The sequence below is a fragment of the Vanessa atalanta genome, chromosome 20 (genome assembly GCF_905147765.1).
Source record: "Vanessa atalanta chromosome 20, ilVanAtal1.2, whole genome shotgun sequence".
NCBI lineage: Eukaryota > Metazoa > Arthropoda > Insecta > Lepidoptera > Nymphalidae > Vanessa > Vanessa atalanta.
Window position 1 is genome coordinate 8,329,582 of NC_061890.1, and position 142,419 is coordinate 8,472,000.

Sequence of the window (142,419 nt, forward strand, 5' to 3'; positions counted from 1 at the left end):
TGTAAATTGTGAAAGTTTAACAAAATAAAAACAAATTGTTATCAATAAACACCAATTCTAACTGAACTAATGTATACTATTTGACATTTTAAATCACTTAAAAAAAGGTTTCATCATTTTGGCGCCAAATGTATAAAATATGATCGATTTACAGTTTAAAATTAAAACAAAACCTCTCATAGGTTTGGATATTCCTAAAGAAAATATTGAATAAACGCAAAGCTTCGTGGGCTACCACTAGTTCTTTTTTAACGAAACGGTACTGCTACCGTCTCTTAACGTATCACTTTCAACACTTTGACAAAGTTCCATTCCATTATGAATGGGCCCGAATTATATCAGACTTTCTGAGTCCCTTTTAAAAATAATGTATTTCAAAATTGACCAAGCCAGGACCAGGACTTATTGAAAGAGCTGTTAATGTTAAGTTAAATGTAATTTAAAAAATACATTGTTACGTAATTTTAGTCTCAACGAGTATTTAACTAATTGTCCTAAAATCCTCTAATTAACCTTAAATCTCAGAGACATTAAGTCTTTATTACTTAATATAAATTTTAAATCTAAGCAAGCTTCCTTTATCGATGAAGGATATTGAATAATATAAAAGTCTGTTTAAACACACTGAAAGTTTTTTTAATTTATTAAAACGAATCTAAAAAGATTTTCATTAAAAATATATATATAAATTGCAGCCTCATGGATGTGTTTAAGAAACCTTTAAAGTTGTGATTGTTAGAGATACAAATCGCTTATAGGTAAATTCCGTGTCAATAGTTAGATGGTTTACGTGCCTGAACCCTCCGACTGTTGCCGTCCGTACTCCTACCACAAGCTTTACCCCATGCTATAGGTAAATTCATCAAGGTCATTGCAATTTTTATTAATACAGAACCATTTAGTCGAAATAGAACGTTAAAATACTTAACCATTATATTGATTGTAACGAAACATTAATTCTACTACAATCGATTCTTATCATTTGATCTTTTGAAAGCATGTCAATTTATAATGACCAAATAACAAACATCAATAAGCAACGGACCATACGAGTCAAGCACTCGACGAGAACCTACATTTGTATCTATACCGACATTACAAATACGAAAGTGACTTTGTCTGTTATCCCTTCATGCTTAGACCACTGAACCGATTTAGATAAAATGTTTGAGTTTGATATGGAAAAGGTTTGAGTCCTACGAAAGGACGTAGGCTATTTTTTCAATTCATCCATGTGAGTAGATGGTTTTTGGGTCATAGATAGTTTTATAAATTAAGCGCACGTAACGCCGCAGGTTGAGCTAGTTTGTAAATAAAATTATGTAGGATGGAACAGATATCAGGTAATAGTAGTTAGTTTATCATAATTCTTTTAATTTATTATTAATATTGCATTAATAGTGATGTCCGTCCAGAGGGCACTTACTCGTCGTAACCCTAAGTAACAACGCTTGTTGTGCTCTGCATCTTCAGAGTGAATTATTTACATAAATGAACAAACATATATTTAAATGGACCACTGTTAATTCAGTTTCGTTTCGTTTGCATGAAATCCAATTATAAACGCATAAAATAAATAGTTCGTTCCTAACAGAAGTAGTAATTATATTTGTATTGTAATTTGAAGATTTCAGTCGGTATAAAGAAGAGTAAAGAATTTGAAGTGAAAGGTCACCGGCGTGGCAACGTGCTGTAAAGATGGAGGGTGAATCATGTAAAGTTCAGGGTTCGTTGGCAATCGTGTTACGCCTGTCACGAGCCCTGGGGCTTGCTCCGCTACACCTCGTGCGCGATCGTAGAGGCTACATAGCTACATTTTCCCGGCCGGCCGCCGTATACGGTTACATCCTAGCGTTCTGCACCCGTAAGTTTGTTCTGACACTTGACTAGCGTAAGATATTTTCAAGAAATAAATGTTTCTGTGATTGTACACTGACATTCCATTTATTAGACTTATTCCATTCTTGGACGCAGCTTGATGTCGATCTGATACGCCTTATATTTGTAAAACACCGAAATTAATAATTTAAATTAAATAATGAAATTATTTTTTTCCCTCATTTTAGATATTACTGAAGCAACATTTACCTACAATTATATTGTTCAGTTTTACGAGGCGTATTCGACGTTCCCTGTTGGAGGCTTTTTCAAGATGTTAACAACAATGTTTCTAACCGGAGTGGGATCTTATGGAAGCATCTACCGCATGAAAAATATAATGAAACATTCAAATTTAATCTATAAAGTATTTAATATTATAATTTTCCAAAACGACAACGATTTATACTTTTTTTTTATTATATAGCAACTGTGAAGTTATTATATTTTTTATATGTTAGAAATACCCGCAAAAGTAAAGCAGAGTCAGTTATAATAAAAAAGAGTTAATCAACATTATCTGTGTTCAAAGAAAATATAGTCTATTTCAAAATTAAAGCGAAGTTGTTTCGTAGCAAGACATGTACTCTAAGTAGGTACGCTGTGATGGGACAGCTCGATGACACTAGGTTTGCGTGTGACTGAAACAAAGCTGTACTAGGTTGAGATGCTTTTTCATTGCAAGTCGTACGGCTAAATATCTATAATCTTGATATATTTTTGTACTAATCATTGTATATTTCAGATAAATTACGATTTAAATGGCAAATCGGATATAAAACAAGACAAAAGTCTATTTCCATTAATAAATAGAGCACTTACAATTTTATTGATAGCATTCTTTGTGGCTTTAAAGTGTATCAATTTTAATAAAGCAAAATGTGAGTTCTTGTAATCGGTACTTATTCAATTTTCCGAGAGTCGTTACTCAGTATCGTACCTGCATTTAAATTAAAGTTCGTGGTTCAAATCCGGACAAGCAAAACCGAGGTTGTACTGTATTGCAATTATTGGCTTCTACCGTTGAACAGCAACAATTCATATGCTTGTGTTACGGTTAGAAGAGTGAGTAAGTGTAACTACAGGCGTAAGTACCTAGCACCATATTTGCCAAGGTCAACGACTTTGTAAGTGATCGCTGAAATATCTTACAATATCTGTACGTGGTTTTGACTATTTACCATCAGGAGGCCCATTTATAAGTCAGCCAAACCTGCTTTTAAATCATCTTGAGTTCTGGTGTACAGCTACACGCCATTGCCTCGCGATTACTGTTATTGTTGATTTTTTTGTCAGGCCTACTAAATCACGAGAGATATTTTTTTTAGTGGCAATGGAACTTTTCGATATTGTGATTTATATGGAGTATTATAAAATATATCTACTGTTTATGGAGAATGCGTTCATAAATTTTGATGTATATTACCTACTGCACACAATGAGTCTGAAGCTCAGAGAACGGGTAGACAAGACAAAATCATGTAAGTATCAATGATGATATCCTTCTCATCGATTTCGGCCAAAGCGACTATTCTATACGGGAACTTTTTTTAAATATATAACCTAGCGCCTCATTGTTATCACACCTAATGGAAAGTGCCCAAGATGGAGCGCACTTGCTTAGAAGATGGCTATTTACTCTAGACTATGTATAGTTTTGTGGTGGTGGGGAATACGGAGGTCGGGAGGGTATTCTAGACCTTAGCGGTGCGTATCAGTAACGAGGAAGCAAATGGGTGCAAAGCAAATGGGCAAATGGGCAGATCTTTTTGACAGATAACCCAATAACTCTTTACGGTCGCGAAATATAATAGAATATTAAAATAATTACTTTCTGTGTAGCTAACTAACTTAGGTACACTTCACACTGTATCGAGCTCAAGTGTCTAGTGAAATTTATATCAATTCTGGCTTCCGAGTGGTGTCAGGGCAGTAATCTTCAAATCGCTGTAAACTAAGCAGTGGTAACGAAAGTCAGACTTGCAATCACTTAACGACCGAAACGATGTAAAATTTTCATGTTATTTTTCTTATGTTATTTATTATATTTTATATATCTAGGTGTAGGCTAGAGTGTCGTACTGCTAAACTATGTACACGAACAACATGTGTGTTGTGCGTGTACTTAGTTCAGTGTACTTTGTGTGTTTTTACCAACTGTTGGCCACTATTTTTTTCCACGCATTTTTTGACAGACTATCTAGATATACCTAATCAAAGAAAAAAAAAATTACTTTAAAAATTGAATTTGATAAATAAATATTCACATCGCCATTTTGTTTTAGATACTATTTCAGGGGCAGCATGCCATTTATCATTAAAACGTTTCCGTGACCTGACGAAGGCTTATGTATCTATTTGCGACGTGGTGAAGAGACTGAACACAACACGTGGGAGCATCATGTTTATTTTATTTTCAGCGAACTCTCTGTTTTTGACGATGACTTTCTTCAATTTAATCGACTATTTATATTTGATTTGTATGTATTATAACTGAAACTAATTTTATTCCTCTTAATTATTTTTTTTATTATATGTATAACATATTAATTCATAGTTATCTCATTTCTAAAGCAGGACTGAGTTATCACACTATAATCGTATGTATTCAGGTGTCATGGTGTGTTTATCATTTGTGTATGGCTGTTTTATTTATTGAACCATGGCATCAAATAAGCGAGGAGGTAAATTGATTTTAATTTTTTTTAATTTCCAAGATTCCCGAGGGTTTCCAAGTATCGTGTAAAATGATGAGTTTTAAATTTCTTCAATGTCATGTCTTTGTTGTTTTTTTTTTGTAGCATAGTTGGTAACCACTCCCCGTACATTGCCCACAGACGTTGGTACCGTAAAAATATTAAACCTTTCCTTACATTGCCAATACGCGATCGATTTTTGGAACTTAGATATCACATCCCTTGTATCTGTATTTACTTTGGCACGCTTCGGAACACTGTTGTTTTTATTCAGATGTGTATACAGGTGTTGCTGCTTGGCGGAAGGATAAATGATGAATGGGCGGTTCGGTTTTTTAAATTGGGTTCTGGGTGGGTACCCAGAAGGTTTCTTGGTGGTAGGGCTTTGTGCATGCCCTGCACAAAGTCTGGGTAGGTACCACCCATTCATCAGATATTCTACCGCCAAACAGCAGTACTCAGTATCGTTGTGTTCCGTTTCGGTGAGTGAGCCAGTGTAACTACAGGTACAAGGGACATAACATCTTAGTTCGCAAGGTTAGTGGCGCATTGGTGATGTAAGGAATGGTTATTATTTCTTACAGCACCATTGTCTGTGGGCGGTGGTGACCACTTACTATCAGGTGACCCATTTGCTCGTCCACCTACCGATACCATAAAAAAAGGCCTTGCACAAAGCGCTACCACCAAGATGGCATATATTAACATAATTTATAATATGTAATATAATTTCAAATAAATACTTTTTTGCAGGTCAGTGAGATACGAATACTTTTGACTAAGCTGAATTTTAATGTGACGCCAGTTGGAAAGTCGATCCCTCTAGAGCTGGATTTGATGTTCAAACAACTTCTTCTCAACCAGCCAACGATGTCTCCACTGGACCTGGTCACCTTTCAGAGATCACTTCTTTCTACGGTTATTATAATTGAATACCTTGTTTATTAAAGCTTTAAAAACAGCAGCCTAATTTAATATTGTAAATGCCAAAGTAGGTTGGTTTATTTGTCTGAACCGAGTGAACCCGCTTTTAATTAAGGACTATGATTTTTTATCGTTTTCTTTTTAATGAAGTTTGTTGCAGACGATAAGTTTTATAACTACATACTTTGTTATGCTAGTACAGTATCTGCAAAATAGATGGGAACAATGATTGATATTTATTTTAAAAAAAAGCGCTAAATAAAAAACATGAAATACTGACTTGGATTTTAATTTAAATGAAAAGTCCTATCACCTGAACTGAACTATGTTAAAGAAGAGAACCTTGCGTTTGATTTGAATATTGAAACACTCACTAACCAGCTCAAAACTAGCAAGTGGCTTGAAGTACGAAATTACTGTTTGATTCTTAGATCTTTTTAATGTAAGAAATGACAGAGCAAAGTGAATCTTATTTAAGTAGCCTTTTAAAATAGTTTCGAATGCAACGCATAAGATAACATAAAATATGTTATCTGAAGCAAAGACTAACGATTCAAGAACAAGAAAGCCGGAAACTACTGTTTGTGAAACTACCCCCATCTTAAATTTTACAACATCAAGTATATTCATTAATATTGTAATAATTAAATTAAATCAAAATAACGTAAATATAACGTAATCTTATATTCAATATGAATATGACTTGTGAATATTAATACTTTATAATATTATAAGATTATAATATGCATAAATAACACTGCAAATTTAAATGTGAAAATATTTGTATTTAATCTCCCTTAAGATAATTTCAGCTGTTCGTTGACCAATGAAAATAAATTAGAATCGATTTTAAAGATAAACAAGAATATCTTTTCGTAATTCAATTTAAGATCAAACTAACTCGAATAGGCTGTTTGAATGGTTTTTAAAATCTATTTTATATCATTTAGTAGAGACTAAGGAACCCAGTAAAAGTTGTAATATTTTAATTGTATGTAAAACATATTTGCTAAAAAATATCAAATTAAAAATTCTATATTTAATAATGCTACTTATACTACTAGTATACTTGTATTATACTGACAATATGGCGCTGCAATGGGGTCGATGACGTCACTTGCCTGTATTGTAATCTGTGGTACATATAATCCAGATACACTAGGCAAACGAGGATAACAAGCAATTGACGTCATTATAAACCCAACCAAACAGGAGCGTTTTGTGTCACGTGACATACGTTTAAAGAAATGCATTTTGATTTATGGATTTTTGAATGAATTAATTATTATTTTCAACTTCCTTACTAAATAACCATTTTTAAACTCATAATATATACTGATTACAGTAATTGACACTTTATTTTTCGCATTGTCAAATATTAAGAATGCTCTTCGAAAAGTCACTTAAAAATATAATTGAACTATGGTACAAATAACATGTGGCTTGTTGCGGGATTTACTTTTGTAAATAAACAAGTAAAGAAATAATGGCCTGTATTTGAAGCGATTATAAGCAATACAACATTATTCCTTATCCAATTAAGTAGGTACCTCAATAAATCGTACATTTAATACAGATCAATATGGTCCTTGTAATTTAAATGAATATTTTCGAAGATATTGCAAATTTAAAACGCAGGGACATAGCGGTTTGTATTGTCTAACGACTGAAAAACTGTGAAAGTTATAAGACATTCTGTAGTATATTTAGTACCAGTATTACACTCGTGCGAAGCCTGTACGGGTCGCTAGTTTAAAATAAATTGGTTCTGCTATAATTTTTACATGAATAACCTTATACCTTGATAAAGGTGTTCATATTGTTTCCTACTTTAATCATTTTTAATTAGCATAAAAGTATAATAATAGTCTATAACAGAATGGGGTAAATAAAAAACGAAAAACATAATATTTTTGTTAAGCTACATTTTTATTGTCTCATGAAATAAGCGAAGACATTTATATTATAATCAGTCATACACTCTATAATACCTTTTTCTAATACACACAGTAAGTCCTTTACAAATGTCACGTCTGAAATTTTCTTAAGCTGAGAACGCATGATCTGCTCCTCGATTAAGTTTTTAAATTATTAAATTGCAATAACACAATCGCGTATGTGGTGTGTACACCGACGATAGACAGCAGTAACGACAAGTTGACGGCGAAGATGCGCCAGTGACGCCAGATTTCGAGGAATTTGATTCCGTCTAAAATTTTATTTCGCAGTGCGTCATCTGGAAATAATGTACAATTACATACAGACCTTTGTGCAAATCCCACTGTGTTGATACCACCTCCTTATGATATATTCTAAGGAACGTTCAAGGTTGGATAAAATCGTAAAGTTATAGCAAAAATTAGAAAATGGAAAATACGGCATGTTTTAAACACACTAGGTAAGCTAGGCAACACTCATATGGATTCATTGTGTAAATTCAGGATGTGTCACTAGCTCAATATAAAAGCATTGATCTTACTATTACAAACTCTGTATCGTCTGACCATGTTAGATTTAATCTTATCCGCTTCAGCGCTTCCTAATTACCCAAAAACAGCCGGAACACATGGCAGAACGATATTGAGAAATGCTTCAATAGTAAACATACCAGTGAACTGTAAAGAAAAATAACATCGTACACATATGTACGTCAATTTTAAAATAATTTGGCAAATGTTCAACTGTAAAAATTTTCATTTTCTATTAAATTGAATTATAATATGTTATATACATTAGGAGATTCCTTTATTCAAACAACTGGCTAAAACAAATAAAAAAAAAAACAAAAGCGCGCGAAACCGAATTAAACCGCCATTATTTTTTCTTTTTGGGCGCGGACAGTAAGGTCGAAATGGGCGCGGCTTGTTATTTGTTAAAAGTGTTCGTTGTGTTTTATTTGGATTCGTAAGTTAATTTGAGTAAGTAGTTTACTTCAATATGTGTGATTATGTTAAGATAAATTCGATGTTAGAACTATTGGTTTGTTAGTAAATTGTTTTAAGTAATTTCAATTCTTGTCTTCTTTTAATCTGTTTCACTTCTGTTCGCTAAATATATATTGCATTAAAACACTTAATTGTTAACTGAATTATGTTTAGCACTTACTTCAGATCTCATATTCCGACTAACAATGTCAACAGTACTAAGTAAAGCAATAAAACAAGTCGGTAAGGCCATCACCATCTAAAATAGCGTTAATAAACCATCTTTAGAAATTCAAGGTAAACATCATTTTACTAATATTTTATATTAAAAAAAAGAGCACGGACTTGGTTTAAATATTATCGTACTGTACTGTACTTCCTTCTACCCGTGCAGCCTGTGGGCTCATTATACCCAAAAATCGTACAGCGCCCTTCGGGTATAATAAAACAACGGGTTCAGGGTGCTGATAGGGCTGCTGCGATTCTGTAGTGCATCGAGAATGTTCGCGGAATTTGATTGATTCTTATGCTACGATGCATAAAATATACGCCCTAGTGCGTAAAGTCAGTGGCAACATCCTTAGTATGATCACCAGCAGAATTGACTGCTTGTATATCTATCACTATTTTGCAATCTCTAACAGCATAGATTATTAACAGTTTTTTTTCTTCTTTAGATTTGTTTTACTAACACTAGGATAAGATAATTGTTACTAACAAAATGGAAGTCTTAGTATTAGTAATAGTCTCAAATAAATGGTTTATTATTATTATTATTTATTTCAACCAGTTTTCATATATTTACCATCAACTTCGGCGCGTTGCCAATATTTTTGATACTTCGTAGTAATCTGCTATAAATTAGCAAATATTCAATTAACTTCATACTTGACAATTTGACTTGCATTTCGCTTTCAGGATTTGAAGTGTTTGCAGAGATATTCATAGCTATTCTAAGAGATTTCAAACGAACCCACAATATTTCGAACATCATCATTCTGGTCATGTGATTCAAATGTAATGACAATAACATTAACGTATTTGCTACAAGAATTATTTTTCCAAACCAGTTGAAAGTAAATGGCCATGTTAATATAAATCGATATAAATTCAATAAAAATACACCGATGAATATAAAAAAACAGAATTGCACTTTATGTTTTTCTATCTTAACGAGTCCCAAAGGATCGACCTTGTCCGATTCTTCCAAGTAATTGAAGAAATGTTCTCCGTCACTTATTAGAGACACTAGAAGCGAAAAGTTTAAATTCACTATTTTGAGAAAAATTATGATGATCGCTCCATATTGATTCGCTCCCATGAATTCATAATTACAAAAGTACATCAAAACTATTGCAAATGCTATACAGTAAATCTTAGCAATAACAGCGAATGCTAAACTGTTGTGAAGTTTTGAGTAACATCCTAGAAATAGGCGAGTCGTCATAATGAACTTTATTATATTATAATCGATCTTATTCATTTTATTACATTTCTGACCGGGCATTATGGAATTTATAATAAAAACACTCTCGTCTGAATTCGGTTCTGACACTAAAAATGTCTCGTTCAAAACATAATCATACAAGTGCTTTTATAAATATCGTTACAAACATTCATAATTCAGGCACTATTAATCAAACTCATGACAAATCAGTACTAAGAGTTAGTTTGTTAGTGAATACAATTATGTTATTGGTATTATTCTTGTCAATTGCAAGTAAATGGACTTCCAAGCACGAGTATATTGATTGACAATTCATCTAGATTATTGATTTGATATACGAAGGAAATATATTTTATGTTGTATAGTTATGGTGACTCGATGCGAGTCTGTGGAATCATTTATATGTAAATAATAGTTGTAGATCTTCCTGGTACTTATTATTAATATCACTTTTCTCTAGAATTCTTATTTGATATCCTTTACATGTAAACTCAGCTTCACTTCATACGTTGTTAGGAAAGATTTAAGTATCTTTATCTCTTATGGAAGTTGATAATCAACCAGTCTTGATTATTAAATTTTGTATATTTTTATTGCTGTTACGTATAATATTGATTTGAGCATAAACACCTTCAAAAGTTCTTTCCTTTATTCATTTAAGGAGGTACTTAAACTCATTCAAGAATTTAAAAAAAAAACCAAAAACGATCTCGTTTCTTAAATTTTCGTCTTCGTTGTCGTCTTCATATTTGAAATTTGAAAAACTATTATTTTTTTCTCGTTATATAAAGGTGAAGCGTCAAAGATATTTACTTATACATGCTATTCATTATTAAAAAACGGATTATTTAGTCACATTATTATTATTTTATTTTTTATTTAACTAATCAGCTTTTGTTTTTTTTATGATATATTTTGGTCGTCGGGTCGATGGGTCACCTAATGGTAAGCGGTCACTACTGCCCATAGTCATTGTCACTTTAAGAAATATTAAACATTTCGTACAGGCAATGTAAGGCCTGGGCACCACCAATATAGAGTTACGTCTTATACACCGGCCGCACTATATTTTCTCGGGAAAACGTCGACGAAAACCGGTACAAACTTGTGTATGAAATCGTCATTGTTACACAAAGTCTTGGACTGGGACCGGCTAAATCTAGTCCAATTCAAATTACGCATTAACCGCTTAAAAATCACAATTTGTCATATCTCCACGATTTGAGAACATTCCCATTGCCTCTACAGCTAGTATCGGAATACTTGGCGTTGATATTTCAAGCCTCGTTCAGTTCCGCGGTCAATTGGAAGGCAAAGCCAAATTGGCATCAAAACGCTTGGTGTGCTCAGCAAGGAAAGACGGTACTTCACGTCGGCCCATCGCCTAAAACTATACATGGTACAACTTCGGCCTCACATGGAGTACTGCTCTCATCTCTGGCTAACTCCCCATTACCAACTTCTTCCGTTAGACTGTATTCAATGAAGAGCGGCTCGAATTCTCGACGATCAAACCGCTCGAATTCTATCCGATCTGCTTAATCCTTTGGCTTTACGTTGGATCACATCTGCATCTTCTACCGTATTTTTCACGTGGAATCTTCCGAGGAATTATTTGGATTAATCTCGGCTGCTGAACCTTTTCACCTTTGGACATCTCGTCAAAATTCCAAGTTCTACCCTAACCACCTAGATTTCCGAAAATCCACAACAGCGCTATTTCTAAGGCATATCTGCCTCGCGCAACCAGTCTTTGGAACTAGATTTCGCTAGCGGTTTTCTCGAACCGATACTACTTGGGAACCTTAAAAAAAAAGTGCCTACACTTTTCGTAAAGGCCGGAAACCCATTTGCAAGATGTACCAGTGTGGCAGATGCCCATGGGCGGTGGTAGCTGTAATACACACACGGGTAATAAAAACAGGAAAAATCAAGAAACAGAAATAAGTGCACATTATTTTATAATGGTTACAAAACATTTTTAGTGTCTTAAATGAGACTGTATGTGATTAAGGTCATCAAAGATTTTTGTTTAAGTTTCACATATGGCTAGTTGCGTTATTGTTAAGCTGAATCGAATTTTCCCTTTGGACTCCATACTGCACAATTATAACCAAGTATGTTATCAAACCGCCAAACAACTGAAAAAAATATATAAATTTGCCATCGACAATATTTTAGGAACCATTCTCGAACATAAGTTTTTTAAAAAGAACTGCGCTGTCTTTTCTATCTTTTATCTTATTTCGCTTCGGATGTAACGATATTTAAATTAAAATTATAATATCATATTATAATTAAATTAGATACGTAAATAAAGCCTAAACGGACACAGGATTAGCAGAATTTAAACTACGAACATTTAGAATTGCTATCCGATCGTATTTCAATTTCAACGCAGTGATGAATTTCCAAATTGTTAAATTTCTAAATCGTGGTACGTGTGGTGATATGATGATGATGATGATGATGATGAATTTCCAAAAATGCTGATGCAAATTTTATTTATAAGCTCAACTTACTAACCTATTTTCACAAGTCTAGCTTGCAAACCGCAATGTTTTCCTAAGATTCTATTTAAATGGATGACTTTTTGGAATCGTATACTTTGTTTGTTGTATACTCATATTTTAGCTGTTTATAAACAGCGGGTAGAATTTTCAATATATTTTAAAATATATAATTGAAAAAAACCCGTCAAAAATAAACCACTGGTCACTAGAGAAATACGTGATGACACGATTGATGGCGTGATGTAATTTATGAATGAATTCTTTTTGTCTTTAAAATTAAAAGTACCTTCATCATAAGCGGTCTATCAATAGTGAACATGCTGAGTGGCGAGTAGCTTGCGTTGCTTAGAATCATGATTCGAGAGAACAACTCCAGCTCATGGTCCACTTCTCTATCATTTTCCTTGGAACTTCCACTGATGATTAAGTTATGGGTTCGTTGCATCTGTCAATAGTGTACCTATTATAGTAATAGTCCGTAATATCACTGCTCATCATAGGTCTTCACTCCCCTTGAGGGGAAGTAGGAATATATTATTCAGGAATATATTTCACCACACTGATATACTGTGTGTATGTGTATGTATGTTTATGACATTATGTCATCCTAGAAATGCTAATTAATTATAATATGTACTTAATAATATGTACTACTTACTTGGTGGTGGCTTCGTGCAAGCCCGTCTGGGTAGGTACCACCCACTCATCATATATTCTACCGCCAAACAGCAGTACTCAGTATTGTTGTGTTTCGGTTTGAAGGGTGAGTGAGCCAGTGTAACTACAAGCACAAGGGACGTAACATCTTAGTTCCCAAGGTTGGTGGCGCATTGGTGATGTAAGGAATGGTTAATATTTCTTACAACGCCATTGTCAATGGGCGGTGGTGACCACTTACTATCAGATGGCCCATATGCTCGTCCGCCTAACGATATCATAAAAAAAAATGTTTTTTTTCCGCAAAGCACGAGATAAAACTAGACTAGCTGAAATTGTCTAGATTAATATTTGGAATCAATTAGTAAAGATCTATCTATTAGAAATCGGTATATGTTAGACACAATACCCACGGTCTTCTTTTGAAGATATCGAATATTAAAACATACATTTACTAACCTCATAATGTGTCTGATGAAATTGTTCAATATAGTATATGATAAAAGATATACAACAGGTACACCATAAGCTTAATACAATATTAGAGTAACCCAAAAAGATTGTCTCCATAGGGTCTGTAAGAAAACGTTTGTTTTTACTTAACGTGTTTAACAGTCATTTGGTATGTTATGAGAAACACATTTAACATAAAGTCAATAAGCAGTTTTTCTTAAAGAGGCCGAAAGGAAAATGTACGATTGACAAAATGCTTTGTAGTGGAATGATAACGTAAAAAAAATAAGGAATCGGGCTTAAAATATGTACATAAAGGGCAAAACAAGTGTGTCCTAGTGAATACCATAAAATAGAAAAATAAGCTTTTTCGTGTTACTGCGTCCACGGTCATAAATGTATTTGTCTAATTTGATATTAAAAAATCTAGAATAATAAAATAGAAACTACGTGAAACTACGATTCTAGAAGCAATGTAGAAATAAAGACGATCAGTCTCGAGGGCATACTGTTTTGGATATGAGAACCATATCATTTGGAAAATAGCTAAAATACCAATAAATAAGTCTGATTGTATTGCTTACTTGAAATTAGCTTAGTAATAATTTGATAAAGTTGTATCTCTAAATGAATTGCCATGTATAGGATTGCCAGTACCATGTTAACGCCTTCAGCTCTTGTTGTCTTCGTAACTATTTCGCATATAAATACATAGGATTTTGCTAATTCTCGAATTATGTGTGGTATACTTTCTTTTCTACCTATTTTAAAAAAAAATATTAGATAATTCACGAAATATCCTACAATATAATCCAATCCAAGACCTATAACGCCGGATTTAGATTGAACGTTTTAAAACGCTGTGAAGCATTAAATTGTTATTTTACAAATCATTCCATCTCCTACAATTAATTTTAAACATTTGCTTAAAATAAGAATAACATTTGCTTAAGGATATTATTTAATGTCCTTACCAAACTTTCTTTTTGCTGCGTGATTCCTTTTATCGCCGCTGATTACGGCGTCGTCAAAAAGCAAAATATTCAAACTACCATTTATTGCGATTAGAGTAATATTCACTCGTTGCGCAAAAAAACTTATCTGCAGTTGCAGCAATATCACAATGTAAAGATTCAGCAGGAAATACAACATTTCCTTTGTCATTATTGCTAAAATACAGTTCAAATTACATTTGAGAAATTAATTAGAAAAAAAATATGGTACTAACAACAAAACAAGCAATTTTCGAATTTATAAGGAGACGAACAAGGCATGAGATGGTCTAATATATTTTTTATCTTAAATATGTTATAATGTCTGTGGTCTGGCAAATGTGTATATTTTAAGGGTAAACTGTCACTTTCCACCGGCCCTACAAGTGCGTTAGATATTGTTTTTGCAAATTGAAAAACGATTATTCGTTACGTGATTAAAAATTAGGATTTTAACTAGAAATATTTTTGATAATTCCATAAAACCTTATTACATTTTTATGTTTTACAAATTTAATGTTCTTCTTATTTTCACCCATATTTAATTACTAGATGTTTTCATTCTGTAATTGAAGTTATAATTTTTTCTTATTTTAATCGTTTATTATGGTGTCATATTGCGCTGTTTGTTTATCAGATAAAGATAACTAAACTTTATGGATCAATACCTGTGTCTAGGGTCATTTCTGATTGCGACAAATCGCTCAAGAAATGTATCAATCTTAAGAAAAGATATCCGGCGACTAAAATAAAAACTTTGTAATTCGATTCTATTAGTATTTTCTTCTCCAAAATATTTTGTAATTTTGCATCGATCTGAAAACACACACACATTACAAGATTGAAAAACCTAATTAAGTTCAAGTCGCTCAACTAAAAAATCGATTTATAATAATTAATACAGGCTAAGGTAAATGCAACCAAACGAGGCAGATGACAACCAACACGCTGCAGTTGTTCAATCCTGATCCCTTTTATGTTATATGCGTAATTTGTTTAACAAAAATGATGGTGACTTCTTATTTGGAGGTACACCATCTGAACAGCAGCTTGGTGATCCTAGAGATGATTATGATAAAAGGGCCTTGAAATAGTTCGACACTATCCTTCTTGTCATACTTGTTATTGTCATAATTGCCTGCCCTAGATTGATTAAGCAATAGTTGACGGAATGCCTCACTAAAACACTGACTACTGAGCCTCTTAGAATTGTTGTGTTCTGGTTTGAAGAGTGAGTGAGCCAGTGTAACTACAGGCACAAAGAACATAACATCTTAGCTCCCGATATTCAATAATATTGTATATATCGCCTCAAACATATTCAGCAGCTAGAAATAAAATAGAAGGATTTCAAATGTGACTATTAAAATAGATTACTAATAAGGTCATAATTATAAAGATTTATTGATTAATATCAACTTAAAATATTAAAAGATGATTTTAACAATAGCCACTTTTAACTTTATTATCAAACTAATGTCAAAAAATATTAAGAGTTGTCAAATTGGTAGTAATTATGTTATGGCCATAACATAACATCCCTCAAGACTGCCTGTGCTGATCCAGCGCGGCTATTCAGGCACTTTGAGGAACAGCGTGGATCGGAATGCAGATCGATCTGCTAATAAGTTAAGTGCGTCTTCGTTTAGTAAATATTAATTTGTTTAAATTGTAATAATCAGATAAGATATGTTATTAAAAACATTTGTTTAGATAAATAAGTAAAAAATGTATGTATAAATTAAATGGTAAATTCTGATGTTTGGTTAAAACGCTTGCCTAGTATAAAGTAATAGGAGTGATAGTGAAAGACATGACGTCAGCAATCCTGACGTCATATCCTTTAAAAACAATTTAGGAACACCGGCTTCGTCATTTATATATGTATAATCTATAAAAAGATCGATCGATCGATATGATTCCATTTTGACTAGACATCACGCAGAAATAGATAACATTTTTGACACGTCAAAATCTAAATATTCTTAATTCAAGTAGCCTCATAAAAGTACTTTTTAATCATCATGTAAGTTAAGATTATAATATCATTAAACATCTAACGTATCCATAGCAAGGCATGGCTGGCTCTGCTAGTGTTATATAAATATTACCTGATTGAGCTTTTTGAAGTAAATATCCATACTAGTCAACCTCGCCGGAGCAGTGAACACTCCTACCGTAGTCAGTACAGTGAGTACTATTACCGCACATGTTTTAATGAACCTATCTGAACGATGAGAATTAATCGTCATACAAAATTCGGCAATACACGTTAAACCTAAAAGTCCTTGAATAACAAAAAAAATACATCGTTAATAAAAGGTAATCATAAAACAAAAGGTATCCATGATTCTGCATCAATTATTATAATGAATAGAAAGTAAAATACCGTTAAAAATCATAAAAACTCTTCCAAATATTACTAAATTACGCGAGACTTGGAATTCTGGCGCATACTTGAAGGGAGCGACTCCTACCGGGCGCGAGATCCTTAGCAGCAACCCCATCGAGCCACGGTCCATTGCTAAAATACTGGACTGTTTTCACGGCGACAAACGAATGTAGTTCTCTCTTTCACAATCGTAACAGAATGAACGAGATGTACATCACTATCGACAGCAAATATCGTTAGCGTCCCAACAAAGACGTCACTCGTAGGCAAATAGAATTACTCCATACGCTCAATATTTGATCACTAATGGAAATCTCTATATATAACTAGATAATCTATATGGTCTGTCGACTGATTGTCTTGTTTTTTTTTTTATAGTTATTGATAACGCAATTATATCGTGTTATCAAACAAAATAAATGGGAAATATAAGTAAAAATATCGAAAATCATATCTCATGTACAAATCGGTAGTATCGGTTTTGTTCGCTTTGAAAGTGTCAGGAGCGACAATTTTGACTACTTTAACATAATTAAGTCACATCTTAAAATGTATCCAATATGTGTACTACTAGTTGTCGGCTGCGGCTTCGCTTGCTAGCTTTGAGCGGCTGTTTGTCAGGTATAGGATAAAAAATTTCATCGAATTCAGTACAGAAGTTTGACCGCGAAAGAGCAACAGACAGACAGATAGTTACTTACGCATTTATTATGTTAATTTTATATTTTCAAAAGCATTCATATTTTCGATATCTGATTTTAAAGTGATTACATGAAAATAATTATAGGAATCTGAACGGGGGGTATGCATTTTATACCAGTCACTTTATTTAAATAACTTTTTAATTAGAGGAATGCAACTAACTGCTTTTATAATAATAAATTTACTAAGAGTATATAAGGTAGAACTACCCATATTATTAGTAAGTGTGTTCCTAATAATAATTTCGTGCAGGGGTTCGGTAAATTCAATGGAAAATTATCCACAGTAAATTATTAATAAATGATAGACCGTATTTGTTTAGTTTTATTTATTTAACCCGAGCGAAGCCGGGTTTTCATCAGCTAGTATTATAATAGTTACATGATAGTCTATTATTTCTTTTAAGTTTATTTTCTCGTATGTTTATCGAGATGATCATTATTACATTACTCAAAAAATATTCAATGTGCCCAAGCTGGACGATCAGCCGCTCAAGAAGAAAACATACTACAAATCTGCGTTATTATTCAGTCCGATTCAATCAATTATCTGTTTTCAATTTTTAGTTGCCATTCGGTAAACAAATGACAAACTACATGCATGATAAGAAGTTTTTCAAAACGTTATATACATATTTATGTTTTCACTTGATTAAATTGCAATAACACGATGGTGTATGTGATAAAGACGCTGATGATAGACAGCGGTAACGACAAGTCGACGGTGAACATGCGCCAGACGGTGAACTTTATGGGACAAATTTCCAGGAATTTCATTGCATCCAAAATTTTCTTCCGTAATGCATCAACTGAAAAGCAAAGCATATTTGTAATATAATGTCTTAGAAAAAATTACGTTACTCCCTTTTTATTTCTACTGGAGAGAAATATTATATATTTTAAATTTGAATAAAAAACTTGGACAAATATCTTCGACCGACTTCGAAACAACGAATAGCTTCATCAGCTATGTATGAGAATAATACATAGTGCGTGTGTTGGCGCCCTTACTCGAATGTCCGCCTTCACCGAAATAAGTCAGTTGTTGCCAGCCTATCATTAATTAATAAATAACAAATTTAGATCTCGTAATCTTACTGTTGCATATTCTGTGTTGTTTCGTCAAATTATCTTTTATCTTTTCTGCTTCTGAACTGGCCAACTCTCCAAATAAAGCCGGAAGTAAAGATAGGAATATATTGATAAGAAATTCCAACATAATGCTAATGTTGCCCTGTGAAAAAATACTAAATATTATTTTTGATAATCTTGTATAGCATATTTTAATGTATTCTCCTGGCTATGGCCGTTGCGAATTACGTGATAGTCACATCGTAATGTTCTGTAATCAGCCGTGTGTTTTATATATTATAACTATTGTTACTTTTGTTGGATGTTCTGAATGAACAAATAAATTTACTGCAAAAATCAATTTTAACAACGAAACCAAAATTTTAAATATAAATAACTTCAATAGTCGAAGGTTTGTTCTGTCTGACCAACTTTAGGTGTCCAATAGCAGTTTATATATATTTCGATACTTACTCGCAATTCTAGTATATTTCGACTAATTAAATCGGTAAAAAATAGTAAAACTGAAAAACAAAAGGGCAAGTTGAACACCATCTGAAAATAGTAAATAACTATAAGCACTCATATATTATAAACAGAAGCTACATGTAAATTAAGTGCTTAAGAGTATACAGAAAACAGAAAAATATGACGGAGAGGTTGCCCCGACTGCTGTGTTATTCTGTAAGAACTCACTCGTGAAATGTTGAAAACCGACTTACGATGATACACTATTTTGATGCGTGTTCCATTTAAATGTTGTCAGTAATCGAATAACTTTCAGCAAAATTTTGGACTCAAGGAATAGACTAATCTAAGCTTTTCTATTCGACCCCAAATAGACACAAGTTTTCACTTTAAAAACAATCTTTGAGAAAACTCTCCTGGCAACACCTGGCATCGATATTTAAAGCATCGTACAGTTCTGCAGCCAACCGGAATGTAAAGCCAAATTGTTGTCTAAATAGATAAGTGTCGTCTAACGTCCATGGGCGGTGGTTCCTAAATAAATATTTGATATACATATATGTCAGCCTCACCTTCCATCAGGTGAGGCTGACATATATGTATATCAAATATTTATTTAGTATCGCATAACATTTTTGGGCACTACACGGGCTAGTTCTGGACTGTTTTTATTCTTAGAGAATAATAATAACATAACATCCTTACCAATAGCTTCGTTGCGTGGCCGATCGTCTTGTTATTATCTAATATATTTTTATAAGCGATCAAATAATCGGTTAAAGTCGTGGTGAGCATCGCCTCTTGTTCTTCATTGTCGCTGTGTGATACACTAGAAAAGCTATCCATTGTTCTTCTTAATGATCTCAGACGAATCCACAATATTTCGAACATTAAGATCTCGGTGATATGACTTAAATTTACTGACAGTAACATTAGGAAATAGACCGCAATCAGGCTGTTGAAAAACTCGTTGGGCAAAAAGAGAAATATTGTTATCCGTAGAACACGAAATAAAATAACAAATATGAATACGATAAAAGAAAAGAGGACTTTAAAATGTTCTTCTTTAACAAATGCCAAATTATGAATTTTGTCTATTCCTTCCAAGTAATCGAAGAAATACTCGCCGTCGGTTAGAAGTGACACTAAGATCGTGACAATAAAAGGCGCAAGTGTTACGATAAGCGGCATATTGATGTCTTTTTGCTTTAAAAATAAATACATTTGCTTACAGAAATACGTTGTAACGATTGCATAAGTGACACAATAGGTCTTAGTGATAACAGCGAAAGCTAAACACTTATGGAGTTTCGAATATAATCCAAAAAGCAGACGAGTGTACATGATTATATTTATCATAGTATAATGTTTCTCCGGCAACGTATTAGAGACTTGAGTATCCATTCTGAACAAAATCATTCGGACAGGTAGTTCGGACACTTCAATATCAATAATGACAAAACCAGGCGCTTTTGATGGGCATTAATATTTTCAATATAATTTATTATTCATTTCAACTATCATCTAAATTAAGTATATAAACCAGCTTATCGGCTTAGCCGTATTATATTATTTCAAATGAAGTTTAAAAACTCGTTTTTTTTTTTTTTTTAATTATTATTAATACGATAACTTTTTACGAACACCATCAAAATTGATCTTTTTTACTCTTTTACGCAAAATTTACAGAACGGATTTATAAGAAATTTTCAATAGTAATAAATTATGTGCCCTTACTGAAAACATTGGGTTACCTTTTATGCGCTGCCTATTATACTCATTATTAATATTACCAATAACTATATAATTATAGTATCGGTTCATGAGCCGTAGCCATGAGGATGCAAGTCTGCCGCTTCCTCGCTATCCATGTTATAAAACCAGGATTAAAGTTCAACAATGTAATTATCATTTATATCAAGTATCTAATGCATCAACAATTTACTTTCTTTCATTTTTAATTTGTAAAACCTTTCAAGAAAATAATATATACGACTTAATATAGTAGTCGATATATAGTCGTGGATCTGATCTATATCAATTGATTACATTGTAAATAGAAACATTAAAGAACTTGTCTCTTAATATGTTAAACATAAATAATGATTGCTTCAAAGAGTATTTATTTAATATGATTGCAATGGTTTTAGTCACATTCATGTTAATTTCTAGTTATGATAAATATATTAAAGAATGAATCATTGGATCTGATCTGCTTGAGACATACAATTAAATAAGGGGAATGGAATGGTCATACAAGGTGCCAGCCTCTTTGGTATTCGTGTACGCATATCACGTGCGCTGGGACTTCCTTCGCTACACCTCGCACCAGGAAAGAAAGAGATAAATGAAGATTTTTCTAAGATCGTGTAAAATATTAGAAGTGCTCAGAGTCAAGTTTTTTGGAACGAATGACCTTGAAGTATACATAGACGTGAAAATATATGAACATTTATGTATTACGGAGACGAATTTCTTCGTTGATGGAAAATTGTGATAATATTAGTTACAATGTAATAATGGCGCTTAAAACCTGAAATAGAAAAAACAAGTAGAAAAATCTCAAGTTGAAAAAAAAAATGGTAACATAAATTTGCTACAAAATATTTTCCACCTGACAACAACTAAACCAACTAAAAGGAAAACAAATTTACTATACAAGTATATAGCAGCTAGTAAACTAAGACTAGGTGTTCTCAAATCTGGGAATAAGGTTTATCAGACTCGCTGTTGTTTGAAAGAATGTTGGATAAGCGATTACGTGTACGAGTACGGCTTGGTGAAACAAATAAAAAACAATATTTATTGCCATACGGTTAATAAACACAGCTGCCCTGAACGAGTGCATGAATTAATAAATTTAGTCAGAGTCATCTGGGATGATGTATCAGAATTCTAACGATAACCCATAATTTGAAATCTGTTCAGGAATTTTAGAGTTATGGTGAAATAAAGAAACTGAAATCCATACATTAACCCTTAAGACACTACACTTCTTGTTTGGGCACCCATGTAACTATGGTAACGCGGTATATTCCTTCATTTATTCTGCACCGGGTATTATCCACTCATTGCCAAAAAAACGAGCTCAATCACTTTACACAAAAACATTGCAATACTAACCACAAAATGGAATCCTCTCGTTATGTTAAAAATACCGAGTGGAGAAAAAGTGGGCTTGTTGAATGTAACGTGATAGATGAAGCTGTTCAAGTCATCCGAATGTGGCTCTTTAGTGACGCATATGAGTTGGCTCACTTGTTGCTGTACATGCTGTAACTATGTCAAACTAACTGTAGCCCAAAAGTCAAATTCATTTCAGTTAAGCTCTCTTAATACTTAAGCTCGTATGTTTCTTTTCCGTTTCTTTCACAGGTTTGAGTAGCTTTTATTTTGATATTACCCCATCTTAATATTATTAATGTGAAAGTAATTCTGTCTGTCTGTCTGTTGATATTTCACGGCCAAACCACTGAACCGAATTGGATGAAATTGGGTATGAAGCAAGCCTGAATCCCAAGGATGGATACAGAGAGCTTTTTTTAACAAACACCTAACAACCAAACAAGTAAAGTAAAGTAACAATCAGCCTATATAACATTATCCTGCCGGCCTCCTCTCTGATTTTGAGGAGAGGGTATAGAGTTTGTTCCGCCACGCTAATCCAATGTTAGTTGGTAGATTTACGACACATGTAGTTTACCTCGTGATGCTAGAGATAGATAGTAGTTAGAAAAGGTGAATCTTAACCGATAATTCCGAGTTTAAACACAAGCAAATAGTTTTAATCTTGAAAAAAATATATAATAATATTGATTTTAATTAGCTTAAGATTTCATGACAATAAATATTTGTGCAAATCCTCGCTCCGCTCGTGGAATATGTGGGAACATTCAATAATACATAACGTATTGATATTATACATCATATTTGGTGATGGTGTTTGTTTAGCTAATCATATATCTCACAATGTTTGTTTTTGTTCATATGATTTTGGAATTCGAATTAATATACAGCGACCGTGATCCGGTCCACTGTTACTTATAGTCGCATTTTAGTGTATCGCATATTTTGAAGCGTAAGTAAGCCACTGTAACTACAGGCACAAGGGACGTAACATCTTTGTTCCCAAGGTTGGTGGCGCATTGGTGATGTAAGGAATGGATAATATTTCTTACAACGCCATTGTCTATGGGCAGTGGTGACCACTTACCATCAGGTGGCCCATTTGCTCGTCCGCCTACCGATATTTTAAAAATAAAATATTTTTTTTAAATTAACTAAGCATCTATGTTTATCTTGAGATAAGTCATCTAGACGTCAGAGAGACCGACCATTTTAAAATTTATTTTGTTTTTTGTCTCTATTATAGGTACTATATAAACAAAGGTACTAAATTCTGGCATATTTTACATCTAATCTGCCACTTTGTAGTCAATCTGATGCTCGCCACCATGATCGGTAGGTATTTCGAAGAACACTTGCTGATGATTATGTCTTCATATATAGCTCAGGTTTCGTAGAATATTGGATATTTGCAATGACATCTTAAATGTTTCAAAATTTTATTTTACTTCAAAGTTTTTTATTACTTCACAAATTACATGTCTGGCATTGCCGTGAGTTAAGTAACAGGTACACGCATTTGAAGTGCGTTCAAGTTCTTAATTGATTGAATTGTAATAACACAATCGTGTAAGTGGTATAGACACTGATGACGGACAGTAGGAACGAGACGTTGACGGTGAAGATGCGCCAGACGGTGAATTTCATGGGACAGATTTCAAGGAATTTGATTCCGTCAGAAATTTTATTTCGCAGCGTGTCGTCTGAAATTAGCATACAATAATATGGATTGTTTAACAGTTTAATTAACATTCTTTCGATTTTTGCGTGTTATAATAGTTTTATTTTAATCTCATATGACATTAAAATAAAAGCTTAGTATATTAATCCATATAATAACAATTGAACTCTTAAAAGTAAAGATGAGGGATTTTTTGGGACAGTTGATTTCAAAATACAAATGAATGAGAAAAATTAAATGAGATCTGTACAGAATTTAAGTTTGGTCGATTCACTGTGGAGTCAGGGCGTGGCTAATGATATATTTATAAAAGCATTTATCTTACCATTACAAATTCGGTATAGTCTGATCAAATTGGATTTAATCATATCCGCTTCGGCGCTACATAATTCTCCGAAGACAGCCACAAGATATGGCGGAACTATATTGAGTATTGTTTCAAACGCAAAAACACTATTGCGCTGTAAAGAAAAATAATATTCTACATAAATTGGATAATTTTAAAATAAGATATTTTATAACAGTAGCACCGAAAGAATCTACAAAAAAAATGTACTTTTCAATCGTTTGAATATTTATTTGTTAAACTACTGCTTAAACACTGAATATTTTAAAATTCCACAACTTCTTGCCAATGACATGAAAAATAAGTCTATATTACTTACTTGCGATGTTATATTCCCACTTACAAGATCAACAGTACTAAGTAAAGCAATAAAATATGTCGGTAAGGCCATCAGCATCTAAGAAAACGTTTTAAAATATTATATACATCAAAATTACATAGAATTAAAAAAAAATACAAGGAATTCTTTAAAAACTTTAACTATTCAATAATACAAAAAACAAACAAACTAGTTTCATTATTTAATGTACAAGAACATGAAAATCTCGTTAAAAAGATTTTATTCAAACCATGTTTCATATACATGCCAATAACTTCGACGCATTGCCAATGTTCTTGATGTTTTCTAATAATCTTCTATAAATTAGCAAATATTCAACCAATTTCATGGTCAACAGCTTGGCTTGTCTTTCGTTGTCAGGATCTGAAGTACTTGCAAAGTTATTCATAGCTTTTCTAAGAGATTTTAAACGAATCCACAATATTTCGAACATCAATATTCTGGTCATGTTATTTAAATGTAAAGATAATAACATTAACGTATCTGTTACGAGTACTTTTATTTCAAACAAACCGCTGCCAATTTTCAATGCAATCATATACCGGCACAAACTAAACGAAACAATACCGATGAATATAGGAAAACAGAATAGTAATTTGTGTTTTTCTATTTTAACGAGTCCCAAAGGATCGACCTTGTCAATTTTTTCCAAGTAATTGAAGAAGTTCTCTCCGTCGCTTAGGAGGGAAATTACTTGCATGAAGTTAAAAGTAACCATTTTTATGATAAATAGAATAAACGTTCCATATTGATTCCCAAGCATCCATTCATACTTACTGAAGTATGTCAAAGCTACAGTAAATACTATACAATAAATCTTGGAAATAACAACGAATGCAAAACTTTTGTGAATTTTTGAGTAACATCCTAAAAATAGACGAATCGTCATAATAATCTTTATTATATTATAATAGTTGCTAATAAATTTATAACATTTCTGAATAAGCATTATGGAATTTGAATAACTTGACTTAACTAGATGTTCTATCTCTACGACGCTTACAAAACTGAGTAAAAAAAATAATCATTGAAGTGCTTCAATAAACGTCGTTCGATCATATATAATGCAGTCGTTATTAATCAAATGTATCTATACTGAAAATGTTTGAAATGACATTTTTGTAAGTTCCAACTATGAATATTTCGATATATTATCGTCGGAATTTGGTTTAATTATCTATATAAATAAAAATGAATGCTGCTAAGCCCAAAACTTGAGAACCACTGGACCAATTGGGCAATATTTTTTTCATATGTTCCTTAAGGTGTACAGAATATTTTAATGAACCGAAATAACATAAAAATTGCGTCGAAAATTATAAAAATGTTTCTTTTTCCATACAGTTGTCAAATATTTGACATAAAGGACCAATGAATACGATATTTTTGTTTGGTTGCCTGGGGCGTAAACGAACAAACAAATAAAATAGTTTCATCATTCTTATCAAGTCATTCACAATGAATTATTATCTTCTTTGATTTGCAGTTTCTTGTTTGGCAGTTTCTTGGTTTTTTTTTTTTATTTTCACTTCTATTCAGTTCAGTGTAATTACGTTAATACCCATGCCGCCAAGACGCAATCAAATTTTCAATCTAATCGTATTACAGAACAACGTCAGAAGCGAAATGAAACTGACTTTCCGAACCGGTGGTAGCATCACTTAATATAGTTTGTAAAATGACGATTCAATAGTGCTTTTAAAATACTACTTGAATAAAGTATATTTTGATTTTGATTTTGAAAGGATTAGGTTACGTGCAAAGCGTCTTCAAACTGCTTTAAATTTTTCATAAGCGGCTTTCAACCAACGCGTTGCTATTGGACCTATGAAAATAGTTTCTCCATATTAGCATATATAAGGCATTGAAATACAAAAATGAAGCAAACGGATTGTGTTGCGCAAATAGCAGAGTGAAATTAGTGCCATTGGTTTCACCATCAGAGTCATGGTAGGTACTCATTGGTTTCAGGAATCGGAATGGATTTATCATTTAAGTCCAAGGGGCCTTGCCCGAACTGAGAGTTGGATGGAGTTCTGTGGGAAACAGGATAGGAGGGCCTGGGATAGGGTAATAGGTAGGACTATTGTAAAAGAAGAGGATACACTTCTACAATCAAACGGCGTAATTACACTGGACGCAAAAGGTTCAGCAGAGCTACTGGCGCAGACCTTTTACCCTGAAGACAGGAGGGATGATGATGAAATGGATCACATTCAAACACGGAGTACATGCAGTAGAAGTAAATTTGTTGGGTATGATCCGCCATTTACCCAAGCAGAGTTGAGTGTCGCCATGAAATCGTTTAACCTCAAAAAGGCCCCGTGAGCTGATGACTTTACAGCAGACATCTGCACCAATTCTGTCAATTACGACCCTGCATTTGTCCTGGCTCATCTCAATAAGTGTCTCGAATGCCACATATTTATATTTTCTTTGCCACTTTTGGGTTGGCGGAATACACATGTGGCAGAATTTCGTTGAAATTAGACACATGCAGGTTTCCTTACGATGTTTTCCTTCACCGCCGAGCACGAGATGAATTATAAACAAAAATTAAGCACATGAAATTTCAGTGGTGCCTGCCTGGGTTTGAACTCGAAATCATCGGTTAAGATGCACGCGTTCTAACCACTGGGCCATCTCGGCTCATTATTATATTGATTATTAATATATTGGTGGTATTTATTTATATTTTCCGCAAATTTGGACAGAGTCCATAGTAGTGGTGCTCAGAAAACCAGTGAATGACTCTCCCTAAGACCTACAGGCCGATTGGGCTTTTGCCTGTGTTGGGCAAAGTGTACGAGAAAATGTTGATGGCTCGTCAAAGTTTTACATTTTACCACGGATTAGTACTCGCCAATACGGTTTTATGCCCCAAAAGAGCACCGAAAAAACCTGATGTCCGTCATACGAGAAAAACTAGAGAAAAAGGATCGTTACACTAGTATCTTTAGACATCGAAGGAGCCTTCGACAGTGCTTGGTGGCCTGCGATTAGAATACGATTAGCTGAGGAAATATGCCCAATTGTGCTCAAGTGAGATTGAAACAGCCAAGGGGTGCCTTGGCCGTGAAAATAAGAAACACCCTAAGTAAATTAAAACTCCATCAATTAAATACAAGAGCGTTTTCTTTTATTGGATCAAGGCGCATGTGAAATTAGAGGGAAACGAGCAAGTTGATGAGCTGGTAAAGGAGGCTGCCCTGCGTTCCAAGAAGAAGCCAGACTATGACCGATGCCCAATTTCCTTCATCAAGCGAACAATACGGACCGAAACGTTGAGTTTGCGGGAGGAAAGGTACAAGCAAGGTGAAACAGCAGTTATAACTAAACTATTCTTCCCCTCTGCAATGGTGGCATATAGAATAATAAAAAAGATTTAAATCAATAACTTTATCACGCAAATCATGACAGGGCATGGTGGTTTCTCATCGTACTTGAACCGATTCAAGTGCAAGGGGGATCCATCATGTGCCTGTGAGCAAGGAGTCGACGAAATAATCCCACACTTAAGTGTTAGCTGCCCTACATTCCAAAAAAGACGCATCAATTTGGAGCACGATATAAATACTCGATTAACGCAAGAAAATCTACAAGACATAATAAATAGCAAAAACAAAGACAAGTTTTTATAATATATATATAATATTGTACTGAAATAGTTAAAAAGGTAAAACTGTAATAGTAAGAAATAAAAGTGATTAAGAAAACGAATAATGACATTAAATAGAAATAATGAAATAGATATGATTTACATTTAAATATAACATTATTAAAAATTTGAAAAGAATTGAGCCGACAAATGGGGTTTTTAGCCAGTAAGGGCCTGGGCCCTCCATTCCCAGGTGTCCATGAGGATTTTCCCATTTGTCTAGAACTGTATAAAGTAAAAACTGATTCTGACAACGGTAGAGGTGATTATGATAAAAAAGGGGGATCAATAGCAGCCAGTTTGGACCACTATGTCCTTCAACCGCGTATGGCTCCACGGTTTGAAATCATTCATTCGTTTAGTTTCGCGATCAATTGGATTTGGCTTTACCGAATTGACATCAAGGCAAAAAGGTACTTCACGTCGGCCCATCGCCTAAAACTGTACAAGTCGCAAATTTGGCCTTACATGGAATACTGCTCTCTCATGTGGACGGAATCGGTTGGATTAATGCCGACTGCTGAATTTCACCGATGGACATCGCGTCAAAATTTCAAATTTCATCCTCACATCAAGGTGAGATGTCCGAAAATTCACCACAGCGCGATTATTAAGGCAGTTTTTGCCTTGTACAACCACTCTGCGGAATCAGCTTTCGCCGGCAATTTTTCCGAACCTATACGACTCCCAAGTCGTACCTTCAAGAAAAGAGCTTACACATTTCTTAAAGGCCGGCAACGCACCTGCAAGCCCCCTGATGTTGTAAATGTCCATGTGCAACGTTAGTCCCTTTTCTAGTGTCGGTTAGTAAAAAAATCAGGCACTAAACAAATACAATCGATCAAATGAAATGTCAATTGCAAATAATACTTACCGTTCCCCTCGACTTCAGGCCAAGCTAATTTTTTTTTTCGGAAATCCCGCGATTTTTATGGGTCGAAAGTCAAAAGCTTAAAAAAATATAAAGGTTTTTTGTGAAATGTGATCTAGCAGCTCGCTTGCAGTTTCGCTTGCGAATTCAGTTTGTCAAATAACTTTATGTATAATAATAATTTTTCATAGACTTAATGATTTTACGTTACAATAAAACCAAGTGATTTGTCATTCTTTCTTCTAAGTTTAAAAAAAAATAATTAAATAAACAAACCTTTTTTTACTGTTAGTACAATAAAATGACTTTTAATCACAATAGCTACAATGTTGACTGTATATAATTGTATATAATACATAAATATATTCTATGTATTGATTGAAGCATTGTTGTTCAAGCGCAAAGGGTTTCGTATGGTTACGAAAAATAACATTTGATTTTATAATACAGAATGAATTTTCTAGTGTGCTGGGTAGTTGGAATAAACTCCATACCGTCTTCTCAAAATCAGAGAGTACGCCATAGCCCAGCAGGACTGTATAGGCTGATTGTTACTTAAACCGTTCACTTAAAATAGTAAAATATTTTTTAATTGTATTAGTTCGAGTGAGTGAAATGCATCGCAGTACCCTAACAATGATTTGTACTCGACTGATTGTATATAATGCAGGGTCACATACGTAGTTAATCATATTTTAAAGTACAGTTTAATTTTTTATCTGAGCGTGATCAAAATTATTATTTTTCATTTCGAAATTTAACATAAAATCGCTGCATATCTAGAAGCTTGCTTAAATGTTATCTAATTATGTAGTTGAGAGCATTTGTCATAGATTTTTAACGAATATTGAAAATAATTTTATTTCTGTAACATTAAGAATTCTACGCTGTATAAAATAGGTGGCGCTAAGGCTTTGTACAAGTCTGACTGGGTAAGTACCACACTCTCGTCACATTTTCTTCTGCCAAATAGCAATAGTTCGTATTGTTGTCTTCCGGCTTAAAGGGCAATGAGCCAGCATTACCACTAGCACAAGGAACGTAACATCTCAGTTCCCAAGGTCGGTGGCGCATTGGCGATGTAAGGAATGGCTAATATTTCTTTCAGCTATACGTCTATGGGCCGTGGTGAACCCTTACCATCATATGACCTATTTGGCCGTTCGTCGACCGTAACAACAAAAAAGTCTCTAAATATGAGCTCAAGTGTTTGTTATAATTATTGTCTGGAATTTAATTGGTCGTCGTTTTAATGTGAATCATTTATTTGCGCGCTTTTAATAAGTTTAGATATTGTATGATTTTGAGGTTCATTTTACTGCCCAATTATAGTTGCCTACATAATAAGATTATGAGAACCAGTACATTTATCTCATGGAAGTTCCACTCTTGGTAAAGCAGCTCCTTAATGTGCTTCTAAATATTTTCAACTTCTAAGCGAACGAATGTAAATCTCAAGCCTCGTCTTCGACCTATTAAACATATTAAAAAAGGAAAAATATTTTGTTATGATACGATTTATTTTGCTTACCATACTATTGTTATTTGTGAATAAATTATATTGTACTAAAGGTCGCCCGTGGGTCCGGTCGCATTTTAGGGGTTGACATAAAACAGCCTGAGCCCTTCCTTGGAGCTCAAGCTTGATTCATAATATTGAATTTCATAAAATTTTGATCAGTTGTTATGTCGTGATAATTGACAGACAGACGGACAGAGTTACTGTCACATTTATAACATTTGTTTGTTCAATTATTGACATAAAAATAATAAGTATGACAAGGATTAAGCTGTAATTGTGCGGAAGTATATTATTATAAACGATTTTATTTTATTTTTTAGATTGATCTATAAATGGAGCCAGATACGTGTGTAGTCAATAGTCAGATGGCGACAATGCTTCGACTGTCGAGGGCGATAGGTTTAGCTCCTGTACGCCTCGCGCAAGCTCCCCGAGGCTACCGAGTGACTGTATCACGTTGCTACGAAGTCTACAGTTATGTTTTTCATGGCATTATTTGTAAGTACAGCTCACCCAAGTGCATATAGGCAAAGAACAAATTATATTTTAATTTCATTATTTATCAGTATTCGAATGCAACGCCTCATGTAAATTTCAACATGATTCAATATCTATATATAATTTTACCTTCGTAAAATAAACGTATGTAAATAATGACGCTTTACAACGTCTTACGTCAAAGGTCTTTAGCCCGTTTTAAACAAGCGATTGACGTTAGAGGCACTCCATACGTCTTCCAGATGAAATCGCTTGAAAATACATACATTTTATCTTTTATGATTTTCGATTATCCTTGGTAGTAAAATCTAATCAGTTATTTATCTCACTGAGCATCACGGATCACCGTGCATCTCAATCGTGTATTTCCTTATTGAAATATCGTACGAAAAAAATATTTACACCTTATTTGGCTTCCGATGACGTTCGAGGTGAAACAATAATAACTTTACTAAAAATGGTTTAATATAACTATAAGCTGGAAAAAAGTAAAATCAGCTTATTTTTATTTTTATTTTAAGTACTTCTTTCGATATTTGGATTCGTATACGATACCTTCGTATTTAATATAACGGGAGAACCACGTTTACGTGCTCTCGTGCCCCAGATGGTGTCAACACTGGAAAAATGTTTATCGAACTCCTTATTGGTACTGGCATCATATGGAGGAGTTCAGAGAATGCGACGATTTATATTATATATGAATGAAATAAAAAAGGTGAGTATCTTATTTAAAATAGGTTTGCAGATTGTCACTTGATGGCGAGTGGTCACCACCGCCCAAAAATATGGGCTCGCTGATAAATATTAATAATTTCTTACGTCGTCATAAGGGTTTCCACATATCAGTACCTTATGTCTGTAGTTACATTGGCTTTTAAGTTTTTGCTGCTTATCGCTAGACAATGGGATGAGTGGGTGGTACGTGGTATTGGAAGAGCATACATAGAGCCCTACATCCCAAGTAGCTTTCGCTCAATAGCTTTGAGTCCGCTCATCAAATAAGCATTATATGTTTTGGAACAATGTCTTCCTACCTTGATTTAAATAGCAATATATTTTCGCAGATAAACGTAGATATACAAAACAGTTATATCAGTATAAGACTAAAGAGGTCAGGAGTTGTTCTATGGAGTGTATATTTCTTTTTGATCTTCGTATTTGCTGAAAATACTTTCTATACCTATTTAAAATACCTTCGGAATCGGAACAAGGAAAGTAAGTATTTCATATTATATTATTGTGACGATCGCCGAACTGTACTCGACCATAGTTGCTATTTTCAAAGGACCCATTGCGTAGTTTTTTTTAAGTGAAATTTCATAGGCGTCGATTGGATAATCAATAGTTGGGAGATAAGTGAGAGAATTCAAAGTGTTAAGGGTGTGTCGCGTTCAGACGCAACTCGTTACTAAATATAGAAGAAAAATATGACACAGAGAAAGAGATAGCTATACATTCTGGCACCACAGAATTGAATTGGATTTACGAGGGATCATTCGAATACCGACGCAGGTATCGAGCTTATAAGGAATATCTATGAAGCCTGGGAGAAGTCGCAGGATGACTTAGGGATTTTCTGCGACTTACTGCGACTGCGACTACATTGTGTTCAACATGAAAGTCTGGTCAGAAAACTATATCACTATGGAATTAGAGAATGTGCGCTCGACCTCCTGACTTCTTATCTTAATAATAGAATTCAGGGTGTTTCTTTTTCTGAACCGGTGGTAGTGTTTAATTTGACTATCAATAAGTAAGTGTAATGCTTCTATGTTGAATGAAGGAAATTGAGTTTGAGTTTGACTCACTTAATAGAAGCAAGAGAGAGAGACAGCGTCATACAACGCTAAAACAGAATGGAATAAAATAGTTTCACGCATACGCGCAATGTATCAAAACTACAAATGAACAACTGAGATACCACGCATACCTTGCCTTATTAAAAGGAGTCTTTCTCTATTCGGTTATAAGAGATTATACTTTGGTGGCAAAAATTTCATTTACATGTTTTACTCAAATTCTCGATATTTCTCACCTTAGAAGAAGTTTTAGGTAGATTACAATTTAGACGATAACGTAAAATATAGTTCCGATTTTCCTTAGCGCCTGGTACAGTGTGTCCTGTATCAAGTTATTCTACATTTATTTCAGTGTACACAGTACCGGTGGGTGAACTTTATTACTTGATACTAAACTTCATTATGCTTCTACAAATGTATGATATGTTGATAATGTGCATTGTACACGGTACTATTTGTGTGTTTAACAAACGTTTGAGGGACTTGATCTCCAAAGGTAAGACTGTCTAAACATATTTCAACTACTGACCACTAAATTTAATTCACTAAAAGCTGAATAAGGTTACGCTGTAGTGACAAACTCGTTTGACTTAAATGTCAGTTATTTAACTTAAACCGGAACACAGCAGTATTGAGTATTGCTAATTACATTACATTTTTACATTAACAGCTTGTAAATTTCCCATTGCTGGTCTAAGGCCTCCTCTCCTTTTGAGGAGAAGGTTTAGAGCATATTCCACAACGCGACTCCAATGCGGGTTGGTGGAATACAAATGTGGCAGAATTTCGATGAAATTAGACACATGCAGGTTTCTTTACGATGTTTTACTTCACCACTTAGCACATGAAAAATCAGTGGTGCTTGCCTGGGTTTGAACCCGAAATCATTGTTTATATGCACGCGTTCTAACCACTGGGCCATTTCGGCTTATTTTTTATTGCTAATTAACTATGAACTATGCGATGAGGGTGGTAGAACAGTTGGCTTACATAGATTAAGATAACTTATGAAGCCAGTATGCCTGATTGGGAAATGGTTTGCAGGTTCACGCAAAGAATACACAATGACGGGTCTACGGAATACAACAAGTGATCTCTATCGCACATACATCTCAATATTCATGCTTGTGAAAAAGATTTACGACGGTGAATCTGCTGTAGTATCGGCTATATTTCTTACTAATATAACGACAGTTATGAGTACAATTCAGTCGATAATATCAATTTGTGCCTCGATAGGTAAGTCATTACAAAACTGCGTGACACTCTAGACACTATAATTTGACATTTGATTGATGTTTTGTTTAAAACAGATATGTTTGAAGAAGGCAGGACAATTAACATGGTAATACAAATATTTAGATTGATGTTTAAATATACAAGAATGATCTTGCTCATTGAGTCTTTTCACCGGATTCGAACTGAAGTGAGTCTTGTTGAAATACTGTATTTTTAAGCGTCGATATTTATCACTTCGTTTGTTTAATTGAGGTTGTTTACACAAACTTAAATTCATTAACTCATAGAAGCATTGGACTTACTACTTTATGGTCACAGCAAAAAATGACCAGCGGTTCGGAAATGAAAATATCTCGACCGTTTAATTGAATCGTTGAAATCTGTAAAATAGTCAAACTCCTATTAGTGAAATAATAACCTGTTGTTGTCCCAAAGCTGGGCACATGGATCCTCTCCCCCTTTTGAGGAGAAGGTTTGGAGCACACTCCACAACATTGCTCCAATGTGGAGGATGTGTTAGATAAAGTTGGCAGATTTTCAACTATCACAATCGATTTCCTCGGGATGTTTTCTCACGCCATGCACGAGATGAAATATAAATACAATTATGCACACGAATTCAGTGCTGCTGATACGGGTTTGAACATAGAATCATCACGGCTCTTTATAAAACAACACGATCACGGCACGTAAAAAGTTTTGTGATTACAGTAAAAACAAAATAATACTTCTTAAGTTTATTAATATACATCATAGATATATAATCATTTAACCAAATATAAATAAAACACGTTAGTAAAACATTTACATAAGTTAACAAAGTTGTAAGAGCACTTACATTTAATGCAATTATTTAAACAACGGTATCTCTAAGTGCGTTATTAATTTGTCTCCAAATTATGAATTTTCCAAGGAAATGTTCTGAGTTGCCTTGATAGTCAATAAATTGAACACAGAACTCAAATAATACTACAATTTGTAGTTATAAAACGTCCCGTATTGAGGACATGAAAATTACTCTACTGACTAAGATTATTATTCAATGGAAAATTGAGCTGAATTAGTTAATTTTTGAATTAATTACTGAATGATTTGGTAGAACAAATTCGAAATTAGCTTGTTTTAAATTCTGGTAATAATTCGAGGTAAATTTGTATTGTACTAGGTGCCGGCCGCGGCTTTGCTCGCTTTTTAATGTTTGGTTGTTAGGTGTTAGTTAAAAAAAACAACCTTATATCAATCCAAGGGTTTCAAGCTTGCTTCATACCTAATTTTATCCAATTCGGTTCAGTGTTTTGGCTGTGAAATAGCAACAGACAGACAGACAGAATTACTTCCACATTTATTAAGATGCGGTAATATCAAAATAAAAGCTACTCAAAGCTGTGAAAGAAACGGAAAAGAAACATACAAGCTTAAGTATTAAGAGAGCTTAACTGAAATGAATTTGACTCTTGGGCTACAGTTAATTTGATATAGTTACAGCATGTACAGCAACAAGTGAGCCAACTCATAAGCGTCACTAAAGAGCCACATTCGGATGACTTAAACAGCTTCATCTATCACGTTACATTCAACAAGCCCACTTTTTCTCCACTCGGCATTTTTAACATAACGAGAGGATTCCATTTTGTGGTTAGTATTGCAATGTTTTTGTGTAAAGTGATTGAGCTCGTTTTTTTGGCAATGAGTGGATAATACCCGGTGCAGAATAAATGAAGGAATATACCGCGTTACCATAGTTACATGGGTGCCCAAACAAGAAGTGTAGTGTCTTAAGGGTTAATGTATGGATTTCAGTTTCTTTATTTCACCATAACTCTAAAATTCCTGAACAGATTTCAATGTATGGGTTATCGTTAGAATTCTGATACATCATCCCAGATGACTCTGACTAAATTTATTAATTCATGCACTCGTTCAGGGCAGCTGTGTTTATTAACCGTATGGCAATAGATATTGTTTTTTATTTGTTTCACCAAGCCGTACTCGTACACGTAATCGCTTATCCAACATTCTTTCAAACAACAGCGAGTCTGATAAACCTTATTCCCAGATTTGAGAACACCTAGTCTTAGTTTACTAGCTGCTATATACTTGTATAGTAAATTTGTTTTCCTTTTAGTTGGTTTAGTTGTTGTCAGGTGGAAAATATTTTGTAGCAAATTTGAACTACCACTTTTTTTACAAATTGAGACTTTTCTTTTATTTTTCTATTTCAGGTTTTAAGCGCCATTACCACATTTTTACTTATATTATCACAATTTTCCATCAACGAAGAAATTCGTCTCCGTAATACATAAATGGAGCACACTTATCAGCTCATGGTTCATACATTTTCACGTCTTTGTATACTTCAAAATGATTCATTCTAAAAATGTTACTTTGAGCATTTCTAATATCTTACACCATCTTAGAAAAACCTTCTTTTTCACTTTTTTCTCTCGCTTAAAAACGCTCTTGAGCCTTTCCACATGAAAAGGCTATTCTCTGTGGCGGACTTGTCGGTGCCTAGAATGCCTGGTGCGCCTCAAGTCATGATGCCGTGATGTGACCGCAGCCCACATTTTCAATCCTCCAAGCTAAGGGTGTTCTTGGAGTACAGTAAACTCTCATAATTTAGATTTGATTTATTTTTAACCACATCGTACACGCCGTACATCAAATAAGACGAAGGGACGTTGCTTAAGCTTAACAAAGCTTAACAAAGCGTTGATCCGTAAGTACTAATAGTAGTCAGTGAGTGAAAATCATAGTAAAATTTTCATTTTTTAATATATTTATAACTAAAAATTAACATGAATGTGACTAAAACAATTACAATCACATTAAATAATACTCTATGTAGCAATCGTGATTTATATTTAGCATATTGAGAGACAAGCTCTTTCAAATTTTTGTTTACAATGTATGTTTTATTATCAATTGATATAAATCAGATCCACGAATATCATAAAATTAAATCGTATATATTATTTTCTTAATGGGTTTTACAAATTAGAAATGAAAGAAAGTAAATTGTTGATGCATTAGATACTTGATATAAATGATAATTACATTGTTGAACTTTAATCCTGGTTTTATAACATGGATAGCGAGGAAGCGGCAGACTTGCATCCTCATGGCTACGGCTCATGAACCGATACTATAATTATATAGTTATTGGTAATATTAATAATGAGTATAATAGGCAGCGCATAAAAGGTAACCCAATGTGTTCAGTAAGGGCACATAATTTATTACTATTGAAAATTTCTTATAAATCCGTTCTGTAATTTTTGCGTAAAAGAGTAAAAAAGATCAATTTTGATGGTGTTCGTAAAAAGTTATCGTATTAATAATAATAAAAAAAAAAAAAAACGAGTTTTTAAACTTCATTTGAAATAATATAATACGGCTAAGCCGATAAGCTGGTTTATATACTTAATTTAGATGATAGTTGAAATGAATAATAAATTATATTGAAAATATTAATGCCCATCAAAAGCGCCTGGTTTTGTCATTATTGATATTGAAGTGTCCGAACTACCTGTCCGAATGATTTTGTTCAGAATGGATATTCAAGTCTCTAATACGTTGCCGGAGAAACATTATACTATGATAAATATAATCATGTACACTCGTCTGCTTTTTGGATTATATTCGAAACTCCATAAGTGTTTAGCTTTCGCTGTTATCACTAAGTCCTATTGTGTCACTTACGCAATCGTTACAACGTATTTCTGTAAGCAAATGTATTTATTTTTAAAGCAAAAAGACATCAATATGCCGCTTATCGTAACACTTGCGCCTTTTATTGTCACAATCTTAGTGTCACTTCTAACCGACGGCGAGTATTTCTTCGATTACTTGGAAGGAATAGACAAAATTCATAATTTGGCATTTGTTAAAGAAGAACATTTTAAAGTCCTCTTTTCTTTTATCGTATTCATATTTGTTATTTTATTTCGTGTTCTACGGATAACAATATTTCTCTTTTTGCCCAACGAGTTTTTCAACAGCCTGATTGCGGTCTATTTCCTAATGTTACTGTCAGTAAATTTAAGTCATATCACCGAGATCTTAATGTTCGAAATATTGTTTATTCGGCTGAGATCATTAAGAAGAACAATGGATAGCTTTTCTAGTGTATCACATAGCGACAATGAAGAACAAGAGGCGATGCTCACCACGACTTTAACCGATTATTTGATCGCTTATAAAAATATATTAGATAATAACAAGACGATCGGCCACGCAACGAAGCTATTGATAAGGATGTTATGTTATTATTATTCTCTAAGAATAAAAACAGTCGCAGAACACGCCCGTGTAATGCCCAAAAGTGTTATGCGTTACTGAATAAATATTTGATATACATATATGTCAGCCTCACCTGATGGAAGGTTACTACCACCGCCCATGGACGTTAGACGACACTTATCTATTTAGACAACAATTTGGCTTTACATTCCGGTTGGCTGAAGAACTGTACGAACACTTTAAAAAGATTGTTTTTAAAGTGAAAACTTGTGTCTATTTGGGGTCGAACAGAAAAGCTTAGATTAGTCTATTCCTTGAGTCCAAAATTTTGCTGAAAGTGATTCGATTACTGACAACATTTAAATGGAACACGCATAAAAATAGTGTATCGTCGTAAGTCGGTTTTCAACATTTCACGAGTGAGTTCTTACAGAATAACACAGCAGTCGGGGCAACCTCTCCGTCATATTTTTCTGTTTTCTGTATACTCTTAAGCACTTAATTTACATGTAGCTTCTGTTTATAATATATGAGTGTTTATAGTTATTTACTATTTTCAGATGGTGTTCAACTTGCCCTTTTGTTTTTCAGTTTTACTATTTTTTACCGATTTAATTAGTCGAAATATACTAGAATTGCGAGTAAGTATTGAATTCTATATAAACTGCTATTGGACACCTAAGGTTGGTCAGACAGAACAAACCTTCGACTATTGAAGTTATTTCTATTTAAAATTTTGGTTTCGTTGTTAAAATTGATTTTTGCAGTATATTTATTTGTTCATTCAGAACATCCAACAAAAGTAACAATAGTTATAATATATAAAACACACGGCTGATTACAGAACATTACGATGTGACTATCACGTAATTCGCTACGGCCATAGCCAGGAGAATACATTAAAATATGCTATACAAGATTATCAAAAATAATATTTAGTATTTTTGCACAGGGCAACATTAGCATTATGTTGGAATTTCTTATCAATATATTCCTATCTTTACTTCCGGCTTTATTTGGAGAGTTGGCCAGTGCAGAAGCAGAAAAGATAAAAGATAATTTGACGAAACAACACAGAATATGCAACAGTAAGATTCCGAGATCTAAATTTGTTATTTATTAATTAATGATAGGCTGGCAACAACTGACTTATTTCGGTGAAGGCGGACATTCGAGTAAGGGCGCCAACACACGCACTATGTATTATTCTCATACATAGCTGATGAAGCTATTCGTTGTTTCGAAGTCGGTCGAAGATTTTTGTCCAAGTTTTTTATTCAAATTTAAAATATATAATATTTCTCTCAAGTAGAAATAAAAAGGGAGTAACGTAATTTTTTCTAAGACATTATATTACAAATATGCTTTGCTTTTCAGTTGATGCATTACGGAAGAAAATTTTGGATGCAATGAAATTCCTGGAAATTCGTCCCATAAAGTTCACCGTCTGGCGCATGTTCACCGTCGACTTGTCGTTACCGCTGTCTATCATCAGCGTCTTTATCACATACACCATCGTGTTATTGCAATTTAATCAAGTGAAAACATAAATATATATATAACGTTTTGAAAAACTTCTTATCATGCATGTAGTTTGTCATTTGTTTACCGAATGGCAACTAAAAATTGAAAACAGATAATTGATTGAATCGGACTGAATAATAACGCAGATTTGTAGTACGTTTTCTTCTTGAGCGGCTGATCGTCCAGCTTGGTCACATTGAATATGTTTTGAATAATGTAATAATGATCATCACGATAAACATACGAGAAAATAAACTTAAAAAAAATAATAGACTATCATGTAACTATTATAATACTAGCTGATGAAAACCCGGCTTCGCTCGGGTTAAATAAATAAAACTAAACAAATACGGTCTATCACTTATTAATAATTTACTGTGGATAAATTTCCATTGACTTGACTAACCCCTGCACGAAATTATTATTAGGAACACACTAACCGAACATCCCTTGAACTTCATGTCATCGAACCGCCTAGAATTTGGGTAGTTCTATCTTATATACTCTTAGTAAATTTATTATTATAAAAGCAGTTAGGTACATTGCTCTACTTAAAAAGTTATTTAAATAAAGTGACTGGAATAAAATACATACCTTAAAAATAAATACATTCCTATAATTATTTTCATATAATCACTTTAAAATCAGACATCGATAAAAATTAATGCTTTAGAAAATATAATAAATGCGTAAGTAACTCTATCTGTCTGTCTGTTGCTCTTTCACGGCCAAACTACTGTACTGAATTCGATGAAATCTGTTATGAAATAAGCTTGAACTTCCATGGGGGACGTTGTTTTTTATGCCTATACCTGACAAACAGCCCCTCGACACGACGACAACGAAGCCGCGGACGACAACTAGTAGAACACATGTTGGATACATTTTAAGATGTGATTTACTTATGTCAAAGTATTGTAATTTCAGTAGTTCGGGATGGCAAAATAAAATTATGTTATACCATGATGTTTCAATCTCTCCCTATATTTTTACAATGCCCCCATCATCCAATTGTTTTCCTTATGACAGCTCAATCACTTTTTGAAATAAGAAATAGTGTTACATGCCAGTATTAAATGTTATAAAATAATATCAACTAAAGTTGTACAAATTATTGATCAATTAATTACAATAATAAATGTAATAATATGTAATAATAATAATAATGTGACATTATTAATGATATTCTATGACGTAGCACCGTATTGGAGGCTAGGGCTAGTCTCGTAGCATTAGTCAAAATTGTCGCTCCGGACACTTTCAAAGTGAACGAAACCGATACTACCGATTTGTATATACATTTGTACAAATGATATGATTTTCGATATTTTTACTTTTATTTCCCATTTATTTTGTTTGATAACACGATATAATTGCGTTATCAATAACTATAAAAAAAAATAAGAAAATCAGTCGACAGACCATATAGATTATCTAGTTATATATAATAGAGATTTCCATTAGTGATCAAATATTGAGCGTATGGAGTAATTCTATTTGCCTACGAGTGACGTCTTTGTTGGGACGCTAACGATATTTGCTGTCGATAGTGATGTACATCTCGTTCATTCTGTTACGATTGTGAAAGAGAGAACTACATTCGTTTGTCGCCGTGAAAACTGTCCAGTATTTTAGCAATGGACCGTGGCTCGATGGGGTTGCTGCTAAGGATCTCGCGCCCGGTAGGAGTCGCTCCCTTCAAGTATGCGCCAGAATTCCAAGTCTCGCGTAATTTGGTAATAATTGGAAGAGTTTTTATGATTTTTAACGGTATTTTACTTTCTATTAATTATAATAATTGATGCAGAATCATGGATACCTTAATTTTATTAACGTTGTCTTTATTTGTTATTCAAGGATTTTTAGGTTTAACGTGTATTGCCGAATTTTGTATGACGATTAATTCTCATCGTTCAGATAGCTTCATTAAAACATGTGCGGTTATAGTACTCACTGTACTGACTACGGTAGGAGTGTTCACTGCTCCGGCGAGGTTGACTAGTATGGATAAATACTTTAAAAAGCTCGATCAGGTAATAGTTTTAGTGAGTCATTCCGTCAACTATTGATCATTCAATCTAGGGCAGGCAATTATGTCAGTAATGATGTTATTTCAAGAAGGATAGTGCGGAACTATTTCAAGGCCCTTTTATCAAAAACATCCCTAGGATCACCAAGCTGCTGTTCAGATGGTGCACCTCCAAATAAGAAGTCACCATCATTTTTGTTAAACAAATTATGCATATAACAAAAAAGGGGTCAGGATTGAACAACTGCAGCGTGTTGGTTGTCATCTGCCTCGTTTGGTTGCATTTACCTTAGCCTGTATTAATTATTATAAATCGATTTTTTAGTTGAGCGACTTGAACTTAATTAGGTTCTTCAATCTTGTAATGTGTGTGTGTTTTCAGATCGATGCAAAATTACAAAATATTTTGAAGAAGAAAATACTAATAGAATCGAATTACAAAGTTTTTATTTTAGTCGCCGGATATCTTTTCTTAAGATTGATACATTTCTTGAGCGATTTGTCGCAATCAGAAATGACCCTAGACACAGGTATTGATCCATAAAGTTTAGTTATCTTTATCTGATAAACAAACAGCGCAATATGACACCATAATAAACGATAAAAATACGATTTTTTTAACTTCAATTACAGAACGAATACATCTAGTGATTAAATATGGGTGAAAACAAGAAGAACATTATATGTGTAAAACATAAAAAAGAAATTAGGTTTTAGGGAATTATCAAAAATATTTCTAGTTAAAATCCTAATTTTTAATCACGTAACGAAAAATCGTTTTTCAATTTGCAAAAACAATATCTAACGCACTTGTAGGGCCGGTGGAAAGTGACAGTTTACCATTAAAATATACACATTTGCCAGACCACAGACATTATAACATATTTAAGATAAAAAATATATTAGACCATCTCATGCCATGTTCATCTCCTTATAAATTCGAAAATAGCTTGTTTTGTTGTTAGTACCATATTTTTTTTCTAATTAATTTCTCAAACGTAATTTGAACTGTATTTTAGCAATAATGACAAAGGAAATGTTGAATTTCCTGCTGAATCTTTACATTGTGATATTGCTGCAACTGCAGATAAGTTTTTTTGCGCAACGAGTGAATATTACTCTAATCGCAATAAATGGTAGTTTGAATATTTTGCTTTTTGACGACGCCGTAATCAGCGGCGATAAAAGGAATCACGCAGCAAAAAGAAAGTTTGGTAAGGACATTAAATAATATCCTTAAGCAAATGTTATTTTTATTATAAGCAAATGTTTAACTTAATTTTGGGAGATGGAATGATTTGTAAAATAACAATTTAATGCTTCACAGCGTTTTAAAACATTCAATCTAAATCCGGCGTTATAGGTCTTGTATTGGATTATATTGTAGATTTATAAGATATTTTGTGAATTATATATTTTTTTTTTAAATAGGTAGACAAGAAAGTATAGCACAAATAATTCGCGAATTAGCAATATCCTATGTATGTATATGCGAAATAGTTACGAACACAACAAGAGCTGAAGGCGTTAACATGATACTGGCAATCCTATACATGGCAATTCATTTAGAGATACAACTTTATCAAATGATTAGTACGTTAATTTCAAGTAAGCATACAATCAGACTTATTTATTGGTATTTTATCTATTTTATGTCTTTTTTTCGAATTACTTTGGATATCACGTGATCATTGTTACTCATCGTCTTGATATCTACTTTGCTTCTAGTCGTTTTGCGTCGTAGTTTCTCGTGCTTTTTTTATAACATTAAATTATCTGAATAATAAATTTATGACAGTGGGTTCAGTAATAAGTGCACTTACTTTGCAATTTTATGGTATGCACTAGGTGCTGACACTCTTGTCTTACCCTTTACATATCTTTATTTTTTAATTCAGATTCTTTCGTTTGTTTATTTTTTTTATTTTTTTTTCATTCCACTACAAAACATCTTGTTAGTCACACTTGAATAATTGCTTATTGAATATAAGTTAAAAGTAACCGTTAAAAACATTGACACACGTTTCTTTACAGACTCCATAGAGACTAATTTTTTGAGTTACTCCAATATTGTATTTAGCTTTTGGTGTATATGTTGTATATCTTTTATCATATACTATATTGAACAATTTCATCAGACACATTATGAGGTAAGTAAATGTATGTTTTAATATTTGATATCTTCCAATGAAGAGATCTTAGTAATCTGGGTTTTGTGTATTATTTAGACCGACTTATTAAGTACAAATTTACAAAAACTCTACGGATCTAGTTTTGTCTCGTGCTTTGCGGAGAAAAACATATAATAAATTAGCATTTCTGGAATGACATAATATCACAAGCAGTACCTAAACGCAGTATATCGGTAAAGTGAAATGAAAAGATTTGGACTTTCCAAATCTTTTCCTCGAGGGGAGTGAAGACCTTTGATAAGCAGTGAATATTGACAGATGCAACGAACACATAAATTAATCATCAGTGGAAAGTCCAAGGAAAATGAAAGAGAAGTGGAACATGAGCTGGAGTTGTTCTCTCGAATCATGATACTAAGCAACGCAAGCTACTCGCCACTCAGCATGTTCACTATTGACAGAACGCTTATGATGCAGGTAACTTTAACTTCAAAGGCAACAATAAATTCATTTATAAATGACATCACGCGATCAATCATATTATCACGTATATCTCTAGTTTATGATGGGTGGTTGGTTAATTGTTGAGGGATTTTTTATTTTATGTTTTAAAATATATTGAAAATTCAAATATAGTGTCAGTCATGTTCCCTCTTAGTCTTAGTATTTATCATATTAATTTTTCATGTCTTTTTTTTTTTTCGGGTAAGTTCCTAAGTTCTTGTGATGCATTTCTTCTTGTCAAATTCAGTTTAATGTGGTTTTTTTTCAAGGATAAGTGCTTTTTAATTTATTTATTTTTCATAATTAATTTGCGTGTGCGCGTGTGTGTGTTTATGTTCACTCAATAGTCAGGCGCCATCTGAAAATCAGTGTTGTGCATTAGCACAGCATATATTGAGATGAACTCCTTGCTACCTACACTGTATTCCTTGAATTTAATTATTTTCTTGTGTATAATCGTTGTAATGTATGTGTATGTGTAGCAAAAATAAATGGTTTAAATGGTTTAACTTTTCCATCGCGTATGCTGCGGAGCTGAGTCTTCGTGTCAGGGACGATAAATAAGGACTCCACTGAAGTTTGGAATCCAATGCTATTCCCTAAAAAAATGTAGTATCGGCTACATCAAGACGGCCACCATTTAAAGATATATTATAATTTTGCTTTCTAACATCGGGTAGGGTAAAAACTACACATTTTGTTTTTTGAGTATTCTAAACTAAATTATTTACTGTAAACCAATCGTGTATCTGTGACAATGCACAGTTCACATCGTCATAGTCAGTTTTTTTCCTGTCTACCTTAAAAATCAGTAAAGAATCGTCAACAAACAACACTATATCACAAATACCTTTAACATAGAAAGGAAGATCATTTATATATACTAGAAATAGAAAGGTACCCAAAATTGATCCCTGGGGAACACCCATTTTTAACTTAGATCCAGAAGAACCATTATGATGTATCTACCATTAATGAAAACTTGCTGGACTCTTTTATTTTTATTTATTCGATTATTATTATTATTATTTTTTCGATTTATGTTTCCAATATAAATATATTATAATTGTGTAGTTAATATCGTGTGTGTAAAGACAGCACAGTTTTTTTTAAAAAAACTCTTGACATTCGAGAATAGTCAGGTCGTTCCTATATTATATTGTCGATGGCAAACTTATGTTTTATTTTTCAGTTGTTTGGCGGTTTGATAACATACTTGGTTATAATAGTGCAGTATGGACTCCAAACTGAAAATTTGACTCAGCTTTACAATAATGCGACTGGCAAAATGTGAAGCTTTTGAAAAAAGAATACTAAGATGTGTTTAATCACATATGGTCCCTTTTAGGACACTGTAAATGTTTTGTTTAAATTATAAAATAAAGTGTACATTTTCCTGTTGCTTCATACTTCCTGTTTTATTATCTTTGTATGAATTGCGGTGTACTTCGAGATAGTTTGTGATACATTTGTGCAAGCTCATCTAACAGTAAACCTATTATATTCTGGCTTTAATGGTGAGTGAGCTAAACAATAAAAATATGATAATCACGACTGTATTGAGTCACCATAAAAATATTACATAAAATACTTTTTCTTCGTTTATCAAATATAATAATCTAAACGAATCGTCAATCGAAATAGTCGTCCTTGGAACTCCATTTACTTGCAATCAAGAAAAATGTCATTCACATAATTGTATTCACTAAACAAACTAACTGTTAGTATTATTTTGTAATGAGTTTGATTAATTGTGCCTGAATTTTGAATGATTGTAACGATGTTTATAAAAGTACTTACGTAATTATGTTTTGAATAAGAATTTTTTAGTGTTAGAACAGAACTCAGGCGAGAGTGTTTTTATTATAAATTCCATAATGCCCGGTCAGAAATGTAATAAAATGAATAAGATCGATTATAATATAATAAAGTTCATTATGACGACTCGCCTATTTCTAGGATGTTACTCAAAACTTCACAACAGTTTAGCATTCGCTGTTATTGCTAAGATTTACTGTATAGCATTTGCAATAGTTTTGATGTACTTTTGTAATTATGAATTCATGGGAGCGAATCAATATGGAGCGATCATCATAATTTTTCTCAAAATAGTGAATTTAAACTTTTCGCTTCTAGTGTCTCTAATAAGTGACGGAGAACATTTCTTCAATTACTTGGAAGAATCGAACAAGGTCGATCCTTTGGGACTCGTTAAGATAGAAAAACATAAAGTGCGATTCTGTTTTTTTATATTCATCGGTGTCTTTTTATTGAATTTATATCGATTTATATTAACATGGCCATTTACTTTCAACTGGTTTGGAAAAATAATTCTTGTAGCAAATACGTTAATGTTATTGTCATTACATTTGAATCACATGACCAGAATGATGATGTTCGAAATATTGTGGGTTCGTTTGAAATCTCTAAGAATAGCAATGAATATCTCTGCAAACACTTCAAATCCTGAAAGCGAAATGCAAATCAAATTGTCAAGTATGAAATTAATTGAATATTTGCTAATTTATAGCAGATTACTACGAAGTATCAAAAATATTGGCAACGCGCCGAAGTTGATGGCAAGTATATAAAAACAGGTTTGAATAGAAAATATTTAACTACTGCGTGCTTTTGTACATCAATTAATGAATCGAGTTCGTACTCCTTTTTAATATCTTGAGTTTTTAAAATTTCTAATGATGTTTTGTTAACGCTATTTTAGATGGTGATGGCCTTACCGACTTGTTTTATTGCTTTGCTTAGTACTGTTGAGGTTATTAGTCAGAATATGAGATCTAAAGTAAGTGCTAATAATATTTTTTTCTTTAATTCTATGATAAGAATTTGTAGCATAATAACATTTTAGTGTTTAAATGCAATAGTAAATAACGTTGACATAAAATTGTTAGCTGAACATTTCGAAAATTATTTAGGAGATATTAATATAAATATCTCATTTTAAATTGACATATTTATGTGTAGAACGTCATTTTCCTTTACAGTTCAATAGTATGTTTACTATTGAAGCATTTCTCAATATCGTTCTGCCATGTGTTCCGGCTGTTTTTGGGGAATTAGGAAGCGCTGAAGCAGATAAGATTAAATCTAACATGATCAGACGATACAGAGTTTGTAATAGTAAGATCAATGCTTTTATATTGAGCTAGTGACACATCCTGAATTTACACAATGAATCCATATGAGTGTTGCCTAGCTTACCTAGTGTGTTTAAAACATGCCGTATTTTCCATTTTCTTATTTTTGCTATAACTTTTATGATTTTATCCAACCTTGAACGATCCTTAGAATATATCATAAGGAGGTGGTATCAACACAGAGGGATTTGCACAAAGGCGTGTATGTAATTGTACATAATTTCCAGATGACGAACTGCGAAATAAAATTTTAGACGGAATCAAATTCCTCGAAATCTGCCCGATGAACGTCACCGTCTGGCGCATCTTCGCCGTCAACTTGTCGTTACTGCTGTCTATCTTCGGCGTATACACTACATACACGATTGTGTTATTGCAATTTAATAATTTAAAAACTTAATCGAGTCTGATATGTAATTTGTAAAGGTAAGATTTGCCATTTAAATCGTAATTTGTATGAAATATATCAAGATTATAATTGTTTAGTCATTCAATTTGCTACTTATGTACAGTCATGCTATAAAACAACTTTGCTTTAATTTTAAAATAAGTGATAACATACAAAGTAACCATTATCTTAAAAAAATATATTAAAATATTAAATAATCGAGTCGAATATAAATGAAATAGGTATATTAATATATGAATGAACTCTTTTTAAACCTTCTTCTTCAAATGAGAGACTTTGGTCGCGATGTTTTGAAGAGGCTTGAGAGGTCTAACTTAATGGTTGTGCAAGTTTCATTGCATTTAAAATAGAAGTTGATGCCCTGTAATACCATTATTGATTGTATTTAATGTACATGTTACTATGTTACCCTTATCTGAAACAAACTAAACAATATATGTATATACTACCTTTTGACTCAAGCTACACGTCATTTGATAAGCGTATTTTATTTATTATAAAAACTGTGAGACATATACATTTTAAATAAGCTTTCACATTTATTACATTCGATGTGCTACATTATACATGTACCTATGTGTATATATTTGTATTATTTAACATACTTTTTTTTGCGGTGATGACCACTTACCATCAGGTTGCCCATTTGATCGTCCGCCAACCTATATCATAAACAAAATATAATTATATGAGGAAATGTAAACGTCTAAGAACTGATCTTTGAGGGACCCCCAAAACTGAATTCTACATGATGATCATTACTTAATTATATTTTGTTCTGTTACATTTTTTTAGAAGTTTAAAACTATACTGTTTTAATTAAAGTTATGAATGGTGTATTTCTTGTAACGACCAATGCATTTGCCTCGACCGGGGTCGAGGCGCCATCGGGTTGACAGAGATTCAGACAGTTCTGACAAATACATTTTGATAAAAAAGGACAGATCGACTAGAGTCTTCAAAAGTGTAAAAGATTGCCTATAAAGGTCAAATCGGTGCCCTGAACCCGCTGCTCAGTGTTGTTACTTGTTAAGTGTTAATTTTTTGATTTTATTTTAATTAAAATACTGTAAAACACTAAGCCCGTAACCATTGACGACGATGTCAACAAGAACGATGTTTCTCCGACATATATTATTTTGAAATATTCCCATCAAAAACATAAATGTAAAAATGAGAGTCAAGTCCAATATTATGATATATACCTTGCTTGTTGACTTCAACGACAAATGAAGTGAGATCTAAATGGGTACCAAGTTCAATGGTCCTTCCTGAAATTTATTTATAACTACATAAAATATAATTTCTTCTTATAACTTAGGATAATATATTGTAGCCTAAGGTCTGGCTGACACGCTACCGCGTGTCTAGATAACATACTAAATTTTGCTCATGGCTCGTGGTAGTCTATCATACTACTTATATACTACTACTGCTACTTTTTATGTATAAATAGTATCTTATAACCTCCTTGTGATTCAAACTTGCTTCATACCAAATTTTACAAAATTCAATTCAAAAAGTAGACAGATAAACTTAGTGAGTATATTAGTACAGATTTTATAAGTTGAGGTTGAATATAAAATTTATTCACACAATTTTATTAGTTCCATATTTACAACACCCCGAAACAGATTACGTCGAAACTGTCTAACGAATAGTCCGAGATTATACCTAGTAAAATAAAAGTCTGTTCATTTGACATGTTATTTTTTTTTCATTCTTATACTCGTATTTACACATGAATATTATTTAAATATCTAAGTCACATAATATGTGTATAATAACGAATTAATTGATATTAAAAACGACCATACTTATCTAAATATTATTTGAAATGTTCTATTATACTAGTGATTCTTCTGAATAAATTTTATCTTTGATGTTAAATTGTCTAATGATGATCAAAAAAGTAGCCATGATGCCAAGTATCTGAAAATTATAATTGCTTTATAGTCAAACTCAAACACAAATTCCTTTATTCAATATAGAAGCATTACACTTACTTTATTCAAATTAAACACTAACACCGGTTCGGAAAAGGAAACACCCTGACCTGAGAAGAACCGGCGAAAGAAACTCAGCGGGTCTTTTTTTTGTCAAACTAATTAAATACCTATTACCTATACCCTAGTCAAATTTTAATGGGTATTGAAAATCCGGCTATAGTAATAGCAAAGCTTAATAATAAGTATTGCAATATATATAGCCCACGTGTGGGACGCTACATGCGTTGACATGCTGGTTGTCATATCCGTGAAACAATGTTAAGTGCCGCTTTCGCTGCGGAAAATGCTGAAGCGAAAAAACGATCCAAATACACGAATATTTGTCTTATGTCAAATTATTTTTTTGTCCCAATTGCTGTCAACACACTTGGCCCTTGGAATAGTACTGTAAAAAGCTTCCTTAATAGTACAAACACCTTGCCTTATTATAAGCCTCCACTAGGGACAAGAGGGCTGGTTCGTTTTTTTGCCCAGACGATCGGAATTGCGATTGAACGGGGAAATGCTAGATTCCTGCCATCATTCCACGCGGTCAAGATTTATAGTGACTATTTTTAATTTATGTTTTATTTACGTACTTAATGTTATTAATTCTCATGTTAATAGAAATATTGACTCGCAATGGCTATCTTCGTATAATTTGATTATAAATATCTCATTTGCAAAAAATCTGATGATTTTCTGTAATCTTACCGTAGCCAAAATCGATCTCGTAAAATCGCATACACCGTGAGGTCGAAACTTCGGAATTTGGAATTCATAGAAATTAAACAGCACTGGCAGTTTCACTCGAGACGGCGTGCACATTAGTTTGCTAACTGTGTTCAATATAGCCTGGAACTGATGTGGCCGATATGAGATAAATAATAATAATAATACTACGAATATAACTATGAACTTTGCATTTAAATGACGAATAATGAACCGATTACCTTATCTTGTGTCCGATGACAAGGTTCCATCCAAAGAAAGAGATTGCTAATTTGGTATATAAACCACAAAATAGTCACTGATTCGCTATTTAAAAATTTCAACAGAGATTCAACTGTAATAAGAATGATCAGTACAAATTAATAAAAAATCGAAATAAACACTTTATTTATTCGAATACTAACATGTTAACTTAAGATTGAATTAGGTTCGCTAGATGTTATCTGAGTTACTTTTGTCTTACTTGTTAGGTATATTTACTTGACTGCCTAATTGTTTTAGTGGCTAGATACAAGGCCAAAAATCGCGATGGTGGGTTCAGACCCTAAGACGGGCCGAGAAATAATTATTGGATTTCTATGTTTAAAAATTCTAAGTAACGTAAAAGTGTGCACACTCCCTGCCGTTGGTCCTGCATCTGAACTCTTAACGGTCGTGTAAGGTTTGCCGTCCTATCAGATTATGAGAGCCAGGGAATGGAAAGTGCGTCTGTGTTAACGCACACACTTGAGTATAAAATATGTCTAGGAGGCTGTTCTCCTCAGAAATTGATCCCTGTGACGGAAAACAGTCAAGTAATCACCGCCATCACCCTCATCGTCATCATCATATATAGTTAGTACTATATAAACATTGTTCTATAATGTACATTATTCTGCATCTTTATTTTCGTAGGGTCCAGCATAAAGCAAGTACATCTTATAAATATACCTGATAAAGTGACCGCCGATGCCATAATATATAGGCTGTTCATTATGTCTAAAGCGGTGTTAGTAAGTATGAGCAGCACGATAGTTCCTTCGTCTCTGTTTATCTCTACCACTGTATTGCATATCAACAGGTATGCGTGAAAGAGACGGCGAGTTTTTGAATGTGCTGACATCACATCATTGGACTTAGGCCCAGCTTAAAAAAATAAGGAAGTAGACGGTCAAGATTTAAATAAGGAGTATGTCGTAGCAGACAAAAAAATTTATTAGAACAAGACGGTGTAAATTTTCTTTTAGAAAACATGCACAAATAAAAGTTCCTTTATCGTATTATTTTGTACAATATTTTTAGCAAAAGGACCAGCTTATAATAATTGATCACCAGCGCCGATACGAATTGTTCCTATGAGGAATTTGTTCGACATTCCTTAAATTGCCAATGAGCCAACCTAAGGACCTAAGATGTGAATTCTCTTGTGCCTGAAGCTAATTTGGCTCACAGACCTTTCGAACCGCAAAGCAACAATACTGGTATTGTAGTATAAATAAATACAGTATAGTAAATATTATTATTATATTAGAAGTGTAAAGAATTTATACTTTTTGAATTTGTGTACAAATTTTATATGTATATGTTTACTTGGTAACCCACTTATCAGATATTCTACCGCCAAATAACAGTACACTGTATTGTCGTGTTCCGGTTAGAAGGGTGAGTGAGCCAGTGTAATCACAGGCACAAGGGACATAACATCTTAGTTCCTAAGGTTGGTGGCACATAGGTGATGTAAGGAATGGTTAATATTTCTTACAGCGCCTTTGTCTGTGGACGGTGGTGACCACTTACTATCAGGTGGCCCATATGCTCGTCCGCCAAACAATGCCATAAAAAAAATATATATATATAATATAATTTAAATTAAAAACAAATGATTATACTAACTGAATAATCTCAGCTTCAAACCCAAATCGACCAATTGCTTATTGATCAGCTCTAGTGATTCGTTCAGCAAAGATATTATTACAAAAAAATACATTTGTATTGATAGTCGAATTGTACACTTTATATAAAAGCATAAAGTATACGGTACTATTATTACTGTAACAAATAATTTTAAAAGTTATTAAAACCAAGTGGAATTGGTACTCCTAGCGCGAGTTGAAGTTCCTGCTCGACTCGACTTTCGTCTTCCTTGTTTCAATCTTTGCTCGTGAATAATATTAAATTTCGTTGCCTATTATCTAATAATTATTAAATGTATTTGTATTTGTACTTTTATTTATAATAATAATAACAATACAGGTATAACAATACAGGTTGTAAGGTCTGGTAACTTTTCTGTTTGAGACATTGATTGCTGACCATCGAACGAGTGGCGTGTGAGTGGTATCTAAAAGGCCTTACTTGGACCAGTGCACATGGACATTGACCAAATTTGATTATGTGTATATACTTACAATCTAGTTCATCTTTCACTACATAAATGATCGAATCGCTTATGTCATATACAGCGAATGCTGTTAGTACTATGAAGAAACAATATATAATCGTTTTGCACGTCTTTAATTTTAAATTAAGAAAGTCATGCGATATAATATTATTAACCTGAAAGAAAAAAAAAATGTTGAGCGTGCAAATGGGCTACCTGATGGTAAGTGGTCACCACTATCCACATACATATTGGAGCTGCAAGAGATAATCATTCCTTAAATCACCAATCACCATCAACCTTAGGAGCTAGGATGTTACGTCCCTTGTGCCGTTTATTTTCAACATAATTTACTTTCCGAATCGGTGGTAGTTTTAAATTTAATTCAAACAGTGTAACATGACGATTCAAAAGTGCTTTTATGAGCCTACTTGAATAAAGGATATATTTTGATTTGTGCCTGTCGTTAAACCGGTACCGGTACCAGTATTTTTAATATGGATAAAATAGGATTTTTTATTATGGATACAATAAATTAGAGTGAAAATGTTTTCTGATATAATAATACTACATACATTCGGAAAAGACTTGATTTTACGTCAGATAGGTTTTAAATTTAATTAAACAAATACGATAAAATTTATATAAAACATATCTTGTCTGAAAATCATGTTCAGTAATTCGTCTTATTTATAAATGTTAGATTATTTAATACTTACCACTTCGATATTGTGTATATACATGATAAGTCTTTTCATTCTATTCCTCATATCGAATACCGCGACTATCACTACTACGTTCGATAAGATGAAATCAACTTTAATGAATAAATCTGACAAACCCAGTAGTGTGCGAATACTTCGTTTTGGATCATTAACATAATAGTCGTGTGCGTAGGCGATAACTGCTACTAGTACTGAAAAGAAAGATAGGCACACTTCACTCGGTGCTAGAGTTTTGTGCAAGCCCGCTTAGTACCCATTCATTAGGTATTCTACCGCCAAGCAGCAATTTGACTGAGCCAGCGTAACTACAAGTACAAGGGACATAACATCTTAGATGGTTTATATTCTGGTTTCTATTACTTCACTCAATGAGATTGCTTATTCAATACGTCAGCCTATCTACACATATAATAAAAAAAAATTAGAATTAACAGCATAAAACTAAAACATTAGAAGAGGACACGAAATTAATTGACCTAAGTATCAATAGTAGTTTCTGATATAACGCATAGTCAACATTACATTTGACTGAACACCGAACGCTCATTTGTCGTCTTTTGCGTCATCGATTGCCATCGACCAATAATCATTGAGATTTGAGTTAGTTAATCAAACTTTAATATTTAAGATATTTTTTTTTTTACATTAGCATCTTGTAAATTTCCCACTGTTGGGCTAAGGCCTCCTCTTTTTTTGAGGAGAAGTTTTGGTTGGTGGAATACACATGTGGCAGAATTTCGTTGAAATTCACATGCAGATTTCCGCACGATGTTTTCCTTCACCGCCGATCACGATATGAATTATAAACTCAAAGTAAGCACATTAAAATTCAGTGGTGCCTGCCTAGGTTTGAACACGAAATCATCGGTTAAGATGCACGCGTTCCAATCACTTGGCCATCTCGGCTCTCTTTAAGAAATTGGCAGTAAACATGTATTTTTAATTAATATGCCACTTATAAATTGTGCAAAACTATCATACCATCAATTAATACTGTGCAAAACAACACATGATATATGTATCGGATCAAGCTAGCTACAGGAGGTAAAACTTACGTATGCAAGCGAGATATATGTACAAATGAAACACACAATGGGGGCACAGAGAAACTCTGTACGCCTTGTTGAGTGGTACGAAGCGTAAATGAGCAACGCCTATTACTCTCGAAATACGCAGCACTAACGCCAGTGGACCATTTACTTTACACGACACTGATTCTGTATCATAGAACTCTAAAAATATAAAAATATTAAGTTACGATTCATAATATTGTTAATTCATCTCATATCCGAAAAACAATGTTAAGAGCCGGTGCCGCTGCGAAAAAAGCTGAAGCAAGAAAAAGATCTAAATGTTCGTGCCTTATGTCTAATTACATTTTTGTCCCATTTGCTGTTGAAACACTTGGCCCTTGGAGTAATGGTGCAAAAAGCTTCATCAAAAGTATAACACCTCGCCTTATTGCCTCCCCCGGTGACAGGAGCGCTGGTTCGTTTTTAGTCCAGAGGATCGGAATTGCGATTCAACGGGGAAATGCTGCTAGCATTTATATAGTAACTATTTTAATTCATATTTGTATATATTTAAGCACTTAATGTTATCAATTCTTATGTTAATAAATTTGTTGTTATTCTTTTTATTTCATTTTTAAATCACATACAATATTTTTGAATGTGTTTGATACTTAAACTATTAATGATATTCTTTTGTTTTTGTGGTACAAACAAATAAAATAGTTATTCGTTGTGGGTCCATAATAGTTTAAATAATAAGAATGAATGTCATATTAAAATATGTATGCATACCCCTTTCTTCTCCTATTCGGTTGCTCTTATTTCTTATTAAAATCATAATATCCACTTTTTGTAAACCGTTGCTTCGTCTGGTTTGATAGGAGTCATCAAATTAAAACGATATTTGTGGATGTGTCTGTCATAGCCTGTATGACAGATGTTACAGCGGTAAATATGAAAATACTCTACTCAGATATAAACGTTATTCAATACGCTTCTCCAGTGCTATTTGGTAAGAGATTATCATCTAACACAGGCAGGTTTCCTCACAATGTTTTAGTCCACTGCTGTATTCATAGCTGAAGAATAAACACAGTAAAGCTCCGTGAGTTCCCTGAAATTGGAAATAGTGATATTTGATTAAAATTAATCGGTGTATCCAAAAGATAATTGGACAAATAATAATGTAGATTGCTTGGAAGAGATCGCTTTATTCTTTTATTTTTTCTGTACCCATGTTTCTTCGACTTTGGAACCTACAAGAAAAGAGCGTACTCCTTCCTGAAAGGCTGGCAACGCACCTGCAAGCCCCACGGTGTTGCAGATGTCCATGGGCGGTGGTAGTCACTTTCCATCAGGTGAGCCTCCTGCTCGTTGGCTACCTCTAACATTAAAAAAAAAAACTCTTGAAACGTTTAATAAAGTAAAGTATTTATAAAATACCTATTTATAAATAAAGTTTTAAAAAGTGGTAAAATATTTGGAAAATAAATAATTTGTAGAATTTTCTATTTTTTGAATGCCAAGATTTCTAGAAGTACGTATGTTCGTAAACGTTTGAATAGCAGATGTGTATTTATTATTTTTAAAAGTTGAGTGTAACAAGAACGACTAACATTTTTTTATGCTTTTCTTGTCTTGAAATAAGAATACATTAAGAAAAAGAAATTACATTGGCATTGATACCAAAAAAACAATTCTGGGTATTCGAACAAGCAAACCAGCTAAGGGTAAAAAAAAAATCCAACTTAACAATTATAGACAAATTGTGATTATTATGAATTTATAAATTAAAAGTGACTTACTTTCAAGATACTATAATTTCGATAAAAATTTATTTTGTGCTCATGAATAGATGGCATGAATCTCCGTGGCACTGTTCACGCTTTAACTGACCCAAATGTTAAATTCAATAAAGGTCCAATACTGTCAATACGAATAGCAGACGGCGATCGACTAATGTGTACGTTATTTAATTTCTATGTATTCCGAGCTGAATACATTTACAACATGCGTCATAATCGTATCATTCGTAAACGACTTTTCATAATGCATTATACTAATATCAAATATGCTGACGTGTGTGTGTTTATTTTTACTTTTAAGCTTTCACGTTCTATTCAACCGACTATCACGAACCGACTATCATTTTTCTAACATGAAGTCAAGATAACCATACTAAAAAACCATACTTGTATATCAACGAAGCTTCCAAGCGGAAACTAGTATATAATATTTTAGGAAAGCTCCTCTAAACAAAACAAAAAAAAAAAACATACAAAACTTCTTATAAATTCATTGTCATTCATTCATTACAAATAATTCCAAAAGGATTCGTATATAATATTAAACTTTCACAATTCGATCACGTCACATGTAAATGCTGCGTCCTCTTCTTTCAAATATCAAATGAATGATGAAAGAAAGAGAGAAATCATTGTTTACTTAAGCAACGTTTATAAGTATGGGTGTTAGCTGTCGTGATTTTAATCATAGTTACTAAACGTATTCGACATTGATTGATTTTATTATTTCACCTCTGTGGAGGTTTTTTTATTATTATTTGTTTGTACTAGCCTTTATCGATTGTACCATTTCCAATGTGGGCAAACAAAATGATGATAACAATCTTTAATTATGGGTAAGTCTTAACTTTTTCGAAATTCGAAGGATATCACGAGAACCCAAATTCATGCAGCTCAAGATACAAGGAATATTACTATGATAACCGCTTAGTAGTAATCGAGTTGTGTCAATGTCATTTAACTGATTAACTTCTTTAATCACGGATGCCCGGAAATGAATTTAGTAAAGGATTACAAGCACGGAAATCGTTGGAATGTTAACAATAGATATCAAGATATCTTGTTACTTTAATATTAAACATTCGCTTAAAATTTAATAGCTATTTTTTTTAATGATAATCAATCGTTTAAAAATTAATAAGTTCTTTTTAAATTTAGAATTTCTCTATGGAAATGGAATGGTAACGATCGTCGCCACGCATTATAAGACTATTTCAAATAAAACAAAAAATTATTCTGTTAATTTGGCTGATTCTTCTTCGGTCCGAACCGGTGGCACTAATCTTTTGAACATTTTTGGGGATCCTGTTATAAAAGCACATGGGTAAATTTTCCCACTAATTTCTTCTGTGTGAATTTTCTTCACAGTAAAAGCCGTATATCGAACTCAGTGGCTTAACCTAGGAGATGTCTAAGTCTATGTCTAAGATAATTATGAAAATTAGTTGAGTTTTTTATCGAATATAATTTACGCTTATCTAATTGTCATTGACACTACAATTATCAAGAGATTAAAAGCTTAGTTATGTACTGTATTATAATTAATATAGTGAAAAATATGTTTTAATGTAAGAATACAAACTGTTACAATCTTAGTGACAAGAACTTGGTGATACCACTTTATGTAAGACCGACTGAGTAGGTACCACCATGGGTGGTATAATATGATTATTAGATATGCAACCGCCAAACACCAATAATCACTATTGTCGTATTCCGGTTTGAAGATGATGATGAGAGTATAACTTGAGGCACATGGGGCATAACATCTGTCTATAGCCTACGGGCGGTGGTGACCATTTACAATCAGGTGGCCCATTTGCCCTTCCGCCTATCTATATCAAAAAGAAGCTAACAACCTGACTTGGTGCGGTTAAGAAGGATTTTAACCAGAGGTTCTAAGCCAATGATTAAAAACATTACCTTGTACCCTACCGTGCTAATGCATACAAAACATATAATCAGGGCCGGATCTACCATATGGCTTTTTGGGCTTCAGCCCAGGGCCCCGTGGATTCCAGCTAAGTCAAGTCAAAGTCAAAAATAGGCGATAATACGAAAGAATCCATAACTTTATTAAGTTAAACAGATCGTATGGTTTGCAGCCCTGCGAGTCCTGCAATTAATCAAGCCCATTCAATTAAATTAATTCATGTCTACGTTCAGATATGTCTTAGGTGGGCCCTTAAGTAGTGTTAGCCCAGGGCCCCCTAAACTTACTGTTCGGCCCTGCACATAATTGTCTATTTTTCATACATTTATTTAAATGTCTCGTATTAAATCCTAAATCAGAATCATCGTACGTAAAAAATGTGCCTCCTTAGCGGCAATCCGAACACTATATTAACTGTTTTAAATAGACGGGAATCACCAATGCTTAAACTGAAGATAGATAGCCCGACTAACATTAGTATTTAAGATAATAGTGACTAAAATTATATAGGCTTGGCCTGAAATAAATGATTATTATTATAAATCAATACAAAACAATCAGCTGTATATATACATATATACGTGTAAAATTTATATTTTATTTATTTTAATAAGGATTAATATTTTTATCAAAATTTAAATGTGACATTTAAATTAGATTAGGCAGTTTTATTTTTATCACGCATTATAGAGTTATTTGTCCGCATTCCGCAACGTTAACCCTGTAACTGACAAAAATTGATAAACACATAACTAATAGTTTTTAGGTTACCAAAAAAATGTTTATAGTGAGTTGGTTGTCTATAAAAGAAATAATTAATTTGAAGTAGATATTTTAGACTTACAAATCTCGTTCATTTTTTGTAGCCGTTAAAGTTTTGACAGCGTTGGCATTAAAGAGCTTGGCCCTGCACTTCTACGACTATCAGCATATTAAGCTACTTTTTATATATTAATATATTACATTCCATATCAATTGGATTAGTTCTGTTTTAGTTCCCGAGAAATATTAGTACGGCCGGTGTATAAGATGTCTACGGCACTGTCGTCTGCATAGTAGTGAATGTTCCTGATTTGCAACAAGTCGATAGAACGCAGCCTTGTGGAACAATAGTATTGACGAATTTTAAGTCAGAGCATGCGCCGTCAACGATGCTCCGATCTGCCAAAAAGCTGGTAATCCATTCGCATAATTTCCCGGGAAGCCCATAGAAAGGAACCTTCGAAAGAAGCGCTTCCGCTCATTTATGAGTAATGTAAACTAGAAGATCACCGGCCGAGCGACCCCGACGGAAACAGTACTGGCGGTCACTAATCAGCTAGTACTCCTCTAGATACCGCAAGAGCTGGTAGTTTATAATGGACTCTATTGGAGAACAAAGGGGTGATGGCTATAGGTCTATAATTTGATGGGTCTGAGCGATTCTTTCGAAATATTGTGAATACTGCGAGTTATAATTATAGACTTATGAGAATCTTAGAACTGGCTTATCAGAAATCTTGCTGATAAAGTAGTATTTCATAAAAAAAAGATTATATTAATCATTAGACATTGTATCAGATAACTATCGATTAACTGACTCAATCATTACAAATATTAATTATCCTTAAGATTTTGGATTTTAATCAAAGTGTGTTTATAACAATATATCGTGTCATATTTTATCTTTGTACTGATTACTAAATGTATCATTAATAGAAATATCAAAAAATCGAATGATGTCAAATACAATAATAACTCGGATAGACCTTTTTGTTTATGAAAACACAATTGTATTCTTTTAATAATAACTATATTATATAGTTCCGATTAGAAGGGTGAGTGAGCCAGTGTAATCACAGGCACAAGGGACATAATATCTTAGTTCCCAAGGTTGGGGGCGCATGGGTGATGTAAGGAATGGTTAATATTTCTTACAGCGCCTTTGTCTGTGGGCGGTGGTGACCACTTAAAATCAGGTGGCCCATATGCTCGTCCACCAACCAATTCCATAAAAAAAAAAGTTTCAAGATTACCGAACATTTTATTTATCGAGTGGGGTGACCTATGAGAAAAAGAAATTGTTGTTATTTGTTACCATTCGCGGGAGTGTAAACTCTACAAACTTCGGATTGTACTGAGAAATCCTCATCAGAAAAACGCAATCAAATGTTACAGGGTGGAACCGGGGTTTATACTAGGACCTCGCCCTGAGGCCCGCATAGCCGTGCAGACTTTCAAGGCGTCATGGTGGCAAGCAAAAGCGATCTTATGACGTGTTCTGACGTGCTCAGCGTCGACGAGTCCCTCAGGACCCCCTGGTCCCTCAGGACTTCCTAACGTGGGAGAAACGATCTGCAAACGTATGAGCTTGTGATGTATACAATGAAAACACCTTCCTATCAGGGTTCAGTAAATAAGAAAAATCATCAAAACATCGATTGAATTTAAGTGAGATACACTATGTATTTTTGTTTTTCGTGTTTTCAAAACAAACTACAAATGATATCACGCGCATCATTTGGTTTATTGTTTATATCTTTATAATCGATTAATCTTATGCTAAAATAAGTATGTTGTCATTGATCACGTATTAGTCATTACAAGCCCTACTATTTATTTTGACACTTTCTTCTTCTTAATATACAGAGTTACTGGTAATTGGACTTTAGGAGGTAATAGCGGTGTGTATTTGGGATAATTTTAACCCCCGTTTGCATAATGCAATAGTGAACCATTTTTGAGTTCAAGAATCAAGTGTCAAAAAGTTTATTAAAAAGCAAACGGGGGTTAAAATTAACGCAAATAGTCACCTCTATTACCTCCTAACGGGAATATGTCAAATTACCAATAACCCTGTATACCTACTGAGACTAATGTTTTTTACTGAGTTGTAGGGATTGTTCGAGTTTTCCGACTTTTTTATAAAACCCGTATTCGGGCTCGTAACTATGTCGCCTGATGGTAAGTGGTCACTACCACCAATATTTCCAATGAACCTGGGAAACAAATATGTTATTTCCCTTGTCTTCAATTACACCAGTTCCCACTTCTTTAATCCGGATAAAAACACTACTAAGTAGTCATATAGCATTCAACGCGGTCTTACTCTCAAAGTGCACCAATCGATGTTTGGTATCAAGCATCTTCATACGACAGATACAGACAGCCAAGAAGAGAGCTTGTTTCTCGTTTTAAGCCAAAGTTTCTTTGCGATATAAAATCCGAGATAAAAGCCCGGGATGTACGGAAACACGATGAATATATTGGAAAAAATCGATGACTGTTTTGTTTTTAAATATGACGAATATTTATTTATAATGTTGATTAATTACATAGATCATTATAATTAATTTTCATTATATGTTATATCGTAAGATAATAACGATTGGCAATTATCGTGATTGTAACATCATGACATCACTGACAGTAATACTCACAGTATCATAATTTCATGTTTTGCAAATTACAAGCATCATATATACATATATTATAAATACGAAAGTAACTCTGTCTGTCTATTGCTCTTTCACATCCAAAACCATTGAAACTAATTTAATGAAATGACGTACGAAGAAAGCTTGAACTTTTACTGTCCACTAAAACGCGTATAATATTTGACGCGGATTTCTAGTGAATCCGCGTCAAATATTTATTATTACATTATATATTATATAAATATTATATATATATTTACATCCCGGGCTTTTATCTATTATATATATATATTTATTTATATATATTTAAATGTTTAATGTAAATATTATTATCGGGACGATTATTTTCGCCAGTTAACTTCCTTATTACTTATTAATATAATTATAAGCCAATAATTATCATTATAGTTGCCAAGGTTGGTGGTTCATTTAAAACTTTATATGTTTATATTTATATAACTATCCCATCAAAAACATAAATGTAAAAATGAGAGCCAAGTCCAATATTATGATATATACCTTGGTTGTTGACTTCAACGATAAAAGAAGTGAGATCTAAATGGGTGCCCAGTACAATGGTCCTTCCTGAAATGTATTTATAACTACATAAAATATCATTTCTTCTTATAACTTAGGATAATATATTGTTGCCTAAGATCTGCCTTGGCTGTGCGCTATTGCTGTTGTCGACGTCCCAATTTACCTTCTCTATTTTTCCTTATATTGGACACTTTCACTAGTCCTATGCTGACATCAGCATGCTTGCTCGATACTATTCTTCCAAGCAATAAGGATCCCCGTTTGTAGCGCTAGAGTACATACTTAAATTTTAAGTCTCACGAAACCTATTTTTTGTTGTATACTAGTATACTCAAACAAAGAATTTGCAATCAAATAGACTAGGCAGCTTCCATCGGAAGGCATTGGAATAATTCTTTTGAGCGCGGTTGCCACTCGGTTTTATCGCAACGCTCCTATCCCGCTGCTCCGGTGTCGCGTCGCGCGCCGTGTACCGAAATCCCTATTATTATTGTTTTTTAAAGTATAATGATTTTGCACCATTGATGTTCGTTAAATGCCAGTTAATAACGTAATAAATACGAAAGTCGACTATACTCAAAAGTACTAAAAGGGAAATATTTGGATTTAAAAAAATTAAGGGTGGTATTCGACTCGTTATATATTCACGTAAAGACCTTAAAATTCACATTAAGACACGTTTTACACGTTTATGTCTAATAGTTTTCGAGTTATGAGGAGGTCAAAAGTGGCTCCAAATAGTTCGTGTAATATTACACACGGTGCTGCTCGCCAGTTACTAGTACTTGGCTGACACGCTACCGCGTGTCTAGATATATGTTACAACGATATCACCATTTTAGGGCTTTGCAATAGCCCGTCTATGTAGCTCACACCAAATCATGATATATTTTACCACGAAGCAGCAATACTTTGTATTGAAGGGTGAGTGAGCCAAGGTATCAGGCACAAGGGACATCCCAATTCAGTCCCTAAGGCTGCTGGCATTCATCAAAGCATATGTATGGTGTTGGGTGATGGTGAACACTTGTCATCAGGTGGTCAAACTGCCCGGCATATATCTTAAAAACAAACTAATTACGATAACTTGGTCTCATACTTTAGTACCTATCCGATAATAGGTATTCAATTAAATTATATCTACGGTTAATATTTTCATCCAACATAAGTAAATTTGAATGCCGTAGCAGACTAAAGAATTTAATATAAAAAATTCAATATATTCAGATTAAGAGATGATTTCCTTTTATAAAACTTCTAAATATAAGGTCTGACTTTTTATAAATAAAAAACCCGCTGAGTTTATTTCGTCGGTTCTTCACAGTGTCTGTGTTTCATTCCGAACCGGTGGTAGAATTTTGAAAATCAATAAATAAATTCAGTGTTCTAAGTTCAATAAATATTTTTGAATTTTGTATATTACTATTGCATACAATATTCTTCCTGCGACTGTAATAGCTTTGGATCACTGGGTCAGTATGATTATTTGAAATTGTTTAAAAAAATAAGCAAAATAAAGTAAAAGATAACATATAATTCAGTAATAAGTTTATCGGCCGCGGATAAAGATAATTACAAAGATTACTGTCAATATAAAAAGTCGCCAAATAGAATTAAACAATTAAATATTAAACAATGTACTTAATAACATTGTTATCTCTCGTTGCTGCTGCCTTCGGTGAGTAAAATTTGAATTGTTTTTATTTTAAATTATCTTAACAAAAACTAAGAATATTACTTGGACTTTAGAAATTAGATACATATTAGTATAAATAATTTACTAAAAATTAGAAAAAATAATAATAATTTCTAAAATTGATGACACATGTTAAGTATGTAATAACGGACGTACACCTAAAAGCGTTAAACCTGATTGAAACTACATACTACTGGTAAAGGTATATTATTAATTTCATTAAATTAAACTGAGCGTTTTTTACTCAAACATAAGAATTTTTCTATTTACTATTTACAATATACAACCCTCGATGAGTCTCCGCATGTAGATTACGAACAAAGTCATAAAATTTTTCATGTAAATATTTTACAACAATAACATTATTCTTGGTCAAAAATTGTTAGTTCGACCTTAGATACTGACATTATTAATAAAAAAAATGATTTAAAAATAAGCCTATTACATTATTCGTAATTTTAAAAGAAAAGTACGTAACGCATAAGCATTGCAAAGGTGGATTTTCCCAATTTTCTGAAAAGTATTATGTTACATGGCAAAAAAATATAGAAGCCTTGAAATGTAATTTATTAAAAAAAAAAAAAAAAATATTCAAATTCATCTTAAAACTTAAAAAACACATACTCGTCAAACATGATATAACGCCCGGATTTTTAAACCGATTAATTTAAAAATACATTGGAATGCTTTATGATACTAATATAATGTCAGAAAATCTAGTTCGTGAAATAGTATCGCAGCAATACTATTAATTGCTTCTACTCATTTTTCTAATTTCAGCGGCGCCAAGCGCACTTGCTCCGCTTGTTGTTAAAGAATCGGAAACAGGCGCTCTTAACCAGCGTATTATTGGAGGAACTGATGCTGATATAGAAGATTACCCTTTTATGGCTTTCATTTTTATATCTGAAGATGGAGACATTTTTGATCTTAATCCAATGTGTGGCGGGTCTCTAATTACGTCCAGATCTGTTCTTACGGCAGCCCATTGTTACTTGTAAGTCGTAAAATAAGAATTTCTCTATTGAATTCACCGATGACTGCATTTCTTTCTGAACACTTATACATATATGTATATTTTCGTTAGTTTCAAATATAGTATCTGATAAGCAATAGGTTTATTACATAAGTCATTTGATTGAATATATTTCATACTTACCAAGTATTCATAAGCTACTCAGGAGAAATTAATTTCCTTATTTGTTGAAAGTAAACTTTCGAAAATCATAACACAACAAAATGATAACTCTTCAAATGAATTATGAACGTAATTCATGTTTTAAATATTTAAAAATGATTTATATATTTTTTTCTTTAATATAAAAAAAAAACTCCTAAAACATTCTCGTTTGGAAATTTAAAATTACAACACAAATAATTGGCATATTTTATAGCTTTTTCGGCGATCATCACAATTTTAAAAATCACTGCATCCTGTACATATATTATACGCTAGAATTTTTAATTTTAATATTACAAGATTGTCATTTGGTTTCAACTTCATTCAAGTGGGTTTGTTAAATGTTATTAGATTTTTTTTTTAAATAAATCTTTTATTTCACAGTGATAGTATTAAACCGGAGTATTACATAGTACGACTGGGCTCGACATTCCTAACGTCTGGCGGTCATCTACATAAAGCCCTAAATTGGGTTGTACATCCTGAATACTCGCCACCTGTTTTATACCACGACATTGCTATAGTGAAACTCGCTACCCCTGCCATATTCTCCAACCGCGTTGCAGTTGCCCGAATCGCTGGACCCAACTACAGCATCCCAGATAACACTACCGTCACCGCTACCGGATGGGGCCAAATTTATGTATGATAAGCTAGTTATATTATTGTTTTTCCTTTTTTTGCGCGAGAAGTTTTTAAATCAAAAATATTCCTATATTTTTTTAATGTAAAAATGATAAAAACGTTAGCAGAACGTAAATCCTTGTAGAGTCGGAGTAAGAGAAGGTTCGTCACCTTAAGGTCTATTTTCGTGTGCTAAGTATGCGCGATAATCTGCTTTATCGATTGAGTATGACATATTGCGTCGCAATTCACACTATTTTGAACCTAATTATCATACTATGTTAGTTTAATTTTATGTGCAGTTTTCTATGTGCTAAGAGTTTACGACTTGATAAAGGAATGAATTTGAAAACTGACGAAGGTTTTCTTACTCTGACTGTACAATGGTACGGTATTGCATGGCACTCCCGATTGTAAGAGTCACTGACCCTCATATACCTACCTAGACCACCTCAGACGTTATACCTCATATGATTATTATACGATTTATGGCGTATCTATTATTAAGTATGAACAACCTGTGACTTTTTTTAATAAAACCTTAGAGATAATGTTGATACGATATAAATCGATGCCAGATTAGTTAATCTGACAATATATTGGATCCTAAAATATATTAATACACCACTCAATATTTTTTTCACAGAATAATGGTCCTTTATCAGAAATCCTTCAACAAGTTGATGTAAAAAAAGTCAACCATGATATCTGCAGAGAAAATTACGCAGAAATATACGAGTTGCTGGAGGAAGAGTACCCTACTAATGTAACAACGGATATGATATGCGCTGGAATTTTGGACGTGGGTGGCAAAGATGCATGTGGCGGTGACTCGGGCGGACCTCTTCTTCACCAAGGAGTCGTTATTGGAGTTACCTCTTTTGGACATGAATGTGCCCTTCCGAATTACCCCGGAGTCTACATAAAAGTACCTTCTTATACCAATTGGATTGTTGATAATGCGTAGGAATTATGATCAGTAAATTAAATGTCCAGTGAATATAAAATAATATAAGGAAGGCAACAGTACTTTCTGACTATTTTATTTTTAAAAACCATTTAAAATGTTTCGTATGTACGTGTTAAATTAAATCTTTCAATTAAACTATACAGAATGAAGTGTAGATAAGAACGCAGAAATCCTCTAAAAATCTTGGGCCACTTTTAGTCACTTAATATTATAACGATTATAATATCATTATTTATGTAATAAGTTGGCGGTCAGGCAAATGAGCCTCCTGTTGGTAAGTGGTCACCACCACCCGTAGACACTGGCGTTGTAAGAAATTTTAATCATTCCTTAATATTCATCAATACGCCACGATCCTTGTTGGTTGAGATTTTATGCCCTTCGGGATGTTTTTAACAAAACAGGAATACTCACTGTTATAATAATCTAATAAAATAAATAAAAATAAAATAAGAAGCTTTTTATTTCTCACCAAATCAATTATACGTTATATATATTTAACAATTTATTGAAATTAAATAAATTAGTTTTTAAACTATTAAATTATATTAAGTTAAATAAGTTTTATTAATTATATTAAAACTAGCTGTTGCCGCGGGCTTTGCTCGAGTGGAAATTGATAATATTACAGAATAATTTAAAATATTATAAAATATCATTTGTGGTTCGACTTTCGTGGGCTAAATACACCAGACTGCTTACAGAGCTCACTCTCGAACAGGTTATTTAGAGATGGCCAAACGAAAAATAGTCTTCTCGTATATCTACACCGGCCATTTTAGAAATTTTACCTTGTATTTTATTAATTGTCATGGTGAAGCATAATTTAAGCACGAAGTGTACTCTCTTGATATTAAAGGGGTGTTCTGATGGTGTCAAAGATATTCATGGAATATACACTATTTATCATTTAGTACAGTGATAACTGTAACTTATGACATCACGAGAACCCTTAATATTAGTCTGGTGCCGTTGCATAATTTTTGAGGTCTTAAATTCCTCAGTAACATTATTGGCGCGCCAATCTCCTAACATAAAAAATGACGGGCTTCAGGACTAACCTATATACGAAATTTCAGCCCCTATTTCAATCCTTAGGGATAAAAATGACGGACTTCCATACAAAATTTCAACTCTTATTTCACCCCATTGGACGTAGTATATGCAGAAACGCTAAAATACATATGTACACATATTTAATTTGTATCCCAAAAAGAGAGTTTCATGTTTCTAACTTAAAAAATAACGGACCTCCATACAAATTCTCAACCCTTATTTCACCCTTTTAGGGGTAGAATATGCAGAAACGCTTAAATATGTATCTACTCATTTTTAACCAGTATCTCAAAAGTAAATCTTCATGTTACTGACTTACAACCCTTATTTCACCCCGTTAGAGGTAGTATATCCAGAACTGTTAAAATACATATCTTATTATTTTTAATCAGTATCCCAAAAATAAAGTTTCTTGTTTCTACCTTAATACCTAACGGACTTCCATACAAATTTTCAACCGTTGTTTCACCCCTTTAGGGGTAGAATATGCAGAAACGATTAAATTGTATCTACTGATTTCAAATCAGTATCCACAAAATAATGTTTGATATTTCTAATTTTAATAATGGCGGACTTCCAGATTAACCTATATACGAATTGGCTACCCCTATTTCACCTCTTAGGGCTAGAATATCAAGAAATGCTTAAATACGAATCTACTTATTTGTAATGAGATACTCTCAAAAATGAAGTTCAATATTTCTAACTTAAAAAATGACGGACTTCCATACAAACGTTCAACTCCTATTTCACCCCCTTAGGTGTTGAATTTCCAAAATTTCTTCCTTAGTGGGTGTCAATAAAAAAACTTTAATAGTTTACGCTCGGCGATGATGAATCAGTCAGTCAGGACTTGTTATTTTATATAAATATATAGAAGATTATGAATTTTAAATTAGATAATTTCTGATGTTAAATTATAATTTATTTACAATAATAATATAAAAACATAAAAAATTGTATTTAGCATTGTTCTTATTATTTTTGGAAGAATGGCGTATGTTTTTTGTTATAATTTATTCTGCTTTTTTTTTTATTTCTTTCTCACAAATAGAGCGCGCTCTTCGCTCGAATGAAAATTTAATTCTCTCCATTCCTTCCCACTCTTCTTCTTAATATTCTAAGTCATTCACTGTTTGAGCTTCTCGAATTTGGAATTAATTATCCTTAGCTATAAGACGCGCAGTCATTAGTCGTTTTTAAAAGTATGTTTAAGGACTTTTACTTGTCGCATTAAGCAGTCGTTGTCGTTGTTAATTTTTTGTTCTGTTATATCTCCTATTTTTATTATATATATTTTATGTATTTATTTATGTAAATATTTATTTATTATAGTATATATTTATATTTAAATTATATATATTTATTGTTATCTCTGTATTGTGTACTATTATATTATGTATGTATTATATTATGTCTTAAAATTACTGTACCCTTCCCATATATGTAAATATTATGTTCCTTTGCCCAAAGGTTGCCTGGAAGTGACATAAAATTATATATTAAAACAACATTTTTAAATTTGACAGAAGGAGAATATTTTTTTAAATATAAATTCTAAAATAAAAATAAATCAATGTAATGAACCTCCTTTTAAAATTTGACATATAATAGCAATAAAAATATTTTTAACTAAACACCGCCTGTTGCACCTCATGCAAATTTATATAGCAATATTGTAATTTTTAGTTTTAAGTTTGGGTGCAATAAAGAATAAATAAATAAATAGAGTTTCCAACTCTCCTCAATTCTGACAAACCTACTACATCAAACTTTATATATTTTATTTCGAATCTATAAGTTTAATTAATTGTTCTATATAATATACTATTATGTAAAATATACATGATAAAAAAATCATGGAACTAATACTTGTTGACTTCCAAAGAGGGTGGGGATGATTAAAATTTATCATGTATATTTTCCGGCATAATAAGTAACTTATGTACTTTTCAAATCCATTCAGCTGTTCTTGTGTGATTTGATAAAAAAACGTCCATCCATCCAAACTTTAATTAAGTTAGTGTTCGAAGACATAAAACAGAGAGGCACATTAAAATAACGAAAATCAAATCACAAATTCAATAAAATAATGGCACGGACAGCATACCCGTAGAGAACATCGACAACATTAAAAAAGCTTTAAATATATTCGTCATAAAATTCCAAATGCACAGTACGATATGCACGATAGTTCCTTCTTCGATAAGCTCTACTATAGTAGCGTATATGGTATAGGTATGGTATAGGTTTATGGTATGGTATAGGTATGAGTTAAAGAGGTGGTGAGTGATGTGGTAGTCATCGAAATAATCATATTAGCGCATGATTTATTAAAGTTTCATATCTCTTGATAAGGTTTTCTGATTTAGGTTATCGGGCATTCCTAAAACGAACGATGATCTCATAGCAATGTTGGAAAAAAATGTAGAACTTGACATTTTGTGGCATTTACATGTTTTTTTAGGTTTTATTTATAACCGCCTTTTTCTTTCTCTATTAGCTACTCAAATAATTTATCACCTGCAGTGCGATTCTGTAAGATTTTAATTTCAGTTTTGAATATCATTCATGAAGTAAATTGACAACCGAAAATGTTGTACCATTTGATACGTGAATCCTATGTATATATTTTATAATTATAGTCTATTTCATATATCACAATATGATATTTCACGATCGTTTTCTGAGGAAAGCTAATCCCTGCAACACTAAATCAGCGACAGAGTCGGCAACATCCTCTGGACCATCCGACGAGAAACAAATCTGTCCATGGGTAAGATGCAAAGAAGGACTGCATCCCATCGTAATCCGTGGCCGTATGAAGCACGTGACTAGCACTATACTCCTGAAGATATAGTAATCCGACGAGCCCAGAAGAGGATCGATAGAAACCTGGTAACCTTCCGGATGAAAGTCAGCAACAGGAAAAGCGTGTGCTCCTTAACAGTTGTGTTAGGTCATAGACTAAAGCGAAATCAAGAAAAAGGTGAATCTATTACCAGCATTAAAATCGCCAAGAATCACGATCTCTAAGGATGGGACCTGCTGCAGCACGGAATCTGTAGCTAGTGGCCTTGCTCAACGAATCGGTCAGTTACGTAATTACCACCATGGGATACCTATAATTATAAAGGGTTCGGTTCTCTAAAACTCTCACGTAACTTGACGCTGATTTTTAATGAGAGAGTGGTACTTTTCGGGGCGTGCCGGCCCATTCGGGTGCATCCTGAAGATATCCAACGTGGAGCGTGAGGTTGGGACCACCATCGCCCTATGCCAATATGATGTACCACATTTGCTGGAAAAATTTTTTCTTAACACGATCCCGCAGCCTCTCCAACTGGTGCCGAAAACTGCCATCGTAGTGGTTTTAGCGGCTAAAAATCCTATATGAACCGACATTGCGACCCAATGATTCTGAAGGTCAACTACATGAAAAAAAGGGAGCAAACTAAAAGATAACATGTGTTTCAATAATAAGTTTATCGTGTGCAGATAATAATAATGACAAAGATTATTAAATAATATAAAAAGTCGCCGAAAATAAATTCAACGAGTAAACAGTATACAATGTACGTAATAACACTGTTAGCTCTCGTTGGTGTCGCCATCGGTAAGTACCATATTCAATGTTTTCGTTTCAAATTGTCTTTACAAATACTACTTTGGAAATAAAAAAAAAAAAAATTAGTATATATATTGAATTATAACCGATAATAATATCAAATTATAATATCCTTTTACTATTAGTAAAGGATATTATAATTTGTAAGAAAATAAAATGACAGGTTTTGTTGAGTGTTTATTTTTTTCGTGTAGAATTTTAATAAGAATAAAATATTTTTGTAGTCTTTATATTTTTATTCACACGTATTTGTAGTCTATACTTATATTATTAAAACGATAATTGTAATACAATAAATTTCATCAGACTTCAAAATTTTCCATTACATTATTAGTAATTTAAATAAAAAGGTCACAAAGGGTTAAAGATAGCCAAGTAAACATAGATATTCCCGATTTTCTGAAAAATATTGTTTTATAGGACAAAAAATATAGAAGCCTTGTGATCTATCGAGTAAAGAAAGAATCTAAATCTTTGATCTCCCAAATCGTCCTGCTTTTGGAACAGATTGATAAATAAAAGATAATAAATTAAAATACTTTATAATATCAGTGTAATATCCGAAATTCTAGCTAGTTGAATACTATTGTTGTAAATTAATGAAATCACATTATTAACACCATCTACTCATTTTTCGTTTGACAGCGGCACCAAACGCACTTGCTCCGCGTATTGTTGAAGAATCGGCAATAGGCGCATTTGACCAGCGTATTGTTGGAGGATCTGATGCAAATATAGAAGATTATCCCTTTATGGCTGTCATTTTAGCTTCTATTGATGCAATTAATTTTGTACAGTTCTGCGGTGGATCTCTAATTACTACGAGAGCCGTCCTTACGGCAGCCCACTGTTTCATGTAAGTCGAAAAGACATGTTTATTCTTAGTCCTATTATGGCTGTTTTAAGTAAACGCATATCTGAACACATATAATAATAATAATTTATTTATTCACACACCCAAGAAAACAAAAGTACACAATTTTTATGCTTATTAACTAAATCTAGGGCTTTCACATTATTACTAAAAAGTAGTGGACCTCTGACCCCGAAACTAATGTAAATTGTCATATCAGAGTCAGCGATTCCTCAACAATTCATTGCACACTAGATTTTTAAATAGGACATAACTTCAAGTGTTGTAAAAAATATGCACATATGCTCCTAATGAGCAAAAAATCTATTACGTGAGTCTTTGTTGAATGCCATTCTTTCCTACTTACTACTATATTTGAACGTTATGCTATGAGCGTGAACGTGTATTTAAATAATTAAGAAAATGGAGTCCGCTTTGATTCATTCCTGCTGAGTAGCTCACGAGTGAGTAAGAACAATTGGCATTAATATTTTAAATATTACGTTAGTATGTTTCATAGCTTTGTCAACGATCAACACAAAATAAAGTGGATCGGTTTTCTTAAACATTGGTATACTTAAAATCTTAAAAAGTTATTTAAGTGGATGAGATTATGTTGAGACAAATCTTTTACTTTACAGGAACAACTTTCTTCCTCCTAATCATTTCCGAGTGCGACTTGGCTCGTCACTGAGTCTATCTGGCGGTCAACGTTATAGAGTCGATAATTGGGTTAAGCATCCCGGATACAGTTCGCCTAAATTGTACCACGACATTGCTATACTGAAACTCGCCACTCCCGCCATACTGTCCAACCGCGTTGCACTTGCCCGAATCGCTGGACCCAATTACATCGTCCCAGATAACACTACCGTCACTGCTGCCGGATGGGGCGATCTTGAAGTATGATAACCTAGTTATATTCATTATTATTATTATCCACAAGCAATCTTGAAACCAAAAAGATATCTACATTTATTTAAATCTGTATAAACCGCAAAAATTGGTCATGAACTAAAATTAACATACTTTTTTAACATATTCGGAAACCATCAGTTTTTTGCTGTAGAAACGAACTACGATTTTTATGCTAAATTTTTAAATGACGATACAATATTAAATCTATGACAGATTTGCTTGGTCTTAAAATATATTGGATCCTAAAATAAATTAATACAACACAAAATACTTTTTTCACAGTTTTACGGTGAATCACCAGATATCCTTCAACATGTTGATATAAAAACAGTCAACCATGATATTTGCAGAGAAAATTACGCTGAACTACAGTCTTCGCTAGGCGAACTTGAAGTTCCTAACGTAACATCGGAAATGGTATGCGCTGGTATTTTGGACGTTGGTGGCAAAAGTACCTGCCAAGGTGACTCAGGAGGACCACTTCTTCACCAAGGAGTGATAATTGGAATTACCTCTTGGGCACATCAATGTGCCCATCCGAAGTATCACACTGTCTTTGTTAACGTGCCTTCTTATACCAGTTGGATTGTTGATAATGCGTAAAAATGATAATCAGTAAATTAAATGCCATGTGAACCTAATTATGAATATTTTAATTAATAAAAAAATCCTTAGTATGACGTCTGAAATTAAATAGTACAATTAAACTATACATAATGAATTATAGAAAGTAAAGCGGATGTGTGCAGCACTTCTGAAAGCATTGTCCAATTTTGCTCACTGATTCCATGCGATGTCCTCTAGCTTGGGACACTTTTAGTCAATTATTATTATAACAATTGTAACCTCAATTAATTTAATAATTATGCGGACAAACTATTGAGCCACCACTACTTAGACACTGGAATTTGAAAAAAATTGGAGAGTAATAAATTTAAACCATTCCTTAGAAAACACCAATGCGCCACTATCCTTGAGAGATAGGATGATATGTCGCTTGTGTGTGCAGTTATTTGGGGTCACTTACCTACTGAATATTGCTATATGTCGGTTCTAATATTTGGTGAGATAGCGGTGCCTACCCAGGCAGGCTTGTCCAAAGTCCTACCACCAGCAGCTACAAACATGTTAGCAAAAATGTTATACTGTACTACTATTAAAATGTACGCAAATATTATTGAGTATCTTAAGACGCAGTCGCGAAGTTTCAGGATATTTTCAAATTAGTGTTTGTTTCTGGTACTATTACATTTTGCAGCACAAATGTCGTATAGGAAACGACTGCCTTACCCCATAGCATAATGATGTGCAAGTAACTGATATATACAATGCGAGGCGTATCAACATCAATAAATAATCGGTAAATAATCTTTTTTTTTGACCGCCAATGCCACCGAACTTAGTCTACTTGTCAAGCAGATTATATGGGGGAGCCAATGCAACTCGACATCAACTGTGAGGCCAAGAAATTTAGCTGACTCAACTGGATCCATCAATTCCCCATTGATAAGTATAGTCAGAGTAAGAAAACCTTCGTCAGTTTTCAAATTCATTCCTTTATCGAGTCGTACACTCTTAGTACATTTTGAAACTAAAGCATTATACAGAAAACTGCACATAAATATAACTAACATAGTATGATAACTAGGTTCAAAATAGTGTACATTGTGACGCAATATGTCAAACTCAATCGGTAAAGCAGATTATCGCGCATACTGAGCACACGAAAATAGACCTTAAGGTGACGAACCTTTTTTAACTCAATATGTCATACTCAATCGCTGAAGCAGATTTTTTTTTTTTTTTATGGTATAGGGGGCAAATGAGCAGGAGGCTCACCTGATGGAAAGCGACTACCACCGCCCATGGACATCTGCAACACCAGGGGGGTTACAGGTGCGTTGCCGGCCTTTAAGAAATAAGTACGCTCTTTTCTTGAAGGTTCCCAAGTCGTATCGATTCGGAAAAACCGCCGGCGAAAGCTGGTTCCACAGAGTGGTTGTGCGAGGCAGAAAATGCCTTAAAAATCGCGCTGTTGTGGATTTACGGACATCTAAGTGGTGTGGGTGAAATTTAGAATTTTGTCGAGATGTCCGAAGATGGAATTCAGCTGCCGGGATTAATCCAAACAATTCCTCGGAACACTCCCCGTGGAAAATTCGGTAGAAGATGCAGAGTGATCCAACATCTCTACGCAACGCCAAAGGATCGAGCAGATCAGAAAGGGCTTGATCGTCGATAATTCGAGCTGCTCTACGTTGGATACGGTCAAATGGAAGGAGCTGGTACTGGGGAGCACCCGCCCAGAGGTGAGAGCAGTACTCCATGTGAGGCCGAATTTGCGCCTTGTATAGTCTTAGGCGATGGGCCGATGTGAAATTATCGCGCATACTGAGCACACGAAAATATACCTTAAGGTGACCAACCTTTTTTTACCCCGACTGTACATCAGCTTTTACATTTTTCACATTTGGTGTACTAAGTTTTACAATTTTTGCTGTTTTATTATTCAGCCTAAGATTATTTACGCTGAAACCTGCCATCGTAGTGGTTTTAGCGGCTAAAAATCCTACATGAACCCACATTGCTACCCAATGTTTCTGAAGATTTCAACTGCATGAAAATAAGGAAGCAAAAAAAAAGATAACTACATGTGATTCAATAATAAGTTTATCGTTTGCAGATAATGATAATGACAAAGATTATTAAATAATATAAAAGTCGCCGAAAATGAATTCAACGATTAAACAGTATACAATGTACGTAATAACACTGTTAGCTCTCGTTGGTGTCGCCATCGGTAAGTACCATATTCAATGTTTTCGTTTCAAATTGTCTCTACAAATACTACTTTGGAAATAAAATTAAAAAAACTTAGTACATATATTAAATTATAACCGATAATAATATGCCTTTACTATTAGTAAATTGATATTATAATTTGTTCGTCATTCATCATCATCAGCCCGCATTGGTCCACTGCTGATCATAGGTATCTTCAAATGCATGCCACTGTGGTCTTTCTTCAAAATAAAAAGGTCACGAAGAGTTGAAAATAGCCAAATAAACATACATGTTTCTGATTTTCTGAAAAATATTATTTTATACGACAAAAAAATATAGAAGCACTGTGATCTATCGAGTAAAGACATAATCTAAATCTTTGATCACCCAAATCTGCTTTTGGAACAGATTAATAAATAAAAGATAATAAATTAAAATACTTTATGATATCAGTGTAATATCAGAAATTCAAGCTAGTGGAATACTATTGTCGTAAATTAATGAAATCACATTATTAACAGCATCTACTCATTTTTCGTTTGACAGCGGCACCAAACGCACTTGTTCCGCGTATTGTTGAAGAATCGGCAATAGGCGCACTTGACCAGCGTATTGTTGGGGGATCTGATGCAAAAATAGAAGATTATCCCTTTATGGCTGTCATTTTAGTTTCTAACGAAGATCAGATTCAAATTCGTTTTAGACCCATCTGCGGTGGATCTCTAATTACTACGAGAGCCGTCCTTACGGCAGCCCACTGTTTCTTGTAAGTCGAAAAGACATTTTATTTCTTAGTCCTATTATGGTTGTTTTAAGTAAACGCATTTCTGAACACTTATGCTACTAATGAGTAAAAAATTTATTACATGAGTCTTTGTTGAATGCCATTCTTTCCTACTTACTGCTATGTTTGAACGTTATGATATGAACGTGAACGTGTATTTAAATAATTAAGAAAATGGAGTCCGCTTTGATTCATTCCTGCTGAGTAGCTCATGAGTGAGTAAGAACAATTGGCATTCATATTTAAATATTATGTTAGTATGTTTCATAGTTTTGTCAATGATCATCACAAATAACATTTGACAACCCCACTTAAAGTTATTTAAGTGGGGTAGTCAAATATTATGAGATTATGTTCAGACAAATCTTTTACTTTACAGGAACAACATTCTTTCTACTAATCATTTCCGAGTGCGACTTGGCTCGTCACTGAGACGGTTTGGCGGTCAACGTTATAGAGTCGAAAATTGGGTTAAGCATCCCGGATACAGTTGGCCTAAATTATACCACGACATTGCTATACTAAAACTCGCCACTCCCGCCATACTGTCCAACCGCGTTGCACTTGCCCGAATCGCTGGACCCAATTACATCGTCCCAGATAACACTACCGTCACTGCTGCCGGATGGGGCGTACTTGAAGTATGATAACCTAGTTATATATATTATTATTTTTATTCACAAGCAGTCTTTAAACCAAAAAGATGCCTACAATTTTTTAATTTGTATAAGCCGCATAATTTGGTCATGAACCAAAATTAACATACTATTTTAACATATTCGGAAACCATTTTCAGTAGAAACGAACTACGATTTTTTATGCTAAATTTTTAAACGACGATACGATATAAAATTTATGGCCGATTTGCTTGGTCTGAAAATATAATCGATCCTAAAATAACTTAATACCACACTTAATACTTCTTTCACAGTTTGGCGGTGAACCACCAGAAATCCTCCAACATGTTGATATAAAAACAATCAACCATGATATCTGCAGAGAAAATTACGCTGAACTACAGTCTTCGCTAGGCGAACTTGAAGTTCCTAACGTTACATCGGAAATGGTATGCGCTGGTATTTTGGACGTTGGTGGCAAAAACACCTGCCAAGGTGACTCAGGAGGACCACTTCTTCACCAAGGAGTCATAATTGGAATTACCTCTTGGGCACATCAATGTGCCCATCCGAAGTATCACACTGTCTTTGTTAACGTGCCTTCTTATACCAGTTGGATTGTTGATAATGTGTAAAAATGATAATCAGTAAATTAAATGCTATGTGAACCTAATTATGAATATTTTATTTAAAAAAAATCCTTAGTATGACGTCTGGAATTAAATCGTACAATTAAACTATACATAATGAATTATTGAAAGTAACGCGGATGTGTGCAGCACTTCTGAAAGCATTGTCCAATTTTGCTCACTGCTTCCATGCGATATCCTCTAACTTGGGACACTTTTAGTCAATTATTGTTATAACAATTGTAACTTTAATATATTTAATAATTTGGCGGACAAACACCTGAGCCACCTGAGGGTAAATGGTCGCCACCGCCATTAGACACTGGAATTTGAAAAAATTTGGAAAGTAATAAATTTAAACCATTCATTAGAACACACCAATGCACCACCATACTTATGAGATAGGATGATATGTCGCTTGTGTGTGCAGATATTCACTCACCTACTGAATATTGCTATATGTCGGTTCAAATATTTAGTGAGATGGCGGTGCCTTCCCGCCTGGGTGGGCTTGTCCAAAGTTCTACCACCAGCATCTACAAACATGTTAGCAATGTTATACTGTACTACTTTTAAAATGTACGCAATTATTATTGAGTATCTTAAGACGCAGTCGCGAAGTTTCAGGATATTTTCAAATTTGTGTTAGTTTCTGATACTATTACATTTTGCAGCACAAATATCGTGTAGAAAACGACTGCATTACCCCATAGCATAATAATGTGCAAGTAACTGAAATATACAAAGCGAGGCGTATCAACATCAATAAATAATCGGTAAATAATCTTTTTTGACCGCCAATGCCACCGAACTTAGTCTACTTGTCAAGCAGATTATATGGGGGAGCCATTGCAACTCGACATCAACGGGAAGACCCAGAAATTTAGCTGACTAAATTGGATCCATCAATTCCCCATTGATAAGTACATCAGGTTTTACATTTTTCACATTTGGTGTACTAAGTTTTACAATTTTTGTTTATTTTTTTTTATTATTTAGCTTCAGATTATTTACGCTAAGCTAGTGTAATATATCAGTTAAAGCATGGCTTACAGCATCTTACTGTAGGAGATATCAGCACACAATACCATATCATGTTTTGTCCCAACAAAAAAGGGGAATTCATTTATGTATATGAGGCATACAAAAATTTCATAAGAGTTGATACTTGAGGGACCCAACGTGACCTCGGGGGACTTTTTCCCTTTTCCGTTAAGCTTTTGAATTTTATTGTTAAGATAAGACGTCAAAAGCTCAAGCTCACATCTATCTAATTCCGTAGTGATAAAGTTTCCTGACCAGAGTTTCATGTTGAAAACAATCACAGGCTTCGTATAAGTCACAGAACATCCTGTGACTTCTCCTAGGCTTCATAAATATTCCTTAGAGACTCGATACAAGCGTCGGTAGAGTAACGTCGGACGTCGAGTGACCCTAATATAAATCCAAATTGTTTTTATGAAGAAGATTGTGCCTGTTAAAGTAAGTATATATATAATAATTTATTTAATTTTTGAACTGCAAATTTTGATAGGGGAACATCTTATAGGTTCGCGACACCGACATGTTCATGACGTATTGTGAAAAAATTGTTATTTTGTGTTTTCGTTTTATTATTATTTGAATTGTTTATTTGTAGAATTTGTACATACAGATATGTTACTACATATACATTTGTACAAACAGATATGTTACTACATATCTGTATGTACAAATTCTACAAATAAACAATTCAAATAATAATAAAACGAAAACACAAAATAACAATATGTGAGTACTAAATAAATATACATAAACAAAATTAAAGTAAATTTATTAACAGAAGAATTGATAACATTGAATATATACAAATATGAATTAAAAATAGTTACTGTATAAATCTTGACCGCGTGGAATGGTGGCAAGAATGCTAGCAGCATTTCCCCGTTGAATCGCAATTCCGATCCTCTGGGCCAAAAACGAACCAGCCCTCCTGTCACCAGTGGAGGCAATAAGGCGAGGTGTTATAAATAAATATACTAATGTTTTTAAGACGAAAAATAAATAACAGAAAATTTTAAAACAACATTTTTAAAGACATTTGAAAAATTTTATATTATTTAGTTTTTAATGTTTTAACCTCTGCAATGCACGACGAAATTATTATTTTACAGTGGCTTGGATTATCTAGACACGCGGTAGCGTGTCAGTCAAGTTCTAGTAACAGAGCTGGCGAGCAGCACCGTGTGTAATATTACACGAACCATTTGGAGCCACTTTTGACCTCCTCATAACTCAAAAACTATTTGATATAAATGTGTCAAATTTGGCTCATATATTGAGATACATATGTGTTCCAAATTTCATAAACGCATCTCAAATGGTTATTTAGATATTAACGTCTAAAAATCGTCATCTTTATCACTGACTGACCTATAGATCAAAACTATAACCTACTTCCTGGTGACCTAGAAAGTTCAAATTTTGCATGCAGGTAGATAATTAGGCCAATATAAAGGAAAAAATCTGAAACTGGTAATTTTTTATTATTTGATTATAATTTTTTCATTTTATTGGGTCTATTAGGAACACTTATATACTTAGTTCCTGTAATAACTGTAATAAAAAAAATGATGTAAGAACCAGCAATCAAAACTTATGACAGCCGGTCTTAATGTGGATTTTAAGGTCTTCACATGAATATATAACGAGTCGAATACCACCCTTAAGTTTTTTAAATCCAAATATTTCCGTTTTAGTACTTATGAGTATAACCGACTTTCGTATTTATTATACGTTATTAACTAGCATTTAGCGCACATCAATGGTGCAAAATAATTTTACTTAAAAAAATAATAATAATAGGCATTTCGGTACACGGCGCGCGACGCGACGCCGGAGCAGCGGGATAGGAGCGTTGCGATTAAACCTTAACGCGGACGTGTCTGAGCGAGTGGCAAACGCGCTCATAAAAATTATTTCAATGCCTGCCGATGGAAGCTGCCTAGTCTATTCGACTGCATATTTTTTGTTTGAGTATACTAGTATACAACAATAAAATAGGTTTCGTAAGACTGTAGTAGAGTATGTATATCGTAACTGGAATGATTTAAGTTTGTACTTTAGCGCTACAAACGGGGATCCATATTGCTTGGAAGAACAGTATCGAGCAAGCATGCTGATGTCAGCAAAAGACTGGTGAATGGGTCCAATGGAAAAATAGAGAAGGTACATTGGGGACGTCGACAACAGCAATAGCGCACGTACTGCGAACTTGTGTTTATAAACATATAAGAACTAGCCAAGTCAGACCTTAGGCAACAATATATTATCCCAAGCTATAAGAAGAAATTATATTTTATGTAGATATAAATAAATTTCAGAAAGGACTATTTAACTTGGCACAAATTTAGATCTCACTTCTTTTGTCGTTGAAGTCAACAACCATATATATCATAATATTTAACTTGGCTCTCATTTTTACATTTATGTTTTTGATGGGATTTCTTATTACCGCGATAAAACAGATTTCTAGTTGTATTTTTTTCGTGAATTTTGAAATTAAAAATTTTATAAAATCAAATAATAATTTAATATTAATGTGTTGAAGTTAAAAATATGAATATCTATGCAAAATATAGTATATTACCTTATATTATTAAAATCTTTAGTTTAAAATGATGAAAAAGGCTTCTACTTTTTTGTTTCCCCTCATTCCATTAATATTTTATATATTTTGAAATAATTATTTATTAATTTAAATTGTGAAAAAATACTTTGCTATTTTATGCTAAATGATTTTAACTATAATTTTATGTCATTCGATTTTACTAGTAGAAATTTACGAAAAGATATTTTCATGGTATTATTAATATTTTCAAATCAAAATCAAAATATATTATACTTTTTTCATGTACGCTTTTACAAGCACCTCTGAATCGTCAATTTATATCCCTGATCTTGGATCTTAAAGATGTCCTCAGACGGTTTTAAAAGAAACACTTTTATTAAGACATTCTCTTCATTAATAATGTTTCAAAGTAAACCTTCCATCCTTTTATTTCCTCGTCTTTCTTTACATAAAACCTTACCAGCCTCATCTTTGATATGTTTTATATCTCTCGATTGTCTTTCTCTCTCTTTAGTAATTCGGTAGAGTTCCTTCTGGTCTTTAGGGCTGTCCAGTGAGTTGTGCAACTTCTCGTGTACCTTAATTCTGGCAACTGCTACCGCCTTCTTTGATCTCCTCTGCCATTCATTAAATGCCCCTTTTTTCTCTTTCTCTTTGCACTTCTTTATTCCGCCACCATTTATCCCTATCGATCAAATCTTTTCCTTTCGACTCCCAAACAGGTCTTTAGCGACCTTCCTTATGTAGCTCGCCATCTCATCCCAACATTTATTCATCGGTTTCTCTTCCATCCCATTCATTTCTATAATTTTGTCCACTATTTGGTTTCTAAATCTACCACAAGTCTATGTTGGGCGACTAATGCCTCGCCTGGCAGCACTTTACAGTATGTTTTTTGTATTAATAGTAAAAATGTCTTTAATTATTGTATAAGTAAATTCTAAAACATTATTTCAATATAAAAAAAGTTAAAGGTAATATTTTAATTATTAAAAGAGTAAGATAATCTCAGTCACTTTACTACATGTGGTTTTAATATTAACGTACCAAATGTTGTAGTAGTAGGATTCATACATCATATATTCAAAAAACGCATCTACGATCTGTGGTGTCTACTAACCTAACATCATGTATAGTTTAATCAGGTACGATTTAATTCCAGACGTACATGCTAAACAATTTAAAAGGATTTTCAAAATAAAATATCCGAATAGTACTGTTGCTTTTACTTATATAATAAAGTATTCTATTCACTTAACATTTAATTTACTCATCAGTTCTCCGCATTCTCAACTATCCAACTGGTATAAGAGGGTACGTTGACATAGACACCGGGATACTTCGGATGGGCACATTCGTGTCCCCAAGAGGTAACTCCAACTATGACTCCTTGGTGAAGAAGAGGTCCCCCTGAGTCGCCTTGGCAGGCATCTTTGCCACCGACGCCCAATATACCAGCGCATACCATTTCCGATGTTACGTTAGGAACTTCATGTTCGCCTAGCAGAGCCTGTAGTTCAGCGTAATTTGCTCTGCAGATATCATGGTTGACTTTTTTTACATCAACTTGTTGAAGGATTACTGATGGTTCACCATCATACTGTGGAAGAAAAATTATATTAATTTATTTTAGAATCCAATGTATTTTCAAAGCGAGCTAATCGATTTAATATCGTATCATCATAAATAACTTTAAAACTTTAGTATAAAAAAATCGCAGTTTGTTTATACTGTTGAAACCTGACGACGACTAGTCCTTACTGTATTATACCCTATGGCGGCATATAATCGCGTGAGGTGAGTGAGTGTATGAGATGGTCAATCTTGGCCAGTGTGGGATCGTATAAGTCACTGTCACTCATGGGAGTGATAGTAACTTTAACGATCTGGCTACCATTTACTTAAAAAAAATTAGACATTTTTATGGCATTAAAACTGCTTGTGAATAAAAATAAAAATGAATATAACTAGGTTATCATACTTCAAGGAGGCCCCATCCGGCAGCAGTGACGGTAGTGTTATCTGGGACGATGTATTTGGGTCCAGCGATTGGAGCAACAGCAACGCGGTTGGAGAGTATAGCGGGAGTGGCGAGTTTCAGTATAGCAATGTCGTGGTATGCTTCAGGCCAACTGTATCCGGGATGCTTAACCCAATTATCGACTCTATATCGTTGACCACCAAACCAGCTTAGTGACGAGCCAAGTCGCACTCGTAAATGATTAATAGGTAGAACGTTGTTCCTGTAAAATAAAAGATTTGTATCAACAATAACATTTGACCACTCTACTTAAATGATTTTTGTAAGATTTTAATCATATCAAAATATTTAAAGAATTCGGATCCGGTTTCTTTCGGAGTAGGAAAGACTGGCATTCAATGTAATATAATAAACCATTTGCTCATTGGATACTAACTACATTTTAAAAGAAAGGAATGTATGTATATTCCCAGTATAAGTGCTTGGAGAAAATACGTTTACCAATTAATGGAAACAGTCTTAATATCTAAATCTTAGAAAAAATGTTATTTTTCGACTTACAAGAAACAGTGGGCTGCCGTGAGGACGGCTCTGGTAGTAATAAGAGATCCACCGCAGTAGGGTCTAAAAATTAATTGAACGTCATCTCCACGAGATGCTAAAATGACAGCCATAAAGGGGTAATCTTCTATATTTGCATCGGATCCTCCAACAATACGCTGGTCAAGTGCGCCTGTTGCCGATTCTTCAACAATACGCGGAGCAATTGCGTTTGGTGCCGCTGTCAAAGGAAATATGAGAAGTTGGTGTTAATAATGTGATATCGTTAATTAATTAAGTAATTTATTTATTTGTTTAGTGAAATATTTACACCATCAACTTATCACTCAACACTTAAAATTAACAACTGGTATATGTTGGTAACATTCAAATTGATGCGTCTTTAACAAACAACATTGACCTTCGAAAATATAAACCAAACTAACCTATTTAAAATTTCAAATCAAATTATTATTTTAATAACTAAATTATATTATTAGTTCTACACTAGTATGTTTATTTCGAGACATTTTTATCGAAATGGGGTATTCTACTATGTTTGAAAAAGTACTTCAAAATGTTGATTTTCCTTAAAGGCCACGATTTTGGCAAAATAAACACATTTTCTTGCCATAAAATTAAATTAAATTTAAAACCTTTTTTATTCCCGAAAAAAACGCTGTCAGTCATTTTGATGACGTCATATTGATAAAAACAACAGTTCTGTATGTACGACCGGCTCTCATTCAACGTTAACAGGTATAAATATTTGGTGTTAATTAAAAAATAACTAATAATAGGTACTCACCGATGGCGGCACCAACGAGAGCTAACACTGTTATTAGGTACATTGTATACTGTTTAATTGTCGAATTCTAGTTCGGCCACTTTTTATAACATTAATAATCTTCGTCATTATCATTATCTGCAAACGATAAACTTATTATTGAATTACATGTTATCTTTTATTTTGCTTCCTATTTAAACCTTTATTTTTCATGCAGGTTACCCTTCAGGAACGTTCCCGGGTATTTGGGTCGGGGACTTGTTATGATGTATCTTTAATCGCTAATACCACAGAAGTAAAACTTCAACCGCACTCTCACTAAAACTTGAAGTAAAGTGGTAGCTAAGCTACTGCCTTACGTTCGATATGTGAGAGTCTCAGAGAACCGATCCTCGTATCGTAACTGACAGACACGTTGAGCAGATCCAACTAGCTACATATTCCTCAGAGATCGTGATTCTTGGCGATTTTAATGTCCACCACATCAATGGCTTGGACCACGCACTACTTATCATGCTGGTTACAGACTTACCCTTTTCTTGATTTTGCTTCAGCCTATGATCTAAAATGCCTGACCACCTCCCCACCGCGAATATCGGATGTAGAGGATCATACACTTTTCCTGTTGGACCTTCTGCTGAATCTCATCCGGAGGTTTCTGTCGATCCTCCACTGGGCTTTTCGGATTACTATCTCCTCCAAAGTATAGTCGGCACTACTCGTCTTCGGCGTCGCGTGCTCCATTTATAGGATTCACGTATCAAATGGAATCAAGGTTATCGGCTGTCTATTTACTCCACGAATGATATTCGAACTAAATTCTTACAGAATCGCACTGCATATGATAGATGACTTGATTTGATTTGATTAAAAAAAGTCAAAAGGCGGATGTATATGTAACATAAAAAAAAATCATATAAGTGCTACAATATCTCAACTTCTTAGTTTTTATTTTAAGTAATGAGATCATCATTCTATTTACAAGTTGCCGATAACTTAAATCACTACTCGATAAGGAGCTTTAATATATTACGCGCTGATATTATAATCAATGTTTTGTGATTTTTTAATTTTCTGCTATATTTTTTGTGTCAGATGTAGGTGAACCGGTGACTACCGCATATCTATCGACATGCGCTACTGGAGTAGTGCTTAACGGAGAAGAAGTAACTAACGTGCTGCTATATATACATGGTTATTTGTAATTCGACGTATTCCCGTCAGGAGTTGATAGGGGTAACTATTTGCAATAATTTTAACCCCCAAATGCATTATTCAAAATGTGAACCATTTTTGAATTCTTACGTCAAAATAAGTCAAAAATGCAAGTTCAAATATTTATTTAAAAAAAGTATCAATTAAAATCTATGTTTTTCTTCTGATTTATAAAAACGAATAAACACTGGCTATTTGTTCGCATCATATTTGATGCGCTTTTTTATTCCTATTTTAGGTCTGCCGCGGATGATACAGGCGAGACGGCGTAAACTAGGAATTTCGTGTGACCCCAGACAAAGACCGGCGTTTACCAGGCCAGGGAATGGGTCCTACTCTATTCCAATTAAGAAAATGTGCAGTACATCTGTCTTGCTGGTATATGATATTTTGTCTCATAGCCTTCTTGGTAATCTTCTTCTTTCTGTAAATAAGTCTTCGAGAAGGATAAGATTTTTGTGCCCTGTCTCATTTCAATCATGCTCATTTTGGGAGCGATATTAGCTGATATAGCGATTGATGCTATTAATGACGATCTTGTTTCAATCTCTGAGTGGAGTAAGCGACACGGATTTAACATCAATCCAAGAAAATCGCAGGCAATCATAATTGGTAGTCCAGGCATGATCTCGAAGGTAGATTTATTTAATTTACCAGCCGTTGAATATATAGGCACTACCATACCCTACTACTCCAACGTTACAGATCTTGGTGTGTATTTAGACCAGACATTATCATGGTCAGTACAAATAAAAGAAGTCAGTCGGAAAATATTCGCTGCGGTGAGCTCATTACGGCGACTCCAATCTGTACTTCCAATTCCTACCAAAATTATGCTAGCAAAATCTCTCCTTTTATCAATTCTAGATTACGCAGATGCAGGCTATCCTGATCTGACCGAGGACCAACTGGACAAACTTGAGCGACTTCAAAATATTGCTATTCAATTCATATTTTGCCTACGAAAATATGACCATGTTTCCGAATATCGTTCAAGACTCAAGTGGCTTCCTATACGTCTTCGCCGGAACCTGCATATTCTTTCCCTTCTGTACTGTGCGCTATTTTACTATAGTTTTCCTACATATTTAAGCGAAAAATTTGATTTTCTTGGGGATCCTTCTTTATTAAGATCTAAACGGTACCTAACACTCAAAATGCCTGTTCACAAAACAAAATTCCTTAAAAATTCGTTTACTGTACAGGCCATACAGTTATGGAATGCCCTTCCGGTAGATTTAAAAAAAGCTCCATCAATTTCAGCTTTTAAAAAGCCGTAAAAAACTATTACCTTAATAATAATTTAGACGACTTTCATTAATTTCCTTTATATAACATTTTAGTATCTTAAATATGTATTAGTGTATAATAGATATATATATAATAAATATCTATTATATATATATATATATATATATATATATATATGTGTAGTAAGTATAAGTATTAGTGTTTAAATATTTGTATGTAAGTTTATGACTGCACCGCCTACGCCGATGGTTTTAAAAATTCTCTCTCAGATTGAGTTGTCTGGAAGAGATGGCTAATTAGCCATAAGTCCGTCCATTGTACAAAACTCCTAATCAACATTTATTTTTCGTTTTTTTTTTCTTTCTTTTATTTTACTAATTTTGTTTTACTTTTTTTTCTGTGTATTTCGTGTTGTTTGTGGTGTACAATAAAGTATATTTCATTCATTCAATCCTCATTTCACTCCATTAAGGGTAAAAAATAAAGAAACACTTAAATACGTATCTACTCATTTTTAATCAGTATCTCAAAATTGAAGCTCCATGTTTCTATTTTAAAAAATGACGGACTTCCATACAAACGTTCAACCCCTATTTCACCCCCTTTAGGGGTTGAATTACCAAAATTTCTTTCTTAGTGGGTGTCTCCTCAATAAAAAGATCCTACTCACTAAATTTCAAGGCCCTTACTTTAATAGTTTACGCTCGGCGATGATGAATCAATCAGTCAGGACTTGTTATTTTATATATATACATAGATAGATAATTTAAGAATTCATACATGATATATTCAAAAAACGCATCTACGGTCTGTGGTGTCTACTAACCAACATCATGTATAGTTTAATTGTACGATTTAATTCCAGACGTACATGCTAAACAATTTAAAGGGTTTTTAAAAAAAATATCCGAATAGTACTGTTGCTTTTACTTATATAATAAAGGATTCTATTCACTTAACATTTAATTTACTCATCAGTTCTCCGCATTCTCAACTATCCAACTGGTATAAGAGGGTACGTTGACATAGACACCGGGATACTTCGGATGGGCACATTCGTGTCCCCAAGAGGTAACTCCAATTATGACTCCTTGGTGAAGAAGAGGTCCCCCTGAGTCGCCTTGGCAGGCATCTTTGCCACCGACGCCCAATATACCAGCGCATACCATTTCCGATGTTACGTTAGGAACTTCATGTTCGCCTAGCAGAGCCTGTAGTTCAGCGTAATTTGCTCTGCAGATATCATGGTTGACTTTTTTTACATCAACTTGTTGAAGGATTACTGATGGTTCACCATCATACTGTGGAAGAAAAATTATATTAATTTATTTTAGAATCCAATGTATTTTCAAAGCGAGCTAATCGATTTAATATCGTATCATCATAAATAACTTTAAAACTTTAGTATAAAAAAATCGCAGTTTGTTTATACTGTTGAAACCTGACGACGACTAGTCCTTACTGTATTATACCCTATGGCGGCATATAATCGCGTGAGGTGAGTGAGTGTATGAGATGGTCAATCTTGGCCAGTGTGGGATCGTATAAGTCACTGTCTCTCATGGGAGTGATAGTAACTTTAACGATCTGGCTACCATTTAATTAAAAAAAATTAGACATTTTTATGGCATTAAAACTGCTTGTGAATAAAAATAAAAATGAATATAACTAGGTTATCATACTTCAAGGAGGCCCCATCCGGCAGCAGTGACAGTAGTGTTATCTGGGACGATGTATTTGGGTCCAGCGATTGGAGCAACAGCAACGCGGTTGGAGAGTATAGCGGGAGTGGCGAGTTTCAGTATAGCAATGTCGTGGTATGCTTCAGGCCAACTGTATCCGGGATGCTTAACCCAATTATCGACTCTATATCGTTGACCACCAAACCAGCTTAGTGACGAGCCAAGTCGCACTCGTAAATGATTAATAGGTAAAACGTTGTTCCTGTAAAATAAAAGATTTGTATCAACAATAACATTTGACCACTCTACTTAAATGATTTTTGTAAGATTTTAATCATATCAAAATATTTAAAGAATTCGGATCCGGTTTCTTTCGGAGTAGGAAAGACTGGCATTCAATGTAATATAATAAACCATTTGCTCATTGGATACTAACTACATTTTAAAAGAAAGGAATGTATGTATATTCCCAGTATAAGTGCTTGGAGAAAATACGTTTACCAATTAATGGAAACAGTCTTAATATCTAAATCTAAGAAAAAATGTTATTTTTCGACTTACAAGAAACAGTGGGCTGCCGTGAGGACGGCTCTGGTAGTAATAAGAGATCCACCGCAGTAGGGTCTAAAAATTAATTGAACGTCATCTCCACGAGATGCTAAAATGACAGCCATAAAGGGGTAATCTTCTATATTTGCATCGGATCCTCCAACAATACGCTGGTCAAGTGCGCCTGTTGCCGATTCTTCAACAATACGCGGAGCAATTGCGTTTGGTGCCGCTGTCAAAGGAAATATGAGAAGTTGGTGTTAATAATGTGATATAATTAATTAATTAAGTAATTTATTTATTTGTTTAGTGAAATATTTACACCATCAACTTATCACTCAACACTTAAAATTAACAACTGGTATATGTTGGTAACATTCAAATTGATGCGTCTTTAACAAACAACATTGACCTTCGAAAATATAAACCAAACTAACCTATTTAAAATATCAAATCAAATTATTATTTTAATAACTAAATTATATTATTAGTTCTACACTAGTATGTTTATTTCGAGACATTTTTATCGAAATGGGGTATTCTACTATGTTTGAAAAAGTACTTCAAAATGTTGATTTTCCTTAAAGGCCATGATTTTGGCAAAATAAACACATTTTCTTGCCATAAAATTAAATTAAATTTAAAACCTTTTTTATTCCCGAAAAAAACGCTGTCAGTCATTTTGATGACGTCGTATTGATAAAAACAACAGTTCTGTATGTACGACCGGCTCTCATTCAACGTTAACAGGTATAAATATTTGGTGTTAATTAAAAAATAACTAATAATAGGTACTCACCGATGGCGGCACCAACGAGAGCTAACACTGTTATTAGGTACATTGTATACTGTTTAATTGTCGAATTCTAGTTCGGCCACTTTTTATAACATTAATAATCTTCGTCATTATCATTATCTGCAAACGATAAACTTATTATTGAATTACATGTTATCTTTTATTTTGCTTCCTATTTAAACCTTTATTTTTCATGCAGGGTTACCCTTCAGGAACGTTCCCGGGTATTTGGGTCGGGGACTTGTTATGATGTATCTTTAATCGCTAATACCACAGAAGTAAAACTTCAACCGTACTCTCACTAAAACTTGAAGTAAAGTGGTAGCTAAGCTACTGTCTTACGTTCGATATGTGAGAGTCTCAGAGAACCGATCCTCGTATCGTAACTGACAGACACGTTGAGCAGATCCAACTAGCTACATATTCCTCAGAGATCGTGATTCTTGGCGATTTTAATGTCCACCACATCAATGGCTTGGACCACGCACTACTTATCATGCTGGTTACAGACTTACCCTTTTCTTGATTTTGCTTCAGCCTATGATCTAAAATGCCTGACCACCTCCCCACCGCGAATATCGGATGTAGAGGATCATACACTTTTCCTGTTGGACCTTCTGCTGAATCTCATCCGGAGGTTTCTGTCGATCCTCCACTGGGCTTTTCGGATTACTATCTCCTCCAAAGTATAGTCGGCACTACTCGTCTTCGGCGTCGCGTGCTCCATTTATAGGATTCACGTATCAAATGGAATCAAGGTTATCGGCTGTCTATTTACTCCACGAATGATATTCGAACTAAATTCTTACAGAATCGCACTGCATATGATAGATGACTTGATTTGATTTGATTAAAAAAAGTCAAAAGGCGGATGTATATGTAACATAAAAAAAAATCATATAAGTGCTACAATATCTCAACTTCTTAGTTTTTTTTTTTAGCTATGAGATCATCATTCTATTTACAAGTTGCCGATAATTTAAATCACTACTCGATAAGGAGCTTTAATATGTCACGCGCTGATATTATAATCACTGTTTTGTGATTTTTAATTATCCGCTATAAATTTTTTGCCAGATGTAGCTGAACCGATGACTACCGCATATCTATCGATATGCGCTACTGGAGTATTGCTTAACGGAGAAAAAAGAACTATCGTGTTGGTCTATCTATGTATACTTACACCGTTTTTGATATCACGAATTATTTCTTTATTATACTATATTTATAGCATCGTCTTGGTCAGGTACATTCCCGTCAATATTAGTGATGGTGCGTTTTGAATTTTATTGAGAATATATTTATAGCTTTTTTATTACTATCTTTGTACCTATTCACAGATAAGCTGTTCGTGCTATTGTTTTATTTGATTTGAGTTATTTTAATGTGTTTCCCTGTATTATATCGCCATGCGCTATCTTTATTGACATTGTTAACGCAAAAGTTTGAATGTATGGATGCTTTTTATTCGTTCACAAAATAATAGCTGAACGGATTTGAATTAAATTTAGCACAGAGATAGATTTTTGTCTGGAATAGTATCATAAGTTAAGTATTATCCCGTAAATGTAACTAATGCTGTAAAGAGTGGTATTTTTGTCTCATCATTTTTGAAATGCTTGCAGTAGCGCAATACAAATCTCAAGGTCCTGAAAGACATACTTACTTTGTCGTCATTATGTAAATTAAATCTCAATTTAGTATCCAATATGATACCTAGATCTCGAATATATTCAACTTCCGATAGCGTATTTAAATCGATTGAATAAGTTCTTTCAAATTATATTATATTCCTACTGAACTTTATAACATAGCATTTCGCAGTATTGAAACTCATGCATATTTTTTTGACACCATAGTGCTACTTGTTAAGATCATTTTGTAGTGAGATGGCATCCGCTTCAGTGCAAGCAGTTCTGTAAAGCTTGAGATCATCGGCGTATAAAAGGTATTTAGAGTGGCAGAAACAGGAGCGGATATCATTAATGAAGATATTAAAGAATAGAGGCTCCGAATGAGATCGTTGAAGGACTCCAGAAAAAGAAAAAAATGTTTTGAAGAGTAACCATTAATAACAAATATAGATTTTCTAGACTGAAGATAGGATTTATTTTGTATCGAAGGCCTTACTGAAATGAGTGTAGATAGCGTCAACGAGTTTCAAGCATCCATCGCCTCAACAAGGTCCTTGACAAAATATGTGAGATTAGGTGTAGCAGATCTCGTTTTCGAGAATCCGTGCTGCTCCGGGGCAATAGTTGCCTTGAAATGTAAGAAGAAAATTGGATAGACAGCAAGTTCAAATAATTTGGTAAACACAGAAATTATGGATATTGGTCTAATGACACTACGATCTCCGTTTTTATAAAGAGAAATAACCAGAGCATTTTTCTATGTGATGGACAGATGCCAATGCTCAGAGAACAGCTTAAAATATATGTAAGCGGTTTTACTAAGTCCTGAGGACAACTTGTTATAAATATAGCTGAAATACCATCAGTACCTACGCTTTTTGTCTGTCACTGTCAAGTCTTTTTAAGACCCTAAGGATTTGATCGGGTGTAAAGGATATTAAGCTCACAGCTATTTAAGTAATATACCACAGGAAATGCCTGAGATGATGATGGTGAAGAGACGTTAGAATAAACAGATGAAAGTGGTCCGCAAAAAGCTTAAATATATCTGTGCCTTTAGTTTCTACAAATTTATTAAATTTCATTTCCGCTATATACTAGGTGCATCTTTTCTTACTTTGTAGGCAGGACCAAAACAACTTGGGATTTGATCGTCACTACTCCTAATAGTAACATAAAGATTTAACATAGAGATTATAGATTTTTTTACTATTCAAAGGTATTAAGATCACAGAGAAGAATATTTCATAAAAAAAACGAAAAATTTATTCAACTTAGAACAGTACACTTTATTATTAGTTTTCGAAATTGTACTACCGGTTCGGAATGATACACCTCAGCACTGAGAAGAATCGACGAAATAAACTCGGCGGGATTTTTAGTTATCATTATAAAATCAATCTCTTAATCTTTGTGATCTTCTGAATATATTTTATCTTTTATGTTAAATTGTTTAACAATGACCAAAAAAGTTGTCATGAAACCAAATACCTGAAAAAAAAAACCTCTATTTTACAAATGCATTGTATCCCATGTAAGTAGTATTTGAATCCCTAAATTATATTATGGACGATTAAAACAAATTATTTAAAAATATTAAAACAACATGTCAACAACAACACGTCACTAGTGTCTGAGAGATTACCTTAATCTGGTAATAAATAAAATATTAACTTTAACTTATTTTAGGCCAGTCTCTTTTTATATTGAAATAAAGTTTTAGGAGCTTAGTTTATACAATAATGACATATATTACTACTATTAATACAGAAATGGCAGTCAAATAATGACAATAGTCGGATTTAGTGACTCCATTATGAACTAACATCGGTTATTTAAAAAATCAACTTAAACTTACCGCAATTGTAATCGATCTCGTAAATTCGAAGATACCGTGAGGACAAAACTTTGGCATTTGGAATTCATAGAAATCAAACAGCGCGGGTAGTTTCAATCGAGACGGCGAGCACATTAGTTTGCTTACGTTATTCAAAATTTTCTGAAACTAATAAGGTCCTTATACACAGATAATGTTTTACAACAAAATTAAAGTTATATAATAGTTTAACTATAAATTATATGTTTTGATTGAACAGCGAATGGGCCCACTGATGATAGGAGTCCACCGTCTATACACACTGGCGTCGTCAGAAATTTTAACCATATCATAATCTAAATTTATATCGATAATATTATTCAAAGTACCTCTTCTTCCGTGCGTTGACAAGCTTCCACCCAAAGAATAACAATAGCTATTTGATATATAAGCCACATCATTGTTATATATTCACTTTGTAAAAACATATAAATGGACTGAACTGTAATAACAATGACTAGAGTCAATTAAATTGTTTGATTGTTTGTTTGACGTTGTTTTTAAATATGTCGGATTAAGATTGTACATAATCGAACGAGATATCAATATTCCGAAGATTGTGTATTTCAATTTAAAAATGGCGATCCATATAAATCCCATTATGAATTGACTGGCTGAATACCACCCCGTTCAGCTGAAGACTCTTCCATCTTATGAGGACCAAACATTAAAGACCTCTCAACAAGACCAAATTCTGTTCTGTGCAGTTACATTAATAACGATAAAAAAAGCTATAAACATATCCTTCATTAAATAAAAATCAATACACACTAATAGATAGCCCTGATACTGGACGGGAATGTACCTGACAAAGACGATGCCATAATAAAGAAAGAATTCATGATATCAAAAACGGTGTAAGTATAAATGAGCAGGACAATCGTTCCTTCTTCTCCGTTAAACTCTATTACGGTTGTGCATACCGTTAGGTATGCGTTAAAGAGACGGTGAGTCAAAGCCTGAGCTGATGTGGTAGTCATTGGTTCAGCTACATCTGCCAAAAAAATACAGCAGTGATTTAGATTATCGAGAACTTGTAAATAGATTGATGATCTCATATTAATGTCGTAATAACATTTAGAAGTTGATATTTTATTATATTTGAATTTTGTACCACCTTCCTTATTACCTACTCAACTAATTAAACATCAACACGATTCTTTAAGAATTAACTTCAGTTAACAGTGTGTACACCGGTTTTCATGGGTATGCTACTCAGAGGTCTCGGGTTCGATTCCTGACCGAGTCGATGTAGAAAAAGTTCATTAATTTTCTATGTTGTCTTAGGTCTGGGTGTTTGTGGTACCGTCGTTACTTCTGATTGTCCATAACACGAGTGCTTTAGCTACTTACATTGGTATCAGAGTAATGTATGTGATGTTGTCCAATATTTATTTATATTTATTTGATAGCCGACATACGGTGACACGATTTTGATACGTATATCCTATACATTTCATGATATGACACATCCAGATATTTTTCAATCATGTTCTTGAGTTTCGAGATTCTTCATACAGAACACAAGAGCTATTACTATTTTAAATGCTATTTGATGTTACTTCAAATGTAGTTATTATCTTTATTAAGACACCTATTGCTTTTTTCGTAAATGATATCGGGTAATTAATTGAACATGATGTCTCCCCTCCTTTCAAATTTCAAATAAATTATGACAGAAAGAAAAATACTGGGTTTAATTAAACAACATTTTTTATACTTGTAATGGATTATGGTCTGATGGTGTTCTATCAACAAATAATAATAAAAATGTTGATGATGTGATTCAGATTTAATGTATGAAGTGTGAATTTACTCACTGAATAATTTAAGCTGCAAATTCAAATCAATCAGATGTTCATTCATCAGTCCCAGTGAGTCATTCAATAGACTGATAATTAAAAAAAAATGCATTTGTATCACTAGTCGAATTGTACACTTTAAGTAATAGCATACAGAAAATCCAACAACGATAGCTGCAACAATTAAAAAATATATATCTAAATATTTAAAAACTAATGACCTAACTGATTGTGAACGCTTCACTTAAACTAACTTCGTTTTGTAATAGAGTGGAAACACCAGAAAGATGAAATGTTTTTTGTATAAAAATCAATGAATCAAAAATAAATCTTTACATCGAAATGAATTTTAATACGAATGATACACGATAACGACATTGATAAGATTTAGGCCCGTATCCTTCGAAGAACATATTGTTAGTCGAAGCCCGTATCAGTTAAATAGTAGTTATATCTGATTGCATCACTACATTTATAAATATAAACGATTTCATTAATATTATATATACTGTTTCCGACCAATCAGAGATCATATAACAAGATATATTAGACACAGATAAGGCTTATTAATTATGTGATTGATATCGTTTTTTTGATGGCAATTTCGGAAGACAGAAAGAATGATCTTGGTCTATGTATTCAATGTACGAAAAGGTCGATAAAACATCACAACAAAGTCCACGTAACTTCGTATTCGGTTTCAAGGTAACAAATAAATTTGAATCATTTTCCTCTATCATTTTTAATTCAGTTTTGGTTTGCTCCATAATATTTTATTATTAATATTAAATACTTACCATAGATATTTTCGTTTAAATAACGAAAGGCAGCGATACCAATATCAAAAGCGGCAAATGCTGCTAATACCGTGAAGTAAGTCCACATAATTATTTTACTTTTCCTTACATTAAAATTTAGATAGTTATTTGACAAATCCTTATTTATCTGAAATATCAATAGCCTGAGTTAAAAAAAGACTTTAAAAAAAAAGTTCTATCATATTATTTATGTGTTTATATATGTCACGATTGGTGGTGTACAATAACATTATAAGGTAATATGGTCTTTTCGGATGAATCTCTGCCACATGATTGCTACGTGGTGAAATACGTTCAAAAACCTATCTCTTCTTCATGAAGGTAGCATTATCCCAGCTACAGGACAGATACATTAGTAGGATGATATTTCTTATATTTAGTGAGTACCTATACACATTTGGAAGACTTTTTTGCTTCGTTGCCTGTCTCGTTGGTCTAGGTGGTAGATATAATGCCACAGATCCCGAGCTCTTGGGTTGAAATTCCAGGTCAGGCTGATAAAAAAGTATTGGGTTTTTCTGTTGAAATTTCTAAGTAGCAGCCCGAAGTCTGGAATTTCAAGTGTCCACTCCCTCGCCTCGGAAAACACGTAAAGCCATTGCTCCTGCGCATAAACTCTTTTCGATTGTGTCGGTTTTGCCGTCCCATCGGACTGTGGGAGTGAGGGAACAGATAATGCATCTGTGTTGCCTGTCTGGGCGTACACAGTTGGACACTTTAATATATCCTGCATATAGTTGTCGAATCTCCCTTGAGAATATTTACCTTGACCGGACATCGTACATATTTTGAAATAAATGTTTTACAAATTCAACAAAAATCACCATTTCGATGTTGTTTATCCATTGGATTAGCCTTTTCATTCTATTCGACAAATCGAACGCTACGGCTAACACTATGAAATTTGACATAAATAAGTCGAATACAAAAAATATATCGGACAAGCCCAGCAGTATGCGGATTTTCCGTGACGGATCAGTTATATAATATTCGTGTGTGCATCCTAATACTGACACCAGTACTGAAAAGAATGATAAATATTAGATATAGCGAGTAAAATATGAGCCAATATATTTAGAATCCGTGGATCTTAAGCAGTGATTCAGAGTTCTTTCAAGCGCTTTTCTAATTATAAATTCATCTCGTGCTCAGAGATGAAGGTTCCACAACATCCGGAAGAAACATACTGAGCGGAACTAACATATATTTCATATATCAAATGAAATTCAGCCATTCAAATTTTGTATATTTGTTTTTTATTTACTTTTGGTATGATTGGTTTATGGTGGGATTGTTAGATACCAACCCGCATAGGTCAAAGTCAAAGTCAAAGTCAAAAATCTTTATTCAATATAGAAGTGTTTACACTTGCTTATTGATTGTCAAAAATCTACCACCGGTTCGGAATGTAGCACCTCGGACCTGAGAAAAACCGGCGAAAGAAACTCAGCGGGATATAGGGGCAGTATGGTCGGATAAACTCCTAAAAACCTTTTACTCAAAGGGACTTCTGGGCTAAGGCCACCTGCCTTAGCCCAGAAATGGAACATTTATAGACTTTTAAAATATTAGAGAATACGGAAAAATAAAATCTACATCACAAGTAACTACAATTACAAAAATGCATTTCGTAGAAAAATTAAATCATTTTGATGAAAAACAGCAAGTTGACATCGAGAACTTACTTAATATAGCGTGAAATATATAGGCGTAAATTATAAAATAGGACCAAAAGCAAACTCGGTAGGTATTTTGTTGTGGCCTGAAGCGCAAAGCGGCTACACCGACTAATCTTGATATTCGCAGAACAGTTGCTAGCGGGCCGTTTACTTTACACCACACAGATTCCGTGTGATGGAGCTCTAAAAATATTAAAATATTCATAAGCATTAACAAATTTAAATTAAACACCTTATAAATTTTAATAATATTGGTAGGTAAAAGGGGCCACCTAATGGTAAGTGGTCACCACCGCTCATAGATAGCGCTAGATATTGGCGCTGTAAGAAATATTAACCATTCCTTACACAGCTAACGTGGCGCCAACCCTAGGAACATGAGAAAATAAGATGGCAGTATGAGGCACATAATGCCTGTAGTTACACTGGCTTACTCATCATTCAAACCGGCATACAATCACACTGAGTATTGCTATTTGGCGGTGGAATATGTGGTGGGTGGTACCGAAGCTATCATCTATATCACCAAGTAAATGTAATTAAATTTCGATAATTTTCGAGATGATTATCATATTATTAATAATAATTATTATAATACTGAGTTTCGTATAATATACATTTCAATATATTATAGTAATTTGCTCTTGGCTCTTGGAGTAGTGGTGCAAAAAGCTTCATCAAAAGTATAACACCTCGCCTTATTGCCTCCCCCGGTGACAGGAGCGCTGGTTCGTTTTTAGTCCAGAGGATCGGAATTGCGATTCAACGGGGAAATGCTGCTAGCATTCTTGCTGGTGGCCGGTTCCACGCGGTCAATATTTATACATTAACTATTTTAAATTCATATTTGTATATATTTAAGCACTTAATATAATCGTCAGAAATGTTGGTCCTCTGGAAAACTTAATGTCAAGATGTAGTTTAACATTATACAATAAATCGTACCCTTTTTTCCTCCTATTCGATTACTTCTGTTCCATATCGAAATCATTTTTTGTCGAGTCTTAAGATTCCAGACCTGATATTATGAGCTCCACTTATGGCAATATACTACAAACATTTTATTTTTTCAAATTAAATGTCCATCAATTTTGTAGATAAAATCTAAACAAATAGGTTTCGAGTAAAATCCATTTATAATACATCAAGTATGTGTAATGTACGTATATGTAGTGATATTTCACATCCTTGCTATTATTATTTTATTTAACTAGCTGTGCCCGCGACTTCGTACGCGTTTGAATTAGACATAAAAGTTAAAGAAAAGGACAATACTTTCATAAAACATTTCATCTCCCTTTTCAACCCTTTTTCTAATTAAAAAGTAGCTTATGTTCTTTCTCAGGCTCCAGACTATCTGTGTACCAAATTTCGATTAAATCGGTTCAGTAGTTTTGGCGTGAAAGCGAGACAGACAGACAGAGTTACTTTCGCATTTATAATATTAGTATGGATTTCGTACAGGTCCACGATAGACGAGCGATAAACGAGATAGATAGATAAATTATGATTTTTTTTCAGTTGATAACATATATCCGAAAAAAACGTATAATCGAGATATTTCGATATTAAATCCATAAAATTCAATAACATAACAGTTCAACTGACGCCCATGTTTGACGTCAACTGATGTCATAGATGTTTGATAATCACAACGTGTACGAAGTGCCCTGTCGGCACAACTAAAAGCCACTAAACTAAAAATTGAATGTATACGTAAAAGTTGTATTATATAGTAAAAGTAAAGGATAAACCGTATTTGTTTAGCTCTAATTATTTTACCCGAGCGAAGCCGGGTTTTCATTTAGTTATTCATATAATAGAATAAATTTTAATAAGACAAAAACTCGAACTTGTGATTACATTACAGTATATAGGAATAAATTTATGTAATGATATTTTTTCAGTTCTTTTTTTTGTGGTTAGGCTTTGTGTAAGCCTATACCGCAATCCGTAATATTTTTATATCGCCACTAACCATCGAAACCTTCCCTGTAAGTGGGTTAAGTCAACCCTTTTTTTTGTTATAAATACGAGAATAAATAAAACTTAACGCAACAACTCTGAATAAAGAGGAGATATGGCTTGACTTTAAATTTATCGATTCAAAACATTATGTTTGTTTCATATTAGGTATATCAACAAAGTTGTAGTTTGAAGGTAGTTAAGTATAACTTAAGTGATGTTTGTATAGATTGTTCTAGATAAGACATGTTTTGTATTTAATGTACGTAATGGAATAGCATGACAATTCAACAATCTAGACGCGATATACTTGTATTGTAAAGAGCTGGTTTTTTATATCTCTATCAAAACTACCAAGCTGGCCCATTAGATACCTTTATTTAAGCGAAGAATAGAGGTTTAAGCCCGGGAGACCTACCGCTAGCACTAATTTTTATGTCCTTATATAGTTCTTGGCGGTTAAGTAAGAAAGGAAGTCTTTGCCCATGGATGAGAATTTTTTTCTGTTTATTTGTATTAACAAAGTAAACACTGTTTGATTGTTCATTTTTATTGTATATCTAAACAACGTTTAATTCAAATATAAAAATTTGATTGGTTGGTTTCAACACTTCCAGAATTTATTCTTAAATTTTAATCAATTTCTAACTTTTTGAAAGACCCTTCGACCCCTCCAAATATATCTGATATAGTCTTCTGTTTTCCCGGCCTTAGAGATTCTGTTACTCGCTTGTTACTCTCTTCCTCAAAATATGGCTTGTAAGCTCTTAATTTCGCCAAAACCATATCTGTAATCAGTAAATTAGGTATATTTGGAATTATAGTAATACTAGCTGAAAATGCGGCTTTACCCGCGTGCCTAAAAGCCTCGTTTTATCCCCTTAAGAGTGGAGTTTCATAAATTGCGTTCTTAGTGCATGTCTACACCCTTCAAGGAACCTACTTGCCCAATTTTAGTTTGTAGGTGTTATAGTTTCTAAGATTTCCTAATTAATATGTAAGTGGTATATCGCTTTTATATACAGGTTTATCGGTAATTCGACGTATTCCCGTTAAGAGCATTTTTAAATTTAGACCGATAATTATTGTTTTAATATTCATAAATAGTTAGTGTTTGATCGTTTTTATAAATCATAAGAAAAAATGATTTAATATGATATAAAAAACGTGATAACTCAAAAATTATTCACTTTTGCATGATGCATATAGGGGTTCAAATCATCACAAATAGTCACCCCTATTTCGTCCCAACGGAAATTCATCGAATTACCAATAACCCTGTATATAGATTAGTCAATCGTCTCAATTTTATTTCTGTGTTCTAATAATAAATATTTTAATGCATTCGGTAGTATTACAGGTATAATTAAAAAATAATCAAAGTACTTAGTAAAAATTTACAAATCTCATAAACTAATAAACTGTATTACAAAGCATGTTAGATCATATTATGGTTGTCAGAACATGGACGACATCAGAAGTTGTAGTGCCAATATATTATAGTGTTACTTAGTAGTAGGGCTTTGTGCAAACCTGAGTAGCTACCACCATCAGATATTCTACCGCTAAACAGCAGTACTCAGTGTTGTTGTGTACCGGTTTGAAGGGTGAGTGAGCCAGTGTAACTACAGGCAGGTGGGACTTAACATCTTAGTTTCCAAGATTGGTGGCACATAGGCGATATAAGGAATGGTTAATGTTTATTACAGCGCCATTGTCTATGGGTGGTGGTGACCACTGACCACCGGGTAGCCCATTTGCTCGTCCGCCTACCTATCCCATAAATGTATATAAATACTTTTTTTTTTGCAACCAACCTTTGTGTTTTTCATTGCTTTCAGCGTTGCCACCAGAATCGTTTGGCAGTGCCTCGATAGGAAAGTAATCTTTTAGGTTCTTAGAATCAGCAGTATGGATGTGTAACATGTCCATCAGCTCTTTCTTCATAAAAGGTTTCATCATCAGCAGCAACTTGTCGATAAATGGTGGCGCGTTCATAAAATGCATTCCTTTTAGTCTCAAAAGTATTGCTTCCTTTTTATGGAAAAGAAATATAACTTTAAAAACGTTTTCATTCATATTATATAACAAGGAGTAAGGATCGCCCAGGAATTTGAAGCCGTAGCGTAAGTATGCCGAGCAACTAATGAATTTACATATCCTTAATTAGAACATCCTGACGAAATCCGCATGTTCACTGTTCATACATACAACAATAATATGTAATAGAAATAACTTTGCAGTATTATGTCTTTCAAACTGATTTTAGCTACGGCCCCTTTCTTAAGTAAGACCAGCCACCTGTGCAGAATTTTTTAGCATTATGGTGCCCAAGTGTATGCACAAAAACAAGTACCGTCTATTCTATTCCTCCCATTATCCGATAGGATAAATGCGACAGGAAAGAGCTAAATACAAGGGACCAACAAGCATTTGTAAACACATCTTATATCCAGATCCAGATGGCTGCTTCAAATTTCTCGACAGAAAACCTGAACAACTTATTAGTTTTCCTGCGCCGAAGTGTTAAACTAGGTCCTTAAGATCTGCATCCTGTCTATAGATCAATAGAGTAATAGTCAGCCTTCTATCATCCGTCCTCATTCGAAAACTTCTCCTTCTAATATTTGTTTTTTTTTTTTTTTTTATTATCTACATAGTCAAGATAGTCATAAAATATATTTTATGCTTTGTGTTTACAAGCACACTACTTCATCTTTTATACATTTATATGGAATCAAACTTTTAACATAATCAGTATAATGTTCGTACCTGAAGATAGTACAGAAAATGTTGTAAACTGAACAAATCGATTTTCGCGAGATGAGCGAGACTCACGCCTTTAAAGTCAACCGTAAGAAGCATTCCTGGCCACGTACCCTCTTCATACTGATACAATTCAATGACCATGAGCACTGCTCTGAAAATATAATATTTTTGTATTAGTAGTAGTGTCTTCATCAAAATTCGCATTTTTTTTTAAATACCTGAGTATTACAATTACTTATCTGCATACAGTCCGTTAAAAGAAACTGACCTGAGAATAATCGGTGGAAGAAACTGAGTCTAACTATAAGGTACTAACGCATATTCATCGGTTATAAGAGACAGACAGAGACATGGGTTTTTTACGTATATATGATACGAACTATTTTTATGTCATTAATAGACTTCTTTAAGTTTGGTCATTTTTTGGATGCATGACAGAAATTTGTTACAGTAATAATCTCAACGAAGTCTTGCCATATTATAGTGTAATAATATCTACAGACCTGTTCCAGTTACAATTCTCTCACTCAAATGAACCATGAGACGCAAATCTGACTTGACACGCCTTCCCAATCAAGATAGCTTAATAATATAATCAGCTTTATTCGAAAATTATATTTACTGACCGATTAGAAGAACAGAGATATACAAATTTGATAGAGATACTGTTAACTAACATGAACTTCTTAAATCTGAGCTAATGGTAAGTTTTAATTTACATTAAAATCTAATAACTATTCGCTGGGCTTGGAGTTTTGGGTTTCAGTGATATGATAAGCTTCAGGCCTAGTAGCCGGTAGCTTAGTAGTCAAATATGTGTCAATTTTACACAGTCCATTTATATTTGGAGAAACATCCAGAAAATTAAAAATGACCTTCTAAATATTGACTACAATCGTTCATATAAAATTACTAGCAATATACTGTGAGTTAACGTGTGTAGCCTTAAAAAAATAGTTCATACTTTACTGCATCACCAAAATGGAAGACCTTTGGATCGTTGCTCAAGAGACGAGTATAGAGAATGACATAGCCTTCCTTCGTTCGCATCGATAGCGGTGTGAGCAATCTGAAAATAGTTTAGATTAGTGAGAAAAGTTGTGCATTTACATTGTTTAAGCTCAAGGAAGAGTCCTTAACTAATAGCCGTTTTATATACAATGTGGCAATGACGTCAACACATTAAAAGTACCCCTTATAATATCGAAGCGTCGTAAGACCAACAAATAAAACTCACAAAAAATTCATTAAATACATTCATTAACGTAGCCACATGATTTTTTTTCATTTATTAATTTACTTCTTAACATCGTCGGAGATATTTCTAGATAATTACTTACGGTCAAAATGTGTCAGACGTTCCCGTTCCTAAATTTTATTCACAATTTATTAACCTAAACAAATGCCGGCTGAAGTTAAAGGGGACTGCGGAGAGCATGTGAGCGGGTAGCGCTCGCGCCGCACGGTATTATTTAAGGTAATTCCTGGTATGATTTAAGGCTGTGTGTATACATAACACAAAAATGCAAGTTCGCGGAGTTTATTATTTTCATACTTATGTACGAAATTTAATTGATTGCATAAATAAATATTAAATTATTTTTAACCTTAACTTTGTAATTAAAACCACTATAACATCATCAGTTATACGTTGGGTGAGTTAAATACTCATTTTAGAAATGAATGCATTTGAACCATGTAAACACGCAGTTACAACCAGAATAATTTTAATGAGTCCAGTGCGATACTGTGACACTGTGGCCGGCAGCCCAATTCTGCTCAGCCTTCAAACAAAAATGATACGTGCGAAATGATTATTACCAATTCTGGTAGGATTGACACAGAATCATAAAACTATATAAACAAAATCAATATAATGTTGTCTTAGATTTTTGCGATTATTACACATTGAAATAAAACGTGGTCACGGTCGTGGTCACGGTCAGTCTGCCCGTGACCACGAACACTGCAAAGTGCTCGAAACGTCGGGATGTTAAAATAATTAATATACGCGAATAAATCCGTTAAAAACTAGTTTTATTTCAAAATCAATATAAACAACACCTTAATAATAAGTAATTTTGTAATTTGTAAAAAATATTTTATTGAAATTGGTTTTATGTTACGCTAATGAAACATTGTTTACAAATTACTTGCTCTAAATATTTTGTTCTTATTTTATAAAAAAAAGCCTTCCTTGCCTTTTAAATGATTTGTACTTTTTGTTGTCTGTTAGTTAGTTAGTCTGTTATTAGTAAACCATATTCACAGTATTTTACATTAACATTACATTAACAGCCTGTAAATTTCCCACTGCTGGGCTAAGGCCTCCTCTCTCTTTAAGGAGAATGTTTTGGAGCATATTCCACCACGCTGCTCCAATGCGGGTTGGTGGAATACACATGTGGCAGAATTTTGCTGAAAGTAGACACATGCAGGTTTCCTCACGATGTTACCCGTCACCGTCGAGCACGAGATGAATTATAAACACAAATTAAGTGGTACACATGAATGAAAAGTGGTTCAGTGGTTGCCTTGCCTGGGCTTGAACCCGAAATCATCGGTTAAGATGCACGCGATCTAACCATTGGGCCATCTCGGCTCAATTGTATTTTACATTAATACTTAAAAATCATAATTTTTCATATGTCGAACGAAAATAAGAACATCTCACAATTACATACATCTGCTGTGGCTGTGTCCTTGTACTCACGAACTTTAATTTGATGGCCTTTGAATTTTTATATTTATATGTTTTAATTATTGATAAATTTGTATGATTATTTTTTTTGGACGCTTAAATATCTCCTTTGTATTTTATGTTAATGGTAACCTTGAAGTGAACTGATATGTTTTCCACGTTCGAAATAAGATGCTTTACTATTAATTTATTATAATTTTTTAAGTTGTTCTGTATCAAATAATGTCCCGTGACAACTTTACGTTTTCGGATTATACCGATATGGCAAATAAATGATCTCGATCGATGAAGTGAGTAGATAAAATCGCATTATGTTTTTCCTTCATTACATAGTATAAAACAAAGTTGCTTACCGCTGTCTGTCCCTGTGTATGCTTTGATCTTTAAAATTATCTGTATATTATTATATAAATCAACGGATTTTGATGCGGTTTTTTTCAATAAATAGATTGATTCAAGAGAAAGGTTTATATGTTATTACATGCGCAACATAGTAGACAAACATTGATCATTTTAGAGGTTTCTAAAGTGATGACGTAAATAAAGACATTTTTTTTTTTTGCGTTTTCATTGCAAACGCTGGCTGAACCCTACGAGATAGATCAAAATAATGTACTACAGTATTGTACACCTTATAAAGTTCTTCAAAAAAGTCCACGATGGTATATGTCTATCTCTTAGGGATAACCCACAATAACCATATTTTATACTTTACTTTTTGCGAGAAATAACGGCTTATTTTCGACGCGATTTTAGGCAATACAGCGTTAATCCTTATCTAATTAAGTACCTGATATACATTGTCCATTTAATGTAGAGAAATATGGCCTTTTACAGTATGTAATTTAATTAAATATTTTCGAAGATATTACAGATTTAAAATGCAGGTACATAGCGTTTGGATTGTCTAATGACAAAAAAGCTGTGAACGTTGTAAGATATCTATAGTATATTTAGTATCAGAAATGCACCCGTGCGTTTCTACAGGTCAGTGAAATAATTTGTGTTATGGTGTTTTATTTTGTTCGAAAATTATTGTGTATTATTTTTCGTCTATATTTTGTTTATTTGATGATTTTATAAACCTTATAGACCGGGAGATGATGACACAAAATACTAGGTGATTTGTAGGCGGTAGCGTGATGCCATACTTCTCGGGTGTGACTTACAGCCCGCCATACCGACGCGAATACATTGATTTAAATAAAACAATTCAACCATTTGTACCAGGCTAATTTTTGCATAGCTAATCATCGTCGAGTAGCCATTCACGAAAATCACCTTGCCATACTTTTCCGACAGTTCTCAATGGCCGCCATACCACTGCAAAGGAGTAATTTTTTTTTCGCCGATACTTCTTTTTTTTCGACTATCTGAAAATACAAGCATTTTTGTGGAACAAATCGTTCGACACTCGTTATTTATTCGACGCGTTCGATTAACGCCCACGCGATTGGGCCGCCGGTGCGAGCGCTATGACCATCATTTTCCCTTTTACCTTTACTTAATTAGATCCCTGTAGAACCGCCATACTGGTACAAATGACCTAGTGTTTTGTGTCATCATCCCCCGGTCTATTATATAAACGAGTATTAAACACTGTGTCATTTAATGTGATGACGTCGTCGCCACTCTGTCAAGAACACCTGTTGAAAAGCGATCACCTTCGCTTTTAAACATTATCATAGTGAGTAAGACAGTATTTAGTGCTAAGTTCACAATGCTGATGGCGCATTGTCGATGTGAGGGATGACCATTATTTCTTACAATGGCATTGTCTTTGGGCCGTGGTCACCACTTACTATCAATTGGCTCATTTGACCATTACATTCACTTACAACTACTAAATATCAATCAACGAACTATTCAAAAACTAAAGATAAAATTGAACACCGTACATACAGGTCTGACATCAATTTTTCGATTCGATCATTATAACGATCCTTAAAGATGTTATTGAAGAGTGTCCGTAGCGTTAAATTCAAGTCTAAAACTTGCTTCGTTAGACCTGAACTGTTGTGGCAGCAATGATATGCTAGGATGAGGTCGAGATCTGAAACATAAAAATCCTTAGATTACTATATTGCTGTAGTTTTCAAGCTGGTAACATTCGTTGCTCATATAATTATTTACGAAATGAAATCATGATCGTCATTTAGGAGGCCATTAAACTGGGCTTAAATATGAATCTACAAATGATCAGCCCAGTGGTTAGAACGCTTGCATCTTAACCAATGATTTCGGGTTCCAACCCAGGCAAGCACCACACCACATTTTCATGTGCTTAATTTGAGTTTAATTCATATCGTGCTCGGCGGTGAAAGAAAACATCGTAAGGAAACCTGCATGTATCTAATTTCTGAAACGAAATTCTGCCACATGTGTATTCTACCAACCCGCATTGGAGCAGCGTGGTAGAATATGCTCCAAACCTTCTCCACAAAGGGAGAGGAGGTCTTAGCCCAGCAGTGGGTAATTTACAGGCTGCTAATGTAATGTAATATAATGTAAACGATCCAGTTGTAGCTTAGTCACAGTTAGATCGGGATCGTATAGTAACCGATATAAGTAGGATTGGTTTTTTTTTTTTTTATGTCATAAGGTGGCAAACGAGCAGGAGGCTCACCTGATGGAAAGTGACTACCACCGCCCATGGACATCTGCAACACCGGGGGGCTTGCAGGTGCGTTGCCGGCCTTTCAGGAAAGAGTACGCTCTTTTCTTGAAGGTTCCCAAGTCGTATCGGTTCGGAAAAACCGCCGGCGAAAGCTGGTTCCACAGAGTGGTTGTGCGAGGCAGAAAATGTCTTAAAAATCGCGCTGTTGTGGATTTTCGGACATCTAGGTGGTGCGGGTGATATTTGGAATTTTGACGAGATGTCCGAAGGTGAAATTCAGCAGCCGGGATTAATTCGAACAATTCCTCGGAACATTCCCCGTGATAAATTCTGTAGAAGATGCAGAGCGATCCAACATCTCTACGCAAAGCCAAAGGATCAAGCAGATCGGAAAGGGCTTGATCGTCGATAATTCGAGCCGCTCTACGTTGGATACGGTCAAATGGAAGGAGCTGGTACTGGGGAGCACCCGCCCAGAGGTGAGAGCAGTATTCCATGTGAGGCCGAATTTGCGCCTTGTATAGTCTTAGACGATGGGCCGACGTGAAATACTGTCTTGCCTTGCTGAGCACACCAAGCTTTTTTGATGCCAATTTGGCTTTGCCTTCCAATTGACCGCGGAACTGAACGAGACTCGAAACATCAACGCCAAGTATTCCGATACTAGCTGTAGCGGCTAACGGAATGTTCTCGAATCGTGGAGATACGACAAATGGTGTTTTTTTAGCAGTTAACGCGCAAACTTGCGTCTTTTTGGGGTTGAAGTGAACTAGGTTTAGCCGACCCCAGTTCGAGACTTTGTTTAACGAAGACTCGATTTCAGATACAAGTTTGTTCCGGTTTTCTTCGACGTTTTCCCGAGAAATATTAGCACGGCCGGTGTATGAGGTGTCTACGGTGCTGTCGTCTGCATAGCAATGAATGTTACTGATTTGCAACAAGTCATTGATATGCAGAAGAAACAGAGTGGGTGATAGAACGCAGCCTTGTGGAACACCAGCATTGACGAATTTTAAGTCAGAGCATGCACCGTCGACAACGACCTTGATGCTCCGATCTGCCAAAAAACTGGTAATCCAATTGCATAATTTCCCGGGAAGCCCATAGGAAGGAAGCTTCGAAAGAAGCGCTTTGTGCCACACGCGATCGAAGGCCTTCGCTATGTCCAGACTGGCTGCTAATGCCTCCCCTTTGCTCTCAACTGCTTCCGCCCATCTATGAGTAAGGTAAACTAGAAGATCACCGGCTGAGCGACCCCGACGGAAACCGTACTGGCGGTCGCTAATCAGCTGGTACTCCTCTAGGTACCGCAGGAGCTGGCAGTTTATAATGGACTCCATTACCTTGGAGAACAAGGAGGTGATGGCTATAGGCCTATAATTGGACGGGTCTGAGCGGTTGCCCTTTTTAGGGATCGGATGCACCAAAGCAGTCTTCCAGGAGTTCGGGACGACGCCGAATGCATAGGATTGCCGGAAAAGACGCGTTAAGACCGGCGCCAACTCGGGAGCACAAGTCCGTAGCACGATTGGAGGGATGCCATCGGGTCCACTCGACTTATGAATATCCAAGGAAAGAAGTGCTTTACGAACTGCACTTTGCCGGAATTTAACCTCCGGCATCGTGGTATCACACCGCGGGATTGTTGGTGGTGACTTTCCTCGGTCATCCAGAGTCGAGTTCGCTGCGAAGAGAGAGCCTAAAAGATCAGCTTTCTCCTTCGCTGTATGGGCCAATGACTCACCGTCCTTGTGCAGAGATGGTAAGGAAGGCTGACAGAAATTCCCTAAGACAGCCTTGGCGAGAGACCAGAACGCACGTGTTCCTGAAGGGAGGCGCACCAGTCTCTCGCCAATTCTGCCAATGTACTCCGTCTTCGCCTTAGCAATCACGTTTTTGAAGGACCTAGAGGCAGAGTTATATTCCTTTCTGATTGCGCTGGTATTTACATCACGAGACGCTGATGCGTTAGCCCAGTCTTGGTAGCGTTCCCATTTTCTGCGTGAAGCCGTTTTGCAGAAACGACCAAACCAGGGCTGGGACTTGCCACCGATGGGGACCGCAGAATACGGAATGAATAGTTCCATACCCTGAAGTACCACATCGGCAACAGAGTCAGCAACAACACTCGGATCATCCGGCGAGAAACAAACCTGCCCCCATGGGTAGGATGCAAAGAAGGACCGCATCCCATCCCAATCTGCTGACCTGTAGTGCCACACTCGGCGGCAGCCCACGAAACGAGGTCGTGAGTAACGCGCAACCGGCACTGTACTTCGGACGAGACAGTGGTCCGACGAGCCCAGAGGGGGTTCGACGATAACCTGGTAGCCATCCGGATGGGAAGTCAGCAGAAGGTCCAACAGGGAAGGTGTATGATCCTCCACGTCTGGTATTCGCGTTGGCGAGGGGACTAGTTGTGTCAAATCATATGCTAAAGCGAAGTCGAGAACAGATCTACCCGCATGATCGGTAGTGCGCGATCCAAGCCATTCGGCATGGTGGGCATTAAAATCGCCAAGAATAACGATCTCTGCGGATGGGATCTGCTGCAGTACGGAATCTGTAGCCATTTGGACGTGCTCAACCAGTCGGTCGGTTTCGGCATTACCGCTATGGGACCTATAAAGGCAAGCGTAGATTCGCGGATGGTCGTCACAATCTACACGCAGCCAGATAATTGATAGGTCCTGTCCTTCAAGGCTGCCGAGGCGTCGAGAGCAGATATCATCTCTGACGTAAACGCACACCCCAGCTCGTGGTACAAAGGAATGTTCCAATTTATACCCGGAGTAGGAAAGAAAAGTCGTATCGGCAGGAGAAGATATCTGAGTCTCGGTAAGAAAGAGCAAGGCCGGCTTCGCCGTCTCAAGGTGAAAGTGGACGGCGTTCAAGTTCGAGTTGAGTCCCCTTATGTTGCAGAAGTCCACAGTGAGGGTGGTAGGGGTTGCCTTATGATGCCTGCTCCGCTTGCCCCGAACAGTGGCGAGCGCAAAATTGCCCCCCCCAGAATTCGGAGGGCAGCCTGGGCATCCCTGCTCAGGTGGTGTATGTCCTGAGCATGGATGCCCAGAGAGGGATTCTCCACCGCAGTCGCTGATGGTACCCTCCTGGGGTAATGTAACCAAATTCTGCACAACCATCATGTTTAAGGGGGGGGGGGGGGTGTATCGGGCCTCCGGGACTCTCACATACCAGACGAAACGCGGTAACATAGCTACCACTTCACGCCGATTTTAAGTGAGAGAGTGGTACTTCCCCGGGCGTGCCGGCCCATTCGGCTGCAACCCGAAGGTATGCAGTGTGGCACTACCACTTACAAATGGTCCTCAGTTACGATTAAGGTGAGGTTAATTTTTATGGGAAATAGTTAAAGTTGGATCGGAATGGAAAGTATCATTACCATGAGTAGTTAGTGGAATTACCCCCTGATTATTAAGACAAAGTTGTATTTTCTAACTCGATTACCAACTATCTGCTTAATAGTCAATTCCATTGGTAAATAAAGTTTCCCAATAATACCTTTTTACCTATTCAAATTCCAAATAACAAATACGTCGTACAATGTGCCTGCCAGGAAAAACTATTTTATAAGTACATACAAATTCATTCTCCTACATTCAAACATAGAATATCATTGCAATAATAATAATTACGCAATTTGCACGTTTCTTTTATTAACCGGTAATAAGTGATTCATCTATTGAAGTTAATAGTTCAATTGAGCAAACTTCTGAGTCTATTGTTATTACATCCGTTTTAATGGTAAAGAAACGTAACGAGTATCATTTTCGATTTTGAAGTATACAGGGTTATTTGTAATTTGACGTATTCCCGTTAGGAGGTGATAGGGGTGATTATTTGCGATAATTTTAACCCCCATATGCATGATGTAAAAGTGAACCACTTTTGAGTTATAACGTGTTTTAGATTATTTCAAAATAAGTCAAAAATGCATATTCAAAAAATTATTTAATAAAAAGTATCAATTAAAATATTTTTTTTTTTCTTCTGATTTATAAAAACGAATAAACACTGGTTATTTGTCAACATTAAAACAATAATTATCGGTCCAAGTTCAAAATTGCGAAACGGAAAAAGATAATAATTAATTTTTTTTTTGGTTTGTTTCCCACAAAAATGCCTTGAAAACAAAAAAAATCGTTATGAAACTTGTCCTGCAGATTATTTTAAAAACATATTTGTATTTCAATCATTGGGCTATAAATTTGTAGGCTATTAATATATTTTATTTATTTTGTAGTACTATACATATATATAATAAATATTAGAAAAATAATTGAATATTGACAATTTGTATTAAATGAGGATTGTCTTCAAGCTGAGTATCTTATAGATAAATTGTTCTTCTAATTACAATTTTAATATTTTAATTTTAAAAGTCCATTTCACATAACGTGTTGATTTATACCATAAGATATTATCGTGTAATAATGAATAGTTTATAATAATCCAAAGTTAGTGATACTTCCCATTAAGTATTCTATTTAAAGTAAAAGTTAAGTTACAGACGATAAAGGCTACTGAGCAAAATGCTACCCCTAAAAAGTTAGTGAGTACACACGCGGCAGAGGTTCAAGTGATACTCGAACAATCCAAGGGGCCAATTCTCGGTTATGATTCATTGACCTGCAATAACTATATACTAGTTGGTCTCCAAGTTTTGTTTTGATTTCATTGTATAATGCAAGTCACATTTGGCGCCAAAATGATGAAAGATTTTTAAAATGATTTTTTTAATGTCAAATTTTATTAGTTCAGTTAGAATTGTAGTTTTTTCTTCTTATACAGCCGTAGTACCGCTCTCTTAAGCCAGTATTTTTGTTCCGCTTTCTAAAATTAATTCCTTGTGAAATAGAAACAATTTAGTAAATTGCAATTCATCCTCTTTATTTTTCTGCACATCTCAGGCTGGTGCCATTCAAAATGAGACCGTAACCTATCTATCTAATCCTACAATAACTAGGACAAAAATCAGCTTACGCTATTATTATTATATAATAAAATATTTCATACCTGTTATATATTTTTCGGGCAAATGAGGCTGCGTTTGAAGCCATTGTCGTAGCTCCGCGATATCCTGCGGCGTTATCCCCGTATCCTTTTCATACTCTTCATCCAAGGATATCTGTTTCATTCTTTCTATATCTGTCGATAAATATTTTTATGCATTAATACCACAAGCTTGTGAGATCAATTCGTCTCTATTATTTACTAGTATTCGAGAGCTCTTTAATTATTTCGGGTTATATTAAGGGATATAATATCTAAGTTCCTAAGGTTGATGGCGCATTATTGCTGTAAGGAATGGTTAATATTTCATACAGCGCCAATGTCTATGGGCGGTGGTGACCACTACCATCAAGTAACCCATTTACTTAGACCTGTTAATGTCTCCCTGGGTTATGGTTGGTTGTTCCACCACGCTGCCCTAGTGGATCAGCGGGGCTTACCAGGATTTGAACCCATAAACTGCGATTTAGATTCAAGTTTCCTAGCCACTACACCATTTCGGCTTAGTTTATTTTCTGATTGAACACCAGAAAATTGTCACGCAAAAAAAGTTACGTACTTATCAATCAAACAAAAAATTACATGCACAGACAGCCTTTTGTGTTTGTATGTATATGTAAGTAATTATATGTGATTACTTCTAATTATATGGTCTATTATACAGTTACTGCGGGATTTTAAACTACTGAATAATTACTTTAATAGTGTACTTTGACAAAGTTATCTATTATTAAATATAATGACAACGTAACATCGTTTTACAAATGGTTTCCGCTTGGTTCTTAATTATGTAAACAATACATCGAGTACTTAGTTAAAATCCCAAGATCTCGAATTCGAAACCCAGGTCGGAAAAATGACATTATTTAGGTTTTTTTTCCATTATCAACATTAGTTTTATTACTTGGTGGTAGGGCTTTGTGCAAGCCTGTATCGGCTGAGCGGTTTTCGTAATATATTCTACCGGTAAGCAGCAGTACTTAGTACTGTTGTGTCCCCTTTGAAAGGTGACGGTAAGTGTAGCTAAATGCACAAGAGACATAACATATTAGCTCCCAAGGTTGGCGTCGCATTGGCTATGTGGGGATTGGTGAATATTTATCAAGAGCCAATGTCTACCGCTTGGATCACTGTTTGGCGGCTCATTCGCCAGTTGATCTACCTGTTATAAATTAAAAAGATAGTTGTGTTGGGGAATCCAGTTGGAATGATAGTTGTTTTCGCTATATATACCACATAAATGACAAAAACAAGGAAATAAATCGACAAGGTTTGAGAATAATTCAATGACAAATAAAATTGTTATTAAAAATAACGTTTAAATTAAAACGAGTACAAAAAATAAACTTAAATAAATATTATTATATAATATATTATATTATTATATTATAGACAACCGTATATCGAAAAATAGGGGAAAGGTCGCACGGAGGGCATAACTCTGTTTCCTTACGCGATGAAAGAGAACTTCGTTCCAAGAAAATATGTTGTCAAGACGTAAGATTACTTTTCAGTAGAGAATTTTGTCATACTTTAGAAATAATGAGATTTATATAACTAGACTCGTTGATAACAGTTTATTTTATGACAAATGAAGTAAAATTATTGATTTGGATTAAGATTGAATTGAGGGAAACATTTTAAATGGTGATCTTATTATTCTGCTATTAGAAGAGCATTTTAAACGTTGATAAAGAATAACTACTGATTTTTTTTCCGATTCGTTTCGGTAGAATCTAAATCCTGAACCGGTAGTCGGTTTATGTTGAGTATAGTTCTGTAAACTGACAATTCAAAATAAATTGTCAATTCCAGGTTAAGGTAAACCAGTTTATATTTTCGTGTGAAACAAGTTGTACAATCTATTTATTTTTATCACAAAAATAACTCGTTTGTATGTTAAATATAAAATTTTTATTATTATTGTTTTTGTCACATATTAAGTAAAAATTACAAAATTTAAATTGAAATAAAAATAATGTACGATAACTTTTAAAATTAAGTTGGTGATGTTCGAATATTGAGGCACTAGTTTGTGATAATATATTCTGTTGATAAAAAATCGTGTTAGTCATATATTAAACGAAACACATCAAGATACGAGCATATCTAGAAGTATAGGGGAAAGACATAAAGTTTATAATAATTTTTAAGGTATGGAACAAAGGAATGGAACCCTTATAAGATCACCTGCCTGTTAAGACCGTGTAGAGGTATAAAGTGAAATCAATACCTAATACTGAATTTCTGCGGTCCCTTGTGGCTGTGAAAAAAACAAATTTCTAAGTCCTTCAAAATCAAAATATATAGCATATGTCGCTTTTCCCAAATATTATATTCCCGTTAACCTAATTAATCAAGAAATTTGGCAAGAAACAATATCTTGTAGTATACTTCAACGAAAGACGAAAGTCAAAGTCATCAGTGCGTAAGTCCGACTCGTCCTGTTTTTTTTTTATAAATCCATATGTAACGTAGCCCCGATATTTAGAAGTCTACTAACGGAACACACGATGAGACTCAGACGAGCGTCACTAATAGTAAATGCCCGATTTATTTTATTTTTATTGAATTTGCTTCTCGTACTCGTGGTGGAATAAAAACATCGCAACCTTCACTTGTCAAATGAAAATCTGGCATATATATATATATATATATATTATTTATTTATTGTATATAAATATAATATTATATGTGCATATTTGCTAAGTTGTGTGTAACAAGTTTACACAATCAATTTAAGCGGCGCTAATTATTTCCTTCTTCGAACAACCTTATTCTATATTTATAATATAACAACCTTATTTATAATATAATATAGTTAAAAAAATTACATTCGTTATTCAACGCTTGGGAATTATTTCCGTAAATGCATTTTTCAAGATGACTTCCATCGCTCATGTACCAGGTCTAACATTATAACTACCAACGAAAATGCAATTGTCAGTTTTTTTTAAGTGAAAACTTCTTTAGTCGCGTTGAGCACTTTTTGTAGGGGAACTCTTATGGGTTCGCTCACCGACATGCTCATGACTAGTATTCATGCGCATAGCAACCGTTTGCTGTGCGCGTTAAGATGCATTATGGATGGATGAAACTCGTCTGTTCGCGCCACCGACATGCTTAACAGCAGTGTACCTAGCAGCTGACGAATTGTGCAACATTAGTGCTGTGTATATCTTGTGTTTAACCTTATGAAATTTCAAATTTTATTACTAAAAGTTCTAAGTTTTCACTTCTATCGGCAGTTCCTATAAATGCCAATATTTATTTTTTTGGAAGAGCTAAACAGTCGAACGTCGAACTTGATCCATGAATTATGACTAGTGTTCGCTCAGTGGTTGAAATACGCAAATACCAAGACTATTTATGGAAAACATGTATGAATTTAGATGTAGGTGATAGCTCTTATGTGCTATCACTTAAATCTAAATTCATAAACCGTTGGTTGTCTGGATGAGATCGCTGTGTAGCGATAAGTTTGCCAAAATTGTATGCTACTTCTATTCAGGCTTTATCTGTGTTTTATTTCTTATTTAAATAAAGTAAGGTGAATTTGCAAGTTTCAAAGATTATTTTTAAACTTATTTTCAAAGGGCGATAGAGGAGAACGGTTTTGTCTTGAATCTATTCATATATTTGAGATATTTTAAAGGAACACGTGTAAAAAATGAATTTTCAACATTCTGCTCTGACATTGAGCTTCGAGTGAGAATTGTCAGCTTAGTGACAAATTCATTGGTTACATAATATTAGTTTAGCATAATTCATACATATTAGCGAAGCTATATATGTATATTTAATCGAAGAATTCAGTAACATACAATACAGAATAAATATGTACAAAACAACATGAATAATAGATTTTATCTTATAAATACTAAGCATAAATACTACACATTTAAAACAAGATATTATTTTCGTTGTTGATTCAAGGACAGCTGATCGTTTATTTAGAAAGAAAGTAAAAGTTTATTTAAGACACACGCACAATTAAAAAATAAAAAAATAAAAATCCTGACAAAAGTTAAAAAAAGTATTTACTACAAAAAAAAAAAAAGAGATATTTAATAAACAATGATAGCGATCGTGTACTAAATATGTAATACGTTATATTCGCTAAAATACATACTTGCTCAAATCTCAATTTATTATATGTATGTAAATTTTGGTTTATGTGAAGTTGGACACAAACACTAACAGTAATTATTCCATTACGTACCACCAGCTACTATTAATAATTATAATTTTTTAAATATTTTCCTCGTGTGGTCTTAAAAGCTTCTTACAGACTTGTCAGACTAACTAAAAATACCAACATAAATTTAAAAATGTATTTAATTTTAACACTTGCGACGTTCGCCTTACAATTAATATAATTAATAATTCAATTTAAGTTACTAGGTATATATTCAAAATATATAAAGTTAAGCTTATTTCTTTTTTATCATAACTTAGAATGAACTTGATAAAAAATCAAGTTTTAATATCCTACAATTACAAGTCCGACTAACTTTATTTATTTAGATATTTATCATATAATCTATGTGTACCATTGTTAAATTTTCTGAATAAATAAATACAAACAGATTCAACCGTTTTCTAAACAAATATTGTAACCCACAGATACAACAATATTTATTATACAGCCTCGACAGTATCGTTACATAGAAACAGATTTTGTCCCTTAAGAATATTAATAAATCGTAAAAAATATTAATAATTGTAACATTAGTATTATGAAAGATTTCAAATAATAAATTTATTGAAGAATACACGAGAAGATACAGACGTTAAGGACATTGTTATTACATTAATATTTAATTATGACAACCTACCGATTACCTATCAGAAGCGTAATCCTATATATATTAATAGCGTAAGCCGATTTTTGTCCCAGTGATTAAGGGACGATGGCTGCACATAAAAGATCGGTTATGGTCTTATTTGAAGAGCTTCAGCCTTAGAATTGCAGAAAATTAAAGAGGTTTCTTGATTACAATTCACTAAATTGTTACGATCTAACAAAAAAAATATTTTAAGCCGGGTAGAGAACGCCGTTATGGCTGTATAAAAAAAACCAAATGTATAACGTGCAATCAGACGTCGTCAGTTTACGTTGAAATTAAATCAAAACAAAATCTTTTATAGGTTTCAAAATTTGTAAAAAATATGTTGAACCGACGCGAAGTTTCGCCTTTGTATTAGTATTAGTTAAATGACGTTTACCGTTTTTACAAATCCATAAAACCAGTATTCAATAACAATGAAACTGGGACCTTTTAAACCTGCGCATAATTTGAAAAGCTTCAAATAGAAATGATCCGTACATTTAATTATTATAAATATTGAAGGAAACGTGAGATCCATATTTTTTTTATTACGCAATCACTATACAAAGAATATAAATTATATTTATAAAAAATATTACATACCAACATTAGATATTTATTTCTTATTATATATTTTTTGGCCTTTATTTTGTGTTGATTTGAATTTCGAATTATATACATTATTATTTATTCAATTACTTTTTTAAAATAATAATATCAACACCAACCGCTATTATTTCTTAAAAATAAATATATATTTATTTTGCATTGATTTAAATCAAATTAATTATTATAGAATAAATATGTAATTCTTTAATAAAACTAGTAACATAAACAACAAGTTTTGCTCACCGTCTTAAATATATTTATATCGACAGACACACGCGTCTCGGCGCACTGTTGAAAGTGTAGTGCTGTTAGCGCAGTGACCTCGCGTCACTGACTGAGACACAATCATTGTTTAAAAGTATTTACATTTTTTTGTTTTTTAAATAAAATAATAAACGTATTGTTATTGACAACATTCAATCATCAGTCGGTTTATTTCCCAACGCTGGGCAAAGTGTTCCCACTTGTAAAACTCGTGTCTATGAAATGATTTTCCACATTGCTGGGAAACTCGTGACGACTACATCCCTGTGTTCCGGTTGAAAGGGTGAGTGAGCCAGTGTAACTTTAAGCACAAGGGACGTAATATAAGGACGTAATTTCTTACAGCGCCAATGTCTGGCGTTGGTGACCACTTACCATTCGCCCGTCTATCCGCCCGTCTACCTATTTTTTTTTTTAGCATTAGCAGCCCGTAAATGTCCCACTGCTGGGATAAAGGCCTCCTCTCCCTTTGAGGAGACCGTTTTGGAGCATATTCCACCACGCTGCTCCAATGCGGGTTGGCGGAATACACATGTGGCAGAATTTCGTTGAAATTAGACACATGCAGGTTCCCTCACGATGTTTTCCTTCACCGCCGAGCACGAGATGAATTATAAACACAAATTAAGCACATGAAATTTCAGTGGTGCCTGCCTGGGTTTGAACTCGAAATCATCGGTTAAGATGCACGCGTTCTAACCACTGGGCCATCTCGGCTCTTAGGCCGTCTACCTATACATGCAATAAAATTGGAGTGTCTGTTTGTAATATTAAAATAACAGCTTTTTACTAAATATATGTATACCGTGTATACATTGCATGTATAAATACATATATTTACATATATATACCATAAACCAAATTAACATTTTTTTTTCATTTTTTGTCTGTCTGTCTGTTCCGGATAATCTCTGGTACGGATGGAGCGATTTTGATGGGACTTTCTTTCACTGGCAGATAGCTGATGTAATAAGGAGTAACTTAGGCTACAACAATAACTTTTTTTAAAACTCGAACGCGTACGAAGTCGCGAGCACAGCTAGTAAAAATTAAATCTGTATGTTATTCATGTGGGTTAGTTCGTCACGTAATCGAGGTAGATGTAACAAACATGACAGTTATCTTGAAATGTAATGAGGTAGGTTTAATCTCATTCATCTGCTTACGTAGGTTCGTTACCACAATAGAATAAAGGGCGACTTCAGACAGTTTTGTAGTATATGCTATATATAAACATTTAATAAAAAAAAATTGTGATAATGTATTTTTATGCTTTGCAATATTATTTACATAAGAATTATTTACACTGATTGTATAGAAATATAAAAATTAAATATGTATTTACTGAACAAATCATGACCGCGAGGACCTGTGGTAAGGATGCTAGCATCGATCCCCCGTTGAATCGCAATCCCGATCCTCCTAAACTTAACCAGCCCTCCTGTCAATATAAATGATATTTGAAGCGTGCTCCACAATGCTACTAATGAGTATTGCTGGATACATGTGTTTATCTTTCGCCGTCGAAACAAGGTGAATTATAAATATAAATTAAACATGAATTCAGTTATGCTTTTCCCGGCTTTGAACTCAGAATCATCAGTTAAGATTCGAGTCTTATAACCACTCGGCCATCGTGTACTTATTTCTAGTTCACGCGAATATACAAAGTGTCGTTTTACAAAAGAATATTTATGCAATGCGACGTGAGTTGTATTCCACTGCATGAATATAATTTTCTTACGTAGACTTAGAGGTTTGATTTTCAGAGTTCCAAGGGATACCTTCATGTGTTCCTGAGATAAAAGTCTCTTAACGGACTTATAGGCAGACGCACAAAGATGTGTTTTTTTTTGGTTGGCGGGCGAGCATATGGGCCACCTGATAGTAAGTGGTCACAACCGCCCATAGACAAAGGCGCTGTCAGAAATATTAACCATTCCTTACCACCAACCTTGGGAACTAAGATGTTATGTCCCTTGTGCCTGTAATTACACTGGCTCACTCACCCTTCCAACCGGAACACAACAATACAGAGTACTGTTATTTGGAAGTAGAATATCTGATAAGTGGGTGGTACCTACCCAGACTACCTACCTACTTATATGGGTTTCTTTTTTTTTATGGAGGTGCGGAACACTAAAAACGACGTAGTCCTAGATAAAACAATCGTTACAATGAACGACCTTGTCTCTTTAAAGGTTGACGAGGAAATAATGATTAAATTATGTTAATACTGCCGTTAATTAATTGTAAAGAACAACGACACTAATTTATGTAACACTACGCACGTTATTTAGCAACGAAATAAACTAAGTTCGTGTATTACAAAATATATTTCGTAGAATAATATAATTGTAATAATATAATCAAACAGCTTTTTCAAACAATTTTGAGTTGTTCATTTACAAGGTTTAATTAAGCTTTTAAGCTCTGACAGGTTCTGAACTGGCGATTCTTCTATGTAACTTGATATATTCTAGCGATAAGAATCAGGAAACTCAGTAATTACTCTCTATTATCAATCAATCACTAATCAAAATTGAATCTCAATATCTCGGTACTAACGTTCAATTTACTCTGACATTCTTTGTGGTATAGGCGGCAAATGAGCAAGCGGCTCACCTGATAGAAAGTGATTACCATCGCCAATGGACATCTGCAACACTGGGATCCTTGCGTTGCCGGCCTTTATGAAATGTATATGCTCTTTTCTTGAAGGTTCTCAGAAAATGCCTTAAAAATCGCGCAGTTGTGACTGATGACTGATTCAAATCTATACGTATAATAAAATTAGTGTGTTTGTAATATTAAAATAACCGCTTTTTACTAATTTCATATACACGGAACATATACCAAAATAACATTTTTTACAATTTTTGTCTGTCTGTCTATTTGTTCCCGCTAATCTTTGGAACATCTGGACCGATTTTGACGGAAGCTTCACTGGCAGACAGCTGATGTAATAAGGAGCACTAACTAACTAGGCTTACTAACTTTTATTTTAGAATTATATATAAAATTAATGATAAAGTGACGCTGCAATTTACAGTAACGCGCGTAGCCAGCCAGTCAGCCAGTCGTGGGCACAGCTATTTTAAAATAAATTAACAATTTGGTTTCTTTTTTAGACTTTTTTTAAGATTGCTTAAATTAATTAAAGTGAAGTCGTAAAAATAATGAGTATAAATTAAGACAATAGATGTAGTACGTGTTATTATTTTATAATGTAACAAAATGACAATTTTTAAACCAAAAAATAACTAATATTATTCATATCTACATTTATTTTTGAATAAAACATAAAAATTTTAATTTAATTAATTTTGTTAAAAATGTCGCTATTATAGAATCTGTTTTTCGGGCTTAGAGCCTTATCATACTAGAGGTTTGCGAGCGGCCTTTTGAATGCAAGATGGATCGGAAATTATGTAGTTTAAATCATCTTTATTTTTAGCCGCCAAAATTGCTCGCTCATTCAACCATTTACTATTTTTGTGGTTAGTAAAGATGTTTGGGAATATTTTGCAGCTGAGTTTCCTCAGCAGTTTTTTCTCATCGGAATCCATTTTGTTACTGAGTCTATAGTACGTCGTAAACTCGTCGAAAACGTTGCGTATAAGCGACGTCCTCGCTGCGCAGCCGCGGCGCGGCGTGTTCGCGACGCATTCACAACGCGCCCGCTCAGCCTCGCAGCCGCTCGCAAACCGCTAGTATGATAACGCCCTTAATTATCCGTCATGATGTCATGTCCCCTCTGCAACCCCCTCCCCGCTGCACTTGCTTTTGGGTTTTTGGCTCTCATACTACATTGCTATATCTTATGGGAATAACAAGAAGACTTACACTTCAAACCACCAAACACAATTTTGATTAATTTTATTCCATATTTTATTTACTTGGCATCCCATGAAGGCGTTTTGTTCGAACTTGATTACTTATACATTTTATTTACATGAACTTAAACATAATAATGATTAAATTATATACATTTTTAATCTATTTCTAATCTCTTAAAAGAACCCTCTATTCCGCCAAATATATCTGTAATTGTCTTCGGTTTTCCAGGCCTTAGAGACTCCACGACTCTCTTTTTGTTTTCATTTATAAAGAAATCCTTATTTGCTAGAACCTTTTCAATTGTGTTTTCTGTAAGTGGAATAAAGAAATATTTAAAACATCTATTATAGAAGTATTATATAATAGAAATGTAAAGTAAAACAAGGTTAATGTCGCTCTGCTTGGCAGAGCCTTCTCCTTAGGGAGAATGTTTGGAGTACATTTGAAAGAATTTTATCCTAAGAGTACGAAATTTTGAACACAATGAGAATGAACACAATTTTAGTACATTAAATTTCGCTGGTGTTTGCCTGTTATGGGTTTCCTTCCAATCTACGGGTAGCAAATATCACGTGTTCTCGAGACTAAGGCATTCTTTAATTAGTAAAATAAGTTACATTTGAATTTCTGTGCAATGGAAAATACCTTTGGGAACACGGACAAGTAAGTATATCGTCGTTGCGCCTGCAAAAGTCGCTATGTGTTTTTTTCTTATTTTTAGATTGTTATCCCGTTTTAATCGTTATTTCAATAGGCACGTACTGTTTAAACAGTTTTGTGATAACTTCAATAATTTAAAAGTTTTAAAATTTAGCTATGTGACGTTCATACATTGAAAGCTACATAAATTGAAATAACGATTAAATCGGCATAAAATCTAACAATAAGAAAAAAAACACATGGCCATTTTGCAGACGCAACGATGATATACAGATATTTCAAAACTAATAACTCACTCTTCGCTTCCTCAAAAGTCTTATATTGCCCCCCAGCGTCCTTGGGCAAAGCTTCAATTGGCATAACTTTCTCGATCGTCTTTGAACCAACTTGGTGGATACAGAGTTGGTTCATCAGCTCCTTTTTCAAGAACGGCCTTATCACCATAAGTAACTTGTCTACATATGACGGCGCGTTCATGAAGTGTAATCCTTTTAGCTTCACTAGCATTGCTTCCTGGAGTATTATAACTATTTATTAGATACACGTACATTACTGAAAAAAATACTTGTGAATGTCGTTTATTTAAATACTGTTTTATCTCTTTCTGTTCTCATTGATTTGATATTTGAAAAAAAAAGACACAACATTCGAATCACGTCCGAAAGTCGAAACATTTAATATATCCATACAAATACATATTATGCACTATAGATATTACAAAAACCATTCGATTCTCATTTTTAATTCAAACGTTTAAATGTGAGTAATAATCCGTTTTAGTGATTCCATCTAAGACGGAACAGTTAGAGTGCACTTATATGTTCATATTAAAATTATATTACGTACTCAAAAAAGACTATTATATTAATTAAATTCACAGTACATTTTAATAGCAGCTATGTCAATGCGTGTTTTTGCAATATTATTTCCGCAGGCGTCAAATCTTAATAATTGTTTGACCCGAATGTCCGGTCACCACATTCAGATTCAGAACGATTTGTCAATTTGATTTGCTAACAGACGATAAAAAACGTTACAAGGCGTAATACATAACGTAATACGTATTTGAAGTCATAAAATCGCATGTATGTATGCAGCGAATATATAGTTACTTAAGTGGTCATATTTGCCAGTATCTATCGTAATTACCAGTGATGTACATAATGATGATAATAATATATAGAAACTCGACTAAACCAACAATGACTTTCTAGAAGATCATATTATCTAATCATAAACCACAATATTGCCATATGAATGAATTTTATTTATTCCTTGACATTATTGACATATTTTTAAGATTTAGAATAGAAAAAGAAAAGACATATAATATTTACTGTACCTGTAAATAGTACAATAACTGTTGCACTGTCTGCAGATCGAGTTTCGTGATATGGCTAAGCGAGACACCGTTTAGATCAATCAGAATGATAAATCCCGGCCAGGTGCCATCTTCGTACTGCCTCAGGTCCATTAACATCAGTACTGCCCTGAAACATAAGAAAATCTAGTATGTGAAGTGATAAAATAGACTTGATATAAGTATAAATTACTTAAAGTTCATTTCTTAACCTGATTATATCTGAGAAGACGAAATTCTTAGTGTCATAGTCGATAAGTCGATGGTATACAATGTAATGATTATTGTATGATCGAACTTGAAGCGGCATCACCAAACTGTAAGGAAAAATAAAATCATACTTAAAATATACAATAGTGGAATTCATTAAATTTTAGCATTCGTAAACTAAATAATATAATGTTAAGTAATTTCACAAGTACTAAATAGCTCCACCCCTTTGGTTCCTAATGGTATATTTATTATGTCTTTAAAGGTTTATCAATAAATTAAAGCGACCCGACTTCGCTCAAGTGCAATGCTGATACTAAATATACTACAGAATGTCTTTATAAACAACTTTCAGCTTTTTGACATTAGACAATACAAACCGCTACGTCCGTGCATTTTAAAACTGTACTATGATCGAAAATATTAATTTAAATTACATGCTGTAAAAGGCCATATCGATTTATATCAAATGCAAAATGTATTTAAAGTACATAATTGGATAAGGTCGAAGGTCATTCTATAAAGGCATTCAAACTAACGAACTCTTTAGTAGTCAAATATAGAATAATTAGATTTTTTAACTCACACGACATTTAAAGTTTTTAATAATTTTTCATCGACAACTCTGTTGTGGAATAAATTTGTGAATAGCGTCCTCAGAGTGAAATGAAGATCTAACACTTGTTTTGACACTTCCGAACTCTGGTAGCAGCAGAAGTATGTGAGGATTAAGTCGAGATCTAAAATAGAGATAAATTGGGTTAGTATATTGAAAAATATAAGATTATACAATCAATTTTATGGTAACTATTTCTTATGATAGTTTTTCGATATATTTTTTTTTCGTTTCTTTCGTTCTTAAATTTGGAAAATTTTAACATTACATTTTTACTAACATCCATTTTAACACTCAAGTTTAAAAACGTCTTTTTTATATTTGCTAACACGTTAGTCTGGCTAGCTTACATATGGGACTTGAGTTCGAATCCTCAGTCTGGTTATTTTATGTCAAGAATTTGAACCAAGAGCAAAGAATGGCGATAGGCAAATTAAAATATGTACAAGGGTCAACTCCTAGCTTCAAGTTACTTTTGAGATTTCTTAGACTGTATCTAAAGTACAATTAGCACTATTGATTATTACTACAGGGTCTCTCGGCATAGACCCTAAACTAATACTCTAAAATATCCTTCTGGCGTGCTGTCAAATATTATATACCCTGATCAAAGACAATGGGATTAACACATAGACAAAAACACTAGTTTTTAGGGTTACCCCATAGAGTAAGCGGACCCTATTACTAAGACTCCGCTGTCCGTCCGTCCGTCTGTCACATGTACCGTTATAGTTAGACAGTTTTCATAGATGACGTATTTCTGTTGCCGCTATAACAGCAAATACTAACAAATAGAATAAAATAAATATTTAAGGGAGCTCCCAAACAACAGACATGATTTTTTGCCGTTTTCATAAATAATGATACGGAACCCTTCGTGCGTCATTCTTCATTTTATAATTCTAACAACTAAGTCATATTTTAAACTACTAAAAATCTGAACTCGATTTCATTATTATGAAATATTGTTGCTGTTCTTACCGGTAATATATTTTTCAGGTAGGTGAGGTTGGGTTTTGAGCCAACGGCGTAAGACGGCGATGTCGGATGGATTAATGCCTGTCTTCTTGTACTCCACCTCCAGCGACTGCTGCTCGAGTTTGCCCGGCATTTTTCTGAAAAATGAGAAAATTTTATATTAGACATAATCGATCTTCGCACTTGTGTTAACAAGTCAAAAAAACTATTTTCATAATAATAGTTGCAACTTACTACTACTTAGATTAGGCTTATTAGCTGACATCTAAAAATATGTAAGAGTTCCCGTAATTTTTTTAATTCTTAATGATAGTCTTATAAAGGCAATAAACATTAAATTGTATTTTTTAAAAAATATTATTGTGCACGAGGATATCTTTTTTATTCTTCTCCCTTTCTCTCTTTTTATTTTTCTCTTTCTAAACAAATAAATAATGCGTTCTTCTGAATCAAATTCTGGATATCTGATGATTATTATCCAAGTTTGCTTTTTCTTTTCTATCGTACAGAATTTCTTCAATAATGCGTCGATTTTCTAAAAAAGCTCACATATAACCTCAAGAATCTTAAATTATACTTATCTGAGTTCTATAAGTTATTAACCTATTTATAAAATGAATGTAAGTTGGGGCGAAAGCGATGGAGATTTTCTATAACCGTATAACTTTAAGGCATTTTATCTTCGACCTCCGTGGTCAAGTAGTGTGTACAGCGGTTTTCATGGGTACGCTACTCTGAGGTCCCGGGTTCGATTCCCGGAAAAAAATCATTAATTTTCTATGTTGTCTTGGGTCTGGGTATTTGTGGTACCGTCGTTACTTCTGATTTTCCATAACACGAGTGCTTTAGCTACTTACATTGGGATCAGAGTAATGTATGTGATGTTGTCCAATATTTATTTATTTATTGTCATCGGTGCGTCATTGTCAGCGCTATTTTTATACCATTGAGACTAAATAAAAATATTCTAATTGTTTTTTTTAACAATTCTCATGCAAAGCACTAATTGAGACCCGGACTTTATTTATTTCACACTTAGTCGTGAAGTTGGCGCAGTTAAGCGCGCCAAAACTTACGCAGTAAAATATTATTGTCACAAATAATATTGCCGGAAATTTGAGAAACCATTGCAAGATTACGTACTGATGATGATGTACTGTAGTAGTCGGTTAGTTGGTTACTTAAGTAGTTGGCAATAATGTTTGATGGCTGATTTACGTTTAAGAGTGGGTTACCCCGAATGGAGTTGTTAGTATCATTGCAACGCGAGTCGTTATATTTTGACAAGCGACTCGAATGCGATGGTTGCTTGCAAACCCATTTGCTCTTAATCGAGATTAATTATTGTAATCCTTTGACATTTTTGTGATGTACGATTATTGAATCTGTTAATACAGTGATTAGACGATATTAAATACGTTTTATTTTGTGAATATCTCCATTTCATATATCTCGTTTTCCAAAAGTCGGATCAATCCCCGAACCAAACTCTTTAGCATCCTGCTCCGCCGACATACATTTATATATATAGTGCTCGGAATCCCTCTTTTTTAATGGAGCCAGGGCATGATATCTTGGGCATGTTTCGATTTTACTTGCCTTGATGTTGATACCGTATCTACAACATCAAGGCAAGTAAAATCGAAACGCGCCATCTCAACTCTTTGGTTTCATATTCATTTTGGTTGTGTATCCGTTGATACAATTAGCTTAGAGAGACAGAGAGCTTAGCGTCTCAACTAACGGTTGCGGAAAATTAACCGAATATATTCTCAGATGGTAAAGAAGGCCTATTTAAAAATCTGCTTAATTTTTTTTTTTAATTTTATGAAAGTGATACATAGACAAAGGCCAAACTAAGCCAACCAGGACAAAGTGTATGTGTAACGGTTTGTGTGCCACAGGTAATGTTTAGCGTTAAACCATAGTACGGGTAAAACCGCAGATCAGCTAGTATGAAATATTCCTAAAAGTCATTACATATTATAAAGAGACCTTCTCTTTATAATATGTAATGACTTTTAGGAATATCGAATAAATTTCTTATTACCTTCATTTTTTAAAATATTTTACTTTAAAATGCAATTATCACAAGGTGAGTTCATATTGTTATTGACATTTTCGTATTTAAAGGAAATTAAATTAATCAGAGGTCATTTCCTACTTTCAATTCAAGAGACCTTTCTATTTATTCTCGTTAAGTACATAAAAGCTTATATATAGTATAGTATAGGTGAGCTTGTTAACGTCCTATTGCTGGGCCAAGGACCTCTTCTTTTATGATGGTATGGAGCCTGGTCTACTTACTCTACACTACACCACTCTGCCTCAATGTTAGTATCAAATCAAATCAATTTTATTCAAGTAAACTTCACAATGAAGCGTTTTTGAATCGTCGATATAATACTACCACCGTTTCAAAAAGCAGCCTCCAGCGAGAAGAAACGGCAAGAAACTAGCATAGTTGCTCTTTTCAAATAAACAGATTTACAATGCAGTTTTTTACAATAATTAGTGTCCTGTGATGGAACCCGAGCCGAAATCCAGGCATTGTTTTCTAAAAAGTACTCTTTTAATGAATAATAATAAAAAAATAATAATATATATATATCCCGCTGAGTTTCTTTCGCCGGTTCTTCTCAGGTCCGAGGTGTTAAATTCCGAACCGGTGGTAGATTTTTGACTATCAATAAGCAAGTGTAAACACTTCTATATTGAATAAAGATTTTTGACTTTGATTTATTTATTAATTATTAGTAGATACACACGTGACAGAAGTAAAGTAACCACGTGTAAATTCAGCGGAACCCACAACTTTTAATTAAGATTCACGTGCTCTAACGCAGTGGTTATAACAGTGCCATGTCCAAATAAGCCCAAATAGACTTACAATAGATAGATAGACAATTCGTGTGTCAAATTTTTATCTGATACGATTTAAAAAAATACTTCACTTTTTAAATGTACAAGCTAAAAACTAGGAATATTAGGTCAGTTCTAGGTTATTTTATCATATGGGTTACGACATTAAATGTTAAACTAGTGGGTCGCCCGCGAAAGTTTACGTTTATTCAACAGATTTTTTAGCAATTTCGTAACCTATGATTGATTTTACTTCATTCTGAGCTGCAAGTCACTCGTCTACATTTGGCGCCAAAATGATGGAACCTTTTTTAAATTAAACCTCTAACGTCGTTCAGTTCATTTAGAACTGGAGTTTGTCGATAACAATTTACTCTAATTTCGTTCAGAATAAACTTTATAATTTACAACTAAAACATGTTTGTTTGAAAAATAATAATTTGTTCCATAAATGCAATTAACTTTGAGAATTGTACTTATTGTAATATCTCGCGTACGACAACGTTTCTGGTGAATGGTCCATCTCCATTAATGGTGCAATTTGTAGTCAATTTGTATCTTGAGGGAGTTTTTAGAATGGACTCGAGACATTACAACGTATAGTTCATCGTGTTATTAGTCGGGGATCGGCAAATTAAGGCTGACTTTGGCCAAAGTTTGTCCTTGGCTGTTGTTAACCGCCATGGCAATTACCAACTTCATTGGGAATTGGCGACGATTCAGAAGGAAAGGAACGCTGTGTTTGAAGGTGTGAGATCGATGCGGGGCAAAACTCTCATTCCCCTTTAGCTGAGCCTGAAAGAACTTCACTATCAAAACAGTTATCTTTCATTCAGAAAAGTTACAATCGAATTCGGTTCATCAGGCAATTTTCAATTGTAAGTTGTGAGGTGGAAGTCCTGAAAGTATTGCCGGTTCTTCTAGAATCTACATTCCGAACCGATGTTAGCTTTACTTTAAATATTTTGTTAAATGACGATTCAAAAGTGCTTGTAAAACCCTACTTGAATAAAGTTTATTTTGATTTTGATTTTTGAAATGTCGAAGCAGTTCAAAAATTCAATTGGGATATCGTTTGTAACGACAGAGTTGATACTTTTTTAGATACGTTCGCCTTGAAACGACACATGATCACTGCCGGTGTTATAACGAAGACATCAATCTATTATTTTATCGAAGCGTCACTGGCGTCAGGAACCTAAAGAAGGTTCCTGACGCCAGTGACGCTTCGATGGTGTTAAAACGTCTTCACTACTATACTTTATTTGAAGTTATAAATTTTTTTGCTATAAAATAAAAAAACAAAGAACAATGCATGTTCTAGTAGGTTCGCACGTATTTCGTTTGTTTTTTTTACGGTTATATGAGAATAATTATCTCTAGCCGGCCAGTAAATTTTTTCCGTTATCTAAAATTAATTCTTTATTACATCGTAATTATATATTAAATTAATATTTGAAATCGCCTCACGCTATTAACATATAAGATTAGTCTAGATATATCAGTGGCTTGTTAGTTTAATGGCTGGCTTATAAGACCATAGATTCCGAGGTACTGGCTTCAATCCTAGATTTGTTATACTAAAAACTATTACGATTTTCTGTATCTAAAATCGTAGTTTTCTTTTAAATTAGTATAATTATTATATTATAAAATATATATATCGGTTCGTCGAAAATGATATATTCTGTTATACTTAGAAGTGATTTTTTGATATTTGAGAGTATGCAAAAATAAATTGTGACTTAGCTCTGAACATATATATATACTTATAAGATATATTGTCACGAAACATACCCATTATCGTTATTTATTCTATCAAACCCTTTTAAAACTAATTCTTTGACGACCGTTTATTTGGAGATAATTAAAATTTTAGTGACTCGTTCAAATATTGCGTCAATTCTTAAGGTTACAACCAGATCACATATATTAACATACATATATGTTTCCGAATAACTCCAGTTATGTTAATTTAAACTACAGCTGATTAATATGACGCAGTATTTGTATAAATATTCGGATTCATATCATGAATATCATCACAGATAAAACAAAAAAATATATATACATATATACGCTAAAAAAATATTTAACGAACCATGAGATACTTTAATTGAATTACCTTTGCATTGGATTTTAAAAAAACAATGATCACGTGACATACTTAATATAACATATCGGTATTATGAACATATTCATTTTTAATAAATAAAAATGAATGTTTTCGTATGCCTATTTCGTATTCCTTAATCAATGATCCAAATGTTCCTGGCAAAAAAAAAAAACTCTTTGTATGTCTTGAATATAAAATAGCGTAATAGCTAGAATAATTTTAATTCTTTTACCAAAAATAAACTTTAAACAAATAAAAATTATTATATAACTAAGATTGTACTCCGCTATCATAGTCTAGAATTTGTGAAAAAACGATGTCCGAGTTAATAATAATGTTGAGCCTGTATTGCAGAACATCAAGTCCTCTCTCCACGATTAAATTAGATTTCATATTAAATTTATACTATAACTAATGTTACATAACACATTATGGTCTTTATTCAAAAAAATCTCTATTTTTCTAGCGTATACAAATGCATTAGAGTCTTTCTACAAGTCTTTCTTTCGTGAATTTTTGATAACGTGACGCTGTTCTAGTGTTTTCTAATGGCCCGCAATTGAACGACAAAACTATGAAACTCGAAATTTACGTATAAACATACTTATATTGCTTTTTATTTAACAATAAATAAGTTCCAAATCTTGTCCTTAAAAGAGGAGACCTTAGCCCAGAAGTAGAATGAGATGTGGTACAGTTACTATTTTTAATATAAATAAAATTAAAATTAAAAAATTAAATATTGTTTAATATGAATTCAGATAAGATATCACAACACAGAAATGATCACGAATTATAAACAAATAAGTTAAACACGAACATTCAAATATACACAGACGAATTTAAAACCAAATCGGTTGAAAAGTCCAACATTTCAGATTCAGATATTACAGTAACTCTTTATGTACAATCTCAGTATTTTTATGTATAATCAAAAGTTATTTAAGTAGGCACATAAAAGCACTCTTGAAACGTCACGTAACAGGGTTGAATTAAAATATAATAGATTTAAAAATCTACAATTGTTTCGGAAAGTAAATTCCATCGAGAATAACCGTATCAGCTTCTGGACTAAAAAGCCATCAAGACATCGGTGTTGTAAGAAATATTAACCATTCCTTACAGCGCCAATGCGCCACCAGCCTTGATAACTAAGATATTATGTCCTTTATGCCTGTATTTACACTGGCTTATTCGCTCATCAACAACAATACCGTGTAAAGCTGTATGATGAGTGGATTACTGAACCCTATCACTAAGTAGAAATAGGTTACATTAATTTAATTTGGTATAAATGACTATAAATCATTTGAGAAAATGTAGAGTACCTACTATTGAATCTACGTTCTGAAACAGTAAGGTAACATAGAGCCGAGAGAGAGAGTGAGCCGAGATGGCCCAGTGGTTAAAACGAGAGCATCTTAACCGATGATTTCGGGTTCAAACCCAGGCAGGCACCAATGAATTTTCATGTGCTTAATTTGTGTTTATAATTCATCTCGTGCTCGGCGGTGAAGGAAAACATCGTGAGGAAGCCTGGTTGTATCTAATTTCAACGAAATTCTGCCACATGTGCATTCCACCAAACCGCATTGGATCAGCGTTGTGGAATATGCTCCTTCTCCTCAAAGGGAGAGGAGGCCTTAGCCCAGCAGTGGGAAATGTACAGGCTGCTAATGTAATGTAATGTATGTAAGGTAACATAAGGCTCTATTTGTTCTATAAAATGACGATTCAAGAAACTATTTGAATAGGAAATATTTATGCTAAGATTATTTAGGAAATATCATAACCATATATATATATATTCTACGAAATCAGCAACCACATGCCAATGTCAGAATGTTATAGTCAGATGTTTAAACACTGTGTAGGCTGCCTACACACGAGAAATAATTTATATTGTTTCGTTTACTTAAACTGTATAATATAATCAGCTTAATAAATATATTATTAATAATTACCGCTACGTTCAGAAAGTTCAAACAACAAAAAAAAATCAAAGCTTTCACTTGGAATTATATTGCAATACCATTTATACTAAGTAATTAAACCTTTTTCTATTTTATTAATAGAAGCGACGAAAGAGAGTACATATATAGAATTTATTAAAAAAAAAAATTAAAAAATATAGTCATTTAAAAGAAGAACTTTTCAAACAACGTGATTTAATATAAGTATGTACTATAGCTATTACTTACAGATCAATAACTTTGTTTTAAACACTTAATCACTATTCACAAGACGTCCGACTCCCAGAACTTCGAGTTATTTTATGCGAGAATTAAATCGTTCAAGCTTACGAGCATAATATATACTAATAAAAAAAATATTGAAGGCGTTGGTATATTCGTCATATTATTTTGAGGGATTATTAAATAAATATAACAAGGAAAGACATGCTATTATTAATAATCATTTGTTTTTATTATTGTATTCTATTCTTCTCTAAAAATTTGTGCATTTTATTTTATTTTTTTAATGTTACAATAACTCGAGGTCAATATATTTAGTAACATTGAGACATTAACGACATAGAAATAAGAAATAAAACATTAAAAAAAATTTAAAAATTCAGTCAGTGTGGGCCACGTGTTTCAAGAAGAACGACGAGTTCCAACTCCAGCAAAGATCTGCTGATGTTTAGTTAATAAGAAAAGATGTAAACCGCCACAACTAATAAAACTAAAAAGTGAAACGAAGCACGGGCAACTATTAGTCCGTGGATATAGATTGTAAGGTAACTTAAAAAAAAAAAGCAAAACAAAAAAACAGCTACAAGTTATGGATAAAAGCACCTCCACAAGAGGAAACCTCTTCCAGGCACAGGCTGATACGATTTCTTCAGCAGCTATATATTATTATTTGAAAACTACCAAATATAAATAGTATTCTTTAAAAAAAATATCTTTGAATTTCAAACATAAAATATTTTGGTATTAAAAAATGTTGAGTGTTATTTATTTATTTATTTATTTATTTATTTATTTATACTTTATTGTACACCACAAGATACAGATTAAAATATGTTACAAGAAAAATTTAAACATTATTGTAGAGTATAACGGGCGGCCTTGGCTAAGTAGCCATTTCTTCCACACTTGTTAATTACATGACCAGTGTTAATTACTTTTTCATTTAAAATCAATCGCAAAATACAACTTTTTATAAACTAAATAAATAAATAGATATATTTTACTACAGGCAATAAAAAGTCTCACATAGAATATTAAAAATAAAACAAACTCGCAGCACGTGCTTGTCTGCGTTATGATGCAAGCGTTTGCGATTTTTAAGAATATCGAAAATTGCCACCGAGTTGGACACAAATTCGGACGCCTCGAGCATATAGCTATGGCGCCCAAGGTCTCTACTAATTTAACCAAAAATCCGACTTGTTGTTACGAAATATTTTATACATCATCTCAGTGTTCGATCGAATTAAAACATTGATATTTATAAAATTCGAATTTGGGCAAATAAAATGAAATTTCACGCTAATCAAATTATACAGATTTTTATTAGTAATTTGTTAATCTGCTACCATTGCCTTTGTATTTGTTATCTATGGTCAAAGTTGAAGGTTGAGTAAGCCAGTGTAAACAGAGACAGCGATATGATATTGTTAGGAATAGTCTATTTTCGAATGCATCCATCGTCGAGTGGCCTTTTCTAGGTTCGTTGATTCCTTGGGCCCTAAAACAATTTAAACACAGACAATTTCCGAACTTTTTGCTGTTAGTAAGAAATTCTCAAATTACATTACATTACATTAGCAGCCTGTAAATTTACCACTGCCGGGCTAAGGCCTTCTCTCCCTTTGAGGAGAAGGCTTAGAGCATATTCCAGCATGCAGAATTTCATTGAAATTAGACGCATGCAGGCTTCGTCACGATGTTTTCCTTCACCGCAGAGCACGAAATGAATTATAAACAAAAATTAAGCACATGAAAATTCAGTGGTGCCTGTTTTTGAACTCGAAATCATCGGTTAAGATGCACGTGTTCTAACCACTGGGCTATCTCAGCTCGATATAATTGTGCTTCACATTAATCTATAGGTACTAATTTCGTCAAATATTTCTCAGCCAGTTTAGGAATACGTACATGATGTCGATGTGACTGACACATTCTTTAATTATTTCAATAGAACTTTGTAAAAACGACTGTTTGTATAGTATTATCATAAAATCAGAATTAACTTTGACATGGTTTTAAATACCTGAGCTGAATATATATTACAACATAATAATATAGTTGTTTGCAATTACAACCTTATCTGATTTAGTTATCGAGTCAAATCAAATCACAATATTTTTATTCGAATAGACTTTATCACGTAGTTTTGAATCGTCAAGAATATATTTAGAAAATGATATTGAAAATAATTACTTATTTTTAATTGGTGGTAGTTTATACTTGTCTGGATATATACCATCCACTCAACAGATATTCAACCGCCAAACAGTATACTTTTTACATTACATTAACAGCCTGTAAATTTCCCACTGGTGGGCTAAGGCCTCCTCTCCCTTTGAGGAGAAGGTATGGAGCGTATTCCACCAAGCTGCTCCAATACGGGTTGCTGGAATACACACGTGGCAGAAATTAGACACATGCAGGTTTTCTCACGATGTTTTTCTTCAACGCCAAGCACGAGATGAATTATAAACACAAATTAAGCACATGAAAATTCAGTGGTGCTTGAACCCGAAATCATCGGTTAAGATTCACGCGCTCTAACCACTGGGCCATCTCGACTAAGCAGTATACTTAGTATTATTGTATTCTGTTTAGTATGTTTGTAAAATAGTGTTACACTGTGTCATCATGACATAAGGATATCTAAGATTTCAAGTTGGATTCATATATGGATATGAATTCAGCAATATGTGCATTATTTTTAATATTTGACGACCTCCATGGTCGAGGAGTGTGTACACCGGTTTTCATGGGTAATGCTACTCTGAGGTCCCGGGTTCAATTCCCGGCCGAGTCAATGTAGAAAAAGTTCATTAATTTTCTATGTTGTCTTGGGTCTGGGTGTATGTGGTACCGTCGTTACTTCTGATTTTCCATAACACAAGTGCTTTAGCTACTTACATTGGGATCAGAGTAATGTATGTGATGTTGTCCAATATTTATTTATTTATTTATTATTTCTAAAACGCTTATCATCAAACACTACACAAATGTATCAAGTAGACTTTATCGGATTTTACTTAGTTTACAGACTTTATTTAGTTCACTTAGAAAAATACAATTGATTTGTGATATTTCGATACAGAACAATATATTTAACCATTGTGATTAATAAATTGAAATTAGTCTAGTGGCAAATCAAGTAAACTACTCCCCCTGACAGTTCATGCGGGTATACCAATAAACGATGCTGTAAGCAGTAAGTATCCCACGTAAACTAGTAACACGAGGCAAACCATTCTAAGGTTACCACTGTGTGAAAAAAAAAAGTTTTTATATAAAGACCTTTCTTCTTAATATTTCATAATACATCGATGTCTTCCTTGTTTCTATTGCCATATTAAAAAATAAACACAATTATTAGGAACTTTATGGTAAGTTTTATGGATGTTTAATTGTTTTATCTTAATATATTTTTATTAAGCTTATTAAAATGTTTTCGTTTTTACATCTTTCACTCGCTTTACGATTTTTACTCAACCATTATTATTCGTATTTCTTTGTATAGTTGTGTAAAATAATTTATTTATCATCAGAATATTCTCATTATTGTAATAAGATTTGCTACAGTAAATAAATAAAAAGTTAAAAAAACCTTTTTAAGAACAAGCTTTATTAAATGCGCTAAAAAAACTTATACACAAAAACTTTTACTTACTTAAGTTAACTTATTATAACGTTATTTCACATTTGACAGAATTTTTATGATATAAAAGCTTGTCGCGAGATTTCGGTACTCGTATTTATTTAGTTTGAAAATTTTAAAAGATAAAATTAATTTACATCAACTTATTTAATTTACATGTTTATCTAAACAAGTAAATGTCGCGACAAGCTTTTATATCAAATACATGCATCTAAAGATTGTCTTAAAGATTTAAATTTTTTAAATAATAATGTTGATAGATAGGAAATAATAGTTATATATATTATACTTAAAATTAGATGGTGAATTGAGAAAACTTTAAGAATCTAATGTTAATCATTGTACCGATGAAAAACCTATATTAAATGGTTCCCACCATAATTAAAAAAGTTTTTACTACAGAGGTTTCGGTCGTAAGAATTTTTAGACTCAAAAAAGTAATAAAAACATAGACATAAAAAAAATCTATTCATTAATTAAATTGCATTTTTTGTAAGGATAATCATATGATTGTTAATTTTAAAAAGGTTGCTAAGTTAGTTAAGTCTATAGATGCTCGTCGTGATATTTTCCGAACCCGAAGTTTGTATTATAATTGCCTCAATACTAATCACTCAGTTTATTCATGTCGTTTGCTAACTAGATGCCGAATTTGTCTAAAAATAAACCATTCATTACTCCATGCAAAAATTGCTTCGCAACAACTGACAAATCTGGTGAATTAAATCAATCGCTTGGTTAAAATTAACTGCAACGACGACACAAGAAAATGTATAGCCGGCAATTATTACCCACTTTAGTTATAGTTGTGTCTCGTAGATAGATAGATAGATAAAAACTTTATTGCACACAAACATAAACAGGAAAAAAAAAAAAACAGTAATAACAAATATAGGTAAAAGAAAGTGGTGTACAAGGGCGGTCTTATTGCTATAAGCAATCTCTACCAGACAACCCGTAGTAGTAAAGAAGCAAAGTCAAAATATATGGGTAGTGCAAATAATAATAAGAGAAGCGAAGGTAATCCAAACAATTATAAAAACCTAACTACATACATACATACATATATATATACATACATACATACATACATATACGCATAAATACATACAAATATACTAAATACATATAAATATACTATATATATATTTTAGGAATAACTATCAGATCTTTATTAGATCAAGGTTCTCAAGCCTCTTTTATTACAAAAGCTGCAGTCAAATTACTAGGCCTGAGAAGGACATTAAACAAAATTCCGCCAGATGTGGTGGAAGTAAAGGTGATACGGAATTAGGGACACTGCACTCAGTCTTCTGATTTCGTATCTGAGCAATCGGATTCAGAGGGTTGATGTAAATGGAAAGAGATCTCCCGGGTCTCCAGTTACTGTGGGGGTCCCTCAAGGATCAATTCTTGGACCATTTCTCTTCCTTGTTTATATAAATGACCTGCCACATCTTCTAGGTGATAAACTCAAATAGTATTGTTTGCTAATGATACTTCTTTAATTTTTAAAATAAAAAGACGTCTTTCAATATATGACGATGTGAACAATACTCTCTCTGAAATAGTAAATTGGTTTAGTGTTAATAATTTAATGTTAAATAGTAAAAAGACTAAATTTATTAAATTCACTACTCCCAATGTAAGATGTGTCAAAACGAGTGTACGTTTAAACGGGGAAGCATTAGATGTTTTACAATCAACAGAGTGCCTTGGTATGACAATAGACTCTAAGCTCCAATGGGGCCCCCATATAAATAAATTGGCGAATAGACTCAGCTCTGCAGCCTATGCCGTTAAAAAAATTAGACTTTTGACTGATGTGGATACGGCTCGCCTTGTGTACTTCAGTTATTTCCACAGTATAATGTCGTATGGCATCCTACTCTGGGGTAATGCAGCTGACTATACTATTTGTACTGCAGAAGAGGGCTATTCGTGCAATTTATAACCTGGGCCCAAAAGATTCGTTAAGAGGTAAATTTAAAGAAATTAAAATAATGACTGTCGCTTCTCAATTTGTTTTTGATAATGTTATGTATGTACGCAAAAACATCAATGATTTTCCCAGAAATTGTGGAGTACATTCTATTAACACTAGGAACAAGAATAAACTTGTTACTCCAAATACCCGATTACACAGGGTTAGTAACTCTTTTTTGGGCCAATGTATACGGTTTTACAACAGGATCCCAGAAAACGTTCAAAATTATTCAATTATAAAATTCAAAAGAGTCGTTAAAGAGCGTTTGTGTGCTAAAGGATATTACAACACTAATGACTTTTTAGTTGACTGCACACCTTGGGAATGAAATGATCGCCTCCAGGCTGTTTCAAACAACTAAAATATACTTATCATTGTACCTACATGGAAAATGGTTAAAAAAAATAAAAAAAATATATCCCGCTGAGTTTCTTTCGCCGGTTCTTCTCAGGTCCGAGGTGCTAAATTCCGAACCGGTGGTAGATTTTTGACTATCAATAAGCAAGTGTAAACACTTCTATATTGAATAAAGATTTTTGACTTTGACTTTGATATCGATTTTATGTCAAAACATATAGTTATTATTTTAAAATTAAATCACTTTATAATCCCAGTCTTATTATAAAAATCAAGACTCGTGTGTTAAAATAATTACAAAGCTTACTTCCTGAACAAAGTATTAAATTAGTAGATCCAAATTTTTAGAAACCCAATGAAATTGATATATTTTTTGGAGCTGGAATTTATGGTAAAATCTTAAAAGAATATACAAGGGAATATTATCAGTTTTTTTATTTTTATTTCAGTTAAATTATAATTATGATTGTTTTAACTATTTTTTTGTAATATTAATTACTTGGCAGGAGATTTGGCAGTTTATATGGGTGTCTGTCTGTAGGTCACTTATTGTTAAACATTAAGAAAATTTATTGAATCCTTGCTCTAAAAATTTGTATGACAGCCTGGTTTCTGAATCGCGCTAGCATTTGATTCACCCCAATATATATAAGGTCTCGATAGTAAAAATCGAATGTTGTGATTTTTGAATCTTTGTGTATACTATTGCAATTACCACGTTGTGGCAAATAAGTGTCTACTAAAGTTGCGGAAGTGGTCTTTTTGATCGTGAGTGTACACTTATGATTGAATAACATATATTATAATGTATTATATATGCGTGTACATAACATGTGTATACAATAAATTCAATAATGATTCCAATTTTCTTTTAAGAGTACAAGTAGAGAGAGCATGTTATGATTTTGAATAAGGAAGTTACTTTGAAATTTTGATCCATGTATTATTTTTAATGTATACAAATATTTTAATTAAAATTTAATGTAATCAATAAAAACAATTATACATAAATAAAGCACACTAGCAGTGTTTTGTTTTCGTGTAAATAATAAATGAAGAGAAAATATTCTTTATTCTCCTATCCTGTTGTAAAGAAGTTTACATTGTCCAATAAAATAATTACTAAACGTTTTTAATCGGGAAACATTCGTAATTCCTGTTCCTAGTACTAATAGTATGTACATCGTAATTGCTACAAAAGCCTTCTATATTTTTAAGTAAGCTCGAAGTTATGTAAGGTGAATTTAGGTATTTTAACAATTAAAATTTCAAAATGTATTTAATAAAATATAACGCAGTTGTATCATCGATCCGAATGGAAAATGAAATATTACGTTTTTTTTTCTTTTATGATGTCGGTAGACGGACGACCAAATTTACCACCTGATTGTTGATGGTCACCAGCGCCCATAGACAATGGCGCTGTAAGAAATATTAACCATTCCTGACATCAGTAATGCGCCATCAACCTCGGGAACTAAGATGTCCCTTGTGCCTATAGTTACACTGGCTCACTCTCCAAACCGGAACACGACATTACTGAATACTGCTGTTTGGCGGTAATATATCTGATGAGTGGGTCGTACCTACCCAGAGGGGCTTGCACAAAGCCCTACCAATAAGTAAAACTATTGAATTTTGTCCTTCTGTTTTTGCAAACGTACACCAAAATCATAATTTTAAACTTTCAAAAGACAATCAGATTCTTTGCAGATCTGATAACCGCATGAGTTTTAATCGTGCACCTATTGGAAACATGATTAATTGGATTTTATCAAAGAGTCAAGCTCAATAATAACTTAGCATCTAAAATCTCTTCTTCTACTTATATATGAACGACTTGGGAACGACAATGCGTATCCGAAAAATTTTTAAACGAATTTAAAATTTCAAGATAAATTAAGGAAATAATATATTTAATTGTAACATACTTAATTGATCTTATGTTTTCTAAGGATTAAACTATTTGTTTTATTATATCTAATAGGTTATAGTTTTTCCTTGTTTTTATAATTATTTTGTATCATTTGAACAATCTTTATGGCAGTCTCTGTTGATACGCCATTTGGAAATTCCATAAAATATCTTCTACAGTATACGAAGAAGACGATGCAGTGTGTGATTTTTTTGT

The 142,419-nt window shown here is 33.6% G+C and overlaps 7 protein-coding genes across 7 annotated transcripts; 3 read left to right on the plus strand and 4 right to left on the minus strand.

Moving 5' to 3' along the window:
* The first annotated feature begins 1,698 nt into the window (after nucleotides 1–1,698).
* LOC125072123 (trypsin, alkaline C-like) lies at nucleotides 1,699–67,257 on the plus strand. Its single transcript, XM_047682635.1, has 4 exons — nucleotides 1,699–1,864; nucleotides 65,182–65,398; nucleotides 65,966–66,224; nucleotides 66,852–67,257. The coding sequence occupies exons 1-4, from the start codon at nucleotides 1,699–1,701 to the stop codon at nucleotides 67,170–67,172; spliced, it is 963 nt and encodes a 320-aa protein (XP_047538591.1). The 3' UTR covers nucleotides 67,173–67,257.
* A 4,547-nt stretch (nucleotides 67,258–71,804) lies between these two features.
* LOC125072124 (trypsin, alkaline C-like) lies at nucleotides 71,805–74,248 on the plus strand. Its single transcript, XM_047682636.1, has 4 exons — nucleotides 71,805–71,847; nucleotides 72,505–72,715; nucleotides 73,354–73,615; nucleotides 73,913–74,248. The coding sequence occupies exons 1-4, from the start codon at nucleotides 71,805–71,807 to the stop codon at nucleotides 74,231–74,233; spliced, it is 837 nt and encodes a 278-aa protein (XP_047538592.1). The 3' UTR covers nucleotides 74,234–74,248.
* Nucleotides 74,249–76,387: 2,139 nt separating this feature from the next.
* Nucleotides 76,388–78,450, plus strand: LOC125072125 (trypsin, alkaline C-like). Its single transcript, XM_047682637.1, has 4 exons — nucleotides 76,388–76,430; nucleotides 76,961–77,180; nucleotides 77,578–77,839; nucleotides 78,130–78,450. The coding sequence occupies exons 1-4, from the start codon at nucleotides 76,388–76,390 to the stop codon at nucleotides 78,448–78,450; spliced, it is 846 nt and encodes a 281-aa protein (XP_047538593.1).
* Nucleotides 78,451–83,327: 4,877 nt separating this feature from the next.
* LOC125072126 (trypsin, alkaline C-like) lies at nucleotides 83,328–85,426 on the minus strand. Its single transcript, XM_047682638.1, has 4 exons — nucleotides 85,384–85,426; nucleotides 84,597–84,816; nucleotides 84,036–84,297; nucleotides 83,328–83,654 (listed from the first exon to the last, which is right to left on the minus strand). The coding sequence occupies exons 1-4, from the start codon at nucleotides 85,424–85,426 to the stop codon at nucleotides 83,328–83,330; spliced, it is 852 nt and encodes a 283-aa protein (XP_047538594.1).
* Nucleotides 85,427–88,802: 3,376 nt separating this feature from the next.
* Nucleotides 88,803–89,951, minus strand: LOC125072127 (trypsin, alkaline C-like). The gene is made up of 3 exons (XM_047682639.1): nucleotides 89,947–89,951; nucleotides 89,511–89,661; nucleotides 88,803–89,129 (listed from the first exon to the last, which is right to left on the minus strand). The coding sequence occupies exons 1-3, from the start codon at nucleotides 89,949–89,951 to the stop codon at nucleotides 88,803–88,805; spliced, it is 483 nt and encodes a 160-aa protein (XP_047538595.1).
* An 11,247-nt stretch (nucleotides 89,952–101,198) lies between these two features.
* On the minus strand, nucleotides 101,199–119,498 carry LOC125071814 (alpha-tocopherol transfer protein-like). The gene is made up of 7 exons (XM_047682208.1): nucleotides 119,435–119,498; nucleotides 113,754–113,885; nucleotides 108,002–108,152; nucleotides 104,363–104,467; nucleotides 103,402–103,549; nucleotides 102,447–102,663; nucleotides 101,199–101,417 (listed from the first exon to the last, which is right to left on the minus strand). Exons 2-7 carry the CDS (start codon nucleotides 113,872–113,874, stop codon nucleotides 101,263–101,265), a joined length of 897 nt encoding a protein of 298 aa, XP_047538164.1. The 5' UTR covers nucleotides 113,875–113,885; nucleotides 119,435–119,498; the 3' UTR covers nucleotides 101,199–101,262.
* Nucleotides 119,499–123,120: 3,622 nt separating this feature from the next.
* Nucleotides 123,121–134,387, minus strand: LOC125071900 (clavesin-1-like). Its single transcript, XM_047682329.1, has 7 exons — nucleotides 134,299–134,387; nucleotides 127,123–127,256; nucleotides 126,112–126,265; nucleotides 125,528–125,632; nucleotides 125,298–125,445; nucleotides 124,252–124,468; nucleotides 123,121–123,604 (listed from the first exon to the last, which is right to left on the minus strand). Exons 2-7 carry the CDS (start codon nucleotides 127,250–127,252, stop codon nucleotides 123,450–123,452), a joined length of 909 nt encoding a protein of 302 aa, XP_047538285.1. The 5' UTR covers nucleotides 127,253–127,256; nucleotides 134,299–134,387; the 3' UTR covers nucleotides 123,121–123,449.
* Between the last annotated feature and the right edge of the window lie 8,032 nt (nucleotides 134,388–142,419).

Coding starts and splice junctions, on each gene's coding strand:
- LOC125071900 (XM_047682329.1), bottom strand. CDS start 127,252: ATGCCGGGCAAACTCGAGCAGCAGTCGCTGGAGGTGGAGTACAAGAAG. Junction 125,446..125,527: donor GTCTTCTCAGATATAATCAG/GTTAAGAAATGA, acceptor CTTATGTTTCAG/GGCAGTACTGATGTTAATGG. Junction 124,469..125,297: donor AGTTATTGTACTATTTACAG/GTACAGTAAATA, acceptor ATAATACTCCAG/GAAGCAATGCTAGTGAAGCT.
- LOC125072126 (XM_047682638.1), bottom strand. CDS start 85,426: ATGTACCTAATAACAGTGTTAGCTCTCGTTGGTGCCGCCATCG. Junction 84,817..85,383: donor TCTCGTTGGTGCCGCCATCG/GTGAGTACCTAT, acceptor TTCCTTTGACAG/CGGCACCAAACGCAATTGCT. Junction 83,655..84,035: donor CCGGATGGGGCCTCCTTGAA/GTATGATAACCT, acceptor TTTCTTCCACAG/TATGATGGTGAACCATCAGT.
- LOC125071814 (XM_047682208.1), bottom strand. CDS start 113,874: ATGAAACAGATATCCTTGGATGAAGAGTATGAAAAGGATACGGGGATA. Junction 104,468..108,001: donor GAAAAATTGATGTCAGACCT/GTATGTACGGTG, acceptor AACTATTTTCAG/ATTGCTCACACCGCTATCGA. Junction 102,664..103,401: donor ATTTTCTGTACTATCTTCAG/GTACGAACATTA, acceptor TTCCATAAAAAG/GAAGCAATACTTTTGAGACT.
- LOC125072125 (XM_047682637.1), top strand. CDS start 76,388: ATGTACGTAATAACACTGTTAGCTCTCGTTGGTGTCGCCATCG. Junction 76,431..76,960: donor TCTCGTTGGTGTCGCCATCG/GTAAGTACCATA, acceptor TTCGTTTGACAG/CGGCACCAAACGCACTTGTT. Junction 77,181..77,577: donor ACGGCAGCCCACTGTTTCTT/GTAAGTCGAAAA, acceptor TTTACTTTACAG/GAACAACATTCTTTCTACTA.
- LOC125072124 (XM_047682636.1), top strand. CDS start 71,805: ATGTACGTAATAACACTGTTAGCTCTCGTTGGTGTCGCCATCG. Junction 71,848..72,504: donor TCTCGTTGGTGTCGCCATCG/GTAAGTACCATA, acceptor TTCGTTTGACAG/CGGCACCAAACGCACTTGCT. Junction 73,616..73,912: donor CCGGATGGGGCGATCTTGAA/GTATGATAACCT, acceptor CTTTTTTCACAG/TTTTACGGTGAATCACCAGA.
- LOC125072123 (XM_047682635.1), top strand. CDS start 1,699: ATGGAGGGTGAATCATGTAAAGTTCAGGGTTCGTTGGCAATCGTGTTA. Junction 65,399..65,965: donor ACGGCAGCCCATTGTTACTT/GTAAGTCGTAAA, acceptor TTTATTTCACAG/TGATAGTATTAAACCGGAGT. Junction 66,225..66,851: donor CCGGATGGGGCCAAATTTAT/GTATGATAAGCT, acceptor TTTTTTTCACAG/AATAATGGTCCTTTATCAGA.
- LOC125072127 (XM_047682639.1), bottom strand. Junction 89,130..89,510: donor CCGGATGGGGCCTCCTTGAA/GTATGATAACCT, acceptor TTTCTTCCACAG/TATGATGGTGAACCATCAGT.